The sequence below is a fragment of the Prosopis cineraria genome, unplaced genomic scaffold, assembly GCF_029017545.1.
Source record: "Prosopis cineraria cultivar Desert tree isolate PC_DT_omini unplaced genomic scaffold, ASM2901754v1 PC11, whole genome shotgun sequence".
NCBI classification, from domain to species: domain Eukaryota; kingdom Viridiplantae; phylum Streptophyta; class Magnoliopsida; order Fabales; family Fabaceae; genus Prosopis; species Prosopis cineraria.
In genome coordinates this window covers 45,136,455-45,280,633 of record NW_026555342.1, presented here as the reverse complement: position 1 = coordinate 45,280,633, position 144,179 = coordinate 45,136,455, and the positions used below count along the sequence as shown (strand labels likewise).

The following is a 144,179-nucleotide window of genomic DNA, read 5'->3' as shown; positions in this document are numbered from 1 at the left end:
TGTTCTTTGCACTTCAGGTAAGCATCAAAACTAAAGAATCAACACAAAAATTAACGAAACTTTTCCCATGGTATTTTGATACCAGAACTATGGCAAGGGAAGTAGCATACACAGGAACAAAAGAACAGGGCCGGCCAAAAACATGCTTCTCCTAAATTTCATTCATCTACTGAAATAAATTTAAATGAAAGAGTTGAATAAAGTAAATTTACGGAGAAGCAACAGCAATCTAGAGAAAACGTGGCACTAATTTCTCCAAGTGGCCCCCATTCACAAAATTTTACAACCAGTTGACAACTGCTTTCGAGTATCTTAGCTGCTATTTTTCTCTGTTCCACATCAATAAGTCCAATTTCCAGCAATATTTTCCACATTCACAATCATTAACAATCAACTCCTACAGTTTCTCTTTTCAAATATATCAGTTAAGCATAAAGTTTATTTTATTCTCTTCTTCTATTTCCCCAATTCTGTATTAGCCCAAATAGGAACTCGATGAACCATACCAATTAAGGTGTCAATCTCAGGAAAAAGCTAGGAGACTAGACTTTCCCTACCATTTAGTTGCAAAAAAAAGAAAAGCACGAAGTCCATTCTTCTATTAAGAATATCCTTTTCTCATGTGGTTTGCCAAGATCAGGAAGGATTCATTCGAATCTGTTCATCGGAGGCAATGTTGACTACCAAATGTAATTAGTGCATCTTCTAGTTTCACATCAAATAATCAAACCAAACTCAAGAAATATATTTTGCAGCATAGCCTGCATAGGCAACCTAAACTTACAGCACAAACGCACACACGAATCAACCAAAAATATTTAGACAGTTTCCCAGTTCGTAATCAATTCAGATCTAAGAAACCAAGAACTAAATAAAAAAGACATCTCCACATGAAAACATGTGTGCATCATAATTTTTTACTCCTTCTATTGAAGGAACCAAGCAAATACTTCGTTCAACTCAATTTAGTTTGCGCAACAAGCTCTAAGAAAAAGGCGATAACAGAGCAAGGCAAATTTCAACTTAAATCATAATAATACGCACGCATCACAATTACACATTTCACAAAAGCCCGTTGGATTATGTTAATAGTGCGGATGCGTCTAAATTCGAAATTCTCTAGGGAATCAAAACGAAAAGGGCGGATTAGCAATGTTTACCAAGGTCTTCGGGCGTCGAGAACTGGCGGCGACCAGTAGGCTTGCTCTTGAACTTTCCCCTTCCCATCGTCTTAGAGCAAAGCAACGCCAACTCACGGAGGACGGCGAGTACGAGAATCTCCGGCACTTCGCAGAAATGGAAAAAAGCTTTTTCAGGTTCAATGTGACAGAGTCAAAAGAGAGAAGGGGATTTTATTTCCTTTTGTTACAATCTTCTCAGGTTTCAAAAACCCTAGAAGCAATTATAGAATATTTTTGGGAATTTCCGTTAAACTGCATTCGACTTTTGGAAAAATTAATTAATTATTAATTAATTAATAATCTGTAAATGTCTATAGCTTACACTAATATTCGACTAGGTCCTTATAATTCAAGAGGTTCATATATTTCTCCTTGTGTTTTTCAACAATCATAGTGAATCCCTAAAATTTCTGAAGTTTGGATCCCAATCCCTATTACCATGACATGGACTAACACCAGATAGATTTATTCAAAAATAAGGCAGAATTATGTATAGATCTACTCAATATTATAAGAAGGGTTAATAAGAAAAATGGATCCTAAACTCTTGCTTGAAAATCATCCTGTACCCTGAACTCTTAAAATATATAAAATAAATTCTAAATTTTTAAATTCATAATAAAATAAACCTTGATTGTTAACTTTTTTGATGCTATTACTGTTCACCGTGGGTCTCAATTAATGCTTACATGTCATTATTAATTAGCTTCACAAAACCTAAGTTATTATGTTAGTAGCACTTTAGATCCTAAACTTTAAAATTTTGAGCAAATTACTCTTATTTATGTATAAAATGTTCACTATTTTATAGACCAAATTAGCCTCACCGTGGTTCGTCATGAATGCATGGTTAGCCATGGCTAACTACTTATAATTTTGTGAAATAACATTTTTTACCCTTTTTTGCAATGTTCTCTAAATGATTGGCATTCCATGTTTCTATATACTTTATAACTTTGATTTACTCTTATTTTGAATAATGTTTACTTATTTAATGGTGAAAATTTGGGATTCCATTTGAAAATAAGTTTAACTATCATAGGATTTTACAAACGATGGATGCAAAAGCCGATGATTTCATCAACGAATTTAAAACTCAAATTAATAGATTAATTAAAATTATTTAATATTTAAATATTTTTTCAAATAGGATTCCAAGTTTTCATCGTTAAATAAATAAACATTATTTAAAATAATATTAAATTAGAGTTACAAAGTATACAAAAGTATGAGCTACCAATCATTTAAAAAACATTGCAAAAAAGGGCAAAAAACATCATTTTACAAAAGTATAGGTCGTTTGCCTTGGCCAACGATGTATTTACCGCGGCGAACTACGCTAAGGCTAATTTGATTTATATAATAATAAACGTTCTATATATAAATGGTGGAGATAATTTGCTCAAAATTTCAAAGTTCAGGGTCCGGACGCTACTAACATAATAGCTTAGGATTTGTGGCGTTAATTAACAATGACATGTTAGCATTAACTGGGGCTCATGGTGAATAGTATTGCATGAATAGAAAAAAAGTTAATGGTTAGGGTTTATTTTGTTATAAATTTAAAAATTTAATGTTTATTTTATACATTTCAAAAGTTCAGGGTCCATTTTTTTTTTCATGTCGAACTCAGGACCTCTAAATTAAATCCTCAAGGATTTACCATGAAGAAGTTCAGGGTCCATTTTGTTGATTAAACCTTATAATAAATCAAAAAAATTGAATATGAAAAATATAAGGAGAATTACTTTAAGATCATACTCAATACAATTAAGTATTAAGCCAGAAATAAGGGTTGGGCTTGAAAGGCCAAGCTTGAAAGCCCTATTTAAATAAGGGTTCGGACTTTAAAAATAATTTTTTTTAAGTAATCGGGTTTGAGGGCTTGGCCCTGATAAGCTTTATAAAAAAGGGCTTAGGCCTGGGCAATCCTTCAAGCTCTATTATATTATTATTATTATTATTATTTTCTTTGGTGGAACATGTGTTCAAAGCCAATGACCTGCTCACCTGATCCTACACCCATTATATTATTATTAATTTTAATTTATTCTGAAATTAATTTAATAAATATCAGTGTATAGTATAAAATTTATGATATTTTTTATTTTTTTATAATTTTTATGTTTGTGTTTTTGTAAAAAAATGAACTGTTTTTTAACCAAGATTTAAATTTTATTACTAGATTTCTAAATGTGTGTTGTTTAATTTCTAAAAAATTATGAGGATTTTAATTTTTTTTAATTTCAAAATATTTTAATTAATTTATAATGTTTAATTTTATTTTAATTTTTTTATTTTTTGAAAAAGGGCATGCGGGCCCGGCCCTGAGCCCTTCACATAAGGGCCAAGCTTGAGAAATGAGGTTCAAAATTAAGAACTGAGCTTTAAGGCTTAGGCCCTTAAGGGTCGGGCCCGCCCGTATTCCCAACTCTACTCCTAGATCCATTGATAACTAAATTTAGGAGAATAATAACAATGTGTTGTCATTTTTTTAAGATCAATTATCAATAAATTTAGAAGTTATTAATTATGTTAAGTGAGACTTGATTATAATTCTCCCAAAAATATATTATTAACATGTTCTTTATTAAAACATTCATTCTTCTAAACTTGATTGTCAATAAATTTGGAATAATTAATTATGTTAAATGAGACTTTAATATAATTCTCTCAAAAATATATTTTTAACATGTTTTTTATTAAAACATTTCCCTCTTTTTCCCTCCATTCTCTCCCTTACCTTCTTTCCTTAAACTAAACACACCCTTAAGTAATGTTTTATTGTAGGAGAGGGGGTAGAGGTAGAGTCGGGAATAAGGGCTGGACTTGATGGGCCGCCCGTTTAAGCCTGTTTTAATAAGAGTTCGGGCTTAAAAATTTGGTATTTTTTGGGGTAATCGGGCTTCAAAGCCCGACCCTTTTAAGCCCTAGAAAAATGGGCTCGGGCCCGGGCGGCCCGTGAAGCCCGTTTTACTATTCACAAAAGTATTGTTTTCGTCTCTTTCTAAATAATGTGCAAACATTGATTTGTACCCACAATTGATTGAATAGTTTTGTGCTATTTTATGGTAATTTTTATATTTTATCTTGTGATATATGTAAAGATATATATTTGATAATAAAACAATTTAATTAATAATTATTGTAGGTGATGATGATGAAGCTGCAGAAATAATTGATATTGAGCCTCTGTCTCCATCTTTCACAAGTGTACCTACATTTGAGAGTTTTAATATTTTATTTATGGATGATAATGAGGGAGATCTTGATTAGGATTGATGATGATATTTGCCTTCATCTTATTTGAACTTTTAAATTTTTATTCATTTTTTAAATTATGTGAGACTTTGGTTTGATATATGTTAAATTTTAAAATATTCTAAATAAATTTTAATGTTGAATTTTATTTTATTTTATTTTATTTTTATCCAAGCTTACGGGCCCGACCCTGAGCCCTTTGAATGAGGGCCGAGCTTCAATTTTAGGATAAAATTGGGATAACCGGGCTTTAGGGTCTAGGCTCATAAGGGCAGAGCCCATATGGACTAGACCCGCCCGTTTACCAACTCTAGGTAGAGGGGAGAAGGAAGGAGAGATCCTTTCAAATCCTCCTTATTTGGATAGGAGAGTTAAGTTGAAAATTTTTTCCCTCCCCTCCTTTATGCTTTTCCTAAATAACGGAACAAGAGCCCTTTCTCCATTATTTTTTTATTTTTATTTTTTTTTCTATTCAAACAAGGGAAGGGAATATTTCCTCCTCTCCCCTCACCTCTCCTCTCATCTCCCCAACCAAAGTATAATGTCAATGAATATATAAATAACTAAGCATACATTGCCAAGATGACAAGTTAACTCATACTTCCTCCTTTAAAAAATATAAGGTATTTTTAATTGAATCTCACTTCTCAATAAAGTGGTTATCTATTTTCAAATTAACCCTATCTTTTCATGTTTATCCCTATTAAACACCCTATAATAAATCTAAAGTCGCTATTAATAGGGACACTTTTGAAAAAAAAAGGTAATAATTACACCTTGAAAGACTAAAAATATTTTACATTTTTGAATATCCAACTCCTTAAAAAATACTTTATATTTTTAAACGGAGAGAGTATTTAGTTTGGAAACTTATGTCATATTTGGATGCCATTTTTTTTAAATAGCTATGTTTTAAAATTTAGACCAGTTAACAAATCAAAAGGTTGGTGAATTAGAGTTTTTATAGTTCAACTGATTAAACCAATGGTCGAATCGATGACATGGTAATTAAATAAAAAATAATATTTTTATCCATATTTAAATAAATAAAACATTAAAAATATTGATCATGTATCCCAGCATAGAGTTGTTCAGCCATAATGTAATAACCGCCCTAAATACCTGGACACTTATCATATTATCATGATAATAAAGGCTTAAACATAAAATTATGAGAAACTAAAATCTTAAATACTACTATGGTTAAAAAGAGTTAAACTTCTTTCTTTTAAATTACGAAATAACTCTACCATGATAAAAAATGATCTATCATGGCAAATAAATTTTTTCTACTATGGTTGATAGAGTTAAACTCACTAAAATAGTTCTGAAAATATGACATGGATTCTATTAAGGTAGGAAAGACATAAGTTAAATTAACAAAATTACTATAACTTGTGATAAGTGTGGGAGATTCCACGCTGGGACTGGTGGGTGTATTACATTTGGGGAAGCCCAACCACATTACAAGATTATGTGGGGTGAACAAATTGGAGACCAATGATTAGAGATCCACAGTTGAAGGACCTTAAAATTATATTAAATGAAATATAAAAAACTTAATATCGACCAAGTCCCTTAATTTATAAATAAATTCTACGAAACTAATATTATTTTTTATCCATTCAAAAGATTAAAATATTATTTTGCAAAATTACTTTAACAAATTACCGAGTGATTATCGTAAAAATTATTAAATAAATATATTATTTTTAAAGTGTTAATGTTTAAATAAGATATTGTTAAAATAAATATATTATTTTTAATTAATTACCAATGTTGTTACTAACAATGATAATCATCAAGTAGCCTGTCAAAGTGGTTAGTCAAAATGATATTTTTGGTATTTTAAATGGTAAGAAATAACATTTGTCTTTTATTATTTATTTGTAATTTAATCTGTATTAATTTTTTTATAGGATACTTATTTATAATTTTTGGGACCTTTTTTTGTAATCTTAGGTCCTCTTCTATAATTTTTTGTGTTAATTAATGATCAGAATTAATCTTTATTAATTGTAGAGGCAAAATTACATTGTTATTAATTGTTTAAGGGAAGCATTACACTACTAAAAAGTTCACATACTAAACATTCTATCACGGATAGTTGAAGAATAAAAATATTATTTAATCTTTTATTTTATTTGCCTGATGATCTACCATGTTGGTGGATCCAAGAGATTTGCCATTTATTTCAACGACATGGTCAGTTGAATATTTATTTTTTAATTATATTAATAAATGTTGAAAAAAATTATTAATGTTAACTTTTTTTCGTGATTATGGGAAGGCTACTGCTGAAGCTAGGAAAAAGGCGGACTTGGATAATTTTTTTTAGAAACTCACAGAATAAGTATGGTCGCCCTTCCTTAACTATGGCTCAGCAAATTATTATAAGAATTATAATATTATTTATATTTATTTTTTATTTTATTTGTGATATGTTTATTTTCATATTTTTATAATGTAATTAAATAATTTTAATTGGAATGATAAAAGTCATGAGACTCGTAATGGTGATTCTTATGAAGATTACGACATAATTGCTATAAGATATGTGACCGTTCATTTTTTGTAGCAGTTATTGCTAGGGGTTTGAACAGGATGAGATGGAATTAGGATGGCCCTATTCTATGTCATATCCTAGAAGTCTGAAACGAAACTAGGATTAGCTTTTAGTCTTGTGCCTTGTTCCGATCTTAAAGGTAGGGTCCGTTTGGTTTTCAATTCAATTTATCAAAGAGACTTTTAAAATGAATTTTGAATTCAAATGTTGTTTGGTTTTCAAAATTTTTTAAGAAGTTCATTTAAAAAGTCATTTTCAAATGTAGCTGAATATGCTTTTGGTCAATTTAGGGTGTGTTTGAGTAGAGCTGCTTTTACATTCCAAATGTAGTTTTTAGCTTTTGAAATGTGAAATGTTGTTTAAGATGTTTTTTTCAAATGGGATGTAACTTCCAAATGGGTCTGAAAAGGAAAAAATCAAAAGCTCCTCAATATAGCTTTTGAAATGTAATCTGTGGGGTGGCTGGTACCTAATATTTTAATTGACCACGATACCCTCATATTTTTTATTTCTTCTTGTGCAACCGAGGTTGGCTCTCTTCTATCATTCTATTGCTCCTTTCATTTGGCTTGTCTGTCACTCCTCCATCGCTCGTCTATTAGTTTGTCATCTCTTCTCCAACTCTTCCTTCCTTCCTTCTCAAGCTCGCTTCTATACCCTAACGCACGCCACCATAGAAGTTCATGCAGATGCTAATACCATTGCCATAGTTGCCAAGGTCTCGTTGGCGGATGATGGCATCATCTTCTTTGTTGCGGACAATGTTTTTGCATGGTTGTTGATGGGAGATGATAGGTCCAGTGGTGAGCTGTTGAATCTGCTGGAGGACGTGAAAGATACAATGGTGGAACCGGCAAGTATAGTAGGTGGAGTGAGGTTCACCGATGACCTGTACTCTTCGCTTTTGGATTTTCAATCCTCCTCATCATACATCACCATAAATGGCAACGAGTAGAGTTGTAGGTCGTCGTTATCCGATTTGGGCACATCTGTGATGGCTAGCATTGACACCAACAGGTTGAGGAGGAAGCTCGTGGGTTCGGTGGAAGAGTTGGGTAGGGACAGAAGCGAGCTTTTTTCACTTTTTTCTATATTACTTTCACTTTTTTCCAGTTCAAGCATGCGAAATATTGAATATATTTTTTATTCTTATTATTTACCATTTTAAATTTTATGTTATTTTAAATTTGTTTCACATTTTTTAAACATTTTTAATATATTATATTTGTATAATAAAAATTATAAATTATCATAAATCAATGTCCTTTTTGGTCATTGCATATTAAAAAGTACATTTTAAAAGTATAAATTTTTATTAATCCAAACAACTTTCAATTTGTTAAATTAACTTTTAAAAAAATGTATCCAAACATAAATTTCATTACAACAACTGACTTTTACCAAACCAACTTTTATCAAATGAACTTTCATTAAACTGACTTTTAATAAATTGAAAACCAAATTCCGTTTGGTTTTCAATTCAATTTACTAAAGAGACTTTTAAAATAAATTTTGAATCCAAATGTTGTTTGGTTTCCAATCTTTTCTAAGAAGTCCATTTCAAAAATTCTTTTCAGATGTGGTTGAATGTGCTTTTGGCCAATTTAAAATAATGGAGCTTTTGAAAAGTGGAATGTTATTTGACCATACTACCTTAAATTTAATGTCACGCCTCGAAAATAGAAGGTGATTGGCACGGGTGCGAGCTGCATCGCTCATTTTCATAAGCTTTAAAATGAAAATTCATTTCATTTTTTTAATTGATCAGGTTATATGAAATTTCTAACACTTTTAATACTAATTGCCATAGAAAAGCTTTGATATTTTTGTAGAAATTTCAATAGAATCTCCCCTATAAATAAAATCTCCCGAAAATTTTATAACACAAAAATTTTCACAGATCATTATAAGCATCTTTAGCCCCTTGTGCAAGTCCACGCCCAGATCTCGTAAAAGGAATTGAATTGGGTAAAAGGAAAAATTGTTTAGGAAAGTGGACAGTGTTTTTTTTTTTTTTTGAGAAGATAAAAAATTTATTAAGAACAAGATAAAAGTATTAGATAAAATGGTTTTGAACGGTTCATTTCCGGAATTTGTGACGACCAATTATGTTTTTAAATTTCATATTCATTTTTACTTCCGCATCTATTTTTATTTCCATCATATGAAATGAGACATAAAATTGTCAAACCAAATTTTTATCTTGAATTGAATTTGTAATTAAAAAACCTCCATGAAAGCTTCAAACATGAAGTGAGTTTTGGCTAATGGTGATATTTTCTTTCTAGCATTTCACTAAACACCTTGTGAGCAACAGTAAAAAACACAAATTCTAAACAATATTGATCCAGCACAACCAAACCAAAATAATTTAGAGCTCAATAATAGATCTAGTAGGAGAAAGAAGAAGGGGAAAACGGACTTACAGACGTGAGGCACACTCAATGGAGGAGAAAAGCTTACTGAACATGAATGAAACTTTATGTATTATTAATAATTAATAGTTAATAATGTGATATATATGCTTTTAAAGTGACTAGTGACTACGCTTCCACTTCCATGTGCTCAGATGCGGACATCTTGAGGGAAAAGTATGAAAAGAAATGTCATGACGTTTTTCAATTCAAAGCACAATCGTACTTTACGTTTCCTTTAAGAAAATTAGAAGCAATCATGGAAATTAATCTCCTTACATTTATTTATTTAATTTTAAGAAAAATTCTTAATTAAAAAAAAAAAAAGACATGAGGCGCACCAGAGCTAGTTTCTTCCATTATCACTTTCAAACTACAAAATCATTACTAGACAAACCACCAACCCTGAAGCTTTAGTAAACGACAATTGGTCAACTTTTTCCATTCACGACGGTCAATCTCTGTTCAGATTATCATTTCCGCCGTCACTCAAGCAGCTATCAGGATTTGAAAATCCAAAATCAAGCGTCTAGTTAAAATATGAAAATTCAAATTAATCAACTAGCAAATAATTAAGCCCTTAGAGAGATCTCAGAAGAGCAAATTTAACTTAGAAGACCATTTTTAGCTACTAGCGATGTTTTGGGAGAGAGTTCATGTTTAGAGTAAGAAAGAAAAAAAAAATATTTAAATTTATTAATGCCACAGACCTTTTTATTTTTTAAAAATTTTTAAGCATCTTACAGGTGACACACAGTATGAAGAGAAGCAATCAAAGAACCCACTTTTACATGCCACAAACAGAAAGAGGAGAAAATTAGAAAAGGAGGAGGCAGGACTCTACTAAAGGCAACCTAAGGACCCTATGAATGAAATTTCTTACGTACTTTTTATTCTCATTTTCCTTGGTTTTTATTACTTAATCTTCAAAAAATGAGTATTTTACACCCCTTTAGGATCTTTGGGCTTAACTTGTAACTTTGGGATTTTTGTGTAAAAACTACAAATACCAAAAGTTTGGGTAAAATTATTATTTTCAAAAAATATTTTCCAAAAATTCCAAATTTTAATGGCTAAGAGTATTTGAGTTCTATTACCCTAGGATAAACTTAGTTTAAGTTCATTCTTTATAGGTAAGGAATAATTAAATCACATATTACAAAAGCATCCTCCCATTCATGTTATTTTGGATCCGCCTTTGGTGCTTAGCAAGTGCTCATCACCCAAAAAAAAAAAAATTTGGGCCATCCAGAAGATTTAATCTGGATGGCCCATATTTTTTAAATTTTAATTTTATTAAAATAAAATTTATAATTTTTTGATAAATATGTTCATAATCAATTTAGATAGTATTGATTTAATTTGGGTGGTCAAATTTAATATTATAATTTTTATAAATTGATTATCTAGATGTTCCTTAGACAATACAGATTTAATATAAAAATTTTTAATAATTTTTTTATTTTAATAAATATAAAATTTTTTAAAAAATAAAATTTTAAATCTAGACTTTACAGATAAAAATTTAATATTGACTACCATTGTTTGATTTCTTTTCACAAGCAATAAGTGATGGGTGAATATACAATACCACAATAATAATAGAAAAAAACAATAGCTAGTCAATTATAGTTAATTTTTGTCAATGTAAAAATCAAGTTGAAGAATGATGAAGGGTATTTCACATAGAGTTATGCATAATTTATGCTCTTAGTTTGACTAATTAATGTGTGATTTAGATAAAATACATCACTTAAAGATTTTGATATATTTTTAGGAAAAAGAGATAAAATAGCATAAAAAAAGGCCTAAAAAAATGAAGCCCAGAGTCAAGAACGACCAAGGAATCAGGAAAAAAAGACTCTTCTAGTCGCGGACAAGCTTTTGAAGGATGTATTTGCTTGTGGACGTAACCTACATCAATGATTCTAAAGTTCCTAAATTCATCCGGCCGCAGACATTGTTGTGAGAATTCCATATGCTCGTAGATACGTTGCTCTCTGCCGCTTGCAGACATGGCTAAACTAAGCTCAACTGCACGCAGATGAAGGAGAAATAGGCAAAAATAAATAATATTTTAAATTAGATATTAGCATATTAGATATGATAAGGCATGACCTGGATGGATTCTAAGCCCAAGAAGAACAAATTTATTATAAATAAACCTCTAAAAAGCTTCTCATCACATTTAATCTCATATCTAAAGGCAAGGAGGTATATCATAGAGTCTGGAAGAGTTCTTTAAGGAGGCATATCACGGAGTCTGGAGGAGTTCTTCTAACAAGGGATATTTCTTTCTTTATATCTTCTTTAGATTCTTTTTTTGTCTTTTATCTGAGATTATAATTTTAATTGTATGAGTTCTTATTAAACTCCTAGTTACGGTAGGGAATAGTTTGGCTGTGATGTATTTTGTTCTTTAATTGGTTTTGCTTATTTTTCCATTGAATATTGAATTTTGCTTAGGAAATTTATATATTTGCTTTTATATTTATCTCTCTTATTTTTATTGTCTTTTTATATGTTGCCAATATATAATTTATCTATGGATAGTTTGATAAATTAGAGGGTGAAAAACTTACCTAGACCTAGAGAGTAGATGCATGTAAATAACTAGATTAGGAATAATTCAAGAGTCTATAGTAACTTAGATTGTAGCTGCATGGTTTAGTTAGAAAGTACAATTTAGTAAGAGCTAGATTTAAACCTGATTAAATACATTCTAATCTACTTGAAGGTAATTTGGACACATTGAAAACAATTGTCACTATAAGTAAGGGAAGACAATTAACAAAATTAGGATAATTCACCCTAGTAGGTGAATCTTGATTCCTGACACTTGTTTGATTGGTTAGTTCTTCATTTCCATCGCTTTTATTGCTCTTTCTCATTTAGTTAAATTATTTTTTTAGATCTTTTGAAAAAAACTCTCATTTATTTTTTTTATAAATAATAAAGATAACTATTTTTCTATGGGTTTGACTTTAGGAATACTTTGGAAATTGTTACCACATCAATTTTGTATACTTGTGGAAGCAATCAAGTTTTTGGCACCGTTTTTGGAGAATATATAGCTTTACTATTTCCTTTTCATTAGTCTTTGCTTTTGTTTTATTTTTATTTTTATTGGCTTTCTTATGCAAATTAGACACAAAAAATAAAAATCCTCTAAAGCTAAATTGATGCTTGCTAATAAAGAAATTGAATGATTGTGTATGACTAACAGGGAAACAAAGAGGTAGGAGAAAAATCAAAAAGAGCTTGAGCAAGCAAACTCAAATCAAATGAAGTCTTCAAAAGAAATCTCTAACATTGAAATATCAATAGAGGATCACGTGTTGGTTGCTGCTACAAAATAGAGGGATATCATTGTTCCTCACATGAATGCCAAACCTTCATCCATCCGAGTAAGTTTCCAAGCTAAAAACTATGAGCTTAAGACTCATAATCTAAATAGCCTTCCATTGTTTTATGGTAGCCATCTAAAGACGCTTTAGCTTTCATCAAGAAGTTCTTCTTTATTGTCTCTCTGCTCCCTCCCAATGAGCTAAGTGATGATGAATTTCTCATGTACTACTTCACTCATTGCCTTCATGACTACTAGTGAGTGGCTTTTGAACTTGCCTAAAGAATCTCTTACTACATGGGAGTAGGTATATGACACATTTATGTCCAGGTTCTACTCGCTACATTATACTAAAGAACTATGTGACAAGATATTCAATTTCTCCTAATTGCCAAGGGAGCCATTCAATGAAGTTCAAGAACAATATAACACCCTATTAAAGCAATGCCCTTACTATGGCTTTGCCCTTTGATGATAATTGACAAATTTTATAAAGGGCTAATCACGGCTTACCAGAACCTAGCAAACAAAGTTATTGATGGCTATGGAGGAGAGACAACAACAGACCAGTTGATGAACATTTATGAACGTTTGGCTAGAAACTTAAGGTAGAAAGATGATGGTGGGAGAAGAGTCTAGACTCATCAAGTAAACTCTAACTTTGCTATTGCTACTCAATTACAAGACCTTAACAAGAATATCCATAACTTAATTTCTAATGTTATTCCTTCTACTTATTTTATTCTTATTAATTCTGCTAATATATCTTATGGCTCCTTACATGGTAATTATGGCAATCAATTGCAGAGACCCGCTTTATGGATGCCAACCAAAACTAAAGGAGTCAAGGTAGATCTTACAACCCTTTGGCAACACATATAATAAAGGTTAGAAGGACCACCCAAACTTTCAATAAAACACTTGTATCAGTATAAGAATCATGACCTTCTCTTAGATGTTGCCAACATGTTTTCTTATTCAATTCCAATATCATTATGCAGAGATGAGAAGTCTCGATACTATCAATGACAATATGATGTGTGCACTCTTTGCATATATAGCGATCATCTTCAGGTGCTTTACTGCTCGAAGAAATATCACTACTCATAAGGCTGGTCGAAGCACTCGCTATGCTTGGGCATAGAGCTATTGCAGAACATTCACTTAGTATATAAATTATCCGCAGGTAGTTTGATGAATTAGAACATGAGAAACTTGCTTAAACCTAGAGAAATAGACACAAATAAGCAGATTAAAAATGATTTAGGAGTCTACAATGACTTAAATCGTAGCTTTACAACTTAGTTAGAAAGTAGAATTTAGTGAGAGCTGAATTTAACTCTAATTAAATACATACTAATCTAGTAGAAGGACACCTTAAAAATAATTTCACTATAAATGAAGTAAGATAATTAATTGAATTAGGATAATCTATCTTGGTAGGTAAATCCTGATCTCTATCACTTGTTTAATTGGTTGGTTCATTGTTTTTATCACTTTTTATCATTTTTATCATTTATTTAAATTAGTTATTAAATTATTTTTTAACTCTCATTTGTCTTTATAAATACAAAAGAGTACTATTTTTTCTGGATTTGACACTAGAAATACTTCAAAAAATATTGTTACGTCGATCCCGTGCACTTGTAATGTAAGAGCGATCAAAGAACTAGAGAACTATCTTTGATAAACAAAATTACTAGGAAACTTCTTCGATGACTTTAGCTTTCGTCGATTACCTTTTGAATTACTCTCAATAATATATGTGTGTACATGTGTGTGTGTGTGTGTGTTTTATATTAATTCACAATGATTGCTATTTTTCCAAGTGTGAAATCCAATTTCACTTCCCTTTACACACATGTAATATTTCCTTTCACAGGATGAAAGTTTCAGGTGTTTGGACATTTAAAAAAAAACATAATTTTAAGTAAGGTACTGAAAATTAGACTGATTATTGAATTGGTTGAGATAGTAGTTCAAAGGTTAGTAGTCTAACTAGAAGTCAACTCAGAATCAAATCGGCCACAGTTAAAATAATATAATTTGATTAAATAGACAAAAATGTTCATATGAAAGACCATAATATTTAAATAGAAATCATTAATTTTTGAGTAAATGAAAAAATTATCCATAATTCTTACGCATATCTTATAGAAATAATAATTATAAGTTTTTGATAATAATAGGACAAAATAGCATTAAAATTATTAATTAAGAAATTTATATTTGATTTAGGGTTTAATATTAAAAAAAAGAAAAAGAAAAATAATAGAATTCGACCTAAGTCAACCATTAACTCTCATGATGGCCGGTTTGATCAGGTTGAAAGCGGGTTGACCGAGTTGAATCTAGGTTATAGGTGACAGATTTCCTCAATCAATCAGACTAGCTATGTGACCACTTCACTAGTTGACAAATCAACTAGATTGGGTTGGTCTGGGTTTACAAATAATGCTTGAGTTTATAATTGATTTTCACATATATATAATGGATGTGTTTTGATATATTTTTATAAAATTATAATTTTTACCTCTAAAATTGGTTAAAAACATTATGCGAACGGGCACTTCATGCAACAGGCAGGGAAAATGAAATTCAAGCCCAATATTCAATATATTATTCATTGTATATCAATCATCACTGATAAAGACAGTAAGCACAAGAAGTAGATACTCAAAAAAATAAAACAAAACCAACGACAACAACTTAAAAAAAAAAAACAATGACAAAAGCCCAACAGTGAACCCAATATTACTCTTGAGATGCAGCTACCCCGTGTGTGTGCGCGTGTGTGTTTGTTTGTGTTTTTGTATGATTAAATACAGCTATCATATTTCACGTCACAGATACCATTTATTAATTCATATATCTTTCCTCAACATAATATACATATCCTCATACAAAATATTCTTCAAATTTTCATAGAATAAATCTCAATAAATAATATGGGCTTGTTTAAAAACTTATTTTAAGAATAATTTTCTGTTCTTTAGAACAAAAAAACAAAAAAAATCTATTTAGTAACATATTTTTAAAAAGTATTTTGGAGAATAAAAAATAAAATATTATTCTGGATAATAAAAAAAAATAATTTTTAGGTGTTCTGTGATTATTATCCTGGAGAACAAGAAAAAAATAAAAAAAATACTTATTTTTATTATTTTTTGTTCTCAAAACATACTCTACAAAATACTAATTATTAAAACAATAAAATAAAAATAATAATTCTTGTAAGAATTAAAACAATTTAAATTCTGTAGTGACCCAAAAATTTAATTGATATTAAAGTTTATAAAAAGGTATTTCAAATGTATTTATATAATTTTGTAACAAATGCGATAAGGAAGATGGAGCTAGCTTAGTGGAAACTTGCTCGGTGGTTGCCCATTAGTCGTGGGTTCAAACCCCCTAGAAAGAGTTGGGTTTTATTTTTGTCTTAACTTATGTGAAATTACAAAAATGCCCTCCACTTTACCATCTGATATTTTCTTCCCTCCTCTTTTCCAATCAGTCTCGCATTTATCCAAGGGAGAGGCAGAGAATATATTTCGAGAAGCTTCAAGTCTGGTTCACCATCTTCCTCTGTCTGCTGTCACCAATATCGAAGTGGGTGTGCCGGTGGTTGCTGTTTGTTCCCTCTATTCAATGTGGATCCTCATCTTCCCTCTGTCCACCACGTCTCCTCATCTGGTCTTCGTCTGCTGTGATAGTTGATGTAAGATCTCCTTCGAACAGCAACGTGCCCTGTTCTTGGGTGGTCTGGTGACGTCGTTGTTTTGGTGGCCATGGGATGCTTCACTCTTTCCTTTTCTTCTTATGCTTCGCGTGATTTCTTCTCCTTCCTGCTCGCTCTCCATCTCTGTCTGTCTTCCTCGGTAGCTGCTCTATCTTCAGCGTTCACGTTCGGGTTATGGATGGGTGAGGAACACAGTTGTCGGAGCCATTGGCAGTGCCGTCGCGAGCTTCGACTGGTGCTGTTGATCCGGTTTCTTTCGTTTATTGCGAGCTGCATTAGTTTTGCCTCTCCCCTGCTCAACCATCTAAATCATCTCCTTCTCATTGCTCTGTGCCATGGAGATCTAAGGTCAAGCACTTTAAATCTTTCTCATTTCTTTTTCTTTCTTACTTGTGCCGAATCTCTATTCATGATAGTAGTGATACTAGTTTTTGATTCCCTTTTCTTGTTCAGTTGTTGGCTGTACTGTTGAAGATGATTTGAGTTTATTTTCTTGAGCTAAATTCATTTCTTTATATTAGAGGAATGGAGATTGGGAGATTGATTGATTAAAATTACTTATAGAAAAATTTTTAGAGGTTGAAAAGGAAGAAGGAATAGTTTGGTTTAGTTTAAAAAAAAAAAAAATTTCACGCACAGAAGGTGCTTGACAAAAAGGGTTGTTAGGAAAGTGAAATTGAAGAGGATGAGATTAGTATTAGCTATATAATTAATGCCCATAAGTGTGGGATGAAATGCCTACTAGGAGAACTTTGTTGATTCCTCATTTTTGGAGATTTCATTGATCCTGAATTTTTCTAGGGATTTTGTCATTATGAAATTAATAATGTGATTATTTGAATTCTTGAAATTGGATAGCTTGTTAAAAAATATATATACATATATATATTTAATTGGATGCTAGAGTTTTTATGAATGGATTGGAAATGATTTATATTTGGTGGCTTGATAAAATGTTAATGATGAAAAAAAAAATTTGGGTAAAGCTTCAGTTCTAAAGTTTCAAATTTATTAGAGTTTAATTTTGTTAAGGATGATGTTAAAAAGGAAGTATTGTATTGTTTGAAGGTTTAATAAAAATCTTAATATGATATATAGGTATTTGGAAAAATGAGTTTGATTAAAGCTGCAAGAGGTGAAACTTTATCTCTTGAGAATTTCAGGTAGTGGATAGCGTCCCAACTGAATTTTTTTTTTTCAATAAAAATTTCCTTTACTAAAATATTATGTTTTTTTAAAGTCATTTTATTAGCGTTAATGCGATTATTCGAGATTTGTTGATTAAGATTACTTTATTTTGAGAAATTAGTTTTACTAAATTTAAAATGTTATTGGATCAATTAAATCAAGTTTGGACTTTGATTATGAGATTTTTACTTTATCAAATATTAGATTGATACAGAAAATGGTTCAAGCGAGTTCGACTTTGAAATTTTTTTTTATAAATGCAAGCATGAGCATTTGGTATGAAATTTTACTCTGACAAGTTTTTAATGCTTAAAAGTATTCATGCGAGTTTGATTTTGAGAATGAGAACTGTATCTTGAAAGTGATGATTTTCTCGCATGTTTGAAAATGGTTTTAAAAAGGGACTTTGTACATAACACTGTTTGCTAACGGCAGTTTCGTTAGCCCTTAGCGTGCCATGGTACACCTAGCTAGCAGGGTGTTCATAGGAGGTGCTAGCCCCGTGCGATGGCCAACGCACGTGGAACGGAGGGATGGTTATTCGTGGGCTTTGTACTCGCGTTTGATTTCGTGGCTTCAAGCCGCGTTTGGTTAGCATTATCTTTGTGGACTGTGTGTCTACGTTTGTTTCGTGGCTTCGGCTGCGTTTGGTTACATATCCTTGTGGACTGTGTGTCCATGTTTGTTTTCGTGGCATAAGCCGCGTTTGGTTAGTTACCCTCGTGGACTGTGTGTCCATGTTCGTAAATTGTTCTGATAAGTCCCAATAATTATGAATCCAATCATTTGATGATTTCATATTCTATTGATTTTTATTTAGTAATTTGTTTACGAATATTTATTTTATTTATGTGCTTTCTTGAAATCAAGTGAAATTATCATTTGCTATGATAGTTCAATGATTTGAGATTTTATTTGAAATTTATAGAGCCATTTTATTATGAAGTTTATTAAATTTTTACGGAAATTATTGTCTCTTTAACTTACATAACTATTACAAACTTTTCATTTTATTTATTGTTGGGACGTTATTCATTGGAAAATTATTTTTGTCTCAGATGCCTTCGTTGATGTTGATCTTGCTATCAACCTTGAGCATTTATAGACAGGTGGAGGATTGATTGAAATTTTTCTTTTGATGTAATTATTAATGTTTATGTATCTTATTTTTATTTTATTTTTGAAAAGTACAGTTAGGTGCTCCACATAAGCTATAATCAGGACTTTTATTTTTATAGATATATTGCTTGTCGACTGGAAGGAGCTAAGCTCCTGATTTATTTGACTTTTGGCTGCGTCAATGTATTGTAAAAATTTTAGGAGATCACATTTATCGGGGAGGTTCTGTCAAAATTTTTATGAACATGTTGAAAATTTGTTATAATTATTAGTTTCAAAAGTGTTATAATTTCAAAATAAATTTGATTTCATTTAAAAATAGAATGAACTATGATTTAAGGCTTACAGGAAGGTGTGAAATGGTTCACTTCTCGTGTCGGTCACTCTCTAATTTTTAGAGTGTGACAAATTCAAAAGCTTTAAATAAAATTATTGTGTCGCATTCGATTCATAAGTATGTGTACAACATAAAATCCAACCATCCCTAATCCCAAGTATTTCTGGGCCATCAAAAACTGTATGAGTCAAAATGAGTTAACCCGAGTTAATTACTAAAATGGGCCAAATAATTAAATCAGACGACTCTCTCTCTCTCTCACTTCTAGATGATACTCCTTCGATTTAGTATATAAGTCACTTTTTAAAAGTATAATCTGGTTCACTTTATGAGTCATTTGTTGATAGGATTGTTTTATTTTAAATTGAAATCCCTAAATTACCTTTAAAAAGTAAGAGAGAGAGAGATAAAAAATAATATTATATGATTGACTTACTTTTTATTTTTTACTTGAGAGTTATGTTTGAAATTTCACCTATTTTTATTATGTATAGTTTTATTATATTGATATTGATGAAATTAATAAAAATAATTTATAAATAACGCAGGTGGGAGTAGTTCTAAAAATATTGGGTGAGAGCTGGCTGAAAGGTGTCAAGGCGATATGGAATGATGGAAGGGGTTAGGGACGGGGGGCGGGGGGGACCGCGGTGGGGATCGGGGGGCCGAGGGGGTAGGGATGGGGGCTTAGGGGGAAGGGAATGGGGTCGAGAGGTATGGGGCGAGGGGGCGGGGGCGGGGGCGAGGCAAGGGTAGGGAGCTCGAAAGGGGAAGAGGAGGGATGGGGGGCGGGGGGGGGGGGCGAGGGCTGATAGAATGGCGAGGCTGGGGAGGGGGTGTCGGTCAAGGGCGAGGAGGAAGGAGAGTTCTGAAGGCGAAAAGAAGAGGAAATGAGAGAGGAGACGCGTGGAGTTGAAAAGAAAAAAAAATTTGAACCACTTTCTACAGCGGGTCACTATTCACCCGTTGTCAAAAGTGATTTTCTACAGGGGTGACTCTAGCCCGCTGTAGAAAATGGAGTTTCTACAGCGAGTTAGAGTTACCCGTTGTAGAAAATGAGCTTTCTACAGCGGGTGGACAACACCCGCTGTAAAAATCTTGATTTTCTGCAGTGAGTGCTATGCACCTGCGACAGCACCCGTTGTAGAAGGCTAATTTTCTACAACGGGTGTCGATGCACCTACTGTAGAAAGTATTTTTAACAGTGATTGTCTTTTCACCCAGTATAAAAACTATCATACGCATTGCTAAAATTACAAAAATGCCACCGCCTTAACTTTTTACATTGTTTGCCTTTTAACCAATGTAAAAAGTACCTTTAAATTTCATATTTTGTATTAATGATTGATCCTGTGCACTTGTAATGTAAGAGCGATCAAAGAACCCAACTTATTTATAGAGAACTATCTTTAATAAACAAAATTACTTGGAAACTTCTTCGACAACTTTAAATTTCATATTTTGTATTAATGATTGATCCTATGCACTTGTAATGTAAGAGCGATCAAAGAACCCAACTTATTTATAGAGAACTATCTTTAATAAACAAAATTACTTGGAAACTTCTTCGACAACTTTAGCTTTCATCGATTACCTTTTGAATTACTCTCAATAATATGTATGTGTGTACATGTGTGTTTGTATTATATTAATTCACAATGATTGCTATTTTTCCAAGTGTGAAATCCATTTTCACTTCCCTTTACACACATGTAATATTTCCTTTCACAGGATGAAAGTTTCAGGTGTTCGGACATTTAAAAAAAAATACATGGTTTTGAGCAAGGTACTGAAAATTAGACCAATTATTAAATCAGTTGAAATAGTAGTTCAAGGATTAGTGGTCTAACTAGGAGTCAACTCAAAAACAGATCGATCACAGTTAAAATAATATAATTTGATTAAATACACAAAAATATTCATATGAAAGACCATAATATTTAAATAGAAGTCATTAATTTTTGAGTAAATGAAAAAATTATCCATAAAATCTTAGGCATGTCTTATAGAAATAATAAGTATAAGTTTCTGACAATAATAAACAAAATAGCATTAAAATTATTAATTAAAAAATTTATATTTGATTTAGGGTTTAATATTCAGAAGAAAAAAGAAAAATAAAAATAATAGAATTTGACCTAGGTCAACTCATTAACCTCCATGTTGGCCGGTTTGACTAGGTTGAAAATGGGTTAACTGGGTTGAATCAAGGTTATAGGTGATAGATTTTCTCAATCAACTAGACTGGCTATGTGACCAGTTCACTAGTTGACAGATCAACTAGACTAGGTTGGTCTGAGTTTACAAATAATGGTTGAGTTTATAATTAATTTTAACATATATATAATAAATGTGTTTGGATATATTTTCATAAAATTATAATTTTCACCCTTAAAATTGGTTAAAAACATTATGCGAACGGGCACTTCATGCAACAGGCAGGCAAAATGAAATTCAAGCCCAATATTCAATATATTGTTCAGTATATATCAATCATCACTGACTAAGACAAGCGCAAGAAGTAGATACTCAAAAAAAAAAAAAAAAGCAACAACCAAAAAAAAATGACAAAAGCCCAAGAGTGAACCCAATAATACTCTTGAGCTGCAGCTACTCTGTGCGCGCGCGTGCGTGTGTGTATGATTAAATGCAGCTATCAAATTTGACGTCACAGATACCATTTATTAATTCATATATTTTTCCTCAACATAATGTACATATCCTCATACAAAATATTCTTCAAATTTTCATAGAATAAATCTCATTAAATAATATGGGACTGTTTGAAAACCTATTCTAAAAATAATTTTCTATTTTTCAAAATAAGAGGACAAAATAATCTAATTGATAATGTGTTTTTAAAAAGTATTTTAGAGAATAAAAAAATAAATATTATTCTAGATAAAAAAATAGAAATAATTTTTAGGTGTTTTGTGATTATTATCCTGGAGAACAAGGAAAAATAAAAAAAAAATACTTATTTTCATTATTTTTTTGCTCTCAGAACATGTTCTATAAAATACCAGTTCTTAGAACAATAAAATGAAAATAATTTCAAATAGCCCCTATGTCTTAACAGTAATTTCTCTTAAATTTAAGATGCACTTGAATTTATAACAATTTATATTACTTAATTCTAAAAAAATAAATCTCAATAGATTATATATCTCGACATTTGACATGATAGTTGACTAATAACATTGGGATATTTGTCTTTACGGATGGCAAGGTTATTAGGTTTAGCAGCTTAGAAGAAAATGGTGAAAAGAAACAAATGGATTGAAATGGATTAAACATGTTAAATTATTTTAAATTAGGAATTAAAAGTAAATAATGATGGGGAAGTAACCAATGTATTTCCTTCTCTCTTGCTCTGTGTGAAATGAGAGGCAAGATTACGTGTAATATGAAATTAATTATTGAAAAGTAGCTAGCAAGTGAACAAAATTATTAGCGTTCATACATAGGAAATGACGAGAGAAATGATGATTATGTCAAGATAATTTTGTTTATACTGCTCACATGCTTTTATATAATGTATAGTCTTGACTAACCATTTGGAGAAATTAAAGAAATGGATTTTTTTGACAGTATTATATATAATGACTTTGATATTTCTCAGTCTCTGAATAATTAATTAACGTTAATTAGGATTTGTTTCACTGGTGGGGTTGCCGTCAGCTTTAAAGAAAATGGAGAAGAGTACCAAATGGGATGAATTGAATATAAATGCACAATTGTGTGTAGTAATTTTAAATAAGTTATTAATTAAAAGTGATTCATCATGATTCATGGGGAAAGGAACCAATAATGCACAATTTCTTAGTAATTCATTGGGTTTGAATCCACTTTTGTCTCTACCTCTCCTTTAAAATATATAAGACATTTTAATTTAATCAAATTATACCCATAATATGTTAGTTAATCATCTTTAAATTAGTACCATCTTTTCATAGTTGCTATTTTGTGAACATATAACTTCATGCATGAAAAATGCTTTATATCTTCAAACACATAGGGGGTAATTCTTTAAGTCATTGCTAGCTTGCTCCTCCTCAAGGAATATGTATCCCATCAAATATATGACATTTTCTGAAAATATCCATTAGTTTAAAATATAAGATATTGAGTCAAGTTTTATATATATATATATATATATGTTTTCAATTATACTCATTTTTATTATACTCCATTCAAGTAATTAATGAAGGTGTTTTGAATAAATCAAATATTATATTTATTTAACTCCAAGGGCATAATTGAAAATATGTAAAAAATTTAAAAAATCAATTTTTTAATCAATTTTTTTAAAAAAACCATAAACTAGCGAAGAATAACTTATGTCATAATCAACTGGTGATGGAGAGATGGACATTTTATGCTTAGTCGCTCATGTTTTAATATAAATTAAACTTAACCAACTTCGCAATTATTAAAAAATGATAATTATGTCTTTAAAATTGCAAAAACATGTAATTTTTTTAATCTTACTCTTCTTTATAATTAATGATCATATTAAATTGTTGTTAAAAAATTTGAAGCATAATGAATAAATTAAACGAGGGTTAAAATTGAAAAAATAATTAACTACTCTAACTTTGTTTTATATTAAAGGTTCAACAAACTTTTAAAATCTACTTTATATCAAGGATCGAGAATACGTTAATTCGAAATGTTTAATTGAAATAAACTCCATTTCAAATATTTAGTGCTTTTTAAAATAGCATATAAGTTGATAAAAGTACCGTATTCAATTTATATGTTATTTTAAAAATAATAAATATACACACGAGTCTGAACGTGTCTGTGTGAGGGCGTAATTACATGCATATGTGTGTACACACACACACACACACATAAAATGCAATTTCACCATATTATGCGTTCAAAATTAAAATTAAAAAAAGTTATATCAGTCAAGAATAACTTATTATTAAAACAAAAATAAATACTTGTTGATTCAAGTTAGTCTTTTATCAATAAATATCTATTTGAGCTTTAACAATAATTCATTCTAAATTAAGAATAGTATATTTGAGTTTTTTGTTATTAGTATTTTGAGAACAACTAGTACTGATATAAATTTTTTTTAGCTGTCATTCATTGCTATTTTCCTATTAAAATTTCTCGGACTTCATTCCTGAGGTTCTTGCTGGTCTATATATATATATATCTACCATTTCTCTCTGGCTTTTGCATTTCAGTGAAATCTGATCATAGCAGTGAGTAGAGGAGAAAGTAAGATTCTGTTCTACGATCGATCATTGCATAACAAGTATATCGATGTGATCGTATCCGTTTAGTCTTTTATTTTCTTTGGCAATTGCTGATATGATTTCGTTGGTGCAGATAATATTCGAACACACCAACAAGAGATGGAATATGCTGTCGGAGGAAAATCTTCCACAAGCTCTTCTACATCTGATTCAACTCCAGAATGGAAATATGACGTTTTCTTGAGTTTTGCAGGAAAAGACACTTGCTTGAAGTTTACAGGTCACTTGGATGATGCTTTTATCAAAAGTGGGATCAACACTTTAAGGGACGATGTAGATTTTGAGAGAGGGGGAGCTATAAAAGATGATCTCTTTCAAGCAATTGAAGATTCTCTTTGTTCAGTTCTTGTTATCTCTGAAAATTATGCAAATTCTACGTGGTGCTTGGAGGAACTCCAGAAGATTCTGGAATCCAAAAAGAAATTGGGTCGACGTGTTTTTCCCATCTTCTATGATGTCGATCCAGCCGATGTAAGAAAACAACAAAACAGTTTTGGAAAAGCCTTGGCTGAACATGAAGACAAATTTGGAAAAGATGCAGAGAAAGTGCAAAATTGGAAAAATGTTTTATTTGAAATTGGCAAGTTGGCTGGTTGGGACACCAGGAGCAAGTAAGTTTTCTTTAACAATGAATTAATCATTCCATATTTATTTAGTTTTAATTTATATTATTTTCTGCTAATCCTTTTTACTATTTTGGTTGAAATGGTTTATGATTAATTTTATAGTCTTCCTATTTTGGTTGAAATTATGTTTCGTAGGGAAATGACTAAAATGTCCTCCAATTAATTTTTTTGTAACTTGATTTGTTATTTTAATAACATTATTTGCTAACTCAATAAAACAATTTGTTAAAGTACACATTTTGCATACTCAATATTATTTAATAACAACATGAAGTGAACTTGTTAAAACTTTAACTTGACTTGTTATTTTAATAATGTTACTTGTAAATCCAATAAAAGAATTTGTTAACAATACATATGGCATATTCAATCTTATTGACTTATTACAACATGAAATGCACTTGTTAAAACAGCAACTTTACTTGTTATTTTTGTAATAGTACTTGCTAACTCAATAAAAGAACTTGTTACAGTACACCATATGCATATTCAATGTTATTTTGTAACATTAATTAAATATTAATTAATTGTTATTATAGTAATATTAATTGTTTGAGACTTTAGTTGTTAAAAAAATTAATTGAAGGGCATTTGAATAATTTCCATACAAAACATGATTTCAATCTAATTTTATGGTCCTACCAGTAGCATAATTTCAGAATTATTTGAGACTAATTTGAAATTAAGTCACATCTTTGGTCTTGCAATGAAATCCTCCTTTATATTATTTGAATGGAAACTAAATATATATTATAACAAATTGAATATAGATAAACAAAGTTTGCAAAATTTAATCAATAAATGTATATCCATGAATAAAACGAATTGTGGATAAGTTGATGTTTTTGGAAAATTATTACATTTTTCATTTTAATGGGCAAATGGATCAATTCTTGCTTGCTTACCAACAAAGTTGGAAATATGAGCTTTTGGCGGTGACAATTAGAAGTTGTCATCAAAAATAAATTTTTAGTGATGACTTTTAAATATTACCATTAAAGACTCCTTTAAGTAATGATGTGTAATTATTGCCGGTAAAACTCACTTTTAAGTATTTTTGTAAATCATAGTTTATGCAATTACTTTTTAGCGGTGATAAACTCTCACCGCCAAAAATATTTTTATAAAAAATAATTAAAAAATTAAAAATAATATATGTAATTAATTTTACTTGCGACAAACTATCGTTGCTAAAAGTATTTTCATAAAAAAATAATTAAAAAATTTAAAATAATTTATTTAATTACTTTTTAACGGTGACAAACTATATATTGTCGCCAAAAGTATTTTCATAAAAATAATTAAAAAAATTTAAAATATTTATTTAATTACTTTTTACGGCCATAGTTTGTCACCGGTAAAAGTATTTTCATAAAAAATAATTAAAAATAAAAATAATTAAAAATTAAAAAATATTTTTATAAAAATTAATTTGCATAATTACTTTTAGCAGCAAAATTTGTTGACACTAAAAGTATTTATATATTTTAATAAGAAATAAATAATATTAGAATGTTAAAGTTATACATAAATACTTACTTGCCTTCATACATATACATAAATAGCAATAGAATATTAAAGTTATATAGATGTTGTAAGATGAAAATGATATTGCAGACTACTTGTTACATTGTGCACCTGTTGTTTGGTTTAGTATACGTATGGTGTCTACTTTGTTTGCTGAACTCTGCTTTTTACTGCCACATTATTATTTAAATAAGACGCTCCGTATTTGATGGTTATTTAAAATAAGCAACAAATAAAATAGGTGGATAATACTTGACGGCTTTTTGAATTATGGATAAAATTATGTATGAATTTATTAAAGTTTATTTATTTTAAATTGTATAGTTATTGGAAAGTATTTCTTGTTATCTTTAGATTGACTTTGTTAAAGAGACTTTAATAAAAGTTTAAAGTAATTTAGATTGAGTCAAGATAAGATTTTTTTTTCTATTTTGATTATGAAATATTCACTTCAATTTTTTATTTGGAGTTTTTTATTTAGTATCTACTTTAGTTCATCGCATGTCTACCCATTTTCTATCTCAAAAATAATAAAAAATAATTATTTAAAATGACTATTAACAAAATTTATATATTAAAATAAATTTTTTATTAAAATATTTTTTAAGATAATTGAAAAATTATAAATAAAAATTATTTTTAATAAAAGAAGGGGAAGCATTTAGAATTGGAAGAAGATAAAAGTTTAATAATTTATTTATTAATTTTTGAGAAAATATGGAAAAAAGTAAAAAAATATTTAACGTAAACTGATATAATACATATTTATAAATGAATTATATATGTAATTATTTTTATTTAAAAATAAAAATAATATTTAAAAATTGGTAAAAATTTTATAATAAAATTATTTAATATTTAAAAATTATTTTATTTTAAGTTCATTTTCCTAACAAAAATAATATTTTATTAAAAATATATATGTATACACTCATAGAAATTATTTTAACATATTAATAAATAAAAATATAATGTAATATATATGTAAAATTTTTAATAATATATTATTTGATATATGTGTATGTAGTTAAATCCTATATATTTAATTTTGTATATAATAATTACAGGTACATTTTAACTCAACTAGCAAAAAGAGAGGACTTAAGATTTGGGAGGTGCAGGAAAATGGCTCAAATTTTGACTTGGGCATATTTCACAGTGAATACATGATGTGGCATGTGGTGGTGACGTGACATGATGTGGCACGTGCCGTGGCATGAGGAGGTGCACACGTGACAGCTGATGTGGCACAAGGTGTCACTTGACATGACATGAGATGGCTATTTTATTTTCTTTTTTGAAAAAAAGACTTTTGATAGTGAAAAGTCTTTTAGCGGCAACATGTTGCCATCAAAAGTCTTATTTTTTTTTTTTGTGTCGTGTTCTACTTTCACTCATACCTTCAAAAACATTCATTTAACGAGTTTTAATTTCATATTATTGGGACAATTTACAGGTGATTTGTAGAGCGAATACATCCATTATTGAAGATATCAAATCAATGTTCCTTCATAGAATACACCCATGGTTCGGTCTTGGGACAACCTACACACTCGCGCCCACACATTTTCCTTCCCTCTTCTACTCATTTTTATCAATTGCAAAGTAAATATATATATTAAAGGAGAAACTATATTATATTTGAATTTAAATGAGAAAAAATATTAAAATTAAAATTTTCACTGCTCTTTATTTCACTCTTTTTTTTAAAAAAAAGAGTCAATCAATTTCATATTTACAACTCGCATGCAGTTTTCCCTATTTTTTTCATCAATCTCCTTCTTTCAAAACATTCCTTTTGACTCTTATATTTGTTTAATCTTTCTTTCATGTTGGAATGCAATAAGATGCCTCACCATGCTTAGAAAAGTAAAATAGGCGCTATCGGTAGCTTTCTTTACTAGCCATTGTTTCCTAACTTTGTATCGTTGTTATGAAAACCAGACCAGATTGGCTAGTTGAATCAGTACTTAGTTCGATCCGAAACAAACAAAAAACCAAACCAAACAAGAGCCAGTCTCAGACCAGTGAATCGGTCAATAACCAATGAACTAGACCGTAATTTTAAATCGGACCAGTTAGAAAAAACACACCTGACTCAAGAAAAGAATGGTACGTGGCCAGATTTAAAAAATAAAAATAAAAAACTATGCCTCAGGTCCATTGCTCATGCAAGATTGCAAGTTGTCGAAGAAAAGCAATTTTTTAAGTGTTATCACTCTTTTCCATTATATAAATACGAGCATGCCTCACTCTTCATCACTTGAGCAATGTGGGACTATTTCCCTCAACAACATATGCAGCTTAGCCAATCCTCCCAACAAGTCTGTTTTCTTTTTTCCCCTCCTTGTCTTTGTTCATTTTTTTTTAGTTCCTCAGACTTATTTTTTTCAAGTATGTATGAACTTCTGTTTTATCTCCATTCTTCCAGCTATTTATTTATAATTTTTTTCATATGATATCATTTCAATTTGGTTATAATTTTCCTATAAAAAGTACTTATTCACCAACCTCAAACAAGCATGCAACTCTTTGATCTCTTTTTTAATTGATTTTTTGGACTAATATTTATTTACATATCTTTTCAAACAAATTTAGTTCTTGTTTGTTTTAAGAAATATGTGATCACCATCTCAAAAGCATCAACGATGATTTTGAAACTCCAAATAAAAAATTTATATTTATCTATAATATTTAAATATATTAATTTAATTATATCTAGTCTAAACCCCTATATGATTGAATCGTCAACTAGTGCCTCAACCGATTCAATGATCAGTCTAGTTCTCATAATGCTGCTTTGTGCTCAAAGGCCTAGTGTTGTTTTCTGAAGTATTCCTCTTCACCATCTTGTCATGAAAATAAACTTTATAAACATGTTTTTCCATCACACAAATTATAAGCAAATTATCAAAATTTTTGGGAGTAACAACCTTCATGCAATTGACAAAAATTCACTACATAAACTGAGTTTAAAAAAAGAAAAAGAAAGAAAAAACTCTAAACATTCGCTATTGTAAATCACTCAGATCCGTCTTTGTCAAATAATACATGCATGTCTATTTTTCTTGATGGGATTTCAAGAGTTTTGCAGAAGCGCAAGTTTTTTAGGATAAGTTTTTAAAATTATTTTATTAATTCATCAAATCAGAGAGATAGATCAATTCTTAGAAAGTTAGTCTTCTACCAAACATGAACCCACAAATGCATCATTGAATAATCAATATAATTTATACATAAAACACAATTAAATGGAATTTTATTTCTTAATGCATCATCCTATATTACGAAAATCACCTGCTAAAATTATAGAAGGGTTAATGAGCAAATAAGATCCCAAACTATTGCTCGAAAATCACTCTGAACTCTAAATTTTTAAAATATGTAAAATAAAAAATTCATAACAAAATAAATCCTAACTATTAACTTTTTAACACCGTTACTATTCATGCAAGTATCATTCATAGTTTATTTTCCTACGAATTTAACCCTGACTGTTATAGTATCTGTGTGGACAGTAACGGTGTTAAAAATTTTAATGGTTAGGGTTTATTTTGTTATAAATTTAAAAATTTAAAATTTATTTTGCATATTTTAAAAGTTTAAGGTCTAAGGTAATTTTCAAGCAATAGTTCAGAATCCTATTTACTCTTTAACCCATTATAGAATATTATCCCTCCCTTATCAAATATATGTTACAAGTGAATATAGGCTCATCTGTGAAGAAACAGTTTAATGTCCGAGAGAAAGTATTTCGTCTTTTTCCACTTTCCCCCAAGTAAATGTATTCCCTCCATCTTCAATTACAATAAGTAGCATTAATTTTCTAAACACCTTGATGAGCCCTCAGTTATTGATTCTTCAAGGAATGCCCAACGATAATTACTCATATTAATTAATGAGATATTGAGATACTTTTAGCATTAAAGGCGTGGAAAATTTTTGAAGATCGATCAAGTTTCATAGAATAAAACAATTTTTGAGTGGACCAAAATGCTCTCCTCTCTTCTTTTCATTGTTCCTCTCTCCAACTAAGGCTTGGGTGGCCCAACCCTCAATTGGGGAATGGATGCTAAAGTTAATTTTGTTTGTGTATATTTATATATATAAATATATATTTGAATAACTTCTGAGAAAAAACTATGTTGGAATTGAAATTGGGCAAATTGGCTTCTCAATTGGTGGTAAGGGTGGGTTTAGTTGGCATTAAATAATTTTTTGTTTCTCTCTCTCTTCATCTCTTTCACTGTGCATGACCTCTGCAACACATAAGCTCTGGTTTTTTGCATGAGCTTCAGTTTTGCTAAAGCCAAAAATATGGGCTCAGCCTGTCGGGCTAGCCCATTTAAATCCATTTAAATGGAGGGTCGGGCTTGCAATTAGAACCTTTCAAATGTAATTCGGACTTAAACGGGCTAGTGCTAATAAGCTCAAAAATAAACGGGCTAACCCTAAAAGGTTGAGGGCTAGTCCATTCAATTTTTTTTATTCAAATGATTGACTTTTGATAGACACTTAGACTTGAAAAAAAGTTTAAGCATACTCTATTTGTACATGTTAGCCCATATCTGCAAGGAAGAAAAAATATTAAAAAAAAAATAACAACTAACTCTAAATCTCTTAACTTAACTCTTCAAACTACATTTCACCAATTTTGCCCTTCTACAATTTATCTCTTGTTCATATGAGTTGTGCTCGTCTCTCATTATTCCTCTTTATTGATAGTATCTCCCAAATCCTAACAGTGCCATGCTTCATTGTGCTCTTTCATCTGTGACAGTGCTTTACCAAGTTTAAAGACTTAAACGATAGCATCTCTCAAGCCCTCATCTTGCTCGAATAGAACTATAGTCTGATTTATTTTTCCTTGTTCTTTCCTTATTCTCAGTTTTGCTCTTAGTCAAACTTGTATCTATAGTTCATCTTATTTGATCATTTTGATGCTATCACTTTATTTGTGTTTATGGTTTATTTAGTTGTTTTATTTTGATTGCTATCATTTTATTTATTGATGTGGTTGTGCTCTTGATTTATATATTGGTATGAGATTTTTGAGTTGTATAATGAAATGGAGTATTACTATTTAATTTGATAAAAAACTTAATAAAAAAAGAAAAAAAGATAATAGGGCTTGAAACTCGCAAGGCCAGCCCTAAGCTTGTTATCTCAAGGGCCGAGCCCTACAATTTGGTACCTCAAAAGAAAAACGGGCATTTTAAGCCCAACCCTTTAGGCCTAGGTTGGCCCATTTTTTCAACTCAAGAGCTATCTCAAGAGTTGGGAAAACAACTAACTGAAAAGACAATAATATGTAAGAATGACTCATCATCTTGTTACTCCTTCCCTTCTAAAATGGTTGTCATTTTAGTTTTCAAAAAAAAAAAAAAACATTATTGCATTGGTGATTTTACCATCTAGTAAATAAAAAATGGTTATATTGTTAACCATGAAAAAGTGTTTATAATAATGAATAAGGGTATTTAAGTAAAATACCATTGTGTTTCGATAAAATGTTAACCTATTCATTAACCTTCTAAATCAATGCAAAGCTCCAAAGTCACAATTATTTTAGAACTGAGGGACCATGTATCCTATTTATCCCCTTCTACTTTCACATCAACCATTGCAACTACTTACTTTTCTTTAAATTGTTGAAAACCATTCCCAGGTGATCTGTACAAACACATACACACACGCAGCATTATGTTTTCAGCTATATGAATGAAGTAGAATAAATTCAAAGGATGTGGTTGACACACATAGCAATATTATAAAAACAGCACCATTATATTATACTATGTATATTTGCTCACATCAAATGATCTATTGTTGGGACAACAAATGTCTATCTGTGTTCAATTGTTGATAGATTTCTTTCTTCAATGAAGCAAAGCCTACATCTTTATAGAATTTTGGATTTAGCAAAATGAACTGCAGGAAGAAATGGAAGTGCCTTTTGTTTTTTTTGCCTTCTCTTACAGTTGTTTTTGTCGATTCCAACATTTGAAGGGGAAAATATATCTCAATTGGAGTAAATAAAAAGGAATATTCTTGAACTTCAAAATGATCTTTTATCACTAGATAATTAGAAAAGATAAATAGAATATGTCGAAAGTAGTTTTGGCCCTCCTAATTTTCTTTCTGCTCAATTTCTTCTAATTCTATACTCTGTAATAAAAAGACAAGGAGTGACCTGTAAAAGTTATTGAATCTAGTGAAAAGAGTTAGCCCCTTCACAACTTGCCGAACCAACGTTTATTCACATTTAGTACCCAACAATGTAATTAATTCCAATGAAAGAATATTTGTAGCTAATCAAGGAGGTGAAAAAAAAAAAAAGACTAGGGGTTCATGAAGAAAAATTCCCCTTCTAATTCCATACTTGTGCGCAGAGAAAATAGGAAGAAGTAAAGGAAGCCTGGATGTAATAATTCACAAGTACGAAAACTTTGAATTCATGGTCTGATAATCGGTGGTTCAAGAGGAATCTTAAAGCAAAGCACGTTGATGTAGGATTTGAAATCCATAGTGAAATTGGAATCCACTTTTGTCTCCTCTCACCTGACCCTACCCTTTGTTTGGCAAAAAAAGAAAAAAGAAAAAAAAAGAAGAGTTGACAAGAAAGAAAATGGAAAAAAGAAAAAACTGAAAGAAAATATTATCACTCATCATATTTAGATGAATAGAAATAAAACAGGAAGAGAGAAAATGAGTAAATATCACAATGACTATAATATCCTCATATCAAAACATATCATGTTTCAAGACAAAAATTATATTAAAATTAACATCACCAAAATAATTCAAAATCAAATTAGTTATTAATAAAAGTAATTTTTATTTTAATAATTAGTATTTTATTTTCAACATAAGCCTACACCTATTTTTGCACAGAAGTATGTTTAAAAGGCTGTTTTTTTTTTCCTTTCAATACTTTGTTTTAGCATCTGCAGTTTGCCTCGCTTTTAATAAATATATAATATATGTATAGAAATTAGATGCTGATGATAGCAACTAACGAAGAGGGGCGTGTTTGTATAGTGCTTTACATAGCAAAATATGCTATAGTGATCAACAGAAATTCCGAAGTATCTATCCATGAAAATAGCCTGGTTACAATGTACGCTGATTCATTATAAACCTTAAATACAAAAAAAGGTTAATAAAATTTTGTTGGTCATTTTCTATAATTTTTAAATTCCTTTTATAATCTATTGAAGTTGTCAATGCAGTTTAATTTAATTGTCAATAAATTTTGTAGTAATTAATTTTTTTGTACGGGACTTCAATATAATTCTCTCTTAATTTCCTTATATGCCACTTAGTTGTAATTCTTCCTATAAGTTTGTTAACAGTAGAAACATAATGAAAACGTCTCTCTTTCGTTTGGCTTGCTTGGCTCTATTGCAGCTTTATAAATAGTGTGGTATACACGCTAGTCTTTATATCTCATATTAAGGTAGCCGATCCGATTGATTTGAACTTGCAGATACTCACATTTTACCCCAAGTACAGGCTTCCACAGGCCAAGTCATATATAAAATTACAAGTTAGAAAATGATAACATAGGACTTGACTAAACAAATTCGACAACTAATAAGAGAGAGATAAGTGATCATTGCTGTTATTACTTCTTAGGCAAGCCTTTTATTGTTCTATGCAGTGCGGAGAGAGGAAGCCAAACCTCATGATCAGACATGCCAACCTCCTCTTCTTCGTTTGATAATAACATTAAGTTGTTGAAATCATTGATGTTAATGCACCACTTGAAACGGAGAGAGCAGAAACGGGAGACGCATAATGGAGCACAATAAACCTTTTGTAACCTCCCCTTAATTTCTATAACCTCCCTTTTAATTTGTAAGCTTCAGTTTTTCACGATTCTAGAACTATAAATAGTGCCCTTTGATTGTGTAAGGAGCTCAAACTTGAAAGAATAAAATTGCTTGTTTTCATTCAGTTTCTGTGCCATTTTGGCATCAAAGCCAGGTTCAGAGAGCGAGAGAGTGAGTTACAGTTGAGAAAGTACGCCGGAGAGGAGAGAGATTCAGTGAGGAGTCCCTGATGTCTTCTCGTTTTGCAATCCAGGCCTTTTCTCAAAAAACTAACATCACCATCGCGCTCAGGAGGTCCGAAAACGTGGAACAGAAGGTTCCCCATCGCCGAAAAATTCATCACGCGCCTCGCCAAAACAACACACAGTGACGCTATATTCACACGCACCGCACACGCCATTCCAAGGTAGACGACAATGACGTCATCTGCCATGTCATCTCTCTGACCGGTCAAACGCAGGTCATCCAATCGTTCTCTGCCATATGTCACTTTTCTGCCGTGTCACTAAACCCAGTCAGCTAAAATTTCCAAAAATTACATTTTTGCCCTAAATCTTTCAGTAATTCCATATTGACCCCAATATTTTCCTAAATTCCATTTTTACCCCTAATCTTTTAGAAAATTACATTTTGTACCCCTGATCTTTCTTAAAATTACACTTTTGCCCCTTTATTTTACCTGAATTCCATTTTGACCCCTATATTTTTCATAAATTGCAGTTTGACCCCCTCATTTTTTTAAAATTCCCATTTTTTCCCTAGCCTTTCCAAAAATCCCATTTTATCCCTATATCTTTTCAACGTTTTCATCCGTACCCCAATCTTTCCTATATCCCTAGTCTTGACACCTATCCAAAATGCCTCTAAGACGTAGACATGTGCACGAGGTTGAGATGGAAGAGATGAGACGTAGGATACGAGAGTTGGAAGCCAATATGGAATTGTAGTGAACTCTATTAAACAATAACAGAGAAAACTTAAAGGGAGATCCGGGAAGCAGCAGTTCATCATCCACTCACAACCGCCGCCATCCATGACAACAATAATTTCGCCCTAATGATATCAAGGTAGACATTCTTAAATTCGAGGGAAGACTCCAGCCAGATGAGTTTGTAGATTGGCTACAAACTGTTGAACGAGTATTTAAATACAAGGAGATCTCAGATGTGCAGAAAGTCAAAATTGTTGCCCTCAAACTCAAGAAACATGCTTCTATTTGGTGGGAAAACCTCAGATGGAAGAGGGAACGTGAGGGAAAGCACAAGATTGAGACCTGGGAGAAAATGAAACGCCAGCTCACCAGGAAATTTTTGCTAGATCATTACCACCAGGATAATTTTATCTAGTTACAAAATCTTTGACAGAGATCTTTATCTGTAGAAGAATATACTAGAGAGTTTGAATAACTCATGATGAAGTGTGATATTCAGGAGAACGAGGAGCAAATAATAGCCCGGTACCTTGCAGGCTTAAACACAAATATTAGTCATCCAGTCCAGCTTCAACAATATTAGACCTTGGATGATGTCATCTGTCTAGCCATGTGTGTTGAGAAGTAGATGCCCAAGAGATCCACTTTCCAACCTTCATCCTTAGGGGTTATCCAGAAGGCCGTAAGGCAAAATTTCAGCAGACCAACTCCTCAAGCAAGCCACAACCTACTGCTATGTGCAAACCACCATCCAATACTACTAAGGAATCTGGTTTTAAAGCAATCAAATGCTTTAAATGTCAAGGATTTGGCTACATTACTGCGGACTGTCCTACTCAAAGGGTTGTCACCATTCGAGAAGGATCAGGGTATGAAGTGCTTGAAGAAGATGAGGAGGATGTTGAGTTCTACGGCACTGATCCCGTATATGATGAGGAGGTCACACCTGCTGATAAAGGAGAAGCATTGGTGCTTAGACGAAGTCTGCATACAACAGTAGTTAAAGAAGAACCTTGGCTACAACGCAACATTTTTCACACTCGTTTCATGGCCCAAGGAAAAGTTTGTAATGTCATTATTGACAGTGGAAGTTGTGAAAATGTAGTATCTGACTACATGGTGGAGAAATTGAAGTTGCCAACACAAGATCATCCGCAACCTTACAAGCTTCACTGGCTCAACAAAGGAAATGAGGTAAAAGTTTCTAAACAATGCCTTGTGACCTTTTCTATTAGGAATCGATATTGTGATGAAGTTTCATGCGATGTTCTCACGGATGCATGCCACCTTCTCTTGGGAAGGCCATGGCAATATGACCGACATGCTATGCACAACGGGCAAGCAAACACTTATTCTTTTATGAAAGATGGTGTCAAGTTCACACTAGCGCCTCTATCACCTAGTGAGATTAGCCAATCTTCAAGGGAATCTAGTGTCTCTAAGTCGTTAGTGTCTTTATTGACTAAGGAGGAATTCAAGGTGTCGAAATCTGAAGCCCAAATGATGAGCTTTATTCTGGTGCTTGAGGTGAACGACGAGATGACCAATCCACCTGGAGTCATTCCGCTATTGTCAGAATTTCCAGATGTAATATCTAATGAGATACCACCAGGGTTGCCTCTAATGCGAGACATACAGCATACCATTGACTTCGTTCTAGGAGCAGTCATTCCTAATAAGCCTGCTTACAGGATGAGTCCCTAGGAACATGCTGAAGTCCAACGGCAAGTTGAAGAGTTGTTGAAGAAAGGGTTAGTTCAAGAAAGTGTCAGCCTTGTGCTGTACCTGTTCTTCTAGTACCTAAGAAGGATGGAAGTTGGAGAATGTGCATTGACTGTCGAGCTGTCAATAAGATCACTATTAAGTATCGGTTTTTGATACCTCGGCTTGATGATATGCTGGACCAGTTGCATGGTGCCATTACTTTCTCTAAAATTGACCTTCGTAGTGGGTACCATCAAATTAGAATTTGGCCAGGAGATGAGTGGAAGACCGCTTTCAAGACTAAAGATGGCTTATATGAGTGGAATGTGATGCCTTTTGGGTTAACAAATGCCCCTAGCACATTTATGCGCCTGATGAATTAGGTATTGAGACTCTTCATTGGTAAATTTGTTGTTGTGTACTTTGACGATATTCTTATTTACAGTAAGAATCAAGAGGAGCATTTAGATCACTTGCAGCAAGTTTTGCAAGCCTCGTGTGAACAGAAGCTTTATGCAAATATCAAGAAGTGTACCTTCCTTACCAGCGAAGTTGTGTTCTTGGGTTATATTATTACCGCAGAGGGTGTTCATGTTGATCCAAGCAAAGTTACAGCCATTGACAGCTGGCCAATTCAAAAATTGATCCAGGAGGTTCGAAGCTTTCACGCATTAGCTTCTTTCTATAGGAGGTTCATCCATAATTTTAGTTCAATTGCTGCACCACTTACAGATTGCACCAAAGGAGAGAAGTTTTAGTGGACAGAGCAAGCTTAGAAAAGCTTTGAGGAGCTTAAGAAGAAGTTGACTGAAGCTCCAGTCCCAGCTCTTCCTAACTTTGACCAAGTGTTTGAAGTTAGTTGTGATACTTCTAACACCGGCATTAGTGCTGTCTTAAGCCAGGAGGGCCATCCCATTGCCTTTTTTAATGAGAAGCTTAATGATGCAAAGCTTAGATATTCTACCTATGATAAGGAATTCTATGCCATTGTTCAAGCTCTCCAACATTAGAGTCATTATCTCCTGAATAAAGAGTTCATACTTTTTTCTAATTATAAGGCTCTCAAGTATTTAAATTCCCAGTAGAAGATCAGTCACAGACATGCTCGTTGGAGTGAACTCTTGCAGTCTTATCCATTCCTTATCAAACATAAGGCTGGAACTCTAAACTCCATAGCTGATGCCCTTAGTCATCGCCATGTGCTACTTATAATACTATAAACCAAGGTTGTTGGATTTGACCTTGTCAAAGAGTTGTATCAGAATGATCCTGATTTTTGAGGAGTGTGGGAAGCAACTGTAAATCAACCTTTCCACCAGTTCTACAGACACGATGGGTTTTTATTTTGAGGTAAAACCCTCTGTATTCCACAAGGTTCCTTGAGAGAAGCCATAATTTGGGAAGCACATGATGGTGGATTAATAGGACATTTTGGACGGGATAAAACAGTTGACCTGATGAAGGAGAACTTTTACTGGCCTCGACTTGAATGGGATGTCAACAGGCATATACAAAGATGCAGAATTTATCACTTGGCTAAATCCAAGGATCAGAATACCGGACTATACATGCCTCTGCCAATTCCAGAAGCACCTTGGGAAGATATAACTATGGATTTTGTTCTGGGTTTACCATGGACTCAAAGGCAAAAAGATTCTGTCATGGTAGTTATGGATCATTTCTAAAAAATGGCCCATTTCATTCCATACCAGAAGATTAATGATGCTGTTCAAGTAGCAGACTTATACTTTAAGGAGATTGTGCGTCTTCATGGCATTCCCAAGACTATCACTTATGACCATGATGTGAAGTTTCTCAACCACTTTTGGCGGACACTATGGAAGAAGATGGGAACTAAGCTCCAGTTTAGCAGCGCTAGTCATCCCCAGACAGACGGCCAAACTGAAGCAATAAACAGGATTCTTGGTAATCTTCTTCATAGTTTTGTGAGAAAGAATTTGAAGCAGTGGGATCTCATTCTTGCTCAAGTTGAGTTTGCTTATAATAACTCTGTCAACCAAGCAACTGGGAAGTGTCCGTTTGAAGTTGTTTATGGCACTTGTCCCCTTAGTCTACTAGACTTGACCCCTTCACTTGATAAGCAGCAAGATAGTTCTGATGCTGACCAAAGGGCTAAGGAAATCAAGAAGTTATATGAATAAGTTCGTGCCCAAATACAAAAGCAAAACTTGAGATACAAGACTTAACGTGACAAGCATCGAAAGTATCAAACTTTTAACGTGGGCGATTTGGTTTGGATACATTTATGAAAGAAATGATTTCCTAAACAACTAAATGCTAAGCTGTCCCTAAGAGCTGATGGTCCGTTCAAGATAGTGCAAAAGATCAACAACAATGCTTACAAGGTGGAATTACCTGGTTCTTACGGTGTATCTGCCACCTTCAATGTCGCTGATCTATCTCTGTACGTTGATGAAGATGATGAATTTGACTCGAGGGCGAGTTCTGCCCAACCTGAGGAGGATGAAACAGAGAAAGCAGAAATGGAAGATGCATAATGGAGATGAAACAGAAAGAGCAGAAACAGGAGACGCATAATAGAGCACAATAAAGCCTTTATAACCTCCCCTTAATTTCTATAACCTCTCTTTTAATTTGTAAGCTTTAGTTTTTCATGATTCCAGAACTATAAATAAGGCCCTTTAGTTGTGTAAGGAGCTCAGACTTGAAAGAAAAAAATTGCTTGTTTTCATTTGGTTTCTGTGCCACCACATTTCCATCTCTTTTTGACAAAACACACACCATCCCCAAGCCCTTATTCCAAGCTTCCCACAAGTGCTAAGTTTGATGTGAAGGCTATAAGAATCACGACCTTCCCTTAGATGTTGTCGATAGGTTTTCTTATTCAATTCCAATATCATTATGCAGAGATGAGAATTCTCAATATTGTCAATGACAATATGATGTGCCCACTCTTTGCATATATAGCTATCATCTTCAGGAGATTTATTGCTCCAAGAAATATCACAACTCATAAGGTCGATCGAAGCACTCGCTATTCTTAGGCATAGAGCTATTGCAAACCATTCACTTGCCTGAAAATGTTGAGGGATGCCCACTCTCATGAATACATTTTCCAATCCATCATCATCATTTGAATGAGAAACATCTTTGTTTGGAAACCATGATGCTATTTCAGTTCCTGAAATAATTGCAATAAAATCTCTCTGAGGAAGGTGTTCTAACTGCAACAATAACATTAATTAAACTTTCGTGAAAACTTGCTAAGAAACTTTACTCATGCATTATGCACAATATAATTTTTAATAAAATATATTAAATAAATAGTGCTAAATAAACTGATTTATTAATATTGATATATACCAATAAACCGGGCTTAAAACCTCTCATGCCCAGGCCCTCAAATGCTTCTTCTAATGCGCCATGTTTCCAATTGTTTTTTCTTGATTCTTTTGATTAGTAGATTCTACATGAAATGATATATTTTACAATAATGAAATGGTACATTTTTGTATAATTTTAGGGTATTTTTCTTTGAAAACCCCTAAAAAAATACAAATTTAAACCATTTTATTGCTATAACATGATAAGATGTCTCTCATTTTATGTAGAGTTTAATAATCAATAAAAACAAGAGAAAAATAATTGAGAGAGATTGAGGCATTACAAGAGGCATGCTTTAGAGAGGTGGGGCAATATCAAATACTCCCTCCATTCTAATTTATAAAAGGGGTGATTTGATGTCCAAAAAAATGTAAAACACTTTTAACAAAAACAAAATTTCATTAATGATGTTTTTTTTAATATTATCCTTATCATTATATTCTATTCCCTCCCCAATCCAATTCATAAAATACTTTTAGGCAAAATTACAATTAACAATAAAGCTTATTATATATACTCTATAACCTTATTTTTTCAAAACAAAAATATGAAATTTTAAAATTGTCCTTCATTTGTGAAAGAATATTAACGAGAAAAAATATATATAAAAAGGATTATATTAAAAAAATCAATAATAAAACTTTATTTTTATCAAAGTGTCTTATATTTTAAAATATTAGATCTCCCCAAAAAGTGATAGGGTGAAGGGAGTATCTCTTTAAATGGAATATTGAATAAAATGTATTTTTAAAAATGTATATTTTTGTTTTGAAAAGACAATATTGTAAAGTGTATTTAATGGCTTTATCGGTATTTATTATTTGTCTTAAAAGTATCTAAATTGGAGCGGAGCAAGTAACTAGCAGTAGAACATCAATAATGAAATAAATAAAGATGTGGTTATTTTCATATTTAGTTCTCCATCGACACTAAAACAAGAAAATAGTTATATCATATAAGGATGTGGTTATTTCACCAAGAAGAAGAAGACAAATGAATATAGTTAGTAGTTACACAAGCATACCTCATGGTCTAGTGATGAAACTAGATTCCATAGTTGTGTATCTGATAAAGATTCTAATGAATTACAACCGATTGCATCTATTCGAATTAACCGTGGTGGAAGATTTGGCAGTGACTTGAGCCTTTTGCAATTAAAAAAAACAGATAGTGCAGATGAAAAAGTTTAGAGAAGCAACCAGATGGCATATTAACGAAATCATTATATCCCAAATCTAATGCAATTAATGATGGTAAACCGCCAAAATCATCTGGAAGTGAGTCATCACTAATGCAACAGTAGCTCAAGTCTAACTCTGATAATGATGTTAGATTAACTTCAAAAATGTGATGTAAATTACTCCAAGTTGACACATTGAGTTCCCTCTTGTTACTCCAAGCTTCACAGATGTCATGTTCTCTCAAAGCCTCATGATCATTCAGATTTTTTGGCAGCTTAAATCCTTTTGAGCAACCAGCAATATTGCATCCACTCAAATTCAGATCTCTTAGACCAATCAAGAATCCAAGTGATTCAGGAAGATTGGTTATAGCAGTATGACTTAAATTAAGGGATGATAATTTTTTCATATTTTCTACAAACTCGGGGAGCATAAAAACTCTACAGCAAAAGAAAAGACTTAACTTCATCAAAGAATTCATTTCCAATTTTCTTGGAAGGATTTCAAGACTTGTGCACCAACGTAAACTCACTTCAACAACCTTTTTCAGTTCTCCAAGTGAAGGATGAACGGCAACCAAGGATGAGCATCCATCCAAAATCAATTTTTCTAAATTTGGGACTCCTGAGAAATCCGGAGTTTCAACCAAATCTTCAGAACCTCTCATATCAATGAACTTCAAATTTTGCATAAACTGATAAAACAGAATATAAGAAAATGAGCAACTTCACAACGCCTATTATATGTAGCATAAATAAATTTAAAATGAGTGAACTATGTTACCAGTAAGCCATTCCGTAGTTGCTTTATTTTGCTACGATGCATGTTAATATCGACAAGTTTATCCAATGGAATTTGAAGTGGAAGAGCTTCTAAAGGAAATGAATACCATTGAACAACTTTTATTGCACGAGGAAAACATTTGAGATCATACGAAAGTTTCACCTCCCACGGTAAGATGAGTAATTTAAGATTAGTCATCTTAGAAAAGGATTTAGGATTTACTTCTAATTCATGTAGGTTTGGGCGCATAACAATTGCTTGCATTGCTTCAGATCCCTGATAAAAAACGTCAATTGCCACAAAAATAACATGAGAAGGATAACAAAGTAAAGCATAGTTAAAATGTTAACTATACACACTATAATCCCAATGAGATATTTAGGAAGTAAAGCTTTCTCACCGTATTATTTTTCAAAATTTCATGAATGTCCTCTAATTTCCACAACCTACTTCGTCTCCCAACATTACTAGGAGATTCTTGAAAAACTATGTTCCTTCCCAATTCTTGAAGTAAATCATGCATTTCTAATATACACTCTCCACACGAATCCTTCTTTTCAACTAGTAAAGCTTTCTCCATCAAAATATTTATCTCAATTGTTGGAAAAAGATCACAATTTTTCAAAATTTGGATTACTTCTTCTTTCCTCTGTTCTCTGAAGAAGCAAGCAATATCCAAAAATATGGTCTTTTCTTCATCATTTAATCCATCATAGCTGATTTTGAGTATCTGAAGAATATTATCATCTGGAATTTTCTTTAGCTTGTCTAAGGCATCTTTCCACTCAGGCATACTTCTTCCACGCAAAAAAGTACCTAAAACATGAAGTGCCAAAGGAAGACCTCCTGTATATTTAACCACAGATTTAGACAACGCCAAATAATTCTCTTCTAAATGGTTATTGTTTCTCAATGCTTTCTTGGAGAAGAGTTGAAGAGATTCATCTTCTTTCAGAGTTTCAATCTTATATATTGTAAACACTCCAGACGATGTAAGCAAGTGTTTATCTCTTGTTGTTATAATAACCCTACTTCCAGTGCCATACCATTTTGAACTTTCAGCCAAATTCTATAATTGACTGATATGATTTACATCATCAAGGACAAGAATAACCTTTTTATTACATAAAAGGTTCCGTATTATGGTCATTCCTTCATTCTTGTCTTTAATTACTATGCTAGTTATAAAGAAGCTCTCTTTGCAAATGAACTAGGTCAACTCTTTCACAAAGCTCCCTAACATTACCAAGAAAACAACTCATTTCAAATTGGCAAGAGATATTTTCATAAACAACTCTAGCAAGAGTTGTTTTACCAATACCGCCCATTCCCCATATTCCTACAAATCGAACATCATCCAACCCAATTCCTAAGAGTGATATCATATCGACCATCCTTGAATTAATTCCAACCAAATTCTCATTATAAGATGGTAACTTAGAGCGTAAATTGATCCATATCTCTCCAACAACATTTTCTATAACTTCTGTTTCATGCTTACAAAAAGGAAAAAAAATCCCAATAAATTTTAAGCATGAATTATTATTTTTTAATTTGCTATGACTTGATTTAAAAATAATTGAAATATTATAGCAAAAGATGAGAGAAATTTAAATGCAATAATATGACGAAGATAAAATAAAGAATAAATAATTTTGAGAGTTTTTAATTATATGTGATTTGGGCACATCTGAATGAATATTTATTATCCCTCGTTTATTAAAAAAATTATCCCGGTTTATCTAATTAATTCATAATTTAATAACATTGGCTAATATTAAATATATTAGATATGATTCATAAATCATAGGTTATATTTTCTCCTTCTAACGAATCCACCATGCTATTATTCTATTGTTGTCTGCATTACGGCTAAGCAGAGAGACAAAAGCAAATATTATAAGCAGTTCAAAGTTTTTTTTTTTTTGACCAACTAAACAGTTTAAAGTTTAAGCGAGTATATTTATAAGGAAAAGGAAAAAAAACCTAATTGAAAAATCTTGAAATATGATTAAATTAAATCTTTCTTAAAATAAAAGGCAAAAACAGGAAAGAAAAAAATGGAAAGAAAAAATCTTACCGGCCCCTGGTATCCCACCCTGACAAGTTGCTAACTTGCAACAAAGCATCTCTCCATCTCTGAACGTTGTCTTCGCTTTCTTTGAATCTCTCTTCATGTTTGGCTGAAGCTTTACCATAACTTGCCTTTTGATATCTGACATCAGATGGATCAACACTATAAAAAATGGGAAATACTTGTCGGCCCAGACTGTTTTTACATTTAATAATCTCATGAAGTTCATCCAAACACCAGGTAGAATTTGCATAATTCTGAGAAAGAACAACTATGGCCGAGAAAGAATCTTCAATTGCCTGACAAAGTTGATGTGATATAACTTCCCCTCTCTCTATCCTTTGTCATCGATAAAAACTCTGATGCCACTTCTACATAAAGCAGCGTGCAAGTGATCTGTAAAATTTAAGCGAGTATCTTTTCCTGCAAAACTCAAGAAAACGTCATATTTCCAATTTGGAGTTGGATTGAAAGAGGAAGAGCTTGAGGAAGATTCTCCTATGAGCCTGTATTCCATTGCAGGGTTGTAATCTCTTGGCTGTGTCAAAACTGTAATCTGCGATAACAAAATCAAATCAGTACCAGGCAACGAAAATGAAGAAACTCAGATGATACTACTCTACAATGAATGATCGATACTACTAGCTGTACTGCTATAGTTGCACGGATCTTATTACTTCCTGATCTCAAGCACAATGCTATGATCTAAAGTCAAAGAACTGCTACAATCAAAAGCTATACATATTATAATATGTGTAAGTCAGTAGGTAGATAGAGCACAATGCTATGATCTAAAGTCAAAGAACTGCTACATTCAAAAGCTATATATATTATATATAATATTTGAAAGTGTGTTGGTAGGCAGAGAGAGAGAGAGATTTATTAATGTTTCTAGTTCTACCAAACAAAGCCGCATCTGCTGTCATGAGGTTAGATGGGGAAATAATTAAAGGCAGAATTGCACTTAGAGCCCTCGGAACCAAAATAGTTATTCCGCATGCCCTTTCAATTTTGAAATGATTGTCCAAATCCAAGGATTCTCTTAAGGTGTCCGTATATTTACTACCAGACATTCGCGTATTTATAAGTAAAGGATTATAAATTCACTACAACGCGTTCATATATTCCCTAGTATAGGTTCACATATTCATATATTCACACACAAGTTTAGATTCACAATTAGCAAATATGCAAAGCTGTTATTGTGAATATGTGAACCTATATTTATGAATTAGTGAACATTTGATAGTAAATATGGAACATATATGTAATAACTCAGAAATTTAATGTAATAGCCCAAAAATTTAGTAAAACAAAATAAAATATTAAATTTATATTAAGGTATTTTGATTGTATTTTTATGGGTAAATGTATATTTTTGCCCCGGATTTTTTTTCAAGGAGCACCCAACACCCTAACATTTTTTGTGGAGCATTTTTGCCACTAATGTAATTAATTTGGTGCACATGTTACCCTAATGTTAAATCTACACTAACTCTGTTAAAAATTTCTCATGGGCCCCATTTTATGTGAAACATTATCATCCCCCTCCAATAATGATTCTTCTATTGCTGCCTCACTCTTTAGCATTATCACCTCCCTCTTGCACTAGAAGCATTGATACGACACCCTTGTCACCTACTTTCTCTTCTTCTCATCATTGCTCACCCACTTCCAATAACGCTCAAAGCTCAGCAGCCTCCACCATCACTATTTACCTCAAGGCCCACACCTATGCTATGTTCACCATTGCCATCCTTGAAATTTGACATCTTCATCTCCCTTTTTTTTCATCCTCTCCATTGCTGATGACGATCTACCTCTTCCTTGACCTTCCACAATGATTTTTCAAATTTCCAAGACCACTTGTTCAAGATTCTTTGAAATTCTTCCCCATCCATGGAGTGATTGTGATGATTTGGGAGAGCTGTGTTGCTAACACTCAGAGTGAAGATGGTGAGGAAGACGAGTTATGCAGCTAGCATTTGAAGTGACAATGGTGACAACGCAAATGTTCAAAGGCCATAGCAACCCATTATGCTCTCCATCAAGAACAAAAGCCAATCCACACCATTCATGTTGATGCCTTTCTAGTGTTAATCACGATCTTGTTAGTTATCATGTGGATGATGCCTTTCAAAGTGAACAATATGACCCTTGACTTGTCTTTGTTTCTAAGAAAAAAAACACGGGAGAACAGAGACATTAGGATCATCAATCCTTAACCCATCTCCTTCATCTCCCTCTCTCTTCACAGTCGTTGCCTTCATGCAGTAGCTCCTCCTCTTTCACCTCCACTTTGCCGACCACATAGGACCGGAAACCACCTTCTGTTATAATTCTAAAGGTCAATGTGTGAGGAGTTAATGTCAAGTTAGTGGATGCTCTAAATTAATTACTTAAGGGGTGAAAATGGTACGTGAAAAATATTAGGGTATTGGATGCTTCTCGAAGAAAACATCAGGGGAAAAATGTACTTTTATCCTATTTTTATTAATTTTTTTCCATAGATATAAGATGGAATGTTGGTATAGTGGTAGTTGTGTTGACAATTTATCCTAGCGGTTCTTGGTTCGAATCCTGTATATGCCAAATTTATTTCTTTTATTTCAGTCTTTGGTAAAATTAACATTTTGCCCCACTGTGTTATTAAAAAAAGGAAGCAGAGGTGAAATATGCATCAGGAAACTTCTCCATTCTTTATCTTAGCAACGTCTAAGAGGGAGAGATGCTAAAGTGAAAGCCAAAATCTGAACACCCACCATTTCCTTCTTCTCTCATGTCTTCGTCCCCATCTTCTTCTCATCATACAACTCGCCGTCGGTTACTATGGGTGAGCCAGAATCTCCCTTCCCTACACTCCGTCCGTTGCTGTGGTGTCTTCTTTCAATCCTTCGGCTACTCCTTCCTCCATTCTTAGTGTCGTCGGCGTGGGAGGTTGAAGGCCCGTCCTCCTTTCTTCACCAACATCAATTATGTTGGGTAGAGCTCGTCCATTCCTCTGTCCGTGCACTGCTGTGGGTGTTGCCATCAGGTGCCTCGTTCATTGTCTTCCCCTATTTCAAGCGCATCTGAATCTCTCCTTTCTTCTTGATTGTTCTGTTTGTGCGTGTGATTTAATGGTGAAGATTGTGATTTTCTTTATTATGTTGCTGGTTAGATATTGAATATTAAATGAAATTATAAATATCTTATAAATAATTTGATTGAATTGAATTATATTTTGACTGGCTGGATGTATATATTATCCTTAATTTGCAAATTTGCATCCTAATATGGCTGGGTTAACTGAAATAATGATTGATTTTTTTTTTTTGAAAAAAAAAACACACATAGTTTTAAAACCGGTTATCTAAACTCGTTATGACAATAACCAGTTTAGATATCATCCATATCTAAACCAGTTATTGTCATAATTAGTTTAGAAATGAATTTTTTAAAAATAAAAAAAAAATATAAAAAATTGGTTTAGATAAGATTTTCTAAACTACCGCATGCAGGACAAAAGAAAATAAAAAATTCCCTATTTTCACTGCAGATAAGCAGTATTCAATGATCAAGCAATAGTATTTATATGGTGATAAGATTAATTTAGACGTAAACAGATCATTATATAATTATCACCATGAAACCTAAAAGCATTAAATTAAGCAACAAGAAGATATAATAAAATGTCTTGCTTGAACAAGCTTATTATTATTATTCCAAATTGTAAAATTGAAGTAGTTGACAGCCAAATGCAATGCAAAAACATAGACAACAAAAGAAAAGGGAACAAAATTATTTATCATACAAGTACATAGTCATCATCATTAACATTACACATCCTCATAATTAAAACCAAAATGAAACCTTAGTGGGATAAGTTGAGAATGCATTGTCCAGATCAGCAATAAGATCATCAGGATCCTCAATCCCCACAGAAAGACGCACAAGCTCTTGACATACTCCCATGGATTCACGCTCTGCTTCAGGTATGCTGGCATGGGATGTAAACCAGGGCATGCATATTGCTGACCCTACACTCCCTACAAACAACAATCAAATTTATATGTGTTAGAATTATATATTTTTTGCAATAAAACATTCACTAACTCCAACATGTATATATACTAATTAATTATGAACAAAGTTATCCTTGAAACCTCTAACAATTTATTACTCCACTTGATCCTTATTAGTCATAAGATCCTCCAGTTCTAATATAAGATCACATTCTAGAAGAAAATAATGATGATTTTTTTTTTTTAAAAAGTCACTTTGCTTAAAAAGATGAATCAATGATTACTTTCTTCTAATTTTACGTTTCACAAGTTTTTCATAAGTAGAGTAAAATGTTACGTATGATAGAGAAATATTTTTAAAGATGATGCATTTAACAAGAGTAAACTAAGAATTTTTTTCTTCATTAGACAACATTAATAATTTAACTACATCTCTTTAGTCTTGGTGTGGTAGTTAGGAGTGACTTGTATATAAAACCAGATGGAATGTTCTTCTTCTAAAGCATTAATTTTCCCCCTTTAAATGTCCTTTACTAACTTTTCATTGTAATTTTTAGAGTTTGAAAACATTAACTAATTTTAGCTAAATCTCTTAATCAAAATTGTCAATACAATCAGCCCTTATTACAATGATCAGAGAAAGGAAAATAATACCAACAATTAATAATCAAAAACTAGAAAAATTACATAATCAAAAGGTACACCATACGATATAATTCTAACATGATAACCACTAAATTTACCGTTAGCAACAAGATCCCTTTATCACACCCAACCATTTACCATTTTGATTAACTATGATGTATAACTCTCGGAGTAAGGAAACATAGGTAAATTTCTTTATTCCTGATAAATGTCAAATATATTAAAAGATATACATAAGAAGGAAACATAGGTATATGATTGAAGACAATTTACATATGAAAATGCATGTTCCTAGCTACATCAAGTGCACTTACCAAAACTAACAGTTATGCCAAAGTGTTCGGTCTTCTCAACAATATGCTTTGAGAGTGGAAATGAGTGTGTTTCAAAGCTAAGCACAGATCCTGGCCCATCTGCCTGCCAAACAGTAAGAACCCAATTTATGGATATATAAAATCATTATTTAGACATGTCAGCCAAAATTAATGTTGAATTTTTTTTGGTAGACAAATCATATGTACCTGAGAGTTGTGCAGTTCATACCCAGGATGATCAGAAAGACCAGGATAGTTTACTTTCCTTACTTGAGGATGTTGGGCAAGATACTCAGCGACCTTTTTTGCATTCTCCTGCAAAATATATTTGTTGTCACTAATAACTTACTATTATTGTTTCTTTTTATAAGAATAAATAATGACCTAGTCAATAAGAAGCTATACATGTTAGAACTTCAAACTTTAAAATGGAAGCTTAGCTGTAAATCATATATCCTATCAAATACTCTCTTCATTCAAAAATATAAGGTATTTAAGTTATTAGATATTAAAAATATAAGACATTTTTAGTATTGTAAGGTGTAATCATTGCCTTTAAAAAAAGTGCTCTTATTGAATAATCACTTTATATTTATTTTAGAATAAAACACCTTATTACATAGGGGTAAATATGAAACGATAATGTTTGTTTGAAGACAAATAACTACTTTATTAACACGTGAGATTTAATTAAAAATGCTTTATATTTTTTAACAGAAGAAGTATATATGAAAAGCACAATTATTCAAGACCATTTATTTTTTAATTTATTAAAAGATCAATATACTAAAAAGGTAAAAAAGAGTTCTACAATATATAGGATAGGTCTAAAAACAATACCAATATTAAGACACCTTAAACTTAGCAATAAGAAAGGAACATGAGACAAAATGAGAAATTAAAAAGCTAATATCATAACTAAGAGCTTTCATAAAAAGAAAAAAAGAGGATCTTTGTTGAAGGCTATTCAATAATTTCTGATCGTGGTACATGATTTCAAGAGGACAGGAGCAAGGAGAAGTTGGAAAATTACTATTAAAAATCCAGTTAAAGTTATTTAGTCTTCACGCAAAACCACATTGTAAAATTTTATAATAATCCAGCAGAATGCGTACATAAAACAAACCATATTATCTATGAGACATGAGTTACAGCAAGTACAAGGATGTGATTGAATAGCATGAAAAAGGATTATAAACAAACAAAAAATTAAACCAATATTTTAGAATATATTATTAAGTCTCTCTAAAAGTTTTCATTTTTTTTAATTTGTAACCATATACATATATATATATATATATATATACATACATATATGTATGTATGTATGTATGTATGTATTCTTTTACAAGTGGCAATGTATAAACAAATAAATCAATTTATCAAATCGATTGTTCGTAAGGTGAATAAATTAATAATTAGATGGAAAATAGTCGTACTGTGCATATACAAACTAGAAACTATAAGTAACTTAGAATGTTTTATGAGGTACCTGTTTCTTCTCAACTCTAAGGACCATTGTTTTGATTCCTTCCAAACAAAGCCAGGAGTCAAATGGAGATAAGGCACTGCCTATTGCATTTTTCAGATTCTCTAAGTGGCTTGCCAACCTTTCCCAGATGTGATCAAATTAAAGGCAACAGAATTTAGGAAAACACAGATATTCCCATTATTAATTGAATAAAAGATGCATGTATAAAATAGATGGAAAATGAAAATGAAATTTAAAATACAAAAGGAAGTAGTTCATAACATAATAACAAATTTAAAATGTGAACAGTGTAGTTTGGAGCCTATAATATGCACCACCTTCTCGCTCTCTCTCTCTACTTTTTTTGTCCTTTTGACCATTGGCTTCTGTATAAATTGGGGGGGGGGGGGGAAGACATAGTACCTAGCAGACATAAGTCTTTACAATTTTCTCTGTTTTAGTATTTTCCAAACAAAAAAGTTAAAGGAAGAATTACAAACAAGTTCCAAATAAAGTAAACTAATTATTTATTCAGTCCATTTACATGTTAAATTAAAATTCAGTATTTATAAGTGGATGAGACTTGTAAGTAATTAGCCTCCTTATGTGGGATTTATATGTAACTCTCCCAAAATTAAAATTGCACAATTTCATGAAATTTTTCTTTGAAAAATCCTTATAAAATATAAAATCGTATCACTTTGTGACTAAAGAATATCAAATTGTCATTCAAATTATTTTTTAATCAAATTTTCAAAAGAAAAAATTGAGGATATAGGGTTAGAGGATTGAGGCATTTGAGGCCCTAACCTTTGAACCATGGTTTATGCTAAGCTATTTGGAAACTAAGAAGAAATAATGTAAGAAAGTGCATAATAGTATTGGGCTTGATTGGTTTTGGTTGTCATTTTTTTAAAAAATATTTTATAAATCAGGTTTAAAATTTTTTTAAAAACAAAAAATAAAAATTTATTTTGTTATGTTAATTTAAAAACAGTTTTAAAATTGAAAAATCAACTAAAAATGATGGTCATTGGCAATTAATGTTGATAATTTATGATAATAATTTATCAATGTAATTATAATTTTCTATAATTAAATGTAGTGTATTTTGAAAATAAAAAAATAAAGTGAAAACAACTTTAAGATATTTCTATTGTTTTTTTAAAAAAAAACAGACAACAAAAAGTCCTATTTCATTCGTAATTAATACTAAGAATCACACAAGCACACAAAATCTTATACATCACATTCTTATTAACAAAATTTGCAACCAAATTGAAATTCAATTAAACGACTTCCAGGTATATAATTAAAGAATTGACAAAAGTGCTACTGAGAATAAGATATTACGTACTCTTCATCTTTTGTTGCAACGACACCAGCCATGACATTACTGTTTCCAGAAATAAATTTGGTAGCTGAATTGACAACAATATCTGGGGGGAAAAAATAGTGACTATCAATTAATAGAAATTTCTCTTGACCTTTTTTTTTGGGGGGGGGGGGGGCGTAACACATGTAGGGTGTTCTCAGCAAATTCCTTTGGTTCCAATGGGAGTTAAAAATATGTTATTTAAATCTTCAAAAGTTTATACAGTTTGTGAATTTCATAAAGTTTATTTTTTTAAGAGAAAGAAGATTTTATGTTTTCATAAAAAAATAAATAAGGAAAAATATTAAAAAGGAAAAAATTACATAAATTCATGAATCTTCGCTTTAAAAATATTTAAATTCACACACACATACACTCTTTTTTTTTTTTGCGTCAAAAATTTCCTTCAATTCACGCCCACACTAAAAGTGAAAATAATTAAGGAAAATGATAGTAAAGTCTTAGGAGAGGAAACTAATGACAGTTAAGTTTCTGATAAACTTTTTTGAAAAATAAGTTATAAATATTAATTCAAATAGTTGCAAATAAAAATTTTAATTACAAACTAAGAGCTACATTTAGAATTACTCGTTTAATTCTATTTATAAGTTATTTTTAACATACTTCAACAGTACTTAGAAAATTTTAAAATTTATTAATTCTATCTTAAAACTTAATAAGTTTTTAACTTTACCCCATTAAATATGCATACTTTAAAAACATTTTTCTCTCTCCAACATTCAATGGAGGATAAAAGAGAAAATTTGTGATAAAAATTTAATAACGTGGCTTATAAATTAGACCAAATTTTTTTCTCTCTACTCTATACATAGGACCAGAGGGAGTAAATGTGTCATTCATAATTGAAACTCTTGAATTTACAATTGTTTAAATTGATATTTGTATCTTATTTTTTTTAAAAAAATATTATCAGGGACCTAATTATCATTTATTTTCTCTTTTGAAACTTAACTATCATTCTCTCAAATAATTAATTAAGAGAATTTTTATCCAAAATTAATTAAGAGCATTAATAAGAGACCAAATGCTAACCCTCTGACCTTAAGTGCTCCATATTGCTAGAATGATACAAGCATTAATATGAATATATACCTACTCCAAGGTCCAATGGTCGACATAACACAGGAGACATCACACTATTGTCCATCAATACTATAGCACCATGTTCATGAGCCATCTCCGAAATTTTCTGGACACAGATCAATAAAATAATGAAATTTTCTAACATTCAGTTAAACACCATTCAAAGGAATTACACACACACACACACCCCTCATTTTCATATCCTCCATGTTACTTGAAGTTGGGTTTCTTGCAAGAACTATATATATAAGAATTAGGGAGAACAATATAGTTATGTCCCAAATGATTAAATTAATAACAGTTAGGTTCGAGACAAAATTTTCCAAAGAAATGAGTTGAAAATATTGATTCAAATAATTATAATTTCAAAATTTGTAATTGCATATAAGATATCTAAATTTCAATCATAACTCTCAGATTACAACTAAGATTCTTATTTGTAATTGCTTGATATTTTCAACTTATTTAATTACAAATTCAAGTAACTCCTAGATTACAATTGAGATTCCTATTTGTAATTATCTAAATCAATATTTTTAACTTATTTAATTACAAATTCAAGATTTTTAATTCCATATAAGATATTTAAGTTTCAATTATAATTCTCCAATTGCAACTAAATTCTTGTTTGTAATTGTATGAATTTATATTTAATTTACAACTTATTTTTTTAAAAAAATTAAAAACTTAACTGTCATTAATTCAATCGTTTAAAACTCAACTTCATTCTCTCTAAGAATTATATAGTCATGGGTCTTTATTTCTTAATTATGCAAGAAGAGGGGCGCGCACACAAAAAATAATAATAATAATGAGCCTTATATATATATATATATATATAACGGCAATTATAGACAGAAAAGTTCACAAAATAAAAGGTAAACAAAGTGCCTTATTCATGAGAGAATAGGAATAAAGTTTTAGTCTGAATGAGAAAGAAAAATTATTAGAAATGAAATGCCAAAAAAAAAAGCCTGAGAAAGAAATTCAATGTCTAGAAATTTTGGCTTTCGAGTCATGCGCACTGCTATAAAATTAAAAGGATTCTTCTAAAACCAATGGCATTGATTGATTGCTTGTTATTCCATTTCCATCCATGATTTTGATAAAAATGAAAACAAAAACAAAATACTTTCAACTTAGAATGAAAAATTATAACTTACTCGAATATCACATATTTTTAGCTGAGGATTTGTAGGACTCTCTAGCCACACCAACCTAGTCCTCCCACGTTCAAGAGTAGATTTCACCTTCTCCAGATCAGTTGCATCTATTCGGCTATATGCATGCAATCAATAATTACAACCTCATCAACTAGCTGTAGACAAAGTTATTGATTTGATCTTTATTACTTAGATAAGAGATAACACAGTTAAAATGTGTTGACATAGCAATATAATGGAATTTTGATAGCAACCACATAGATTAACAAAAAGAAGTGCAACTATTTAGGCAAAAAAAATCAAATTTTTTTTAAAAATAAAAGAACAAGCACAGCGTAAGGGACTAAATAAACAATAACTAAACAAGTTTTAGGATTAATTTGAAAATAAAATTCTTTTTTTATAGGATAATTTAAGAAAACATAGGAAAATAAATCAATAAAAAATATGAATAACCAAATTAATACATGGGCCAAGCTTGAAAGATTAAAAGTTTATTATCCTAAAAAATTATATATCCAAAAAGCTGAAAAATCACACTTACTTCAATTCGACTCCTTCTTTTCTTGAAACTAGTTCGCTCAGGAATCTATGTGAACCACCATATATATCCTCTACAGCAACAACTTCATCTCCTGCATTATTGAAATTACACGAATGATAAAAAAGAAAGAAATTATTTCAGTATACATGTAATAATTATGAGAAGATACGCATATACATATATAGGCACAATTAGTCACAACCTCTTGATATTACAATTTCAGAGGTATTAAATAAATCATCTTATTACTGTAAAATCTCACAAGGTATTTGGGGTAAAAGTGAAGGTGCAATAAAAATCATTTGACATCAATAGTTAAATAATAAAACTTATTAATTTAAAAACTTCATTTTTTTTAAATAGATGACTGAATTGACTCTTTGCGTGCTTTATTATACTGTTATATGTGCTTAAGTGTCCGGTGTACATAATTAATATCTGAAGTAATCAATATATTTACAAACAAATTAAACTTAAAATTTTACTTTTCCAACTCAAAAATGCCTCTTTTTAATATTGGATATGATTGAGAATTTTGGCTTGTTGACTATTAATAATGATTGACTTTACATAATAAGGAAGATTTGATTTTTTTTTAATTATTCAGTATTTATTAGCCATGATAAAGCATTATTTATTTATATTAGGCTATATATATATATATATATATATATATATCTCTCTCTCTCTCTCTCTCTCTAATCATATGTACAGATTACACTGACAAAATTCCACACATGCACTACTTGACAAACATCGAATTACAAAAAGGAAGCAGACTAGGATAAGGAACTACCAGGCTTAACAAGTTCAAAAACAACAGTCAATGCAGACATTCCACTACTCAAGCAATAGGCTTTACTTGCATTTTCAAGCTTTGCTATTAACCTGAGGATACATACAAAAAAATATGCCAAAAGTAATTAAAAGATGATGGAATTAAAAGGAAATAGACAAAATCAAGACAACATAAACCATACGTCAAACCTTTCCAAAGTATCTCTGGTAGGATTTTCACTTCTAGAATACATATATTCACCAGCCTCTATTGCAGATTGCTGCATGCATGAAAAAAGTATAGAAGACAAGCATATGATTTCAAAACAATATCATGCAATAACAATGTTTTAAGACTGGGATAGTTGGACCGATTAAACTGCCATCCAGATACAAAAGTAACTTGATTTGACTCATCAAATTGTTTTGAGGATTGACCCGTTTCTGACTGTTTTGGACTGGCTGGTTTTGATAAAACCAGAATAAACTCAGAACGGTAGGACCATTTTGAACTGTTGTTATGGTAAAAATGTGAGCACATGATTTGTTAATTGACATTATATGAATTAAAGTGTAGAGAAAATTGAAAACTTTAAAAACATAAATACAGTAAATAAAAAAATATAGACATGAAAAAAAAAGAGAAAAATTAGAACTTAATATATTATGATTAAACAACCTTGAGTCAAAAATGGTATTGTCATTATTTTTAATATTATATATATACATATAAATATTATTTTTATTTGATTATTATATCACTTGTTTGACCATTGGTCTAAAAGGTTGAATTACAATAAACGTGACCCGCTGATCTTTTCTGGCTCGTCATCTAGTCTAGTTTAAAACACATTGGAATAGAGATACTACACACACAAACACAATTACTAAAGAGCTCAGGATTTAATATAGATCAAATTTTCACCTGTTTAAAAGTAGCAGTTTGGTAAATTGGTGTAGAGGTTGCTTTATAAGGATCAAATTCATTATGGTAATCCACTACCAATGTGGACAAACTGGGCTGGCGTGGCTGATTTTGACGATCTGCAAATAAAAATTAAAACTATTAACTAACATATGTACAAATTAAAAACAAAAGTCACACACAAACACACACACACACACACACAGAGTATATACAGAAACACATCACAAACCACTAGTCGGAGCTCCATTAGTGTCAATTTGATCAACTTGGTCCCCTGAATATGATTTGCTCTCAGTCTGTGGCTTCTCTATTTGGACTATACAATTCACTCTAAACCCCTTTGCATGGATCTTTTGGTTTAACTTCAAATCGGCCGACTTGTTAAATCCCAGGTTGTTCCACGCATTTCCACCACTCGTGATCTAAAACACAAATATTAATTATAAAAAACGTAACTATACTAATGCAATGTTCGGCAAGTAGAAAAATATTTTTCTAGAAAAGAAATGAAATAAATGCGTAAAACTGATTGAAACGATGATAGTTGTTACCTTAGTGTTGAGATTAAAAGCAATCGGAGTAACAAAAGGACTGAGAAAACTTGAGGCCAATGCCATTACTGAAGATCAGGAAAGAATTAGCTAGGCTTTGCTTAAGCTCTTCGAGGCTGTGATGTGGTAAGACACAGTTCCAATCTATCTATTATATATATATATATATATATATAATCAGAGTTCACAGGCACACGTACGTGCTGGAGTATCATGAGGCCATGTCATCTCCATGAATTCCTCTCCTTTACACGTAACGATTTGCTAGATCTATCATCTATGGATGGCACCAGCGCAATATTTACATTGAGTTACAAGTTGTAATTAAACTTAAAATATACTTATGGTAAAAAAAAATTAAATTTATATTCAGGTATTTATGCATGTAATTCTCGGAGCGATCGATTTGTAACTAATTCACTGTATAGTATATGATCTGCGATGGGTTCAGAGGTCGAAATGTCATGAGGGCTCAGGAATCTGTGAGAACCGACAAGAGAAGAAAGGCAGTGGAGGAACAAAATAGTGATCTGTCAAATTAATGGTTTTTAGTAAGAGAGTCGTTTTGTTCTAAGTGCTTAAAATTTTGTGTCAATGTGGTATATACTTACCATCTTTTCTAACATATAGTTGCTGTTAACTTACAGATGTAATATGATTTTTTAATTACTTAGGCAGTTTGAATACGACTGGTTATTGAATTATATATCTTTTTGCCTATTTATTACGTAGGTTTAAATGATAAGCTGTTTTATAATTTAATTTCATTTTAGTTCTGATTCCTTTAATTTATTAAGTGGTTGGACAACCACCTTAGGACAATTTTAATCAGAGGTACAATTTCGATAACTCAAGTGTCATGACTTTAGAATTGAACCTGTACTTTGCACTTATTTTAAAGTACTCCTTCCTACTTTATAAGGTAGGGAGAAAAATAATTTTTAATTTTATTTATAAGTCATATTATTTACTTTTTATTACAAATTTCTTTCTTGATCTCCTATTAAATGTTACTGAAAAAAAGTGGGTTACTAAAATATGAATATTCTTAGATATAGTTTATAAGTTTTCTACGATTTCAGTAAAATATAATGGAAGTAAAATGAAAGTGACTTACAAATAATAACGGGAGTAATTATTCTCTGTTGTTGGTTATAGTACAGTGAACTTTCTATACCAGTATGGTAAAATAGGTTTTCAACAAACTAAAAGGCGAAAAAATGTGATTATGCATAAAAGACAAAAGAATCTAGCAAAACATTACAAGGCATGCATGTATATATGCATGGAAGCCACGTGTTTCTTATGTGGCATGTGATTTGGCAGATGCTTTTTTTTGTATAGATGTCCATTGGTGAGTGCGATACAATATTTGGAGTGCAGAGAATATTTTGGCTTATGGGAATGGTCAAGTCATCATCAATCAATCAATATCAGTATAGTAATGGAGATTGCTCTGCTATAATTCTCTTGTTTCATTTAGTTGATGAGGCTATGCCATAAATGAGATCGGACAACCCAACGAAGTTGTGGTGCTTAACTGCTTATACCTTCCATGATGAGCTACGAACATAAAGAATATCATATCATTCATGACCAGATTACAATCTTCGACAAGGTACGTCAATAAAATTTTCTTTATAAAATATTATTAATAAATTTAATTTGCTCAAGTAACTTTGTTTATTACGAATACAATCCTCAGATAAATGAAGTATTCAAAGAGCAGTGTCAGTATATGTTGCAGAGTATGGGCGTAGCACAATGCCAACTAATTCTTAGCGAGTGTAGAGCTGTAAGTTATAGGATTAGTGTACATAAGTTGTAGAATGTGCAAGTTTGCAAAACTTAATTAAGGGTAGAATTATAAGAGCTTTACCATTTGCACATTGGTTAATTACTTTGCTTTTGATGTTATGATAATAATTAGTTGCTCACTTTGATTTTGATATGAATTAGTGGATAATTTGTTTTATAAGTTGAAGGAAATAATAATTTGGAAGGAGCTAGTTATGTTAACTTCTAGGATTTCATGTTAAATCAGCACATTTTCCTTGAATTTTAATACATTTTGATATGGTTGTACATATTTTGAATACTCAAGTTAAGAAAATATATATTTTGTTTTGGGATTGCTCACATGGCTTTATCTTAATATTTTCTAGCTCTTTAAGTTTAGAAATGTGTTGGCTGGCCAATCGGATAATTAGGTGAAGCTTTTGTAAGGTTGTAAAATGATGAAATTAGATGCAAAGTGCATATTCACACCAAGAGGAAAAAGTGTACATAACTGGTGAAGATAGTAAACTTTTTACCCTTGTTTCCTTTGCAAACTGAAATGGTCACTTTCCACACCGGTTCAATAACTTTCTATTTCTACACTGGTTCTGCAACTAGTGTAAAAAGTCTTTTATGTAGAAGTGAAGTTATGATTTCCACCCACTAACAACAAAATGTAGCATTTTACTTAGTTGAAAAAGTTAGACATGGAAGGATATCAATATTTGTTTTGACTTGGGATGTGATTCTTGAGACTTCGAGACATCTTGGGAGCTATGTGTATTGGGGTTTGGACTTAAAAAGAGTTGAAAGCAAAAGACCAAAACTTGAAAGGCATTTGGAGCTCCATTTTCTTGACTTTTTAATTCCTTAATTCTCCCATTGTGATAATTTTATATATTTGTAACTTTGAATGGTTATGAGTAGCTAATTAAATACTTTCTTCTAGGATTATTTTGAACCCTTATATGAATTAACACTAAATTTCTTTGATCTTTTTTTGATTAAAGATATATATATTGATTTACTTTTTTCTTAAATTTTTCCAACCATGTCCCTCTTTAATTTTAAAAATTAAGGACCAAGAGACAATCGTATGTAATAGGAAGGACCAGGTCTTGAAAGCACATTATATTGCAGACTCTTCTTGAAGACCGCCCTGAAACTCATTTGCAGACCACAAGAATCTGCAATGCAATTTCAAGTCTTATGTCATCGTCTCTTGGTCCTTATTTCAAATTTTCGCTTACTTTTTATTATTATATATACATGCATGGATTGTATATATCTATTCACATCAAGAGCCAAGTGCTACATGCAGAAGATAAAGTAGTCATTTGCTGCGGGTTCAGATTTCAGAGGTTGGAATCAGGAATCTGTTTCTTCTTCTGATAATGAATCATCAGATCATCAGGTATCTGTGAGAACGTAAACGGACAAGAGAAAGCTCACGGATGAAGAAAGCACGAAGCAGTGCACTGGCTTATTATCTATCTACGCCATTGGGGTGTTTCTTAGTGTTTAAAATCCAGTGTCAATGGTATATATCTATGCCACGCTTTCTAACTGATGTTAATTAAATTATTACAGGATGCAATTTTATGATTTACACTTAAGCGGTTTAATTTATTTTATCACTTATTATTTTATTTCTGTCTATTTGTTATTTAATTATTTCAATGGTATGATGATGACTTGGTTATAAGTGTGCCTTTGATCCTCTAATTTTATATAAAATTTTAATTTAATCTTCTAATTTTATAAAATATCTTTTTAATTCTCTAATTCTAATTAGTTTCAAATGATTATTTTTATATCATTTATTGTTATTTAAAAAATTAAATTTAATATATCAATTTTTAAAAATGTTTTGTCACTATTTAAAATTTCAATGTATGAATTTTTCTTTTTTTGATTGATGAAACTAACTATAAGGGATGGAGCTAGGATTGCAAAGTTTTTTTAAATTTTAAGGAATAGGAAGTAGATGACATCTATATAATATCAAAAAAAAATTAATATTTTAAAGAGTTGTGCCCTGTTAGTCCACCTTCCCTCCACCCTATGTTAATAATGTTAAGATTAAAAAATTAAAAATATTTTTATAAAATTAAAAGATAAAAAAAATCTCTCATTGTGGCTTTCTCATTGTAACCCGCTCCTTTATGTTATTATGACTATGAGCCTTCAGAAAAGCTCCTTTATAAAGGAGCATCAAAGTGGCGAAGTTTTGAAATTTGAAGCCATCATCGATAAATAATCAAATCAAAACAATACACTTAAAAAGGTAATCAGCTAGTTATAATTGGAAGAGATATGAAAAAAAAAAAAAAGTGTGCACACACGGACTTTGTTGAAACTTCAATGAAATTAAAAATTAAAGTAAAATAATTAAAATCTCATTATTTATGTTTTTTTTCACTTAATTATTAAACCAGTTACATTACGGATGAAATATGTGAGGCTGTGGACGTGCATGAGATGCTATCATTTACACATCGTTTTGGGAAATTATATTTACAAGTCTTCCTTTGTTCATTTTAATTGATCATAGGCAATTTATTGCAAATTACTTGGTGTTAGAATTACGGATAGAGATCAAGTGTTTAAACCTTCGCGATATGTAAAAAGATTTTGATTGTAGAGATTCATTTCACTTACAACTAGTAGTCTCTTGGTTTGATTTATAGTCATTCTATTATTTTTATTTCTATGCAACAATTTCAGTGGTAAATGACAATTACGTACCTTATGAATGTATTAATGCCAATTGAAGAATTCATATTATTGAAATACTGTAGAAATATTTGAGTTATGATATGGGCCTATATGTTGGGCTTAGCCCAATAATCCTGTAACAGATTACCTGTGTTTGTTAATTAGATCTGTCAGGTTTAGTTAGGACTCTGGTGAAACCCTTTGTAGTGTTTAAATACCAAATCGTAACGCAAGACTACTCAATTCAATGGGACGAATATTCACTAAATTTGAGTTTGTCTCTCTTTTATTGATTGTTCTGATATTACTGTATGGTATCAAAGCATAGACTAACGTGTCCATACACTTCAAAGCAAAATGGACTTACTGAAAGAAGGCATGGACATAATGGTAGAGCCACATGCATGCGCCACCTCACATAAAGAAAATTACACATAAGGGGTGTGTAAAATTTACAATCTTATACCCTAGTTTTAGAATTTTGAATAATAAAATCTAACCACTTCAAGTTAAGTCATCTTTTTAGGTAAAAGTTTTCTTTTCTTGCAAACTTAAACTCTATATCAACTTTGTTTAGCACATTTTTGCCTAAACAAATCCTCAACATATTTTGTTCTATATGAAAATATACATAATTTTACTTATTATATTTTTTAATGAAATTATTTTTAAAATTATTATATTAGTTTTTCAATCATTAATTTTTAAATTGAGTTGTCAAATACCTTCTGACTCCAGATCTTAACTTCGTCATTGCATCCACAAATAGTTGAGACAGGACTTGCTTTTCTTGCCCAAGCTTCTTTGCCTCTGTTCTATTGGCCTCATGCGTTTGCATCGGCCGTGTTTCTCATCAACAAAATGGTTTCTAAACCTTTACATGGTATTAGTCCATGTGAGAAATTGTATGGTAAAGCTCCTGACTAATCTATGTTACGAATTTTTGGTTTTGTTTGCTAACCTTGGCTTCAGCCTTGTAATTCTCACAAGCTGGATTTTCGCTTTACTGCCTGTATTTTTTTTTTTAGTTATAGCTCATAACATAAGGGCTATAAGTGTTTAGATCCAGTGACAGGAAAACTATATACCTCCCGGCATGTCAGGTTTGATGAAAATGCCTTTTTTATCCAACTCCCAATATATATAGTGTCAGAACTCAAGCCTCCTCATCTCCTTCCAATATTACCTCCTCCCTTCAATCTACTATTATTCCACGTTCTCATATTCCTACAGCTTCTTCTCCCACACCTACTACTCCACCTTCCTTACCTAGTTCACCTGTATTACCATAATCATCTCATTCACCAACAATTCCTTCTCCCACAGAAGTTAATTCAAAAGGGCACACCTCAACTCCTCTACCACTCTCTCATATTTCTAATAACAATCTTCCTATGATTACCCGTGTCAAAGCTTGAATTTATAAGCCTAAAATTTATCATGCAGCTTTAAATACTCCTTTTTGCCCATCTTCTATTAAGGAAGCCTTGGCTAATCCTAAGTGGCATTTGGCGGCTGAAGAAGAGTATAATGCTCTTGTGCAGTTTAATACCTTATATGCATGGTATGACTATGTAATACCTTATATGCATGGTATGACTATGTACAACGTTTGTTTGTGGTAAAGTTGCCAAATTAAATAGAGGTAGAGCTATTTGACAACTTTATCTTTATATCATAAGTCTTCTAGAAAATCATCACAATTAGATCTTATGGATCATAGTAGATCTCAAAAAGGTTCAATGAAATTGTAGTTTAATTTCATGATCACAATACACCTAGTAAAAAGTTGTTGAGCCACAGAGTAACCAGACAATTAATTTGTAAATTTTAATTTATGACCTTCAATTTTCATTTCTCCTAAACCATATCACTTTTAGTTGCATAAATGTTAAAAGTGAGGAATTGACATTTTGATATCAAAGCAGATCCAAGCAAAGTCCATATGAGAATAGAGATAGATATTACACAAGTGTGATTATAGAAAAGTTATGAGTATGATATAGTTGCTCTAGATTTGTGGTCATGTTAGGTTTAGTATAATTGATCACGGGTTAGATGCCTAACTGTACTACAAGCTCAACAAAAATGTTTGAATATTTGAATTGAGTCATTTATGTATGCTAAGTGTTATGTTCAGAACGTATAATAATAAACATGGATGTGACCATATGAATAGGAAATGGTCCAAGACATGAAAGGTTAGAAAAGAAACATAAGCCAGCTAATTCCAGTGAATTTATTGGGAAGAAAATAAAGAGAAAGGGACAATGATGCTAAAGATGAGTGATATACCAATAAATGGTATAATAGAATGAATATGTTTTTCTCATATATTTAGATAACTAAAGTTTGGGGTTAGACAAGATAGATATAATGTATGTAAAGTACATAAATGGAGTACTCTATCAAGTAATAAATTTTAAGATGTGATTCCTTGATATGATGATTCAATGATAGCATGCTAGTAGAACAGTTATTGAGAGTAGTGAGAGTTTTTTGAGGAACCTAGAAGTAGTTGATTGCTAGAGCTAGTAAGAGAAAGTCTTGGCCATGGAGTTTTCCATATAGAGTGGTAATTGGTCCTCCGAATGAAAGAGAAAGTGCAGCCAAGGTAAGGCAAGGCAAAGCAGAGTTGACCTCACTCCAACAAAAGCATAAAGTAAAGGGTAGCTAAGAATAATATAGGGATCAGATATCCCTTGAGTCTGGCAAGATATTTAAAAAAGTTTCAAGCGGAATTTTCTTATGCTGCAAATAACTATCAAGCCATTGCCATGTTTAGAAGCTAGATGAGTATCACTACCACAACAAAATATGAGTTAGAGAGACAATATTGGCATATTCTCGTGAGAAAATAGGTAGCCACTACCCATGAACTAGTGTATAGTTAATTGGTTCTTTTTAAGTTTGTTGTTTATTCTACCGTACGTCTGTTTTATTTATTTCCTTTGCAGCCATAAACCTTTTCATGGAGGCTCGACACTTGTAATGCGATATTTCACTAAAAACTCCTTTGAGGTCTGGCCTTTTAGGCATCCGTCATATTGGGTCTGTGATCTACACTCACTCATCATGGGCTTCACAATGACTAATCCAGTCCAATAGCTCATTTTTTGGTCCAAATAGAAGTTATTTGGAAATCTTAGTTTAACTATATAACCGCTTTTTTTATTTTTTACCCAAAAAAAAACTATATAACTGTTTTTGTAATGATCGCCAGTGACAGAGCCAAGATGCATGATAATATAATCTTTTATGTAAATATATTTTTTCGTATCTTATATCAATCGTTAAAATATTATATATCTAATAAATTTTTTAATTAAAATATTTTTTTAAAATTTTGAGGATGTAAAATATCAAGATTAGGAGGCAAAATTATAAAATTTACATACCTTATTTTTAATTTATTCCAAAGTGAGAAAGTACATTTGTCCACTCTCATCCAAACCTAGCTCAGCAGTAACCATTATATAAGAGGCAATACATATAAGCTTTACTTTTATTAGTGACTGTTTTTCAAGAAAATTTATTGTTATATCCTGAAAAATAAATATAAGCCACTTATTCAAAATCACAAACTTGGATATTTTCGACGGCAAGAAGCTGGAGATTGAGTGCGAAAAACTTTCAACGTTTTCTTTCTTTTTCTTTTTTCCAATTTAATCATTAAGGATATTTTAATCATTTAGCAGTCATATTTTTAAGGAAAAATTATATTAAAGTCTCAAAAATTAATTACTGTAATGTTCATTAATAATTAAATTAAATTATATTGACAATACAGTCAGTTATTAATGTAATTTGATTTAATTGTCCATGAACTTTATAATAATTAATTTTTTTTAGGACTTGTTTGTATTTTTTTTTATTTTTAACCCCTCAGGGACCAGGGTCCTTGCAAACAATTCAGGGACTTTGGGGCAATAAATTTTTAAATAAGAGATTTATGAGCCACCTTTCCTTTGAGACATTAATTGTCCTTTTGTGGACTATTTTTTAAATTAATCCTAGCCACAAGACAAAAGCCTTACTCGGTCATCGTCCCAGGCTTAGAATCGTTAACGTCGCATGCTTGTAGAATCATACGTGTAGAGGGTTGGTGGTATAATTTGAACCACATGTCTAGTCATAAATTTATAACCTACTTCTTTGACTTGAGAAATGATACATTTCTTCTTTCTGGGAATGGCTATTTTTTTAAAATTGTTATTTTTATTTAGTTTGTTTACAAAGATAAAACGTTACATTTAATATTTATATTTCAAACTCTAGATTTTTATTTATCTAAATTTATATTTGCAATTCATTTTCAAAAATTTGTCAAGATTTAACTGTCATTAGATCAATCTTTTGAACCTAATTATCATCTTCCTTTAATTTTTAATTCCATTAATATTTTTTGGGACTAAAATGATATTTCTCTTGTTTAGAGGATTTAAGTTTCAAAACATTATAGGGAACTTACTAAGTGCTATTCTCGCCCAAAGTTGATATGTATTATTGTGTGCGTATCAAATTGCCATTCGCCAATTTCATTAGTCCTATATAAAGGAGCTTTTGGAAGGCATTAATTCTTGGTGTTGGAAGAAGGGCTTGTATATATATAGCTTAGCGTGGTGTTTCATTCATCCATCATGGCAGACCAAACCTTTCACGTAGCAATGACCCCATGGCTTGCGCTGGGCCACCTTACTGCATTTCTTCACATGGCCAACAAGCTTGCCAAGAGAGGCCACAGGGTCTCTTTCTTCGTACCAAAAAACACATCATCCAAATTGGAGCATCTCAATTTTCATCCACATCTCATCTTCTTCATTCCCATCAACGTCCCACACGTTGATGGCCTCCCTTCTGGTTCTGAAACCACCCATGATGTGCCATTTTCGTCACAGTTCCTTCTCTTGAAGGCCATGGACCTCACTGAGCCTTTCTTTGAAGCTTCTCTTCGAGATCTCAAACCCCATTTCATCTTCTTCGACTTTCAACACTGGATGCCTCAGTTGGCACGTCGCTTAAAAATCATCAAGGCATTGCATTTTTGCACAATAAGCCCTGCTTCTGTGGCCTATCTGTTAAGTCCTGAAAGGAAGCTCCTTAAAGAACCTGCTTGTACAGAAACTGATTACATGGTCCCTTCGCCTAGCTTTCCTCCTTCAGCTATTAGGGTTCAACTATATGCATCTAGGATGTTAGCCAAAATGACTGTGAAGGAACCTGAGAATGGAGTTTCATTTGTGGAGAGAAGTGTGATCTCATTCACTCACTGTGACGCAATTGTTTTCAAAGCAAGCAAGGAAATGGAAGGTCCTTACATTGATTACCTTGAAAGGCAATCTGCCAAGCCAATCTTTTTGGCAGGACCAGTTTTGCCTGATCCGCTGCCAAATCCAACCTTGGAAGAAAGATGGGTTAAATGGCTAGGAAGATTCAGTGCAAGATCAATGATCTTCGGTGCATTTGGAAGTGAATGTATTCTAAAGAAAGATCAGTTTCAAGAACTGCTATTAGGTCTTGAACTCACAGGTATGACATTTCTAACTGCACTGAAACCTCCCATGGGAGCTAAAACGATTGAATCAGCATTGCCTGAAGGGTTTTCTGAAAGAGTACAGGGAAGAGGGGTGGTTTATGGAGGTTGGGTTCAGCAGGTTTTAATGTTAAATCATCCTTCTGTGGGTTGTTTTCTGAGTCACTGTGGATCTGGGTCTATGACAGAAGCATTATGTAGTGAGACCCAATTAGTACTGATACCTAATTTTGGAGATCAATTCATTAATTCAAAAGTCATGAGTGGAGATCTGGAAGTGGGAGTGGAGGTAGAGAGAGGAGAAGAAGATGGAGTCTTCACGGGGGAATGTGCGTGCAAGGCTGTGAAAGTGGTAATGGATAGTCACAGTGAATTAAGTCAAAAGATCAGAAATAATCATAATAAATGGAGACAATTGTTATCAGTCACTGGACTTGAAGATAACCTTGACGAATTTGTTCGGAAGTTACATACTCTATTAATATTGAATTGAGAAGATTCTGTTATGATGTGAAGGCCATAGGGTATTGGATCTCTATTCAGCCCAATGATTTAGGAGTACAAAAGGTTAGAAGAAAAATGAGGCAGAGAAGGGCCACGTGGAGGGTCCGTGATCAGGTTGCTATATAGGAGACAAAAGCACGAGAGGCGAGGCAGGCAGAATATTATGTGCTCTTTCTCTCTGAGCGTCTCTCTCTTCCTTTTTTAGTTATTATTCTATTACTCTGTTTCTTGCAATTTTCAATCATTTTTTGTACTTTATACTTGTCAGTTGATGATTGAGGAATAAAACTAGAACGTATTTCTTCTTTGAGCTTCTTCATTTTAGCATCATATCATTGGTGCTCTTGTTGTCCTTCCCATGGTTGATGGTACTTGTCTTGCTATTCTTACTAATGATCTCAAGCAGGTTCAGGATTTGCTGGAGGAACTTCACCTTGCTTCTCTTGAATGGGCGACTCTCACGGACTCTTGTCTCGAACATTTGGATACCACCTTACGCACTCTCACATTACAACTGGAATCATTTGGTTGTCATTTGGATAATATGCCTGAGTTGTCTCAGGAGTCGTCTTTTCAACCACCGTCGCCATTGCATCACCAGTTTCCTTTCCTCCAGATCAAGCTCGATTTTCCCCGATTTGATGGCTCTGACCCTCTTAATTGGATTTTTTGAGCTGAACCATTCTTTTGTTATTATGATACCTCTTAACTCGCACCGATTAATGGTTGCTTCAGTGCACTTTGATGATCATATTGTGCCATGGTTTCAGATGCTTGTCAAGTTTGGTCAGATTCAATCTTGGCTTGATTTACTCCATGCTGTGGAAGATTATTTTGGTCCTTCCAAATTTGATTGCCCTCATGTTACACTTTTTAAGCTCACTATGCCGGACTCTTTTGAGACTTATTATCATGATTTTATGATGTTGGCCAACAAGGTGGACGGTCTGAATAATGCTATGCTTAAGGACTGTTTTATTGGTGGCCTTCCAGCTGAGTTGAAACATGAAGTTGTATCTCACGAGCCTCCTTCACTACTCCATGTTATTGCTTTGGCTCGCCTTTATGTGGAAAAGCAATTGCCATCTTTCCGTCGGTGGTCGCATGAAGGTTGTTTCGTCGATTTCTCCAACTACTCGTGCTTCAAGTTCGGGTTTCAGTCCAACACCTTCCACTGGTTCTAAAGTTGACAGTATTACTACTTCCTCATCTTTTGATTTGTTATTGACTCCTTCTTTCAAGCTCCAGAGTCCTGTTCGCCATATTTCCCCTGCTGAAGTGTAGCTGCGGCAGGAAAAAAGGTTGTGTTATAACTGTGACGAGAAATTTTCTTGGAACCATAAATGTCCTAATTGTCAATTGCTTATGATGATCTCAAAGGAGGATGAGGTAGTTCCTTCTACTTACGTTGTAGCAGAGGCCATACCTTCTCCAATTGTTTCTCCGGAGGCCATACCAGCTGCACCCTCTACTTTACATCATTTGTCCTTACAGGCATTTCAAGGATCGGGGGGCCATTGTATGATTCGATTTGAGGGGATTTTACATGGCTTGGCTATTCAAATCCTACTTGATGGGGGTTCTTTCGATTGTTTTATACATCTTCAAATTGTTCATCACCTCAAGCTTCTTATGAAATCATTGTCCCAACCGCTTAAGGTTCAAATCTGTGATGGGTTTAATATGGATGGTGACGGCATTGTTAAAGAGTTGCCCATTTCCATTAATGGTTACTTGCTTACTCTTGACATGTTTGTTACAGATTGCAAGCTCTGATTTAGTTATTGGTGCCGACTGGCTTGCCACATTAAGGGATCATATGGTTAACTACCGCACGGCTACCCTTAAATGTTTCATAAATGATTCCTTCATTATGTTGCAAGGATTCCGTTCTCCTTTATTGCGTGCTTCTCAATTTCATCAACTTCGTCGCTTATCAATTATTGACGCTATCTCAGAATGTTTTCTTCTTAGCTGCGACGCCATAACTGTTTCTACTGCTGTTTCGAACCTGGCCATTTCTCCTTCTACCCCATTGGATTTATCAGCAGTACTGTACTCTTTCAGTGACATCTTTCAGGTTCCTTCAGAACTTCCTCCTCCTCGTTCTCACGATCATTCCATTCCATTGTTGCAGAATATTCCGCCGGTCAATGTCCAGTCATACAGGTACCCTGTTATTCAGAAGGAGGAGATTGAGCGTCAGCTCACTGAGATGTTGAACTCTGGATTTATTCAACCTAGTTAAAGCCCATTTTCTGCCCCTGTGCTTCTAGTTCATAAGAAGGATGGCACCTGGTGATTTTGTAATGATTACCGTGCTCTTAATGTGGTCACTGTTAAGGATGCACATCCAGTTCCTACAGTTGATGAGCTTCTTGATGAATTGTACAGATCTCAATTTTTCTCAAAGCTCGATTTACGCTTGGGATATCATCAAATCTTAGTCAGACCTGAAGATCGATTTAAGACCGCTTTTCGTACCCATCATGGGCACTATGTGTCCTTCGGCCTCACCAACGCGCCAGCAACTTTCCAATCCCTCATGAATGATGTTTTTCGTCCTTACTTATGCAAGTTTATTCTTATTTTGTTTGACGATATACTTGTCTACAGTGCTTCATAGGAATTACATTTACAACATCTTTTGATAGCCTTGGAGTTATTACGCCTCCATAAGCTTTTTGCGAAACTCTCTCAGTGCATGTTCAGGAAATCTCAGGTTGAGTATTTAGGGCACTTGGTGTCTGTGCATGGAGTGGCTATGGATATGCAAAAGGTTGAGGATGTGCAAGAGCAGCCCATTCTTGCCCGTGTCTCACAACTCTGAGCGTTTTTGGGCTTAATAGGTTATTATTGCCGTTTTATCCACCATTACGCTTAGCTCACCAGCCCACTTACTCAGCTTTTACGTAAAGACTCTTTTGTTTGGTCTCCTCAGGCCCAAGATGCTTTTGACTTACTTAAATGGGCCTTATCCACAGCTCAAGTACCTGGTTTACCAGATTTTTCTCGCCCCTTCGTATTAGAAACTGATGCATCGGGGGTGGGGATCGGCGCTGTTCTCAGCCAACAAGGGCATCCTATTGCATTTTTCTCAAAACAATTATAGCCTCGGCTTCAAGCTAAATCAGGTTACGCCCAGGAGTTGTTGGCTGTCGCTGAGGCTAAGTTTCGCCATTATCTCTATGGCTATAAGTTCATGGTCCGTACCGACCACCACAGCCTCCTTTACCTCACTTCTCAGACTATATAAATGCCTGAGCCGCAGGCCTGTCTTCCTAAGCTACTTAGCTATGATTTTACAATTGAGTTTCGTTCTGGCAAATCAAATGTTGCTGCAGGTCCTCTATCGCATGTGACGTATGCTGCTTATACGGTCATAAATTCTGATTTCTTGGAGAAATTGGTACAGTGCATTTGCCACTCTAAAGCTTTGCGAGGATTGACTACTAAATACCACACGGACCCTGCAACTATGCCTGGTTACTCAATCCGTGATGGACTTCTTTTTTGGTAGCAACGATTAGTATTACCGGCAAATGAACCAGAGTTAATCATTCCTCTCTTGCAAGAATTCCATTCTTCTCCTATTGGCGATCATGCTGGACTCTTACGTAAACATGCTCGGTTAGCTACTCTTTTTTGGCCTCATATGAGAAGGGACATTAGATGTTTTATTCAGCAATGTACTGTATGCCAGTGAGCCAAGTCTTCACAGATGCAACCGGCAGGTCTCCTCTATCCACTTCTGATTCCAACTCAAGTTTGGGAGGATATTGCTATGGATTTCATTGTTGGGTTACCTCTTTCTAAGGGTTTTTCAGTCATTATGGTGGCTATTGATCGTTTAACCAAGTTTGGCCATTTTGCTCCTCTAAAAGCTAATTTTACAGCTGCTCAAGTCACCTCTGCCTTTTTAACTACTGTAGTTAAGCTGCATGGGATTCCCCGTTCTATTGTCTCTAATCGTGACAAAGTGTTCACCAGTGCTTTTTGGTGTCACTTGTTTAAGCTACAAGGCATTGAATTGAGGATGAGTTTGGCCTACCACCCCCAATCGTATGGTCAATCCGAAGTGTTAAACCATTGCTTGGAGATGTATTTGCGGTGTTATGTTATGGATAATCCATAGGCGTGGCTTTCCTTCCTTCCCTGGGCAGAATTCTCTTATAATACATCCTTTTAAATCGCTATTGGCATGACTCCTTTTCAAGCTCTGTATGGTCGAGATCCTCCATCTCTTATTAAGGTGGAACCTCAGGATGGGAAGCCCTTAACATTCAGGCTCACTTGTTTCTTCAAGATTAAATCCTCAACCAGTTGAAAGATAATCTTCGAAAAGCTCAAGAGCGTATGAAGCGGTTTGCAAATCGTCATAGATGCGAAGTAGATTTTGCTGTGGATGACTTCATTTAGGCCAAATTACAGCCTTACAGACAACACTCTCTCAAGTTACAGCATTATGAGAAGTTGGGTCCTCACTGGTTTGGACCTTTTTGAATTTTACAGCGCATAGGCTCTGTCGCATACAAGCTAGAACTTCCACAAACAGCACACATTCACCCAGTATTTCATGTTTCCTTGCTCAAGAAGTTTGTCGGGACTACACTACCCCCTCTAATTTCTCTTCGCTTTCATTCGGATGCATCAGGCTTCTTCGTCGTCCCTGTGGATGTAGTGCCAGTGTGTCAAGTCAAACTTTGAGGGACTTCAGTTAATCAGCTGTTGATCCGATGGGATGGTCGTGATGAGCTTACTTAGGAATCCATGAGTCAGCTGTTATAGGATTTTCCTACTTTTGACCTTGAGGCCAAGGTCCAAATTGATGAGGCGAGTGATGTTATAATGCGAAGGCCACAGGGTATTGGATCATCCATTCAGCCCAATGACTCAAGAGTGCTAAAGGTTAGAAGAAGCACGAGGCAGAGAAGGGCCACGTGGAAGGTCCGGGATCAGGTTGCTATATAGGAAACAAAAGCACGAGAGGCGAGACAGGAAGAATATTATGTGCACTTTCTCTCTGAGCGTCTCTCTCTTGCTTTTTCGGTTATCATTCTGTTACTTTGTTTCTTGCAATTTTCAATCATTTTCTATACTTTATACTTGTCAGTTGATGATTGAGGAATAAAACTAGAATGTATTTCTTCTCTGAGCTTCTTCTTTTTAGCATCATATCATATTCAAAACTGTTTATTGAGCCATGGTTCATCCAGAGATTGCGTTATTATTATTATTTTTTTTTGGTAGGAAGAGATTGTGTTATTTATTTGTAATTATTTTTTTGGGCCCAAGCAATTTTTGTGATATGAATGTGATGTTAATTGTGCGTGATCTTTGTATGGCCGTGGAAAAACTATACCATTACTAAGTGAAATAATCAATGTGATGACGAGGCTTGTCTCTCATGTCTTCAAAATTTTATTTTGAAAATATATCTCTAGACTCTAAAACAAGGAAAATTATGGCTAAGTTCCAAAAATATTAAATTAGCAACACTTAAGTTTCTAACAAATTTTTTAAAAAAATAAATTGTAAATACTGATTCAGACAAAATTTCTACTATAATTCAAGAATTACATTTAAAACTTACATGTTTTATCTGTAATTGAAAATCTAAATTGTTATTTTTTATCAAAAAAAAACTAACTGTTATACTAATTTAAAATTTTGGAGCTTAACTGTCATCTTGAATATAATCTATGCCATAAATTAAAGAGAAGCAAAACCATTATATACTATAAAGACGACAATACTGTACTTAAGCATACAAATATATATTGCCCATGGTCATGTGCTGCGTGTAACATCTTATTTTTAATCTTATTTTTAATATGAATTTAATTATGAAAAATATGGATTTAATTAAGGATTTTACTTTAGAATTTATATTTTTATTAAGGTTGGATTAAAGGAATTAAATAGAGATATTGTTAATTCGGGTTTGATTTAGAAATAACTTTTTGTTTGAGGATAATTGAGATTTATTGATAGTTTAGGCACTTAAGTATAGACTAAATTGAGCTAAGAGACATGTATAGAGGTTAAATAAAGTCCAAAATAGGTATTGGTCTAAATTAGGCACAACTACTAGCCCATTAATAATGGGTGTGAGAAAGTTATTTAAGTGTGAGAAATTCTCATTGATAATGGGTGCGAGAAAGTTATTTAAGTACATATTTCTTTTTACAATAAAGTACAAAAATACCAACAAACTTTTTTCTCCAAAAGCTTCTAATATCCTTAAATAAAAAATAATTAAATTTTATTTTATTAATAATAAAAAAGAATTCAACTATTCAGGCGTGGCCTGGATTTCTTTGGCTTATTATTTTGAGGTAGGTAATGACTAGAGATTATCTAGATTAATCACATATGATATTCTTATAATTATTTTATATTGTGAGCTATTGGTATTAATTAAAAATTAAAAATTGTTTAAAATGATTATTAACAAAATTTATATGATTAAAATTAATTTTTTATTAACATAATTTTTAAGATAATTGAAAAATTGTTGATAAAATTTATTTTTAAGAATGGAAGGAAAATATTTAACCATTTTGGAAGAAGATAAAAATTTAACCATTCATTTATTAGATTTTGAGAAAAATATGGGGAAATAAAAGTAAAAGATATTTAACATAAACTTTGTTTTGGTCACTAACATAAACTAATATAATACATATTATAAATAAATTATATATTTAATTATTTTAATTTAAAAATTAAAATAAAATTTATAAATTGGTTAAAATATTTATGAGAAATTATTTAATATTTAAAATTTTTTTCTTTATTTTAAGTTCATTTTCATATCGAAAATAACATTTTTTGATAAAAATAATATTTTATTAAAATATAATATAAATAGTCATATGAATTATTTTATTATATTATTCATTGAAAATAAAATATAATATATGTATATATTTTTAGTAGTATATTATTTAATATATGTGTATGAAGTTAATATATATTTAATTTCACATATGATCATTGTAGGTGTGTTTCAATTTAACTAATAAAGAAGAAGGGCATAAGACTTGGAAGGTGAAAGGTCAAGAGTTCAAGTCTTGACATTAGCATATTTTGCAACAAATAAATAACATGACATAAGGAGGTGACATAACATGAGGTGGAAAGTAACATGTGGCATATAAGGTGGTGACATGGCAAATGACATGGTATGAGCTGACCCACACATGGTGAGTGACATGGTGCTAGGTGGCAAGTGATGTGGCATGAGCAAGATGCACATGTGGTGCCTGATGTGGTGTGAGGTGTTGTGTGAAGTGGGATGTAGTAGCTAGCATGGTGCAAGGTGGCAAGTGACGTGGCAGTAGTTGTAATGTTTCTCACAATACATTATTATGAGAGACTAATGAATTTCTCTCAAAAATATTTCAAAAGAAATTCTCTTATATTTGTTGCACGTGAGAATTTTTCATAGAAAATGGTTATAGAAAATTCTCACAACATCGTAATATGAGAGAAATTTTCATGCCATTTACATGTAAAAAATTGTTTCATGTTTAAATTAAAAGAATTTCTCTCAGAACCATTTCATGACAATGTCTCAAGGTTTCAAATATTGTGAGAACTTCCTATAAATAATGGCATCAGAAATAGTTCTCATAGTTTTGTTCATACGAAATATTTTTTTCTTTAATTGTTTTAGTGATAGACCTTTTGGCGTGAGAAATTCTATGAAAATTGATGTTCTCATAGAATTTTGGGTGTTTTCTCATAGAAATATGCTGTGAGCAAATCATTGTTTTGGTGTGGTGTGAAGCTAAAAATAAAGTGCTATGTTTTGCACTTTCTATCACATCAAGTAGTGTGCTTTGATTTAAAACTCTAATAAAAGTACAGAAACAGAGAAAAGGAGTTTTTGAGAGTTGTGGGTGTGATTTTTCAAAGCTCTATTGGGGTTTGAAGATTCCTAACTCTAAGGCACAAATTTAAGGCTCTAAATTTCCAAAGTAAGCTTGTTTGTTCTTCCTACTACCCTTTAATCTTCTTTTTTCAAAGGTTTAATCACATTTGAGTGTTAGGGTTTTGTTTTTAGAGATACCTACCCTATAAATCTAAATTTTAAGTATTGTTTAAGGTTAAATAAAGGTTGTTTAGATAATTTTGGTGTTGTTTATGATTATAGGATAATTAAATCCAAAACCCTAGGCTCAAAAATGACACTTTGTTTGATAATTTCAAATTTTAGGTGTTAAATCTATACAAGAGGAGTATATAATAAGGATTTTTAGGACTAAGTTTGATAATATAAGTGTATAAGATGTGTTAGGTTAATGAGATTAATTAATCTAACTTTAGGGTTAGTGTGTGATTATGTAGCAATTCACTATAAGTAGCATTAATTAATGTAAATTAGCATTATTATGTTGTGTATATTGTGGTGTTAACACTATAGTAGGCAACTATTCTTATGTTCACTTATTCAGAAAACTTTGCTTGTAAGGAGTGAAGGTAACTACTCTAACTTGTTATGTTGTGTGACTTGTAGTTGATGGTATGAAATTTTGATATAAATGTTTATGTTGTGAACAAAGGGTACTTAAAGATAAACATTGTTTTGGAAAGTATGTGTTGCCAAGTAGGTTTATATTATGTTAGAATGTGATTTGGAATATGGTTGAATACTTGAAAGCATGATTTATAGTGTTTTGAACATGTGCATATGAAAATGTGTTTCAAAATCACATGACTAGTAGTGTAAGGTTAGGAGCTGTAACACTTGCCCTAAGTGTTATCCAAAAATCACACAATTCAAATAAACTAAGTGTGGTTAAGGAATTAATCCTAAAACTAACTTAAGAAACAAACCATTTAAATCACTAAGCAAATACATAATTACAAATTAAACATTTAAAGCCTTTAAAAAATTTTATAGGTTCTACCTATAGCGCACGGAAGCAAGTTAGATGAAAGAAGGGTAAAAATATACTGTCATGATAGCATTAAATTGCTGTCATGATAGCCCTCCCGAGTCAACTTCAGGGAGGCACCGTTCTGTCTTCCAATCTCCGATCGAAGAAATTTTAAAGTTCACACATCAAATTCAAAGGGTACTATAAGTGTATCAAATTTCAAAAAGATCCAACGGTCGGATTAAAAATTGAACATGTTATAAATTTGATCACTTTTGCTGTCAAAAGCTGTCATGACAGCACTTCTGGACCAACTTTCAAAGTGCACCATTTCATCATCTGACCTCCGATCGGAGCGATTCCAAAGCCTACATGTCACTTTTTAAGAATAATATTAGCATACCAAATTTTGAAAAGATCCAACGGATGGATTGAATTTTGTGCAGGTTACAATATTACTACTGTAGTTGTCATGATAGCAATGAAATGCTGTCATGACAGCACCTCCAGACCAAATTCTGAAGTGCGCCATTTTTTCATCTGATATCCACCAAATCCCACACGAAGCTTATAAAAGATTTTACTTGTAACCCAAATTTTAGAGAAATCCAACGGTCGGATTAAAATTTGAACACCCGGATGCAAAAGTGCAGCTTTTTGGTAAAAACCATTTTCAAAATTGTCCAAATCTCATCCTAATGGTCACAAACCTGTGGGAACACTTTGGACACGTCAAATAAGACTAAAAACACTTGATAGAACATTCAAATGATGGAAAACTCCCATACATCAAAATTTGACCACCCGGGTGCCATTTCCCAAAATGGATCCTAAACCCCCAAAATGCACAAATCATACAAGAGTAGTCACAAATCAATCCAAATACCATGTATTTATATAAATACATATGCTAAACATTTTCACTTGGCTCAAAGCTCCTTGTAGGGCCCACGCACCCACTCTCTCTATCCAAAGTGTATGCTTGCCCATAGCACATCATTTGCAATGCAAACACTTTGCATTTGCTTATAAAATCACACACACACACACACACACACACACACACACACACATATCAAAATAAATATCTACTTGTAATAGAAACTTGGTCTACCAAGTAAATCCATCAAAACCACACACCATAACCAAGTTTCCTAGCCACAAGTCTACAAACAGATAAAAATTCATACACAAGCACACAATCCACACATATTCACTCACACATACATAATTATATCCTAATAGCACCCTAATTCTAAATACATTACAATATATTTGCTCAAAAGAAAGGGGTTGCAGTTCTTTACAAATCACAAGCAAACCCCTAGCTTTGCTCCTTTCCCCGTCCACCACTGGATCCTTCGTCTGGACCTAGAATATTAAAAAGAAAGGGGTGAGACAACTACAGTCTCAGTAACAAAAAAATCTATATTGATTATTACAAAGTAAGCCATAATCAAATAAATGAATAATAAATTCAACATAGTATATAATTTAGTCATTTAAAATACATGAATGCATGACCTAGGCCGGTATGGCCTTTCATGACCAACAGAATGCCCCCTAACACTTTTTAACTCACAGGTAAATCTTATACCTACTTGTACCTCCACAAGTACAAAACATAATTTAAAGCATGATTTAATCCACCGAACCACCTATGCCCCTTCGACGTGAATCCTGAGCAATCAAAGCTAACTCCCTCCCAGAGCTAGCTCGACTTACTCTCCATGTAAGGGCTACCTTGGCCTAGGCACTCAACCTCACACTTCATATGTCGAATTTCCTCCTCCATTGAGAGGTGTCAAACACTCAATACACTGAGTACTGGCAGTGTGCCATAGAATATCAAAAGTACACACCTTCTCATTGGTGAACTCCCACAGAGATCATGCCTTTTATTCGTGTCTACCTTTCCCGAGTATTGACCACTTCGACACTCTAAGGTAGTATAACATTTATAAATCTCCCTTAAACGGTTCCTTAGCCTATCTAAAGTACCTTACTTAGTTACACTTCCTTAAGTGCAACTTCTATTCCTTATGATTAAAATACATGTAAACAAATCTCGTTTCCATAAAAATATTTTTGTTAAACAATTAGAAAACATATTTGTACTATAATCAAATTAGTACCCAATAACCCCTTATAAAGCACATTTAATATTTTAAAACATGTAATGCATGATAGCTAGTAATATTTATTCAAAAATAGCTAAAACAGAGTAATAAAAAATATAAATTTTCCCTATTATCTCAACCTTTTGGTACCAAAAGGGTTCCCCTTGTACAAAATAGGGCTCAGCTTGTTCCTTAACTTCTGAACAAATTCCACCAACAATTCCTACAACATATAAGTGATCCACATCACTTATCATGTCAAATAGCATTAATGAAGACTATAACTCATACCACACAACTTGGGTCTATGAGCCATAGTCCATCCTAATGGTCCATATATTAAACCAACCATTCACATAATATCGCTTAACCACCAAAACCATTTATTAGCCATCACTAGGCTAATTTCTAATTTATATAATTTTTAATTAATTAAAAACCTTCACTTAATATCACCAACTTTCACCATTAGCCCTTATAATGAAAACTAAACCTTAATTTAAATCTTATTGGGCTCAAATAGCAAAATTATAACTAAATCAATAGGTTTAAACCATTGAAGAGCAAAACCCAATCTCTCAGGGTTTAATTTGTGCCCAAAACACCTCTTTTCATTCAATTATCCACTCAAAACATTATATTACTATATAGAAACTTAAAACATCCTCCCTAGGATCCAAAGAAACAAAAGCTTACAAGAATAAAGCCTTTGAGATCAAAATTCAAAAATTTTCTCTTTCATAAATTGAAGAAAATCAAGAGAAAGAGAAGAGGATTGAAGTAGGGAGTTTACCTATCGTGTAGCCGAGCTCGCAACGGTCGCAAAGACTCCTAAATCCAAACCTAACTCCTTCCCTTTCTCTTCTCTTCTTCCTCTTTCCCTCTCGTGCGTTTCCTTTCCTTTCTCTGCGTTTCTGCGTCTATTTTTGCCTTATAAAAGCTGATCTAAAAGTTTGGAAAAAATTACAAGAAAGGGCCCAACATTTTTTACTATAGCACAAAAGCCCAAGTCAACTTTGGTAATTTTTTCCATAGTTAAAAATCAAATAAAACTAAACTTTTGCTTAGTAAAATTCAAACTTTGGACCTCTATCAAATTATTCTAAATTTTAATTTAATTATAGATATTTTATTTTAATTTAATTAAAATTTTTAGGATGTTACAGGAGCATTGTATATTGGACTAAACTATCATATGGTATACACCTATTAGGCCCAATAGATGGCATGTGTGACTTGGACTAGCTTTATAACATCCCAAAAAATTAACCTATAATTAGCTAAGTTAAAAAAGGGTAATTGAGTAAATAAATGTGGCTTGTGGTTACAGAGATCTAATGGGTATTTTGAGCAGTGATTACAGCCTTAAGATTGAGTCTAAAGTGCAGTTAGGCTACTCAAACCTTGGAATGTTAGAAAAAGAAAGAAAAAAAGGCTCTGTGTCATATGCCACGGCACGTGCCTAAGATGTTGTGGCGCATGAGTTATTAGAACAAGAACCAAGCTTTTCTATTCCATATGTCATGGCCTATGTGGCATGCACTATGACATGTGATGTTCGTCTTAACATTACCAAAACACTATACATGACTTCATTATGATAACCAGAATTAATTAATTTTAAATCCAGTTATCATAATACAAAGGTTTAAACATAATTATTGTAAAGTTTGGATTCCAAGAAACCTTTTAAAAAAAAGTTTGAGCTTAAGCTATAGTTTAAAACAAGTAAAAAGGAGCAACGAAATCATAGGAACAAAAATTAATACCTCCGAGTATTACAAGAGGGATAGATAGCATAGAGGGATCAATTCCCATGTTGTGTAATGCGCCACGATACACCCTTATTATTATGACAGCACTTTAACATCAACTTTCAAAGTAGGCCATTTTGCCATTCGATGTCCGATTTGAGTGACTCAAATGTCTACATGTAGCTCTTTAAGTAACCTAGCTATTGCCATTAGTTTCATAACCAAACACTTTACCATTTAAAAGTTAGACACCTAAACATAAAATTGTCCTTTATCCCCTCAAAACAAATACAAGAGTGTCTAAACCTACCAACCAAGTGCTAATAATGGTAAAACCACTTAAACCAACTCACTTGTACCATAACATACCTAATTAAATAGTCATATGTCATCACTTGCAATACAAACACAACCTAGCCATATAAAACCCTGATTTCACATAAATTAAAGGGTGGCAATAAATCATATATAACAATCTCTTGGCCATCCAAATACATACAAACACCACAATAATGCCACTTGCATTAGTATCTCAACCCCTTATAATAATTTCATTATGATTACATTATCCTATGCTGAAATACCCACCAATTACATATTCTCATGCAAGTGACCCTAAAAACAACATTCTTAAGTTGGCATAAATTATAAGTCTTTCGTTACAATACCAAAAGTAGAGAGAGTTATACAAACTTAAGTTCCTCAAACCCCAATAGGGTCCTCCTTCCCTTTGCCTCTAACAGAGCCTTTACTTACAAAATACAACCATGGAGGTAAGTCGAGAACTCAGTGACCAAATAATCTAATATATTCACAAGCATAGAGGAATAGTATATGCGTGTGTGAGGTGGCAAGTAAAAACATTTATCGGATATATATATATATATATAGAAACATGTTTGTCATATATCAATCTATATAATTAAGGGTGTTCACAAGCTTGGTTTGGTTCAGTTTTGGGCAAAAACCAAACCGAACCAAACAATTAGTTTACTCATAACTGAGACCTAATCAGTTTTTTAAAAAATTGGTTTGGTTTGGTTTCATTCTCAGTTTGGTTCTAGTTGGTTTAGGTTTAGATCAAACTTCAATGTATTTATTTGATGTCATTTTATAACTTGCACTTAGTACAAGCGTGTCATTTTTCCTTCTAGAGTGCATTTGTATGTTTATATAGCCACTTAATAGTTGATAGGATTTTTTTTATGTTCCTTTAAATATTTTTAACAACATGAAAATACTAATAGCAAATTAATCATGCATATGTGTTTTTAAATCATTAATTATTAAAAACTAATGAAACTACAAGCATCTTTTGAATTATATTATTTTAGTTCACTTGTACTTATCAAAGTATGTTTGTTATGAATTTATGATAACATTTGAGCATTAATTTCTGTAAAAAAAATATAAAACAAAGTTAGTTACTATAATTTGTAGAAAAATACTAATGAAAATAACCTTTTATTGTTAAATATATATATAATAGCATTTTTCCTAATTATAGACAATATTTAACTAATTATAGATAACTGCCCTTAAAAAAATATCATAACAATTATAGACAATATTTAACTAATTGTAACATATTTTTAACCATCAATTTATTGATAACTAAATTTAGGAAAGGAAAAAAATTGCACAAATATATAAAAATAAATAAAACAAATATAATATGGCTTAATTCGGTTTAGTTCAAATTTTAAGAAATAAAAACTTGAACTGAACCGAACCAATTAGTTTTCCCAAAAGAAAAACCAAACAAAATCTTATTTGTAACTGGTTTTGATCAATTTATATTGGTTTTGTTTGGTGTTATTGATTTGGATCGATTTTGAACACCCTTATATATAATGCACAATCAACATTCTTCACCCTATTCCCTTCGATTGAATCTATGGGCAAGCAGCACAATAAGACCAAGTCCATGTGATTGGACCAACCCAAACTCACTAATCCTAGGAGGCAGCCTCTACCAAAGGCACATTCATCTATTATGGACCACAGATTCTCCCTTTTTTCAAATACCAAGGTATCGTATGCCTAGTCTATCTCAAATAGTACTAGGACTTTCAAACAAGAGAAAGACTGTGCAACAAGGCTTCCACAGTGTTAGTGTACCATATGAATTTCATACAATATCTCCTAACAACTTTAAGGTGAACTCCTACCCTCTCACAATGATTATGCTTATAACATTTCAATCATACACTTTCATCAGCCATATTCATACATCAAGTATTAATATTTTATAATCATTCTGTACCACATCACATAAATTTCTAAAATATCAACCATTCGAATATAATTCATGATTTTCATAATAAAATATAGATATACATATTCACTTTCACAAACCTCATAGACGTTCAAATACATAAATAAAAGGACTAAATTATCCAGTTATCTTAACCCTTATCGTGGCAATTTGGTTACTCCACAACATCTACTAACTCAATGGGGCTTTAATCTACAAGATTAAATACTGATCATCAATTATAAATTTAATTAAATCCTCTTTTTAGCCTAATTTTGGGTACCCACTATACCTAAATTTCCTCTTTACTATAATTAGCATTTCTAATACACTCCATTAATTCTATCCCAAACACTTAGATAATATCAACTCTTCACCCATATTACATCAAATCCTAAAATTTTCACTTAGGATTCATCAAAACCTTAACCAAAAATCTCAAATCACTACAAAACTCTCAAACCTAGTTTTAAAAGCTTGATTTAACTTCTCAAAGACTTAAAGAAAATAATAGGTTCAATTAGAACCCAAGAGGAGCCAAAAACGACATCCTATCATTTTCAAATCTACTAACATCTCGCATAGAAGGAGAAAGCAGTGAAAAGAAACTTACCCAAGAATGGTTCTTGCTTCAAAACACCCTTAAAGTGCCCCAAAGATAATGCCCTAATAGAGGCAAGACAATCCCTCTCCGTTCCTTCCTCCTTTATTTCTTTCTTTTCTTTTTTTATAAGATTATTTCTTTCTTTTCTATGTGTATGCTCATTTAATAAAATTTAGGCTCTTCTAACATAGCACATTATGTCTCCATAATGGCGGATGGCATAACAAAGCCTGGAGAAACATGGGCTTTGCACTCGGGCCTGATTAACTCGAACACTATCCTAGTTCATTACCAAAGCTATCCAAAAGTCCAAAAGCCTCATTAGCCATCCACAAACATCATTAACTCATTAATCACTTTATTTTAAGACTTCAAATTTAAAGTTTGAATCTAGGATGTTACATAATGCATGGTCAGATTTTCAGTTTATCAAACATGAGTCTGATATGAAAATTAGAGAAAAGAAAGAGAATTTGAGTGAGAGGGAAGGAGAAGACCTAAGGAGCTCTGCTAAGGCTTAGAATATTGTGGCATTGGAGTATTTTGAAGCTTTTTAACACTAAAAGTAAGTTCCCTAAGCCTAAGTCCTCCTCCCTCTTCCATTTTTCTTAATGTTGGGAGTTAGAGTTTGTTTGAGAAAGATGGTTTTTGGTTCATAAAGGCTATAGGTTTGAACTCATTGACTTAAATAGAGTTAATGAAAGTGATTTAGGTTATTTAAAGGAGGTGGATGGGAGTTGAAGTGCCTGTTTGGATTTCAGTTGAGTATAACAGATTATAAAAATAATTGAATAATTGATTAAATAGTATATTTTAATCATAATTGATTGTGTTATAATGTAATATGTTTTGATACCATTTTTCTAAAATTAATTTTAATAAAATGGAAGATGTTTGAATAATTTAATTAGAATCAATTTTAGCTATATCAATTATATTAATGTTGACAATTTAATTTACATAAATAAATAACTCAATGTATCTTAGTTCAAATACATTTAATAAAAGATAAAAATTTAATTCTTAAATACCAAACATCAATTTGACAATAACTAATAAAGATGGTAATATAAAAATTGATCCCTAATGACATGATGAATATGAGTCATATCTGATGAAAATGTTAAGCACTACCTTAAAATTTTAGCAACATAGAAAATGTAGCAATGTCACAAATAATACAAAAACTCTCTCTCTCTAGACCTTTACAACAATCTTTGTCATGACTCTAAATTTTAAATTAATTTTTCTCTACTAATTAATATTTTATTTGAATTAATTTTATAGTAAATTGAGTGAAGGGTGATAGTTGACAGGAACTTATGCTAGCAATTTTTTAAGGATACAAAATTTGAATTTCATTAAAAAAAAAGAAAAAGAGAAGAGAGCTTTGTTTTATTTTTATTAAATTATGTGATTTCTTTGTAATTTTTTCTTTGTCTTTCTTTGTAATTTTTCTCAATGTTTTTTGGTAAGCTTTTTTGCAAAAGCTCATATTCTCAACTTCCAAAAAAAATGATTTTTGGCCCAAAAATCAATTAATCAAATTTATGGGTGTTTGGATAATTTTGGCAAAAATGATTTTTTCCTCAAATAATCAATTAAAAATGCTATCCAAACATACAAGAAAATATCATTAATGATTGATTGTGAGTTAAATGAAGTTAATATGAGTTAAAGGAAGCTAATAAATCCTATGGATATCCTTGTACATGAAGAGATTGAATTTTGAGGATTTGAAAATAATGAATTAGATGTTGAAAAGTATCCTAGAAAGGGTATTGATGATTATTGTTGTCATTAAATGTAGAGTAATTACAACTTGGCACCATTTAGGCTTTGTGAAGCTTTAGAAATATGTATTTAAGAGATAAATATTTAACCTCTCAAAGGTTTGAGATAACTTGAGAAAATCTTCTTATACTCTTCTGTGTTAATTAATTATTTTAACTGTGAATTAATATTGTCGATTATGAAATCGTTTGTAATGCGGGTGTGGCATGTGAAATTTTAATCTTTCTTTGATAACAAGAGGAAGTTTTGTAATGATGTATTTGTGTAAATGGTGTGTAATAAAAGAATTATTAAATTAAGGAGTTTAATGAATACTTGTAATGTAGAGTTCAATGAATATGTGTGATGTGGAGTTTAATTAATACTTATAATGTGGAGTTGAATGTAGAGTTCAATGAATATATGTGATGTGGACTTCAATAGTAAATGTGATGTGTAAAATGTAACAAACATGAATTTAATATGAGTACAATGATGATAATAATCATGCATATATAATGATAATTGTGCATGCTTGATAATTTGCATTTATGCACAACATGATCATGTAAGGCAATAGTTTACCTAGGAAGAAGAGTAGTAAAGCTAAAATTCATATGGTAAGGCTATCATTGGGGCTCAATAGTTTGCTTAGATATCATTATACCTATTGTCCCACTTATTTAATGAGAGACTATCCCATTGTGTAATAAGAGACTTGAACCTACTTTAGTTTTCTACTATTTAATAAAGAAGCTAGTTTAGGGATAATGACACCCCATAGTATGAGATTTAAGGGAAATCATCTCCCACAAGTAAGTTAAGCAACCTTAGCTATATAGCTTCTCACGCGTGAATGGCTAGGGTAGTCTCATCATGCGAACAAACCCATTGTGAAATAGCCCATGGTTTTATGTCGGAAGCATAAGAAGGATATAAGGGAGGTGTGATCATGCATATTATTGATAAAGGGCATATGGTTGTCTGTATTGTAACCCTTATGATGAAAGCATGTGATTAACATTCTATCAATGTGAAAATGAGCTATTATGTTGAAATTTCATGAATATATGTTATCGATGATGTGAAATGTAAATACGTGTTTTGAAATGTTAAGCTAACATGAGTATGACAATAAATTGCCACTTGCATCGAAATTAATTGACATGTATTAGTATAGGTTAAATGTACCTTGGTCATTGAGTAATTGTACTCACTACTCTCTCTACATTGTTACATTAGCTTAGCTTATCAGGGCAAGATTGAGGAAAACAACTCGAGGCATAGGATATCCTTCTTATTTGTAGGCCTTGTTTTATTTTGAGTATTATGTGTATAATTTGCATGATATTGCCAACAAGGAGATTTCATATTTACTTAATTGCATTATGTGATTGTTAATATTAAATTATGTATTTTGGGCCTTAGGTTATATATGTATTAACTATAAAATCTAATATAAAGCAAAAACTAGTGCAAATAAGAAGTAAGTAAAAATGTGATCAATATTAAATGACATGATGACTTATGAATTGGAGGCTCCCCTTTTTGTTTTTATTATTAATGAGTTGAGCATTGAAAATGTGATAGATATATTATTTATATGATGTGGTATATTATACAAGTGTCCGTAAATCTATTGAATGGAGTTTAGGGTGTAAGATAGGCTTTTGGCATTAGGATTGAAATTGGGGCACTCACATTATGTTTTGTTTATAAAAAGAGTGAGTTGAACAATAGGTGTCTAATTTTTGATTGAGAAATAATCTGATTGTGAAATAAGTGTTATTAGCTAGAGTTAAGAGAAAGCTCAGGGTAGACACCTAGATCACCTCGATCGAACATCAAACAGAGAAATGAGGTCCGTTAGAAGTTTATCCATGTTGCGTCAATGTTGTCAAAATTGTGTAATGTATCGCGGTGCATGGCACAGAGGGGAACATGCCACAATATCCATATCACATGCCATGGCGCACCTCTGCTTTTTGCATTATTTTTTCTATTTTTAAACTATAATAAAAATGTTTTAATCCTTTTTAGATTCTCATGCTTTTGCATACATCTTTAACTCTAATTTTGGAATTATAAAAGTATACTGAGGTGTTTTGAGTTTTGAAATCCTAGGATCCCATTATTATAAAGTTTACAAACTTGTTAGTCTACCTACCCTTAATTACCATGATTCTTAAAGATTAAATGTGTAATAGTAAAGGAGACCTTGTAACTTACCTTTAGCTGGGTAAGTTAGAGTGCAGAGTATGGTGTAAGGTGGTGATAAAGTGGTGTTGTCATACATTATAATTGTGTTTTTATGACTTGAGATATCTTTTTTTTTTATAAATGTGTTTACTTTCCCAATTAGTAATTTACATTATTAATTGCATGTTCATATAACATGGCATTTTAGTTTGGTTACTAGGACTTTTGTGTCTCATTCCCCATCATTAACTATTTTCAAGGAAGAACTCGACTGGAGAAGCACCCGAGGCATTGTGTGTGTGTGGAACACCATTTAATAATTCTTCAGAAAAGCCTTTTTTACCTTCTTACCCTCTTTTAACTTGTATTTGGAAGATTAAGCCCTTGGGAATCATGCTTCCTTAAGGTTGAGTGCCTTAAATCAATATTATGGTTTTAATATTTAAATATTTTTAGGATCCCACTCTTGACATTAAATATTCTACTATGTTCTATTTTAAAATTACCATGGTAGGCTAATTTTGAGAAGTTGAACTATTTTATTACCATAGTAATTGATTTTAGGACATGTTTATATTACAAGAAAAATCATTTTCTATCATGATAAATTTTCATTAAATGTTTTTATCCTTATCTATCATGGTAAACTCTTTTATACCATAATAACATCTTAAAAAGTAATTTTTATTCTTTTTACCATGGTAAGCCTTACATGTGCCATGGTAATGATTTAAAAATATACTTTACTTCTAATAACTATGGTAGACACTTTTATATATAGTAAGGATTTAAAATTACTTAGGTTTTGTAATAAAGGGTATCTTCATATAAATGAATATAGTGTAAAGTTAAGGATGTTTGATTGTGACCAAAAAGACATACGCTGCAATGCATTACACACATCATCACTAAACCAAAATGAACAGTAATTTAAAACTTTAAACATGCATAGCTTTTAGCATGCACATTTAATTTGAGTAATTCAAGTGTCCACACAATGTTTATCATAAAATCAAACTATTGGCTTTAGTTTGACATAACAATAACTTCAAATGAAGATTTTATCCACTAAAACTCATTTAGGGTCATAAACACATCTTTTGCAAATAAAACTCTTTATAAAATCAACACCAAAATCAAAGCAGGTGTGTGAACAACTTTGTAAGATCATGCAACAATAACCAAGAGGGGTTGAATTAGGTATTTAGCAAATTTTCAAACTAAATAAAACTTTTATAAAGTTTAACTAAAAGAAAGTGCAATAGAAGGTTTTACAACTAAGTTAAATTAACTAACAAATACTTCTGTTATAAAAAGTTCATAAATTACTTCTAAAATAAACTAAACTCTTGAAAACTAGATTAGATAAAGAAGACAAAATTAGTTTATCAAAACACAATTCATGAGATGAAGTAAATAACATTTCATAAATTCAAAACCAAAGAGTGTACGAGAAGATAATGAGCTAAATATAAAGAGATAAGGGTTAGAGATACTACATAGATGATTCATCTAAATCAGCCAACCTCTAGGCCTACATCCAGTCCTCAAAACACCTCTAAGATTTTTCCATTATAACACAAGCTTGGTGCGCATTACAAACCATAAGTTTATTCAAGTACTTGTAAGTTGTTTACAACTTCTCTGTTAAGGATTGTGAGCACTCTTTAACTCTTACAGAGAAATCTCTTTATATTAAACCAAAGGAATACTTCCATTGACTCTTTTAATAATATAGATTAAATTTTTCCTAATGAATTATCACTGAATGAGATGATAGGAACAATGTAGGCACTTTAAAAGAACTCTCTCAAAATAGTATATGATACATCAATGGCCTATAAACTAAGGGAGTGAAAATTTCACATTAACTATATGCAAAATATTAAGATTTCAATAATAAGGCACTTAATACATGATAATGTGTCGCCCACTTACTTAAATAAGGATCTATTTATAGTTTGACACCAAAGAGATGTTAGGAATACTCAAAGTAAATATTATAGTTGTTGCAAATGTGTGGAAGTGAAGAATACTAGAAAAAGTATTTTTTTTCTTACAAAGTACGTACATTAAATGCTTGTTAGAAGGTCACTTACACATGGATGGGAAGGGTGTCATGCATGGATTGACTTAGTATACTTCCATCTGGTTCAATCTTAAGGCTATAATGAAATCAAGCATGTATTAAAGTTTAGAAGCTTCTTACCTCCACTATGAGCTCAAATATGCATAGACACAGGCTAGTTCAAAGCATGGATTAGAAATGTACTCTTTATGGGTCAAAACATGCTTGAGACACTTCTAAATCAAGCTTGAATTAGATTATTTAGGCTTAAGGAAACTTGAAAGTTTCCAAGTGTTAGAACCTATTCAAGCGTGGATCAAGCAAATGTCACACATGGATTACTCAAAGGCATACTTTAATTTGACAATAAGGATAATTCAAGCATGGAATTCATCTTAATCAAGCAAGAATTAGTTCACAAAAGTAAGTCTAAATCCAATGGCTTATTCAAGTGTGATCTAACTAATGCTTAAGACACTTGCTTTCTCTATTATCTCAAACATGTGTGGGAACAGTCTATAAGTCATGTGTGAATTAACCTATAGAATCAAGTAATACTTTTGAAATCTAATTAATACTTTTGAAGTCTAATTCAAGCAAGTTTCAGTTCTAACTTAAGCTTAAATTGAATCCACTAAGTCCTATAATGCATAAATGATAGTTGAATCACGCATAGGCCTATACTAGAACTCGCGTAGATCAGACAAATAAGCAAAGGTACATTTTAAATGTTTGACAATAAGGTTTTAAGGATTATGAGCCTAAGACATAATCTAATGGATGTATTCTTACCATTTAAGTTATGTGATTAGCTCTCATTAATTTTCACATTGAACATAAAAACAAAAACAAAATATAAAGCCTATAATTTTAAGTCTTCTCTTGATCTTCATTCTCTTGAAACTTTTGTCACTTCATAATTATATATTTGATCTATACAAGTAACAAACCCCTTTTTCTTGGTTTTATAATCATCAAAACACATAATTCAAAAAACTTGATCGATCACATTACACACAACCCAAACAACAATTTTCCACTTAATAGGTCATACAACTTAAATTCTCGTACTTGGTTCACAGTCACCCAATACAATTATAATTGAATAAGTGATAAAACTTGCTATAAAAAAATTTCATACCCAAACATGCTTTAATCATCATTGATAAGACCATGTGAGTCAAAAAAAAAGTCTCGTGGCTACAATGGACAAATTTACCAAAAGTCATGAGTCTACATGCTTGATATATTGCATTATTTACATACATTTTATGATGATTTTATTACACTATTGTGTTCTTGGAAGCTTAATTTTTACATATTAGGCATTTTAAGCCTTTAGAATCAATTAAGATTCACTCTTAACCTAATGGTATTTTAGTCATTTTGGCAATTTTAGGCAATTTTAGGACATTAGTTTAGTTTATGTCTTTTGTCTTCTTAAAATCAATGGAACAAATTTGAGATTCAAATTCATTATAGGTTTCAAAAAAACATTAAAAATATAAGTAATAGGATGTTTCAAGATAAAGACATTAATATTAGGTTGTCATGTTTTGTAACCTAATACCTTAGAAATGGCATTGTGCCTTGCAATTGGCCTTTGAATTTTGATTTGGAATTTTGCACACATGCTTTCATCATTCTTGTGTGTACAATTGCACATGGAAATAAAGATTTGGATGAAGATTAAATGGCCAACATATTGGATTACATGACAAATTGCAAAACTAGGAAACCCTAGAGTGACACATGTATATAAGTTAATACAGGAAACTTCTTAAGACTCCAAGCATGGAAGAACTCGACGAAGCAGCCATTAACCATTGTCTCATCATCATTTTAGAAGTATTAATAAGTTTTGATCAAGTGTAGAAGACTCCAAGAAGAGCTACAAGTACACTCAAATTAATCTAGCTTGATTAGTAGTCACATTCATGATTTAACTTCCCAACCAAGTTGGTTAACTAATTTTAGATTTTCCTTAGCTCTGATTACTAGAACCTATTCTATTTCACTTATTTTATACCCTCACATGTTGATCAAGCGGGCTAAATGTGAATCACAAGGGGAACACTTCATTTTACACATTGCAATTCACATCTCACTCTCTCTCATTCTTTAATTTCCATTCCTCTCCATTTTCTCTCATTCTCTTCACTTCCAACCCTAATTCGTCTCATCTCAATCAAGATTTAAAGCTATAGAGGCCATCAAGGGAGGGATTTCTATACAAATTATAAAAGAAACCATTATGAGAGGCTAGATTTCTCTTTCTAAGGAGATAAAGCCATAACTTGAGTCTTTCTAAACCTTATCTATTTAGGTCTTAAACTCAAGTTAATTACATGATATTGATTGGTTTAGAGTATCTAAACATGACCAAGGTAAGAGTTAGGGCTAATGTCAAGAGTTGATCACAGATTGGTATAGTTTTCAAGGTGTTTATGTATTAGTCTAATCACTTATGCATAGTCCTAAAGGTAATTTAAGTATCCTCATATGTCAATTGAAGATTAAAATCGAACTCAATCAAAGTTAGGAAGGGTAATGATGGGAGTGGGGTAGTCTATCCTTGAAGAGCTACTTTGAATATTTGGTTAAGTCTATATCATTTTTCTTTAGTTGCTTGGTTAAAAATCCAAAAATATAAACTCTCTTGAATTCTCTTCTAGAATTAATTTGTTTAGGTCATTGGATTGGTTTTTGATTGCCATTATATGCTTCCTTAGGATTAAATTACCTAAGGTATACTCTCAACTACATCTTAATTTTCTTTGAAGACTTAATACGACTGAGGGCTTTTCAATGCTCAATTACAAAATAATGCCCTAGGTTGGCAAAAACATAAAGAGGACTAAACAAGCTTAAATGGTGTCCTACACACCACAACGATGCAGTAGGTGCTTCTCCAGTTGGATCCTTTCATGTAAAAATATTGATCATGAGGAATGAGACACAAAGGTCTCATTAACTAATACTAATATGTCATGATGCATACCATGCAATTAATCATGCAATTTAGACAATTTTAGTCATACATTTCTAAGTCTTAATATCACATTTAAGTTCATTCAATCGAAAGGTTAGCTACACCTCAAGCTTAACATCAAACCTTTAATTTAATTTGGATTAGGAGCTTGAGTTATTTTATAAACAAGTCATAAATTGATTTTTGGATCTCAATTTGACAAATACAAGTCTCGCAAGTGGCTTAACTTTCATTTCACACTCCCACTTGTGCATACCAATCCACATAAAAAAAAAAGCAAAATTCATAAAGCTTTTATCAAATGACTTTAAGCTTAAGGCCTCATTTCTTGTTAAAACATAGGCTTTTCTTTTTTCATTCATGGCTCTACTCGCAATGAAGACCAAGATCTCTAGTTCCCTTCACTAATTTTGTGAGAAGTAAAGCCAATAATTCAGGCCAGCCCGAAAAAAGTTAGGGTTGGATTAGGCTAAGTGAGCTTTTTTAAAACGATAGGGTACTTTAAGTCCTATCCTAATAAGCTCAACCTAAATTGAGCCTAACCCGAATAAGCCTAACCGGTTCAAATTACCAGCTTTAGTGAGAAGCTTGAGTAAAGCAAAGTCCAAGATCTACAAGGTCAAGCACTAACAGTAGTAGCAGATGATAATGCAATCATCATCAAGAGCATTTAGATTATTTATGGTTGTGACCGTAAAGCGATGATTTGAAAGATGAAGAGGAAGAAGACACAGCCATGATTGATGAGAGTATAAAGAAATCAATCCAAGGAGGCTCCTTGTCTTGTGAGGAGGTGACAAAGGAGATGAAGCAATCAAGAGCAAATGATGAAAAGCAAAGGAAGATGAATCATTGAGTTTCCAAATGATTGATAGTAGTGTATTGAATGCTCGGCGACGGCCATAGTTCTTTTGAGTCGCCACCGTGTCGTGTCCTTGGGTAAAGGAAGTTTTTGATGGTCAACTAACTTTATATTTAATAACTAGTTGGGATTGCACTAATTTTGAAAGGAGGACAATATTATTCTAATAAAAAAATTTAAGATACTAGGCACATCTTGAAAAAAAGTTTTAACATATTTTTGCTATATGCTTGTTAGAATTATGTGGGTTTCTTACCCAAAAAAAAAATATTGAATTTGAATATAGGAGAATGAAAAAAAAAACCCTAAAATATGCAAATAAAAAAAAGTGCCACAAAATGTTATAATTATTGGATAGTTCCTACGGACTTGTCTAGCATATTAGTTTTTGAAAAAATGACAAATTTACCCCTATTTAAAATTTGAAATGAAATATAAAGAGAACAATGACTACTTAAGAGTAGAGGATGACAACTTTTTTTGGGCTATAATTAAAATTGAATAGCAAATTACAAGTATATTTTTGCCATTTTCTCTAACAATTAAATACAACATACTCCTCCAGTGCAGTATATAAGTCACTTTTTAGAAGTATAATCTAATTCACTTTATAAGTTATTTGTTAATGAGATTATTTTGTTTCAAATTGAAATCTACAAATTACCCTTAAAAAGTAAGAAAGAGAAAGACAAAAAAATAATATTATATGATTGACTTACTTTTTACTTTTTACTTGAGAATTATGTTTAAAATTTCACTTACTTTATTCCTTATACTTTTATTGCATTGATATTGATGAGATCAATGAAAATAATTTATAAATAGAACCGGAAAAAGTAAGGAGGACAATAATTACTAAAGAATAGGGAATGGTCACTTCCTGTGGGAATTGTTAAATATATTTTTTTTGGTGTCATTTTCAATTTTCATCTTAAAAAATTAAGATTTTTTTGAGCAACATATTATTACACACACAATTTTTCCCTATCCATATGAAAGTGAGATCAAGCATTAAAAGAGTAAAAATGAAAGCACATGAAATAACCTCTTGTATTTATTTCCTTAATATTTCAAAAAAATATTCAAAATAAATAGTTATTAGAATATTAAAACTTGGTTTAAAAGTGTAAAATGTGCCAATTGAGAGTTTGACTGAATGTTAAATGAAAGTTTAAATAAAAATTATTTTATTTTATTAATAATAAAAAAGAATTTAAGTATTTGGCTACTCTCATTTGGGCGAATTTCTAACAGGCTCAAATAAGTCTGAAGTTAAAATTTTTTCTAAACTTTTAAATTCAGTTTTAAGATTTGTTAAGTCAAGCTAGCATGTTAGATTTAAATTAATTTATTGGCTCTAATTTATATATATAATAAAATATAAAGACAATTCTATAAATAATCACGCGCGCGTATGAAGGCATTTTGGCTTCTACGCTATCCATTTCGCGTTCCCTGGCTACAGAGCACAAACACGAGCAGCTACCCTGAACGCAAGAAGCTACTTTTACGGTCAGAGACAACTGGGAAATCCGTAAGGTAGAGCTTGCATTTTTCGTCTTTCACTCTAATTTATCTCAAAATCGATCTGTCTGCTGTAATACTGAGTTGCAGAATGCGTTTCGAATTGCTGATTTTGGAGAAAGATTATTCTTTAATCAGAATCTGCCATGTTTATGTTGGAAAAATGCTCCTTTCGATTTTCTCTTTCCATTTGTAGTTTCAACACTGCGATTATCACTTTGTGATTTATTTGTCTGACCATGCTCTTTCCGAGTCTGATGCCTGAACTTTCCGTTGATTAGGGTTTGATTTGATTGCCGTTTCTTATCTTGTTAATTGGGGGAACAAATGGAAAAGGAGATAGCTTTGTTTTGAAAATTTGTTCTTTATTTTGAAATTTTGGTGACTAGTTATCTGCTGATTTGCCGTTAAGAGTTCAGGGAAAGATTCAACTATCTTCTTTTCTGTTTTTCTTTTGGTTGTGGAAGGAAGTTTGGGCCTTTAGTTCATGTAGTCTCTTCCATGATCAGTGTGGGACCTATGCAATTATTTTGAGCATTCTCAAAGGGGTAATATATAGAGAATACCCATTTTTCTCTTCGAATAGTTATTGAACAATGAGGTCTCTTTGAAGAGAGAAAAATGAAAAAAGAACCCTCAATGTCGCAGTATTTTCTGATGAAGCTTTTGTTGCCCCTTGAATTTTTTGTTGTGCATTAACTGAATGTTAGCCTTGCGCATTGCACAGAATCTAAAAGTTAATCCACATTGTTGTTAACTTATGAAGAGTACTAAGTGTTATAGAATTTATTTTATACTCCCTCTCATCCTAAATGTAGAAACTAGTTACTCCCTCTATACCTATATATAGGGTGTTTTCTAGAAGCTTGATTTGTCTCTAAATATGAGGGGTGTCATGATATTTTTGAGTAAATAGATATTTTTGTCCTTGTCTTAAAAAGGAAGGTCAAATTAATTGTGTGCTTCATCACCTACCACCATGATATTAATTGTAACATTATTAAGGATGAAACTGGAAAATTCTTCTGGTTTTATGTGCTTTCAACCAAATAATAAATTTTTATTAGCATGTGGGATTTGGTTAAAAACACCTTATATAGATGGGCAGGGGGAGTAACTATTTCACACCTATTAAGAAAATTAGGTAAGTTGGTTATTTGAAAAATGTGTGTGTTTCCCCACCTAGTTAAATAAGGTTTGTTGTTGTTGTAAACTACTACTAAATTTTCAAATATGAAAGCACTACCATATATCTCCTTTTTTTTTATAAGCAAAATTACTAATTTCAAGAAGCATTTATTGCATTTTTCTCAAATTGTCTCTCATAAAGTTGATGTTTATTTTTACTAGACTTTTTTTTTTTTTTGGTTACTTATAGGGATAATTTAATTCAATTTTTTTAATTTTAGACATGGTTATTACACTTAGTCAACCTTTTTAAATTGTATGTATTGGTTATTTTCTTAAAAATGGTAAAAAAATCATTTGAGATGGTTTGGACATGTATAGAGAAGATCTTAGGAGACACCAATGAGGAGAGTGGGACAAATAATTTTAAGCCTTGTAAAGAGAGTAGAGGAAGAGCAAAGAAAATACTTATGGAAGTTGTTGATCAAGACTTCATAATTAACAACATTCCTAAAAGTTTGGTAACTAATAGAGCACAATGGTGTGGTGCAATCCATGTGGCTGACCCTATCTAGTGGGATAAAGCTTGTTGTTGTTGTTTTTGAAAATGGAGGGAGTATGTGTGTTGGTTTTTTCTAAAATACTCCTTCTAATAATTTACATTGGAGTATTACTAGCTTATACATCATACAAGAATCTGACTATTGGGTTAGTTTGGAAAAACGATAATAAATATGGGAGACAAAGAAGATTGAGATCTTACATTTAGGATCAAGACAAACCTCCCAACTAGCTCCTACATTTAGGACGTGAAGGAGTGTATTGATATGGCGTGAATTTTGATCTTGGAGGACCATCATCACATTACCCCATATATGGAGAGGTGACAAGCATCTGTTTTTCAAAATAGAATAAAAATTGACAAAGAAACATGAAATGTGCAATAGATGCTTGAAACTCTTTAATCACCAGGATAGTTTACCTCAATCACTAAACCTTTGTTATTGTCATCAAGTTTTTAGATTGCTAAGAGGTTGGATTTTATGTTTTTAATTCAAATATATCAAATGTAGGATTTGAGCTATGGGAAAGAGAAAATCAAGAGCGAAGCCTCCTCCAAAGAAACGAATGGATAAACTTGACACCGTCTTCAGTTGCCCCTTCTGCAACCATGGCTCTGGTGTTGAATGCCGCATGTATGCAATTTTTGACTATTTGTCAAGGGCTTTGCAAGAGTCTCTGATATATTTGTTTCTGAAACCATTTCCCTTTTCCTGTTATAGATGGAGGTGAATATTCATTTTGATACTCATTTTTGGCTTACTTTTGACAGAGATATGAAGAACCTGATAGGGGAAGCTTCTTGCAGGATATGCCAAGAGAGCTTTAGCACCACCATTACAGGTGTGTTTCAGGCCCTTATTTGTACTTTTTAGCAATGAAAACATTGATTATATGAAGCTAGTAATTAAGTCCCACGGCTGGACTTGGTTTTCCATCCTCACACTTGGCACTGTTTATAGAAATGATGAATAAATCAAATCAGTGAGGGCATTGGAAGTATGTGAAAAAGCCAATTGATATTGGAATATGCTTTGTTTTTACTTATGATGCCTTTTGCCTTTTTAAGAGTGATTGGCAATTCGCCCATGTTGTACTTGTAGACATCTGGCCCTGTGAGCCTCACAACGTGAGGTATTAAGGTTCCTTTACTTTTAGACATTAGGTCTTCTGAGGCATCAAGGGAGGGAAGAGATTTCCTTTACTTGTAGATTGTAGACGTCAGGTCCTGTGAGGTGTTAGGGAAGGAAAGAGATTTCCTTTCCTTCCTTGTTTTCTAATGTCTGTTTTGTCTTTGTAATCATTACTCAACAGTATATTTTTAACCAACAGCATGATTGTCATTTTCTTTCATCAAAATTATGTTTTCATTTCATTATTTTCTATTTGTTATACCAAACAAATCATAATGAGTCCTTTGAACCTTTTTTTTTTTGGGCGGGGGGGTGAGAATCATCCTGCATACTAAATAATCCGGATTGGGTCTATAAGGGGCTCTAAATAGAGGGAGCTTCCCTATGTGGATTTTTTCGGTTCACAAGACTTGCATTTAAAATCTTGCCTGAGCGACATCAAGTGTATTTCACTCAGCCTAACTACAATTAGTAGTGACATAACATTTTGAAAGCGTGGGCAAACAACATAATTCATATAGTCGATGATAGTTTTGGGGTGCTTGGTAGAATATTTTATTTTTGGATAAAAGTGCATTTTTGCTTCTGAAGTATTTTTTGAGAAGCACCCACCATCCTAAACTATTGATTGGAGCAATTTTACTCTTAATGTAATTAAAATGGAGCATTTTCACCGTTGCTGTTAAATTTTCTACGGTCAATGTTGAAGTCCCAATTAGCATTTTCTAGCGGTCAATGTTAGGAATTTGACGGAAAGGGCAAAGACACTTTATTTTAATTACTTTAAGGGTGAAATTGCTCTAACTAATAGTTTAAGGTGTTGGTTGCTTCTCAGAGAACATATCAAAGATAAAAATGCACCTTTACCTTTTATTTTTTCCTTTTCTTTGTGAATGTCTGAAAGAAAATGACAATTAAAACATTTTCCCTATACTATTCCGGTTGGAATAGCTTTACTTGTTCAGTTGTTCTTTTTAAGATTGCTTAACTCAACACTTGCATAATTAGAAACTCTTGCAGTCATTATATGCTCTAAGATCATATGCATTGCTGATAGAATTATTAATCAATCCTTTTCCTTTCATTTTCAGCTTTATCCGAGCCAATAGACGTGTAAGTGCCATCAGTCTGTGAAAAACCACCTTTGCCTTCTCACACACATGCACATACCTGCATGGAGTAGAACCCACACATGACTTAAGAATCTGTTTTGATATAATGCAGATACAGTGAATGGATTGATGAATGTGAACGGGTCAACAACCTCGAAGATGATGGCGCTTAGCTTAGAATTTGGATGCTGACTGACAACTGTGTTCGGTGGCAGAACTGTCGACAGAATATATCTGTTCTGCTTTGTATTTTCTACTGCCTGTATGTATACTATGCTTGTTCCTGTTTTAAGAAGCGATTGTGCAAGCACAAGTTTGGTTCCTATGTAGACTGGCATCTATGGCTTGCAATAGAATGTAAACGTGACTGAGAATAATGGAGCCTGCTTTACTATTTTGATGAAGTCATCCCCATAAGGTCAAACCTGGATTCGCGTGTGTGCTCATCAACAATTCAAGATAAGAAAATCTAATTTGGATGGTTTAAATTTGATGTTTTTAGTTTTAAATTTTTTGAAGTGATACGGATAGAATATACTCCCTCTTGTCATTTTCATAGGAGATTTTTTTTTTGAAGGTTTTTTTGATCCTATTTGTTAAAAAAAATATTTTGTCGGGGTTATTTATGAAAACTTTTTCTTCATGTCCTCGTTAAAAAGAAATATTTAGTAATATGATCAACTATTAAGAGTCATGAGTTGATAAATGAAAGTGTCTTGGGAAAGGAATTTGCATTTGCAACATATTTTTTAAGCCAACTAATTTTAATTATATTTCTTAATCATAGAGAGTTACTATTTTGATGAAGTAGTCCCCACAAGCTCAGACCTGGATTTGCATGTGTGCTCATCAAGGTAAGAATGGGAGTGTCTTATCATAGGACCACATGAGGAAGCTTATTTCCAATCAGTTCAAGAAATTTTGAAATTATACTGCAAGGATAAGGGATTAAATTTGAAATTATATTTTGGAGGGAAATAACCAAAATGTCCTTTAATTATGTTTTTCCACCTTTAAACATTATTGAAGTACCCTAACATCAATCAACCGTTATTAAACAACATTCGATGTCAGCATATAACCAATGAATGAAAATCAATTTGACCGGTTTAACCTATAACCTAATGAATTGGTTAGTTGGTTAATCCGGTTTATGATCTAATCCAAGATATTATGAATTAGAACTAAAATGGTTGAGTCAGGAGTGACTTATTTAACCCGGTTGTAATCCAATAGTGACCCACTCAACCCAGTCCATTTATTAAAAAAAATATTTAATTTTTAATTTTTATTGGGATTTTACTAAGTTTGCTAAATTTTTGTTGGGATTGTGTTCACATGTATAAGATTTTTTTTTCTCTTTATTGAATTTTTTGTTGGGTTATTTGAGTAGAACTAATTATTTTTATTGAAATGTTCATTTTTTTCATATTCAAATATTAATATTTTTATGTATGTAAATTAAACTACATTATTTCAATTAAGAATAGTTTGACTTCGGTTGACCCTCAATTAAACTACTAACCCTAATCCACTATCTTGACAAGTAGGTTTAATGATTGGTTTGATTTTCAATATCTTGCATACAACAATTAATTGGTAAGTCTAGCCTAGTGTTGAAATGGATATAGTTTGTAAACAAAAAAGATATTGATACAAGTGATTTTAATTTAGGAAAATAGCAATGAAGGACTGCTAAATAAAATTTATATAAATTAAGAGCTAATTATTATCAAAATTCAAATAAAAAAAACACTCAAATGAATTGTTATTAATTTAAAATGAGTTATTGTTAAAATATGAATAGATATTTATTGATAAAAGATTAATTTGACTTAACAAGTATCTATTCTTATTTTGACAACAAGTAATCTTTGACTGATATAAATTTTTTTAATAATTCTTAATTGATATTTTTCCTTTTAATCTTCCTCATCATCTCGATAGGAGTCTTTTTGTTTTTTTTTTTTTTTTTTGACATATACGTTCTCGATTGGAGTCTGTCAATAGATCCAGAGCGTGGGCAAGAGTCGGTTTTTCTTGGTTATGGAGTAGGCTGGAAAAAAACTTTCTCTAGGCAAAATTTTCTTTATATTTTTTTCGTTTTCATCCTAAACTGTTTTATACATTTTCTTTCTATTTTCTTTGTATTTTCTATCTTGTCGAAGGTATTTATTAAATTTTATCTTTTATATTCCATTTAAAATAGAATATTCATTAATTTGATTAATACTCAAAAGTCACCAGTTAATTAATAAATGAAAGTATTTTCGGAAAAATATTTGCATTTGCAAATGAAAGACTTGAAATGATAATGCAAGGTATTCCATGTTTAAATATATACAAAGGTTATGATATGCTGATTTACATTTAAAAAGAAAGGCTAAAATATAGATTTAGTCCCTTAACTTTATATAATATTTTATTTAAATCACTTAATTTTATAAAATATCTTTTTAATAATTTAATCCTAATACTGTTAGTTTTATCCCAATAAATTTTTATATTAAACTTTCAAATATTGACAACATATTCTCAAATGTTAAAATATTAATTTTAATTTTTTTAAAATAACAATGATTGACATAAAAATAATCATTTGAAATTAATAATGTTCAGATTAAAAAACTAAAAAGATATTTTATATAATTAAAAGACTAAATTAAAACCTTATATAAAAGTAGAGGACTAAAAGTATACTTTAGCTTAAAAAGAAAAAAGAAAACTTATATATTTGGCATTATATATTTAAGATTCTTACTTCTAATTAAATCAAGACATAAATATTTTTATATATTATTTATTCCATTACAAATTATTATTATTAATATTATTAGCCCATTAAAATTTATTTGTTTTGATTTAATTGGATAAAAATATAATAAATATATATGATTAAATACCTAATTCTTTGCCAACTACTTTTGCATTGCTCAAGATATCATTTTATTGAATGCAATTATATTTGAGACACAGTTGGGTAATAAATGTGGACATCCCTCATAATAGGTATTTGAATCTTAATTTACTTTGTCAGGAACTAGCTTGCCCAATTATTTTATTTATATAGTTTTGATTGAATTAGAACTCAATTACTAACCATTGATTTGACATAATTCCGTCCTATAATTTCAATGAAAATGATGGATCTTACATTCGATAAAATAAAACTATAAAGATTGATGTTATTTCTTAAATTTGAGGGACTAATGTCTTAAAAAACTAAAATTATATGAATTAAATTGCACTAAATTAAAGTTTAAAAACTGAATTTTAACTTCAAATCAAAATAAAAAAATTAAATTTTAGATCAAATAAAATCATAAAAATTGAATTATATTAAATTAAAATTTAGAAATTGAGTTGCAATAAAACCAAAATTATTAATGTCAAATTATTAATTTTTTTAAAAAAATGCAAAGACAATAGGAAATTACTTAAATTGAAGATCCGAAACAGCTAAGCTTACGTCATCCCTCTGCAAGGCCCTGTGTGTAAGTAGACAACAAAGGCGGTGTTAGGTCTCAAAAACAATACACTTATACTTACTATTTTTTCTCATTACATATTAATATCAATTATATATTTTTATTAAGCATATGTTACTTTTTTTTATTAAGAATATGTTACTGGCTTATATTTTATATAACTAGTTATCATTATTTCTTTATCAAGCATTAATGTTAATCATATCTTAAGTGCATTTATCGCTCCTACTTCCAATAACAATTAATCATTCTTTTCCAAATACATATATTGCTTATAAAATATTATTAATAATACCAGTAACAAATGCTATTATTAAAATAATTTTTTTGAAATTAAAATTATATAAATCTTATTTTAAATCAATCATGTCACAAAATAAATTGAATGAATTAACTATATTATCTATTAAAAGTAAAATGCTAGAATTATTTGATTACAAAGATTTTAATATTTAATTTTGCAGCTAAAAATCTAAAAAAATGACATTAAGATAGATAAATAATACTACCTCTATTACAAATTATAAGATATTTTTAAAAAAAATTTGACGTCTAATAAAAAGATTAAGGTTTCATAAAATAATCATATTCTAATATTACCATTTCTCCTTCTATTTAATTTCCTTCCCTCTCTCCTCCCCTTCCCCCCCCAAAATAAAGTAAATGAAGGTGTTTTTGAAAATTTATATTTTTATTTTAAAAAAGTAAAGTTGTTAAATGAATTTAATAAAATTTATTAGTATATAAAATTTTGTCAAAAAATATCTTATAATTTAAAACAAAAAAAGTTTTACATATGGGGTTCTTGTTTTAACAGCACCGTGCAAGTTTAGTTAATTGGGACATACTTTGTGTGCCCAATAAGATGGAACACCATTCAGACATGTGATCAAACATGCAAGAATTTGTCTGTCTCATTTTAGGGTGGAGTGGAGTCTTTAAATTTTATATGGGAAAAGATACATTTTTATCTTTAAAATATTTTCTGAAGAGCACCTAACACCCTAACATTTTTGTTAAAATAATTTTTTTCTTAACGTTATTAAAACAGAACATTTTTGTCTTTTTTGTCAAATTTTCAACGTTAAACTTAAACATTGACCATTAAAAAATTTGATGGAAAGGATAAAAATACTCCGTTTTGTTAATGTTAAGGGCAAAATTGCTTAAATAAAAACGTTAGGGTGCTAGATGTACATAAAAAAATACTTCAAAGATAAAAATACATCTTTATCCAATTTTATATATAGAGAGAAGTTAATTATTGTGCTCAATAGCAAAGAGTTTTTATATTTTTGATTAACTTTTACTTTTTTTAAAGAGGTGGTGGATAATGAAAAAATAATGTATGGTGTTGTAACTGGATTACGCCCTTGGACTTATGTAACTTTTGTTGGCCAAAAAAAGAAGAAGACTTATGTAACTTTTCATATTCAAAGGAGGGAGAGGGAGGGAGGGAGGGAGAGAGAGGGAGGGAGAGAGAGAGAGATGGGAACAATGCTCTCTTAATGAAGCTCTCCTATGACAAGTACTTTCTAATGAGCACCCTAAAATAATTTAAATCATTCAAGTTAATTTTGGCCTGTCAGGATTTAAACACTTTTTTTTATTTTAAAAAATAAAAATTTAGAAAAATTAATAAATTTATTAATTATTAATATGTACTATTCATATTTAATTAAGTCAGTCCAAATTTAATATTACTTTTTTTATAATTCTTATAAATTGACCATACAAATTTACTTTGGATTATTCTAAATTTGAGAGTATAATAAATTAAAAATTTTGAATCTGAACAATACAGAGTAAATCTGTATGATCAATTTATAAAAATTATAAAAAAAATAATATTAAATTTAAACTAATCTAATTAAATATGAACGATGTTGATAATTAATAGATTTATTCAAAATTTTATAATTTTTTTAAATTAAAAAAATAAAAAAATATATATTAAAATCTCGACGGTTTAAATTATTCACTCCTAAAGAACACAGAATGTGTTCCTGCTATGACATGATTGCCGATCCTCATAAATTATGGGCACGTGTTCTTACTGCTAAATGTAAATGAGACCGAACTTCTGCAAAAAGGATCACACGCTCGTCCCCTTTTCTCTTTTTTCCTTCTCCAATTCTTGTCTCCAGCATCAGAATAGGAATGAATGGTTTCAGATTTAATTGTCTAACAAAATAATTGTCATTATCATTATATTAAAAAATAGATAGACAATTTTAAACTGTTAAAATTTGACCTACACATTTTATAACTACGATAAAATAAAAAAATATTAATTTATAAAAAATTTTAGTAATGGCATACAATTTGTGAATTGTGCAGATCAAATTTTAATAATTTAAATTTATTTATTTTTTTATATGATATTATGATAATTATTTTATAAAACAGTTAAATTTGAACCATTTATTCTAATATTTTATTTAAGAGTGGAGATAGGATGAGGAGAAGAAAAAGAGAAAGGAGAAAATGAGAGGATCTAGACCGAGGATCACACTTATGGAGGAGCATGTCTCTAGTTTGGGAAGACAATCAGACAGGAGTTAAAGGAATTAGCTTTCTTCCATTGAAGTGGATGAAACACTACAAATATGAACCGTTAAATTGAATTTGATGATTTAAATTTGATAATTTTTAAAAATATAAATTAATCCATATCATCAAAATTTAATTTAAATAATTCAGATTTGCAGTGGAAGAATAGTGAAAAGAAACCAAGTTCAGAATTAAATGGGATATTGGTGATGGCACTACCACCAAGTTTCTGGACTAACAACTGGGAAGGTTGGTGATGTGCCAAACCTTCCTCCGGCTCTTCATGTCCGAGAGGTTACCTATGAATGCTGAGAGGAAGAGAAGACATATATCTAACCGTAACCAATATATGTGAGAGGTGCGGCACTCAAGAGGAAACTGTCATGCATGCCAATCGTGACTGTCCCTTCTCTCTGGAATTATTGTAGAATTTCAAATTAAATCAACTACAATTATACAATCATGCCCTCAAGATAGTTATACCCAAAAAAAAAAACAGATGCTCAGGTTAATTTTACAAGCAACGAACAATAAAACAGGAAACTTGACAATAGAGATGATCATCAGCTAGACTGCATTAATTCTAACTTTGAAAGTTAGATTCCCTTCTTGAGTCATAAAAATTACTCAAAAAAGGACTGAAACGTTTATTACATTGCCAATAATATGTACCATCCATCCCCTTGAAAGTTTGTCATGAAGCTAATAGCTTCAAAAGGGCAGCATAAGTGACTTACATTAGCATAATTTTGATAAAAGGCTAATTTCCGTATCATGGTGACTCTGCCTTAATACCATATTTGTCATTTTGGTGAATGCTGGTTCAATTCTATCTCGCATTCACCAATTTGCTAATCATAATAATCGCATACATCAATTTTTGCTGTGATGTGATCATCTTCAAGAGCTAGAATTCACCATCCAGCAGCCTCTAACGCGGCACTCCAGCGAGAGAGTGAGATATTCACAATATCTTGACAAGCCAAAAAAACAATGACCTTGGCTTCTAGTTGCTAAAGAAGAAAAGGCAAGTAGATCAAATGAGAGTCGAGGGGCCAAGCGACGCCTTTATTGAATATTAAACCAAGCTGACTGCAGCATGTTGTACAACTTCCCATGATGAATTACGTCAGGTAATATTCACCAGCATTCTCAACTAGATAATCATATGGTGCAGGCAAACCATACTCATATGTTCCGTTTCCTGGCATAACTCTGTTAGATCCTGGGTAGACGCCACCTATACCAACCTTGGCATTGAGTTTAGCTCTGCCTTTCACAGACTGTTTGTTATCAGGAGGAAACTCAGCAGAGAGCCTCCCCATCTGCTTCTGCAAATCAGCAACTGAATCATTAGTTACTCTCACCTTGGAGTTCTTCTTCCCATCAACAAGCTTTAATTCCAACCGATACAAGGCACATGCATCACACTTGCTAATCTCATACTCATAAAGATGCCACTCAAAATGGTTCAGTGGTTGCGGATCCATATAATAGGACCGCTTCAGGCCCGTGAATTCATTCATCACTTGCTTCCTAGATTCGTGCCAACCACGTCCACTATAATCCGGCAGTGACCTCTGCTTTCTGTTTCCACTCTCAAACGCTCTTCTAGGCTTATCGAAGAAGAGCCACTCCCTGATAGTCTCACCCTCAAGAACACAAAGATTGAACAACTCTGCAGTTGAATAAGAAATTGATTATATAAAATGAAAAATCTTGTCAGCCCTTTCTATTTGGCCTGAATGTCAACCTCCATATCAGTGACTTTTCAAAACAAAGCATAAACGAGGGAAATAACAATAGTTAAATTACCAGGTGCATTCCATGGAGACTTTGCAGTTGCCGCTCCCTCACATTCAGGGATGCCAACATCTTTTCCCTGTGCCTTTGCACTAAGAGCAGCAAAGAGTAAATTGTCCTTCAAACCAATGCCCCCAGGTCGTAGAACCGGGGCCATTCCTGGTGGCCCTTCATTCAATGCTAGAGTAGCATGAAAGCTACTGCAATAGTCTTGAAACCACTCCAGCCCTTGAGCAGGCCTTGGACAGTCCCAAAGTGCACATTTTGGGCCCAAGAAAGCAGAAGGAGGAGGGCAGATGATGGGGAGATAGTTGGACATATGGGGAATGGCATCCTCCTCACAAAACGCTGACCCATAAAGACCAGTATACAAACTGTGATTTAAGTCTTGATGCAAGTCAAACTGGTGATATTCTAGAGCACCTCCATCCATATTGTTAGCTGCAACATTGCGAACTCCAGAGGAGAATTTGGTCTCATCAACCAATGGGAAATCATGTTGCTGTCGATTCTGGTTTACAGTAAAACCAATAAAATCAGTATTTATATGTATGATCAGTGTAGAAATAATGAACTAAACGGTAATGCACGTGAACAGAAATGGACTTATTGAAATGTTATTGCTGAAAAGAAAACAAGCTTACACTCTAAGCACACATCAACAGATTGACAACATCACTCAAAAGATGAAAGAAAAGAAGAAATTAGCCTCCCACATATCGACATCAGGAGGCATTATTCAATCATCAAGATAATGTCATCTGACATATATGGTAAATGGGGCAATTATAAATTATTTTGGCCACCTTTTAACACCTATCAAATACTCAAACATCCTGTTCCATAAATGGATATTATCAAAATACATAGAAAATGCAATGTTCTAAACCCTGGTCAGAGATTATAATTTGACAGCAAAATCGGGATATACAGTGCATAGATACAAGTGTATTGCCTCCAAAATTATATGGCACGGGGATATAGAAGCTTTTGCAAACCAGGGTAAGGGAATTACTGTATGATTAATATGCATCAATTTATTTACAATGAAAAAATTAACAAATAATAGTAGAATCAATTTCAGAAAAAGCAACATAGTATATATTTACAATTAAAACATTACACTAAAATTTGTTGATATGCTTGATGTATTCATTTGACTGAGCTCAATGCATTACAAGAATATATGTCAATATTGTCATGTGCTTTATAGCCCATTTAGAGAATTTCAACATATTTGGAAAAGTGAAATTTACTATATTTTGAAACAGGCCACAATCATTTCAAACTTTTTCTAACCCATTTTATGAATACTTGAATGTTTTAGCCAAATATGAAACAAGTGTCCACTATGGGTATTTAATACGGATAAATCAACAAAAAGTAAGCATTTATATCACAATTACATATCAAGATTGAACAGCTAAACCAGTAATGAAGCAGGTGAACAGTTCAAACCAGTAGCAGTTTGCAGGATCCGAACTTTTATATTATTATTTTTATCCATACAGTTTTTGGATCACTTCATTTTGGTGTATCTTGATATCCCACATTTTTATGTAAGAAAGGGGGAGGGGGAAGTAGAATATAAAAAGCAACACCATGTTGGCGCATCAAGCCCACAATTACTCCTTATTTTCTCAATCTTCCTAATCTTCAAATTTGTGTTTTTCGCTCTCTCCCCTTGCAGTTGATGCCATACTGCATCACCTTTGAAGTAGTCCCCTCTGCTGGATGGTCCTTCGCCATCCATAACAAAAAAACAAAACTTGGGTTCTGCTCTATAGGTATTTGCCATAAGATTTGCAATCGCTATTGCCACCATATCTTATGCTCCAATACATCTCACAATTCTGAAATAAACTTCTAACTTGAGAATCATATTGTTATTTAATAACTATGATAGAAATGGCTTGCGTCCTCCAGCTGTCAGCTGACAGGCTACAGCAATTTTTTCCCTTAATTCCCAGAGAAACTAGGACAAAAGAAGAAAGTGAGATAGAAGTAAATAGAAGGAAACCAAATGAGCATGGCATGTTTTTAACATCCAACCAAAAATTAGAGAGTGCTTCTGCTTCCAATGACAATCCTTCCTTTTGGATCATATTATAGGTTTGATTGTTCAAAGCAGTGCTTTAAGGTGATGGATCTAAGGGTGACACACACAACTCCAGGAGTTCCAGCAGGGGCACAGCATTCTTCAGCAGTTTTTTACAATGAGAAACTACCAGAATCTTCAAGTTTCCTAAACTGTTATAAACACGCATCATGCAGTAGATGGTGTTCTCAAACAACTTTTTGTGGTGATATGCCAAAGTTTTCTGATAATAGGGATCAATGGAGGCTAAGTGGCTTAAATGTGGGGTCTCTAACACCAAGCTCATGTAAGACCAGTACAACAGTTAAAAAAAAAAGGAGAGAGATTTCAGGATGAAAGAGAGAAAGAAGATCTCAGAGAGAAGGAAAAACTAGGAGTTAACATAATAATTTCCCACCTCAACTCTAACTAAACAAAGTACACAGGCAATTCCAAAATAGTTCAGCCTAACTTAACCAAGCTTATCCTAAAGTATTAATAACACATGACTTACTAATATATACCCACATAATAATTATCCATATAACCATTTTACAGTAAGGATGGTAGCCCTAATATTTTCAATATCATTCGACCATGTTCCAGCATTATTCCTTCCCCCAAGATTTAAAATTTCACTGTAAAAAAAAAAATGCATATGCATCAATGAACATGGCCATCTTCCTCCAAGCATATACAGTATAAACACTTCAGTTGCATGCCTATGCTGGTATACTGATATTCATGATGCTTGAACGGAGGTGACACCTCCATCTTCATAGGCATCTCATATTAACAAACTATATACCTATATATATATATATATACATCATGTCTTTTCTTTTCTTTTTCTTTTTCGATATCTCAGAACTTCAACTTTGTCAACTCTCGTAAATTATCAATTATATTATTTCTTCTAGAATTTCCAATTGTCACAGCAAACATGAGAATCTTAAATAACTTGGCATTTAGAATATTTTACCGCCACATCAAACTAATATATGCACAAGTGCCAAAAAAAAAAAAAACACACACACACACACATCTGCAATTACAATAACGAAATCATTGCAAATAGTGACCTTCAAAATCCTAGTTGAAACAACTAATGCCAATCCATAAACAAAAAATAAATATATGGCAAAAGAAGTTTATCAGTCCAGCAAAAGGCACTTACCTCTTGGAATATCATATTAACCCCAGCTTGCAGACTCTGATCATTAGGCTCAGGTTTCGGAGCAGCTAATGGACTAGTGGCATCATCTTCTTCCTCACACAGCTGCAATAATCGGCAGATATCGGTCGAAAATGATCCAAGACTGCCACCCTACAGCCATGTTAAAATCGTAATTCATATTCACATCTTCCCACCTTTTATCAAAATATCGCCAACTAGCATTGCAGTTCAGGTTCACGTGTCCTGGTGAATGGAATGGTATGTCTACCAACACGCACAGTATCTGAAAGACATATTAGCTTACTTGCTGTAAAGAAGAAGCCGGAGAGGGTTCATTAAGCTCAGCCTTCCATTCACGAAGCATCTGATGGACCTGCTCCTCAAGAACAGCAGCATCAACCGTCCGACTCTCCTTCCTGGCAAACTGCAGATCTATGAACATCAATTGCAGATCATCAACCCGATTCTTCGCCTTGTCTTTAAAGAGCCTATGTGATGCTGACTTGCAGCTGGTCTTTGAAACCTTTTTCATAGCTAAACCTCCAGTAATTATCCTACAAAACCCTAGAATCATAAATGTAGCAAAACAGTTTCAGAACACCACACACCACTTATGAAGTCTTCAAAAAGACAATCCAAAAGAATACATCCAACATTCAGATGAATTTACCACGAACAGTAGTATATCCCCATTTTACACCCCTCCACCCGAGACGGCCAGAAATTCTAACACTAAGAGTCTGTCGTTTTTAGTTGAGGATAAAATCAAATTATAATAAAATAACGGATCGCATTTCAAAAGTAAGTATAACAAGTATAAAGACGAGGATTACAATACACCAATTTTCTTTTAAAAACATAAACCTATCAATAAAGACTATCAAATCATATTGAAGCCGTTCGAACAAATTGAAACAAAAATCCGCTAAATAAATTTACGAAGTGAGATTCAAGCATCATAAATTCCTCCACTCATAAATCAAATAATAAAATCATCTCAAGGGAGCACCATCGAGAGGCAAGGAAGTAGAACCAACCCAAGTCAAGATCACAATTTTCAGCGAGAAATGGAAACCCTACAGCCTAATTTAGATAAGATTTGCAGAACGAAAGAACAAGCGAAGGTATTAGAGATCGATGAGAGTTATGTTCGCTGCTTACTGGAAACAGAAGGACCGTGCTTACCTCAGACTCTGTGATGCTACTTTCCCGAATTTTGCTGTAATATCTGTGGTTGGTCAGAGAGAGACTCTCTCATATAAAGAGAGAGAGAGAGGAGGAGGAAAAGAGAAAGAAGCCGCTTTATCCCATCAACGACACGACCCTCATCTCCCTCGCTTGCTGAAATCATCAGTTGAGTGGAATGAGGGAAAGGCGAAGGGATATTTCTGAGTGGAATATATGTTTCTCAAGACCTCGTGTCTTGGCAAAAGTAACGGTGAAAACTGAAAGATGAAAACTTTATATATATATATATAATTTATATTCTTTTCTACCTTATATATAATTCATTTTTAATTATTTCTTCAACGTTAATTAAATTATTGATGTTATTTAAAAAAATTCAATTTATTTTTAAATGTATCATCATTGAAAACATTTTTTCTCACATATAATTATTTACTCTTTACTTGTGGAAAATTGTAAAGGAGTAAAATTGAAGAAAATAATTAATGATCCACATTTTTTATATGAGGTGACTTATAAAAGAATCATGTACTTGTATTTAAGATTGAAGGAAGTATTCTTTTATTTTACATAAATAAAGATATTATTATGATGCCATGACCAAGCATTTGTAATTTTTCATAATTTTTGAATATTTTTTATAAATTTTATAAAGAGCTGATAATTTTGTTTTGCTGGTTGGAATTATTGACATAAAAATAGTTTGTCATTAAAAATTTAAGAGTTTATTATTAATACACAACAGTTAAAAAAATATAATAAATTAATTATAATATAAAATATAATAAATATTGAGTTATTTGCTTGGTTTGATCTTATAATATAGACTACTCCTTTTGGTAATAATATGTGAGATGCTTTTTTATGAAAGCATACTAAGTGTTGATGAATACAAGATAAAAAAAATCAAATTCAAATAGATGAAAAGTAAGAAATGAATGAATGTGTGTGTAAATGGTAACAATATAAAATAAAAGAAGGCCAAAGCTCATTTAAAAGTTTCACACTTAAAAAATAGTGTGACTTGTAGGAAGCTAATGTTTATGTATGTATGTATTGTATGTATGTATGTATGTGTATGTATGTATGTCCTAAAAGGATCTAGGGAGAATGCTATTAAATTTTCAAATAATGAATTTATAGCAGTTACGTTTTGACAATTTTTTTTAAAAAATTACTTATAAATATTGATTTAGATAGTGATAAATTCAGAACCTTTAACTACAAATAAGACATTTAGATTTTAAATAATATACTCTTAATTTATAATTAAAATTTATTTTTATAATTGTTTGAATTAATATTTATAATTTATTTTAAAAAAATTGTTCGGACTTAACTATTATAAATTTCAAGTTTTGAAATTTTATTGTCAATTTTTTAAAAATCTATTCCTTTTGGAATTGATAATACATTGTAGGGAGGGGGTTTATTTGACAACTATTTATGAGCTAGCAATAATGTCTCTCCTTGTTACTTTTGGAATAGTTAAAATTTACTCTCTTTAATCCTATTTATAAGATAAATAAAAATATTTTTCTTTTGTCTTATAAATATTTTCTCTTTATCTTATAAAAAAAGAGAAAATATTTTTTATCATGTTTATAAGTTACTTCAATAAATTTTTAATACAAATTTTCTCTTCTATCTTCCATTAAATATTGAGAGAAAGAAAGAAAATATATTATTAAAGTATATACATTTAATGTGAGCAAATTTAAAAAACTTGTTAAATTTTAATATAGAGTTAATGAGTTTCAATATTTTTTTATTTGAGTAAAACATATTAAAAGTAATTTATAAATAAAATTAAAAAAAATACTTATTATTACAGTGATCCTTCTAGAGACAAAAAGAACACAGCTCATTCCCGACTTTTGAAAAAAAAAAAAAACAGAATTAATTCGTTTGGTCCTTGTCTTTATTTTTCAACCTCACTCAAAAAATCAAAAGGGTAATAAGTATATTCACGTCAACCATCATTCACATATCTTCATCACTCAAGGGCGCTCCTTCGCTCTCCCATGCATCAACACATCTCTATCCATTCATAACTTTATTTTTATTTTATTTTATTTTCTATCAACTTTTTATTTCATTCATTTTTTTTTCAACAACCAAACAGATACTAATACATGTTTAATTTGGGAGTGGAAAATGTTTTCTAAAAAGGTCATATAAAATGTATTTATTTCATTTTTTTCTAGCTACATTTCTTATTTCCTTTTTAAAAAGATAAAGTATAGTTTTGATCAGTTTTAATTGATCTTTTAATTTTATAAAGCTATTTTTAGTCATTTAACCTTAACATCATTAGTTTTAAATGATTATCTTTGGCAACACTCATTATTATTTTAAAAAAAATTAAACTCAATAAGTCAAAATTGATAATATTTTGTTAATATTTAAAAGTTTAATTTAACCAATTTTTTGTGATAAAACTAATAGTGTTAGGATTAAAGGATTGAAAGTAGACTTTATAAAATTAAAGGATTGAAATGAAACATTATATAAAGTAAAGAACTAAAAATATATTTTAATTTTTTTTTAAAAAGTACTTTTCAGGTATCAAACATTGCTTAACGGTAAATGTATAACACATTTCAGTCATTTTATCTTATATTATTTTCCCTCCAAATGCATGAAGCATAAAAGAAAAGGCTTTATGATCAGCAATCCATTCTCCAAAAAGTAGAATTGGACACAAAGTAGCCATTTATAAGCAAAACGTGCATACTCTTTAATTTTTTTTTAATTAAAGGACATAAATATTCTATCCCCATCGAATAATTGTGTAATTCCCCTGGAATTGGAAATTTAATGAGTACATTCTCTTCAATTGCAACAAACTAATGTCTTTTCATTATAGCTATACAGTAATTTGCTACATACTATAGATTAATCCAAATTGAGTATGTTAAATCTAAATAAGTGTAATTTCTTAATGTAATATAATATTGTTCATCCATGCAAGTTTGAATCCATTATCTTACTTAAAAGGGTATCAAGTCTTTTTTATCGATTTAACTATTGTTAGTAGAATTAGTGTCATTTTTATTAATATTCATATTCTATGTTTAAAATTAAGGCATGTCATATTAATATCAATGTAGCATTAATTAAAAAAATGTAATATCTTAACTTTGGTATAGTAGCAAATCTACAAATTGCAGCACTAAATTTATTTCCAACGACAAGAGGGTTAAGTGATGATCAAGCAAGCAATAATACTCATTAAGCAAAATTTCAAGTTTAAACCTTATAAGTAAAAAATGATCAACAAAATTTTATTGGTGTTTTTTTTGGTAATTTTTAGGTTTTTTCTTATTTTATTGTCAATTAATAGTCAAAATTAATTTTTATTAACAATAAAGATTAAATTACATCATTTTTAAAAATTAAAGGGAAGAGACCATATGGGTGTGGCGTAGTGATTATCTCACTTCATCCCTTAAACATGTGGTGGAGGATTTGTTTCCTCACTCATGCAAATGGAGAGCACTCCATAACTAATTGTTTACCCTTTGTGAAAAATCAGGAGATTAGTCCCTACTACTGCCAATAGATGTATGAGTTTTCCTTGTTAGAGCCGAGCCCAAATGGAAATTAGTAGTATCAAATATACTCAATCATTTGTTATGAAAAAAATAAACTTATCCAAAATTAAATATTATCCCCAATTTTTCATAATTATTTTTTGCCCAGTGAAGCTTGAAGATGAAAGAATTAATACTTTCCTGGTTAAAAAAGGAGAAGAAAAATCCAAAAAGTAAAGATAGAACGCACAAGAAAAAGAAGAATAAAAGCGCTGATTCCTTTTTATGTTGCTAAAATAAAAAAATATGAAAAGATTAAAAAATTATAAATGTGTGATAGGGCAAGGGGTGAACAGCGAAGAGGATGATGTGAGTGAGGAAAGAATAACGCGTCATTTCCACTAGACATAATAAGAAAAAAAAATAATAATAAAAGTCTCCCTACTTTATAAATAATAATTTAATTTTTAAAAATATAATAATTTTTTAAAGTCTTTAAAGATTTTTATGTCAATAAAATTTAAAATGAAAAGATTATTTTATTTATTAAAAATAATAAGTCTTAATCACAACTTTTGTTTAAGGAATAATAACTTTATTCTATAAATTGCAAAGTTGAATAAAAAATCACAACTTGTTAAGTGTAATTATTGTTATTAAAAAAAAAATAAGTCTAAATCACAAACTCTTGCTTAATGAATAATAATTTTTGTTTGTAAATTACAAGAATTGAATAAGAAATCACAACTTGTCTAATGTAATTTCAATTATTGAAAAATAAGTTCTCATGATAACAAACTCTATTCACAATTTTTGTTTAAAGAATTACAAGAATTGAATAAAAAATTATAACTTATTAATAAAAGTAAAAAAGATCTTTTAATTTTAATTTTACTAACACAAAAGTTCCTAAAAACTTCAGTAAAATTATTACATTTTAAAAAATTAAATTGACATTTATATAATTTGGAGGTATTTATGTCATTTTTCCTGGTAACAACTAACAACCTATAACATCTATCATATTCCTTCCTATTTTGATGCTTCTTTTTTCATATGTGGAAGAGCTTTAAAGGGAAGATTATATTATTAATTATTAATCATAATTTATGGAAATAGACACTGTTTAAGATTAACAGCATCTCACTATTTCTAATCCAAACCAACCACATGGGATACTCAGAATCATCTGTTTTAAAAGAATGGTTATCCTCATAACACAATCATCACTTGTATGAAAAATGAAAGTGATTGGTGAATAAAATTTAAATATTTTAAACAATTATTATGTGAAAGTTGCTAATTGATTTTAATTAATATCTTTAGATGGTGAGAGAAAATCAAATATAAATGATAAAGGATTTTTGAATATCTTTTCATTTTAATAAACGGGGGAAAAAAGAAGGCGGTTTGATGTAACTTTCATCCGTTCTCTTGATTCCAAAGGGAAAATGTTTACACTTTCAAATTAAAAAGAGTGGCCAAAATTTTCTTTTCAAAGATTTCCCAGTCATTCTCAAATCAATAAAGGACATGAGGTGCTTCAATTCTGATATGCATGTAAAATATAGTTATTTGACTATATCAAATTCGAACATTATCAAGTTCAATTAAGAACAGTTATTTAAAAAAAAATTATATTTATACAAATTTAAACTCGAGATCACGTGTTAAGTAATCACACCCTTTCTATTAGTATCAATATTTGTTGACCGTTAATTGTTAGTTTTCTGTGTTCTCTAAGTTCGAAAGTCAAGAGATATCCATGCTAGATTGCAGGAAAGTTAGACAAGCATGGAATAGGTAAAAAAAAAAAATTACTTTTAAGTCTCACATAAACAATCTAAATAAAAAAAAATTGCATGAAATTTCAAAATTATTTTGAAATTGTATATCATTTACAGAGTTGTCAATTGGTATTATTGTTGTTAATTATTACTACTTAATTGTCAATTGAACAACTTTAGTAAAACTATCAAATAATAGTTGAAATTTTCAATATAGAAATTGATAATTTTAGTAAAGAATATTTAATTTCAAAATAATTTTGTAATTTCATGAAATTTTTTTTTATTTATATTTTTATATGGGACCCAAGAGAAACTTTTCATTGTAATTTTGATGACATCGTGGTATGGTTGAAGTAACTTCCAAATGAAGCCAATATTTTGATTTCCATACAAGATTTTGATCTTGATTAAAATTTTTTTAACAAAAATATATTATTTACATGCAAAAGACCTGACACTAGGAAACTTCATCATATTATTTCCATTTTCATTTCATATCTTCCTTTTGCATAGTCTTTATATTTGAAATTTTTCATAAAATAAAAAAAATTAAATACATGATAAAATAAGGTTTTAAATTTGAAATTTTATATCTAGAATCGAAATACAAATTCACTAATTCAGTTAAGACATATTTGTAAATACTACAATATAATTTTTTAAAAATAGAAAGCCTTGATCAACTGATCACAAGATTTTTATTTAATTTGAGATATTCTATATTACTATTGTAACAACCTGATAAAAAAATAGTTACTTAACATCAAATAAATTGAATTTATCTAGGACCTCATAAAATTTATTTGTGTTATAAATTTGGCAAGCAAGAAATTAAAATTAGACATTTTTTTAGATCGAGTAAACAACACACATAGCATCAAGAATTGGCTTATGGAAATTTTAAGATCTAAAACTTGTAAATATAACAAATTACAACTGTTGGCAAAACAAAAAATTATGAATTATTTGGGTAACCCTCAAAAGTATGTTTAAACTACATATGAAATGTATTTTTATCAAATTTAATAAATAGTTATATTTTTTAAATACTTTTACTGATGTAAACTAAAAATAAAAATATACACTACAACTCCAACATACCATTCCATAGCCCAATGTTAGCCCAAAACTTTTAACACATCCTTTCCAATTCTACTGACAAATAAAATACATGATTATGGACTTCTTGAATCATGATCCATAGTGATATTCTCTCTTCTAAATTTGACCAAAAACCCAATTTACCATATCAGCCCAAAAGGAAAATGGGCTACATTAACACTACATTTTCACATTTAAACGCATCTATATCCATTTATGATATATATATATATTTATTTATTTATTTATTTATGTTCAATTTAAATAATATCATTTCAACACGCATCAAAACATGCAAAAAAAAATTTTCTTTGCAACATCAATTCTTATGGTCAGGAGTTAGGTATCAATGTTCATTAAAAATTAGAATACTTGGTAAAATAATACTCAACAAGAGCTAGACTTGGCATGTTTTACTATTTTTTACTACAATTGTCATGCATGTCTAAGTACTAAAAGTACCAAACATCCATGGTCAACGTGGAGTTCAACCACTAATCTCATTTTCTTTCTAAAGTTGACATCTTCACATGGGATTGTTAAGAAAAGGTGTGATAACAATCTCAGCAATTATAAGATTTCGATACAATACAATAATAATAAAGAAGAATTCAACTTAGGATCAAGAATATGATTTAATTACCAGTGGATCTCAAAAAAATTTAAAATTTTAGTTTTCTAGGAGGATTGAAGAATATATTTAATTTCAACAGTGAAAAGATCAAAAGTACTTTTTTATTAATTTACCAACATGAGTTATAAATTACATCAGTTTGTTAGAAAAGCAGCAACATCGGTTATTAATTTACAAACTTTACTTGTTAATTTACTAACAGTGATTATAAATTATAAGACCTGTCAGTAATTTATAATTGATGTTAGTAAACTAACAAGTAAATTTAGTAATTTAACAACTTATGTTATTGCTTGTGATTGAACAACTAATATTAAATCTTGTATAATTACTTTTAATTGATGTCAAGATTATGATAGCTTGTATTGCTTTATCTAACAAATAAATCTGAATTTATAGTAATAAAGGTGCAGTAGAAGCCTCTTTCTACTCATTCATATCATTGTTGATTTCAGCAAAAGCATCAACTCAAGCATCCCAAATCACCTTCGGGCAACAATAATGCATTCAGGAATTTGTGGCGCCAAAAGAGGAATTTAGGGATTGATTCCCTTCTAAAGACTGAATTTTTTTTTTTTATAATAGATTAATATTACACCATGTCATGGTGTCTTTCTTCAAATTTAAGGCCTATGTGTAAAGAAAATAAATAATATTAATGAATAAGTAACTAAAACCAACAAAAATTGAGTCTAACAAAAATGAACTAGTCGAACCAAGATTTAAATAATCATTTGGAGAGATGTCCGCTTTCAATGATACCTTAAATATAATTTCCTCAATTAGACAATAAATGTATGCAATAAGAAAATAATTAACTAATTAATATCAGTCACCCCCTCCTTATGGCTCATTTGGGAGTTGGGTCATTTAGATTAACATTGGTTGGTCCATATTTGACTTTATTTTATTAATATTTTATAATAGTAAATTGAAAATCTAAAAATGAATTATTATTAAAATAAAATTGAAAACTTATTTGGATGGTTTAATCGATTGATATAGCCCAGATTTTATCTTAGTGGTAGAACGCAATGCCTATGGATGCATAAAAATTTAAAACCTTTACATCTTTAATTTTTATGTGAATATTAAAGACTATGACAAAGCCCCGTAAAGAAACTAGCTAAGGGAACCATTACTAATTATAGGAGTCATAAGCTAAAAATTAACCACAATTAATAGGGAATTCATAAGAATTTTGTAATATTAAATCCTTGCAATATGGAAATGAACTTTGTTTGCAAGCCAAAAAAATTATGCATTATACATGGTCAGAATATACCCCCTTGCCGCAGCTTTAACCATGATAATAATATTTTTAATAAAGGTCATTATTTTAACCATGATAATAAAGATTCACAATTAATATTTTTATTAATAAAGGTCCTCATTTTATTTGAGAAACTGGCACAGTGCCATAAAATATATAGGCCTCAAAGATTCTGGACAAAGTTTATAAAGATTTGGAGCGTGACCATTCACAAATTTAATTAAAATGTGATATTTTCTATTTGCGCAACAAAAACTCTCCTCAACAAATATAAAATTTTTGGTGCTATATATCCAAATAAAAAAAGAAATATCCCACATAACTGATCCATGATTCAGAATTCTGTGTTACATACACCTAACAATTTAAAATAAAATATAAATTTTTTTTAGATAACAATAATGATTCAGAGAAAATTTTAGAATTCCATATTGTGAAAATCATTGTTTATCATCTGGTTGAAGTTCGCTTAGCTTCTCATTTCTAGCAATAGAAGACTAGGTTGGGATATATTATTTATCATCAGATTTTCACCATCTTTACATCTCTAATAATATTAAATTTTTTACAAACTGTTTTAATCCATTTTGTACAAATGATTAATTGTGTTTTTTGTGTTACTAATATGTGACACTACATCATTGATATACAGTTGTATATCAATGATAAACAAGTTAATAAGTTTTCACTGATATGACTTATATATCAATATATATAATAGTAAATTACTGATATATTATCACAAATCAACATAATCAGACAATCAAACATAAACTTGTTATTATTGATATATAACTGTATATCAATGATGTAGTATTGTAGATCAGTAACGCGAAAAATGCATAACCATTTGCCTAAACGAATTAAACACAGCCCATAAAAAATTTTGAACTCTTAACTTATCACAGAGAATCAAATACCTAAATTAATAAATAAAAAATTACAAATCTATAGCTCCGTTTCCCGCTCGACATGCTCCGTTCCGTCGAGTATTGTAGATGTCTCTAGCCTCACATTTGTCTCTTGTCATCTTGACAGTGTCTCGCTCACACTACTCTGCTTTCTTTCGTCTTCGAGTTGTTTCTTCTATCGTGACTGTAGCTCATGTTTGTCTCTCTCATTCACCTAATTTCTTGCATTTTAAGTCTCTTCTGATATTTGCAAAAAATAGTGTTATAATTTTAAAATGACAGTTTTGTAAATTAAATATTAACTAAATATTAAAAATGTTATTTTTGAAAATTAAAAAAGAATAAGATATTTCTTTTATTTGGTTTTATGATATAGACTATGTGTGCAAAAGCTCCATTTTTATTTCTATTCTTTACTTCTCAGAATTAAAATAGGATTAATCTTATTAGCGTTATGGATTTAATTCTTGGAATTTATACATTCATTTAGTTTTCACACTCTATGAGTGTTCGGGTTCAAGACTAATATGAGACTAAGTAAAGGTTGATTTGGACTAATTTAGTGAGGTGGAGTAAGGTGGGTTTTAGATTTACAAGTATTTTGAAGCACCATTACAAAAAAGGTATATTGAACAGTTATTTAAACTTATATTGAATGGCTATAAACCGTCTAATGTGATGCCATTATATGTTCGCAAAATAAATATTGAATAGTTAAATTATCTCTCTAATATTACAAACCCCACATTGAACTCTTCTTTTTTTTTTTTTGGGAACCTATCCAATATGTGGTGCTGGAACTTATGATCGGCCTGGAATGAAGGGGGCTATATGAGACGATTATTGCTACAACAGTCGAATGTTATAGGCTCTAATTGTTGAATTGATTATCTTGTAAAGTGAGTAGGGGTTTCAAGAAGTTTCAATGTGGTTGTTTGTTTTGGACTCGTGAGGTTTGTCTAAGAGACATCAAATTATTTTATTGAAATCAAACCCAAATAACCACGACTTAGTTTGTATACACTGGTATGGCTTGCAATGTTATTTTTCCTTTCCATCAGTATGACACGTTATAAACTTAGCCTATCCTTTTTCTAGTCATAACCTATTATATGCATGTTTTAGATAGCTTAAGCCTAGCGTGAACAATATATAACTGAAACATACTACACATGTTAATTTGTGGAACTGGAGAGAGATCCATGGTTGCAACAAGGAAGACGAATGGGGCAGATTAAACAATATGGCCTTATGTGGTAGATGGGACTAAAAGCTAGGGACTAGAATTGGGATTTAGAAATTTAACTTTTTATGTTTGGTATGAATCGTTGAATAATTCAAACTTAATCCCAATCTCAATTCCAATCCCACCTTACATGGAATTGTTCGGGACCACTCACCCCCTGATATTACAAAATCAATTTTGGGATTGAAAATATTTAGACAAAATTGCCCTTACCCATCTCTCTCTCTTGCGTGTCCCTTCCCCTCCCGGACAGTGTCTTTGTTGTCCCTTCCTCTTGCATCTTAATGTTCCTCCCTTCTCCATCAATTGATGAGCTAGAGCTTCATCCTCTTCCCACCATTGACATTTATAGTGAGTCACTAGTTCATGGTTCTTGATCAAGCTCGGCATTGATGTGTTCAAGTATGCATTCATTAGATTTGAGTTCATCTTCCTCTCCTACCATCAAAGTCCACAGCAAGTCACTAATTCAAGTTTGAGTTTACCATTGATGGGTTCAAGTTCATTTTCTTTTAAATTTGGGTTCAAGTTGTAAATTGATGGGTTCAACGTCCCACCATTAACAGATTCGAGCTCCAGATCTAGTTTAAGTCTTCCTTTCAAGGCTTATCTTTCAAATTTGGTTCAAGTTCTTTTTCTCCCTAAAATCCAGTTGGAGTTCTAGATTTCATTTGACTCACCATTAAGCATTGTTTGATTCATCTTCATCACACAGATGCTCCAACAATGTTTTTTAAATTAATGATTTTTTTGATTGATTATAAAATAAAATTAATATAATTATTCTATTCAAATATTACTCCATACCAAACATTTTTAAAAACCTCAATCCTAATCTCAATCTTAATCTCATTCCCGATCCATCAAAATTCATACATTCATATCAAATAGGGCCTATATAGCCTACTTTTGTTAAGATCAAGTTGTTGACTTTTGGATTTTTTTCTCATCGCTAAATAGGATGTAGGACCTGTTTATTTGCATATACTTCCTTTTTATTTTTGAAACCTGTATGAACAATCTCCAGTATAAGTAGTTACAAATACAAACATTTTTTTTACTTTTAAAATTTTATTTTCATTTATTCAATTATTAGTTGATCATTAAGTTACATATATTATACCAAAATACCCCATTTTAAATATAAATATTATTTAAAAATAATTCAAATTACTCAAAAAATTAATGCATATATTTTTTACTTAATTATTTAATTTTAAAAATTTTAATTATGTAAATCTCTTTATTTAATAATTTTTAAAAAATTAAACATATAAATTGATTAAAACAATATTCAAACATGTAGTTAAAATTTTATGAAATAAGAATTTAATATAATAAATTATTCAATATAATTTATGTTTATTTTTTTTAAATTTTATTAATTTAAATAAAATGAAGGGGAGCTAATTTATCCTTTATTTTATTCCGTTTTTTGCCTCGTTAAGGTTGTGGTACCTCGCGCACACGCACGCAACGCAAGGCATATATTTCGCCTTTCTCAGTCCCCTCTCCACAGAGAAAGGCTGATATGCCGCGTCATCGATCCTCGTCATTAATATAATTCCATCTAAACCGTAAAACTGTAACAGTCAACGGTCGAAACAAGCCATCACAAGTTCATCAATCCGCTGCTTCCCCTCTTTCCCGTAAACTAAACCGTTGATTTCAACATTGAACCAACGGCCAAGATCATCCTCAACTCGGCGCCAAAAAGCCCAATCCGAAGCTGCGAGTGTCCATAACTCCACGCATATATATTTATAGACACATACAAATACAAATCGCACCGTCTAAACCGAAAACCACAATAATCTTGTTTATCAAATTTTGCTTTGTGTCTAACACGGTGATTGGATCAATACAATGGCACGTACTAAACAAACTGCTCGCAAGTCCACCGGCGGCAAGGCTCCGAGGAAGCAGTTGGCGACCAAGGCTGCTCGGAAGTCTGCTCCGGCTACTGGTGGTGTGAAGAAGCCCCACCGCTTCAGGCCCGGTACGGTGGCTCTACGTGAGATCCGGAAGTACCAGAAGAGCACCGAGCTTCTGATCCGGAAGCTTCCTTTTCAGCGCCTGGTTCGTGAGATCGCTCAGGACTTCAAGACGGATCTCCGATTCCAGAGCTCCGCCGTCTCCGCCCTTCAGGAAGCCGCTGAAGCTTATTTGGTCGGACTCTTCGAGGACACTAACCTTTGCGCTATCCACGCTAAGAGGGTTACGATTATGCCTAAGGATATTCAGCTTGCGAGGCGTATCAGGGGTGAGCGTGCTTGAGCATTCAGTTAGGTTTGTATAGGAGATTGGCTAATGCTTAATCGTTATTGTGGATCAGACTTCGATGGATTTAACTTCTATGCATTTACTGTAAGCAAGCTCAGATGTATTAGATTTTTCAATGAAAACAGTGATCCTGTTAAATATTTGCCCCCTTATTTTTCAATGAATCGTTATTGTGACGTTTTCTGATTCTGAATAAGAAATTGAATATTTCTGGGCACTTGTGAGATCGATCGTTGAATTGAACGCAAAAGCCAGATCGTGAGAAGGGATTAACTATCCAGTTTTATCCCTCGCTTAGACTTATGTTCTTAATGAACTGAGATTCATCATTCAAGAAAATTATTCATGCGTTTGCCTGGAGATTTGAAAAATTGATAATTGATGATTATTAGTGAAATTCTAAAGAAGAGGCCACAGAATTTAAATCAACATTAACCATAATTTATACCAATAAAATGCGTAGCAATTATCAATTTTGATCTGACAGGTGTTCTTGGTTGATTCTCTTGATTGGTCCTGTTCCAAGGCATGGCTTAATTTCTGGGCTGGTTTTATGGCGCATCAAAGGATTTAATTTGATAACTTGTTCTTTGGAGCAGGTAAAGGTGCAAAATCTGACAGGCTATTTGCATGTCAAGTCAATTTCATAGTTTTGTTCATGTAACAGTCCCTAGGGTCACTCTGTTCCAGGCCTGTTCTTCAGGTTCTCGTCATATAAGGTGAAAAAATCACATCAACAAAGCACCCTTTGTAAAGTACACAAGGGAATGTGTATAGAACCAAGAAGACAGAGTGTGTTTAGCTTTTAATTTATCAAAACTTCATTTATTAAAAATTTATTTAATAAAAATTAATTCGGTAATAATTAATTATTATAATAAAATTTATATTTAAATATATTTTTGTAAAAAATTATTTTAATAAATTGAAAGTATTTGAATTAATGATAATTTATACTTTTAAAATGTGTTTTTTAATATATAATGATCAAAAAGCACATTAATTTATAATAATTTATAATTATGTTATACAAATATAATATATTAAAAATATTTAAAAAATGTAAAAACAATTATAATAACATAAAATAATAAGGGAAGAGCAGAGATGAGAGTGAAAACGTGAGAGAAGAGACAACGAAGTAATAAGCTTATTATAGTCAATACCAGTCTTAATAATCTCATCTTTCATATTTACGTTTGAAAAGTAAGCAAGTTGAGCTTTCAAAAATTCACATTCAGGGTCCATTTAGTTTTCCTCTGTTTCATATTCAGAAAGCAAAATTTTACTTTTAAAAATTAAAAATTATTTGGATAGAATATTTTATAAGAAAATACATCCTGAAAGTACATTCAAACAGTAGCTAAAAATAAATTTTTAAAATATAACTATTTGAAACTTTTAAAAAGTGAATTTGAAAAGTAAGATGTTATTTAACCATACTACCCTAAATTTAATCTCTTATTCTTTTATTTAAAAAATAATTAATTCATTAAAAATATAATTATTATTTTAATAATAATAATTAGGCATCAATTTTTTTAGTATTATAAATTAAATAATTAATCATGTTAATTTTTAGCATTAATGTATATTAAAAATTATAAATCTTTATTACATCTTTTAAAATTACAAATTAAAAAATACAAATAACTAGAGATCAAATTTTTAACATTATAGATCATAATTTATGTTATTTAAAATCTTTATTATATTTTTTAAATATTTTAAAGATATTACATTTGTATAATAAAAATTATAAATCATTATAAATTAATGTCCTTTTTTATAATTGTACACTCAAAAGCACATTTCACTATCACCAACCAAATAACTTTCAATATATCAAATTGACTTTTAAAAAAATATATTCAAACACAAATTTCGTTATAACAACTGACTTTTACTAAACTGACATTCATCAAATGAACTTTTATCAAATAAATTTTTGACAAATCAAAAATCAAACGCATACTTAAACTCATTGAAAAATACTTTTATAAAGCGCATTTGGTCTCTTTTAAAATGTACTCGATTTTAGTACTCATCATACTGTGCTCAATGCAACGTCGTTTTCACATGATTTTTTCTTTCTAAAACCATAGGTATTATAATAATAAAAAATAAATATTATATTAACTAAATAAATAAATAAATTTAAATTGTTGAAATTTGAGTTGAACAATTTTAATGTAGAATTTGACTTGAACAATTCAAAACTATACTAAAAAAATTAAAAATATAGTTAAAAATATTTTATAAAATATTTTTTAAAATTTTATTGATGATGCACAAGTATTCATTTATTAGAAGTAATCTTGTTGAAAATATAATTAAGTACTAAATATAGAAAACTCTTTTAACAGGAATTCAAACTTTGTTTGCCACGATAAGAGCTATGAACTTATTTTGTTAGACTTAATCCCTGTTTTAAAATGCTTAGGTATTCTTTTTTTTTTTTGGGTTTTCAGTGTAGTTCTAAATTATTTTGGTCAAATTCTATATCTGAATTGTTGATGTCAAATTTCAACAAATTAAATTTATTTATTTAATATAATAAAAATAATTATATAATATTTATTTATTATTATAATAATTTTGTGATTTTAGAAGGGAAAAAGAGGGGGGAACTCATAAAACGATGCAGTTTGCTCGCTGAGTGAGGTGGAGTACCGAAACTGAATCCTTTTAAAATACACCCATCCCAAAAGTAAAAAAAAATCCTTTTAGAACATGAAAAGTAATCAATCCAAATGGAGCAGAGACTTCTCCAATAAGGTTTGGGTGGCTTAAACTACCTTTTCTTCATTCACATATGTGGCATTACCGTATAACAGTCCCTAGAGTCACTTTGTTCCAGTCGGATGGATATTATCAACGAGCCACCTGTCCATAGGCTTAGATAAGAAGTCAAAGATGAAGTCTTCATTCACAACCTGGATCCATGTTAAGTAAGCGAATTGGCAACCTCTCAACACATGCATGGTGCAAATCCTCTGGTGCATTACCACAGTAGTTGCAAGTGAAATTTTATCTGGGCTCTCAGCGTTGGTGAGAAGTTTGTATCTCATTATGAGCCAAGGAAAGGATCTTACTCTTTGTTGGCCAGGCCATTTCCAGATGATTTTCTGATGTCTTTCTTCTGTACCAGGAATTCACAGAAGCTTCGATAGGTTGATGCTACTGTAAATTGACCGCTAGTGGATAGGCTCCAGTAGCATTTGGCCTCTCCATCTTCAAGCAACGGAGAGTTTGTGGCATTAATTAGAAGGCAGCTTTTTGTGGGGAGGAGATTGCCGAGAAGGAGTGGCCAGTTCCAGCAGTGATAATTTATAACAAAATCAATAATCTGCTGAGTTTATTTTCTGGAATATAAGTGCAGGATAGATTCTTGAGTGGGCCAAGATCAAATACCCAATTTTCTTTCCACAACCTTACTGAGAAAACAATTATAAAAATTATTTAATATTTTATATTTTAGACTAAACAATTATATTATAGTTCAGAGTAAGTAAATTAATAGCTTAAAGTTTAGATTTCCAACTTTCTTTGCTTTTCAGTATTGATTTGATGGTTAGCATGTTTCCAACATATTAGATGTTTAGAGTTGGAAGCGGACCCTCTCAATGGCCCTCAGCATCCAATTCTTGTGTGTTGAAACGGTGAAAATTCTCAAACTACACATATCACATGGCTTGGCCATCTTGTTAAAAAAGTTAGGTCACAATTTAATAAGTCAAGCTATAGGTTTCTACGAGTTTATTCACTTATTTTTGTAAGCATGTAGAGGCCTACAGCTTGACTCGTTTAACGAAAAGGCTAGATTTAAATTTATAATTAGATACATTTATATAAAAGGCTAAGCTTATTTAGTCAAGATCTGACGCCTATATGATATTTCAAAATGTATTTTTTACTATTTTAAAACAAACTATTTATATGTATTTTAAAAGCCATGTAATGTGTTTATGGTGGAAATTTTGATCTTTTCAATGCATAGGAGTTGGATGCTGAGGGCTGCTGAGAAAGAAAGGTGATGAGCATTGTTTTAAATCTCGAAGAGTTAGATCGTCACTTGAAGAAGAAAGCAGTTTGAACCAAACATTTAGCCCATTTTGATAGTTGACCCGTTTTGACTTGGGCAATTCTCAGAGACCCAAAACAAAAGCCAGAGACCCAGAGTGTTTAAACTATTTTGGCCTATTTTTTTAATGTGTGTGTGTGTGTGTAAATATTATTTCTTATTTAATTATTATTAGATCGGTTAAATCATGAGACTTATGACCTATTGATATTTTGGGTTCATTGTTCGGTCTAATTTTTAAAATATTAGTACTGAGAGGATTTGGTTCCTTTTATAGTCCATTCCATTTTCCCATTCAATCTTTAAGTCCAAGCTCCAAAAATGGCATAAATGCCCGCACACATATTGGATAATGCTAAAGGTTGATAATGCGCTAATGCAATTAAAATGTGATTTTCTGTACAGAATATAAAGACTAAAAAGTATAATGCTTAAAATTTACAAGTTAGAAGCCATTATCAAAATTACACTGACTTGAAAAACTCAGCAAGATGCTAATTAACTGGTCTGCAGTGTCCATGATTTTAATCATACAAGTTCATCCATCACATAGTCCATAGTTTGGATCAAGAATGTCTTAAAATCATGAAGATGATGAAAAATGATTTTAAGCTAACATTTAGTTCAATGCTTACCTATTCAACACAAGTTTTCAATTTACCTCACATAAAGATAATGGCCATACTCTTATGGTGATCGATTGCTCACAAACAAAGAATTTAGAAAGCAAAAACAAAATTAAATTTTGGATAGATGTTGAAGCAAAATGTAAAACCAATAATGAAAAGTGGAAAACTAAGTTTAAATACCAAAAATGGACGAACTCATAAGCTAATATCGTAGCTAGACATTGCTTATATATACAAGGATGTGTTTTGAACAACAGATCAGATCAAGTCATAATGGAAGTGGAGGTTGCATTAGCAACGACGAACTTGGTGACGCAAAGAGATTAAGAGAAACATAGAAAGAGCAAGTACTTCTAAAAGAGAGAGGCAATATTTTGTGATTTCAAAGAAGAAATTTTATACAGCGATCAATCAGCAGTCTCAAGAGATTTTGAGCCCTAAGGCAAAATGAGTAAAGAGGCCTAACATATAATAATTTATTTATTCTTATACTTTCTATTGACATTTTTAACTACTAGAAATAATAATAAAAGAAACATTAAGTGTAATATCCTCCTTCTAATCCCATAATTAAACCTAGATCCCAAGAATTTAAGAAAATGAGATAATAGTAAACATCAAATACAGAATTCTCATTGGTTAACAAAATGGAGACCCCAAGTTTATAAAGCTAAAATCAATTCAAGTCTTGCAAAGAGACAAATCAAAGTTTGCAAATATGCAAAAGCAAGTGATCATTTCATAAGTGAGTGCATTTGTATAAGAATCTGAAACAAGAAAATTCTAAAAAATTATAAGGCGTGCACTACGGCTTGTGACGTCATGCATCGTGAAGCAAATGCACAAATTTTGATAGTGAATTTTGCTGTCAATTTGATAGCATTAGGGCCAACTTCTAATGCACCTTAAATCTTTGTCCGATGTCTGAATGACGTGAACTAGGAGTCTAAAGGAAGCTCTTTCCAGGCTTTAACTAATGGCATCGATCTCAAATTTAAATTATTTTTAAAACAAAAATTAGACACCATTTTCAAAACTTAAGCTATTATAACAAATTTCACATTATCCAGCGTCCAAACAAAATACCAAGGATTATAAGCCTCTAACAACAATGTGATCCTATATAGATCATCACGATCAACTCATGCAACGTACCAAGACACAAGAAATATTTTTAAATCTAATTTTTACTACTCAACCCCTTGAACTCAAAAACACAGGAAGGGAGAGTTTATCACAATCTTCATCAAGATTTTTCAAATCATCACATATTATTCTCTACCCTCATTTGTATTAGTATTTTAGCCCTATCATTATAACACATAATAATCAACTCTCTCCCTAGGGCTCAAAATATCATTACAATTTACATTTCAGTTAATGCAACTAAGTAATAAAAAAGGAAATCCTAGTTAGCAATCGAAATTGTCATACACATAAGTTATCCAAAATAAGGAGGCCTATTACAAAAGAAACACGATTCTAGGCCTCGGGTTGTTTTTCTTTGTCTCCACTTCTTGGGCTATTCCCTGTAATATTGAAAATAACGGGGTGAGTACAACTACTCAGTAACCAAGGTCCGAGTAGCTCATACTAATGAATAATAATTAGTTTAAATGTAAGTGAAAATTAATATTAATACTTTAACCCATGAGAAACATTTGAAATTAGCTCACATAATGGCATCTACTCAGAAAAAAATAATGTTTTTAGCACCTTTCATATCAATAGAGTTGATCACACAAATCATTGACAAGCCTAATGACAAAGATTATTACTCAACTCAACATATCAACATTATGGACTCAATATAGACAACAAGTGTCTTTGCTCACTATATGCATGATTACACCTCCCTTATATCTTCCTTATTCCTTTGACATGAAACCGTGAGCTATAATTCAATGGGATATTCTATATTCTTTAACTTCCCTAGCCTAAACACTTATGAGGGGATTACCCGGCCAAGGCATACCCAACTCACTTATGGATCACGGCTTCCCCTATTTCTCACACTATGGGGTGTCATATGCCCTAGACTAGCTTCCTCATTAAACTAGTGAATAGCTAGCTAAGTTTGAGTCCCTCGTTGAATCAATAGGACAATATAAATATAATTAATCCAGGCAATCCATCACACAGATGGGGCCTTACCTAGTGGATTTATCATCTACTCCACTTTCTAGACAAACTCCTTCCTCTTAAGATCATACAATAGACATTCATGCCATAATTCACACATATACAATTCATAGAACTTCACATTATCATTTTTCATTAAACTTCATCATTACACAATCATTGGACTTTTCAAACACATTTCATGGAACTTTAAAACCAAACAAGTCGTTAAACTCTCAATTCACAATCATTGCACATCACACTTTTAAAATCATTGAACTTTCCTATTTTCATTATATCTCACACTTTTAAAATCAATGAACTTCCCTATTTTCAAAGATCATTGAACTCCTCCTAAACAAAGATTCATCTTACTCCTCTATTTGCAAAATCTTTAAACTCCCAATTCACAATCATTACAAAAATCCACCACTATTATTCTCAAGGAAACATTTTGCATCACAAGGCATAAAACTCACAAATTTTGATCTAGTAGATTTCTTCATAAATTAAGCTACACTTGCATTTTCTCTAGTTTATACATTTCAATAATAATTCATAAATCAACAAACTAATAGACATACACAAGCATAAGATAGAATTTTCTCAGTTGCCTCAAACCTTTGAGAGGTCAAAGGTTTCACCCTTCAACTATTCACTCCCAAAGCTTTCAAGAACTTAAATGGTGCCAATAGTAATTACACTAGAAGCATTTACCATGCAAAACATCAATATCCATTCTGAACTATTTTTCACTAACATTTCATCATTTCTTAATACTCAAGATTTATTCTAGACTCCTCTAGAAGTATCCATAAGGCTTCTTAGCTTCCTTTAACTCTCATTTATAATATTGAGCTCTTAAATGGGCATAAATAAAGCCACATTATTCCCAACCACCAAAATTATGGGAATCTCGGACATTTCATGTCCTCCAATCACTAATCATCATAAAATCATAAATATTAAGTTTACTTAGCTCAATCTACCCCCATTAACTCTATTTAAGTCAATGGGTTCGACCTCATAACTTCTATGGATCGAAAATCACCATTAACAATTAAACCCTAACCTCTACTATTAAGAAAATGGAAGAAGAGAGGAAAATTTAAGCAAGAAAGCTTACCTTTGGTGTTTATAAGCTCCAAACTACTCCAAACAATTAGTTTCTTCAAGCCCTAGCTCAGCTTTTTTGCCACTTGCTTGTTCTCTTTTGTTTTCTCTTCTTCTTCACGTTAGATTCGCGACTTAATATTGTAAAATTTTGACCATGCATCGCGGCGAACCTACAATGCACCACGATGCATGGCACAGAGAGCCTCTTCCAGGCGTGTTGTCACGCATGCGCTGCGGCAGACCAACCCCACATTGTGACGCATGGCACAGAATTACTCTCTTTAGAAATTCTTCCTTTTCTACTCTCGGGTGATCCAATTCTCCTTCGAACCCACATTTAAAATTGAAATCAAGACCAAACACGCCCATTAAGCCTCTCTGGCCACACACCTCATAGATATACTTTATTAGTTTATGTAAGCTTAATTAATTTGGATTTAAAATTGAGGATGTTACATTAAATATTTTGTATTTTAAAAAAAATAAAGCTTGGATTAAAAGGAAACAAACACACCTAATAGTGAGTAGTATAGAGATGAAAACACAAAACCGCTCACATATAGGGTTTGATTTTAACTCCCATGTAGGGTTCAATAGATCAAAAAGGTTATTTAAACTCCCTAATTATCTTAATGGACTAATTAAACCTCTCAATTAATTTAATTAATCTTTAAAGTAAATTTTGGGATGTTACAAAATACACCTTAATAATGTTACTAAGTTTACATCTTAGGCTTTTAATGATTATTGTATGTCTATTGGAATTGAAATTGAGTATCTTGTAGCACATGTTCATACATAAAATGACTTGTAAAATCATTTATTAAACACTTAAAATGGATTGCAAGACTATTCCTCATGTGATCAAAACTCTTGATATTCCTTTGGGGACATGCAATCATGCATGTTGCAACATTAGTTCGCATTAGGTAATAGGTATCAAAATTTCTCTCCTTTACAAATGATTTTGAGTCGAGAGTCTAACATTTCCCATCTTAAAGTCTTTGGTTATGCGACTTATATTCCAATTGCTCCACTTTAGCGCACAAACATGGGACCTCAAAGAAGGTTAGGAATATATGTTAAATATACACCTTCATCAATAATAAGATATCTCAAACTATTAACTGAAAATTTATTTACAATACATTTAGTTGATTGTCATTTTGATGAATCATATTTTCCAATGTTAAGGGAGAGAAAAAGTAGTCAGAATGAATTATCATTGTTTTCTCTATATCTTTATATAAAATAGTGTGAATAAGAAGTTCAAAAGATAATTCAATTGCACAGTTTAGCAAATCAGTTGTCAGATGTATTTGTTGACTAAAAAGAGTAACTAAATCACATATTACAACTGCTAATGCTCTGATCAAAATTGATCTCCTTATTAGACAATCAATCACTATTAATGAGTCCAAGACCTACTTAAAGCATGGTAGACTCATTGGTTCTAAGAATAAAAATCTTTCAAAAAGAAAAGGAGCTAAGAATCTAAATGGTCAAGTTGAGGAAAAGGAAACTCCAAAACAGTTATTAGACACAACAAAAATCTCAATTCTAGATGAGACACAGGTACCTGAAATAGATAAATATAATGATATCTTAGTAAATTATGTTGTGGATGGAATTCGATAGGATAGGAATGAAGTTAACATTGATGATGACAATTTTGCATATAATATAGCACCAAATTCATGAATGATAATGAGGATTGAAAACTGAAGTCTGTTAGGGAATATAGACAAATAAATAATTGGCCAAAATGGAAAGGTATAATAGAATCAAAATTAAAATCTCTTGAAAAATAAAAAAATTTTAGACTATAGTCCGCACATCTAAAGATGTAAAACCTATTGGGTATAAATAGGTCTTTGTGTGAAAATGAAATGAAATAGATGACATTATAAGGTATAAAGCATGACTCATTGCTCAAGGTTTTTTTACAAAGACCTAGTATTGATTTTGATCAAATATACTCACTTGTGGCAGATACAACATGAGTGGTATTAGATTTACGCCTAATGGATGTTGTTATAGCCTATTTATATGGCTCTCTTGATAATGATATTTACATAAAAGTTCTTGAAGGATTCAAATTGCAAAAAGCAAGCAATTAATGTTCTTGAGAATAATACTCAATCAAGTTAAATAAATCCTTGTATGTGTTAAAACTATATGTGTAACATCCTAAATTTCAATCCAATAAAATTAGTTGCTAATTAGGGATAAATTAGTAGTTAGTAGATTGATTATGGTTTTGGGTGTTGGACTAATATGTGATATTGGTTGATTGATGTGGTTATAAGATTGAATGGTAGAATAACAATCCGGGACATAACGCGTGAGTAGCAATGAGAGTTTTCTCACTGTGCTAAGCACCGCCACAGAAGTTGCATATGCCGCAGCCCATGGCACAAAATTTTACTTAAGAGTTAAGTTAGAACTCGTGAAATCAAAAGAGGAAAGAAGAGAAAATGCATCTAAGGTATGGAAGGAACTTCTCTGCTAGGGCATCAAGTATTTAGAGTTTGGGAATTTGCTTCGGCTAATGACTTGTTGAATAAGTATCGTACAGCCATGAGCTTCATTTTTACAATATTTTTATTGAATTTGGATGGTTAAGAAATTGAGTCAGGAAGTTTTAAGGTGTTGGAATCTAAAAGAAAGGTTTAAAAGGGCTTTTAAATATGAAACTAAGGTTTTATGACTAGTCTAGAGTTAAATAATTGAACTTTAAGAGTTTAAGCTAAAATTAGCCTAAATAATTAGGTTGAAATTAAGAAATTGGTTTGGTAAAATGAGTTAGGAGGGTGTTATAGTCATTTGAATAACTTATAGGGCTAGTGACTATAAAGAATGGATTATATGAAGTAGAAAGGTGTTGATTGAAATGTCTTGTATGTTAAGAGATTTGGTTTAGCCAAATCAATACCTATGTTGAGTGTTAAGAATTGATTGAGGGGCATTACATTGTGTAGATTGAATATCATGATGTTGCTTGTGAGAATTTATACTCTTGGGAGTTCACTACGATTGGTAACCCTTAGTGAAAAGGGTAAAAGGTAACTGGAGTAACCCTTTTACTTGTTTATTTATGAAATTATTTGCAAGTATTTTTATATAACTATGTGCATTATGTGTATGAACTGATAGAGTAGCAATATTGTGAAAGAAATATGTATGCGGGTGTGTGAGTAATGTATGAGATGAATCTGAAGAGATATGTGCATTGCATCCACGACTAGGGTAGGGAGTCGCGGCCTTATTATGTGCAAGTCTAGAAAGTCTTGAAGGTTTTAAGCATAGATTTTGACTCCACTAGGAAGGACTTAGGAGATCTTAAAAGTCTTAAGCGTAGAGCTTGACTCCACCAAAGTGGACCTCGGACAATGGTCCACGAATGTATCCTAAACTAGGGTAGAGGGTCATAGTCCTACTCTATGTAAGGCTAGAAAGTTCTAAAGGTCTTGAGCGTAGAGCTTGACTTCACCAGAAAGGCCCTAGGAGACCACCCATATGCGAAGAAGATACTTAATATGAGATAGAGGTATGATGGGCCTTGTTTTTGTGTAAAACTGTAAGTCCTGGTTCTAGCATAAAGCTTGATCCACTAAGAGGAAAACCAGGAGTGCATAAGTATGAGCATGATATATTGATAAATATGAATTTGTGTATATGCACACTATACTATTTTATTGAAATACATATTGCTTTATCTTTTGTTTATAATTTTGCTTACTAACTGGTATTTGGGTTATATCTGAATACCGAGGTAGAGAGAGCATGAGAAGGCTAAAAAAGGAAGCGAGGAAAGAGTAGCTTTGATTGGTAATTGTATGACTACCATTGTATAAGTAAATGTATAATATGTTGCTAGAATTAAGTTGCCAATTAAGATGCATAAGCATATGTGAAAATAAGTATGTGAATGTATATATAAATTGTGATTGAAAACTTGCTTGGATATGTGACATTATATCTCATTGAGGATACCATAGTAGTGGGTACGTGGGTAGGCCTGGATGTCAATTAAGCAAATGTATGTTATTATGTAACTTGTTCCACTTGTATATATATGAAATTATGTGTATATGTGAGAACTTGGCACAAATGATGAGGCAAAGCCTCATTTGGAAGAGTTGAGTATATTTATCATTTTTGACCGTATGGTGAGGCAGAGCCCTATATGTGAGAGTCAGATGATTGAAGTGGAATAAGAGAGAGAGAGAGATAGTGTGTGTGTGTGAGAGAGAGAGAGAGAGAGAGAGTATTGTTACATGTATTGTGCCTAATATAAGCCCATAAGTGTGTAATATGGCGTTGAGAGGTCAATTTAAGTAATTAATGTGATGTACGTGATTCGAAGTGTTAATTAGGTGTATGTGATTCTTTTGAATTTAGTTCAAAGCCCAAAGTGCTCTAATAGGGTAATGAATAAGAATTGAACACTTAGGGTTCTATGTTTTGAAAGGAAATATAGCTTTTTTACACTTGGGTATCTAATTCTAGATCGGACTGTTAGATCGAGTCTAAACTTATATCATTAGATAGAATATATTATAAGGTTCGTGTGGTCATTTGAATCACTCTAATCGAACATCAAATATGAAAATGACGCGTGGCGAAAGTTCACCTTATGAATTATCGTATGATAGCAGAATTTGTTGTCATATGCACCACAGCGCATTGTATGCACGCTGCGGTGCATGACACAAAGAAGAATAGAGCACTTTGCTTTGTATCATATGTTGTGGTGCATGATGGTGTAAGCTACAACACATGGCACTTTTTCAAGGGAGAAACACTGTGTTTCATTGAGTAATAGAATTGTGTTTGCACTTTCGTTAGTCCTTTGATTTGAATATATGTTTGACAAAATTGGGATCCCACATTTTAAAAACCATTTGAGAGCTATTACTCTGATATTATGTGATTGTTGTTTGATAATTGTGTATTTTAGAATGGTAAAATCCGAATTAAGTAGAGACTTTACAATATGGGCATATGTAGTATAATCACCTTAGTGAATATTTGATAAAGGAAGGATATAAGAATGATTTTATTTGTTCATGCAAATGAATATGTAATAATCATAGTATATATTAAAAACATAAATATTATTAGAGCTCTTACAGAGATTCAAAAAGTTATGAATTGCTTAAAACAAGAATTGGAGATGAGGAACTTGGGAAGGACAAAATTTTGCCTTAGATTAAAAATTGAATATTTGAATGGTAGTAATTTTGTGTACCTAAAAACATATATAAAATGAGTTCTAGAGTGATTTTATATGGATAAAGCACATCCTTTAAAAACTCAAATGGTTGTTAGATCTTTAGATAAGGACAAATATTATTTTAGGCCTCAAGAAGAAGATAAAAAACTACTTAGTCCAGAAGTATCATATTTTAGTGCCATTGGATCACTAATGTATCTTGATAGTCATGCTTGACCTAATATATTATTTGCTACCAATCTATTAACAAGATATAGTTCTTCACCAACATGAAGGCATTAGAATAGAGCTAAACATATTCTACATTACTTTAGAGATACTATGGATATGGATTTATTATATTCAAACAAAATCACATAGGATTTTATAGGTTATGTAAATGCAGGATTCATGTTAGATCCTTATAATGGTCAATCTTAAACGAGCTACTTGTTTATGTGTGGTGGCATAACTATTTCATGGCGATTTATGAAAAATATTATAGTGGTTGCATCTTCTAATTACAAATAAATTTTAGCAATGCATGAAGCAAGTTGACAATGCATTTAGTTAAGATTTGTGGTTTATTACATTCAAAGTGCTTGTGGTTTTTCTTTTGAAAAAATGGTCCTAACAATTATATGTAAAGATAATGTTGCATGTGTTGCCCAGTTGAGAAAATGATATATTAAAGGAGACATAATAAAACATATCTCACCAAAATTCTTCTTCATACACGATATTTAGAAAAATGGACAAATCCAAAAACAAGTTTGTTCTAATAATAACCTAGTAGATTTGTTGACTAAAGCACTTTCTATTTTAACTTTTGAAAACCTTATATATAATATTAGAGCTCGCAAGTTTAATAATATTAACTAATTTAGTCATGATGGAAGTTTATATACATTGTGCTCTTTTTTCCTCGATCATGTTTTTTTCTATTGGGTTTTTTATGGTAAGGTTTTTAATAGTGCAATATCAAGAATATTGTGTATTTTTTTTCCTTCATTACATTTTTATCCCATTAGTTTTCTCTAATAAAGTTTTAACAATGCATGGTATCTTTTGTTAACATTCAAGCAGAAATGTTATGAATATTTAAGATATTATATAGATATTCATATCTTTCAATTACTTTGACATCTTTTGATTATTACAATATTTTTTAGTTATTAATATTTTATGTATTTTATTTATTTTAGTCAGTTATATATGTGTCCATAAATAAGAGGCAGTTCAATTGTATTTAACATATTAAAATGAGAATTCTTTTTTCTCTCACTTTCTGAATATTCTCTTCTAATATTTCCCTTTTCTTCCTTTATATCTTTACTCATTCTATAACAGCCTCCATTTCTTTATACTACTCAAACTTGGATTCAAAATAGAATTTTTAAAACAGAACAATTATTGAATTGGAAAAAAGTGTGAGTTCAAAATTTATTGGTGTTCAATTTTTTACACATGTCAACTAAATATTTTCATAAATGATAGCTTATAAATATTATAATTAATAATTATAACTATAATTATAGTTACATATAGAATCAAATGAAGACTTTATATATTTTTATCTACATAATAATGTAAAATATGACGGTGCCAAGTAGTCATTTCCTCGGATTAAGATTAAATATGTTTTAAAATATAAAGTATTTTTTAGTTTTTAAAATGTAATGAATACAATTTTTTAAGAAAATACGCTTAATAAGGAGTAGTATTAAAAATGAGAATCAATCAGTGTCATATTTTTCATATGAGACACTACATAAAATAAATACAAACTAAAAATTATATTTTCTTAATAAGATAAATTGATTTATTAGAGATCGTAAATCAGGGAGGGAGTCAAACTTGCATTCCCAGCTAATCCAATTATGTATGTACTCATGCCAAGTCATGGATCCTCGTCAATCATTAAATTCCATCCAAACCGTTCTTTGAAACAGATCAACGGTCATCAATAGCAATCGCCACTTCTCTCATCCGCAGCTCCCAGCACTCAGTAAACAAAACCCGTCGATTCCTCCATGAAATCAACGGCCAGGATCATCTATGATTCGGCGCGCAAAAATTCCCAATCAAAAGCTCTGTATATATTTTCTGCTCAAAAAAAAAAAAAAAAAAAGCTCTGTATATATTAACAAGCCGCACCATCCCAGCGCAGAATCGTCGTCTCCTCATTCCTCTTTCAACTCTCAAGCCAATACTGTGATCAAGCCCTTCCGATGGCACGTACTAAGCAAACGGCCCGTAAGTCCACCGGCGGCAAGGCTCCGAGGAAGCAGTTGGCGACCAAGGCTGCTCGGAAGTCTGCTCCTGCTACTGGTGGCGTGAAGAAGCCCCACCGTTTCAGGCCAGGTACGGTGGCGCTCCGTGAGATCCGAAAATACCAGAAGAGCACGGAGCTTCTGATCCGGAAGCTTCCTTTTCAGCGTCTGGTTCGTGAGATCGCTCAGGACTTCAAAACGGATCTTCGATTCCAGAGCTCTGCCGTCGCCGCCCTTCAGGAAGCCGCCGAGTCTTACCTGGTTGGACTCTTCGAGGACACTAACCTTTGCGCTATTCACGCTAAGAGGGTCACTATTATGCCTAAGGATATTCAGCTTGCGAGGCGTATCAGGGGTGAGCGTGCTTGAGCATTCGGTTAGGCTTGTATAGTAGTAGATCGGTGAATTCTTAGTCGTTAATGCGGTTTTGATGGATTTACCTTTTGGAAGTTATCTGTAAGCTAGTTCTCATGTAATGGATTTGTCTAAGGCACAAATGATTCTGTTAAATTCTTTTCCCCAATTTCAGTTTCCTATTTGTGGCACTTTCCAATTCTGAACAAGTTTAATAACTCCTGAGCTGGGAAAAAGAATCTGATCTAATGTTGTGCTTAGATTTCTGTTTCTAGTGAACTGAGATTCATCGTGTCTTCAATTGGTTTAAGGGAAATGTGAGAATTTTATTATGGATAATTTGACGATTATTAGTAAAATTCTATCAGAGTGGTTACGGAACTGAAACTAAGTAGAGAAGTTCAAGCTGGTTTCACATGGGAATGTGCACAGTACCGAGAAGATATATACTTTTATTCAATAAGGTTTGCAAGCAGCTTTCACTTCATTCATATCCGATGCATTGCCAATTATCACGTCTTTCTCTATCAATTATGGTCGTGATTTGATTGTTAGTCTGTTCCTAACATTCAGAATCAATATGAAATATGCGAGTCTATCATATCTTTGCATTCAAATCAATTGGCAAAAATATCTATACCATAAAGGCCATCAAAATTCAACTCAGCAGACAAAAAACTAGTCAGATAGATTATTCTTCATTATATTGCGGCGGAGACTTAACTGTTCTGTTGTGTTCATGATGTTAATAATATAGTTTGTTTGCTTTGAGGGAATTCTTGGATAAGGAATTGTGAAGGGAATTGAGCTCACCAACCAATGCCCTGAACATTAACTATTTGTTTTAAAAAATATAATTTTAAATATTTATTGAGCTACATTGGAGATAAAAAATTTGTTAAAATTGAATCAATTGCCAAAGAATAAGGTATAGAGCATAAAGATAAAACTGTCAAAGATAGGTAAATTTCTTGTTTTTTTCTTTTAACTGAAAGATGAATTGCACTAATCAAAAGAGATTACAAACTCTAAGGTCTACAAAAGAGACATTATCATCTGCCGTTGTCTTCTGAGGAAAAGGTGAGGAGAAATCACAAGTACCAAAACTAGAAGCTAACCTATGAGCCAAATTAGCAAGATAATTAGCATCAGAGTTACAATTCCTACTAATATAATGAAGTACTTTTTCTATTTTTATATATAAGATATTTTTAATTGAATTTCGCATACTAATAAAAGTTTATTGCTTTATTGAATTTATATAAAAATACAATGATTTTTTAGCTTTACTTCTAATAATATCATAATTAATATCGTGATAGTGATAGAAAGAACATACAATTAATAATTTATTTTATTTTTTAAGATAAAGATAAAATTATTTAATTATTAAAAAAAATTATTGTCACACCTTATATTTAGAGATAAAATAAATTTTTAAAAAATATTTTATATATAAAAATGGAGAAAGTATGATATTTCAATCTCTATGATAAAGCAATCGAGCATTCTCAACAATGTTCTTAAAAAGGTGCTTCTCAATATAACCGTACTGTATCAATTGAATGGCTTAAATGCAATCGCTATTTACTTCTTTTATGTAGTGGAGGAATTTTTTTGTTTAATCAAATAAAGAATTTAGTTTCTAAATTTTTATTCCTTTCATTTTCAATCTATATTTTTTTTAGAGGATAGATGAAATTTTTATGGAGGCAAATGGATTTTTTTCTTGAGAGGAGGGCTATTGGAAATTATTTTCAGGAGGCAAATAAAATATATTGGATCATTTTTTATAATGATACGGAAGTATTTGATGGCCAAAAGGATAAGAAACTACAAACGAGCTCCATTTTACAATTATTTTAATAAACTTTTTAAATTGCATGTAATTGTTGTATTACTATATTTACACAATTATTGATACAATTCTCTAGTTATATTTTGAGCACTAATTATTTGCGAGTGTCAGTACAAGCGACTGCCCTTTTTTATTTTCTTATTTTCGAATAAAATAGGTATTATTTATATTTAAAATTATAAAATACTTTTAAATTAAATCACACACACTAATAAAATTTATAAAATATAATTTATAACTTTATTTTTCAAGATAATACTATAAATTTTAAAAATGTCTTTCATTTAAAATTTTATTTATAAAATAATATTAAAGAGAAAGAATATATGAAACATGTAATATTAAAAAAAATTATTAATGTCTTATATTTTAAAATATCAATTTTTTTAAAATTTCATATAATTTATGATAAGGGGGTGGTTTTTTTTTTTCATTGAAAAAAACTATAACTCTAAATTACACAATTATTCTTCCTATTGTAAAATTTTGGTCATCTCACCGTTGCACCTCTTGATGCAAGCACCTTATCAGTTGGCGATTGTGCCTTGATAAGTATTTTTTGAAAATGAATATATGTTTTGATTCGAGTTTCAAGACCCAACTTATTAATTTATTTTTTTAAAATTTTTTTGGTCCCCTCCTATATCAATATCTATTATCATTTTTTCAAAGGATTAATACATAGATTCATAACATATGAGTTAGTCAAATCTTATTCTGGAATCTCTTGATTCTAAATTTAATTATATACATGTTATTTATTTTGGATTAAATTACATTTTTAACTTTGAACTTTTTCTCGAGGGTAATTTTATCCTTATATTAATAAGTGTGGTGATTTTATCTCTGAACTAACTTTTCGAGAAACGCTAAGTATCTTGTAAAAAGAATTATTATCTTCTCAAAAAAATAATTTAAAAGTAAAATACTTGTTAATACAATAATAAAATTGCTCTTTGACAAAAAAGTTGATAAATAAATATGCACCTTAACCTTTTTTTTTTTGCCCGGCCAACGAAGTATAGAATTCACTTTGCCATTTTGATACATTCATACATATATAATAATATTATATGATATACAATACTTATTCTATTTTTATTATTAAAAAAACTACAATTTTTTATTTATATATTTTTATGAATAAAATAATATATTTTAATAAATATTTATTATATATTTTTTAAATCACCTTTCATAATTTACATTAATAAAAAATAATTAATACATAATTATATTAATTAATACATGATATTTTAATTTAATTTATTTATTTTTAAACATAATTATTGTAATTGCCTTATTTTTTTAAACTGTGTGATGGTACGTAATCCGTAAATTTATTAATTGACTATTTGATTGATTTTGCTCTTGAGCAAGGCACATATGCCAAGTCATCGATCCTCGCCAATATAAGATTCCATCCAAACGGTACATTGAAACCCGTCGACGGTCCTCAATATCAATCACACTTCTCTTTATCCGCAGCACTCATGCACTCAGTAAACAAAACCCGTCGATTCATCATTAAAATCAACGGTCAGGACCATCTAGAATTCGGCGCGCAAAATTCCCAATCGAAAGCTCTGTATGTATAATAAATCACTCTATCTCAGCACCCAATCGTCGTTGTTTCATCCGTCTCAAATCTCTCTTCACTTTCGTTTTTCAAGATCATATACTTTGATCAAATCCTTCCAATGGCGCGTACCAAGCAAACGGCTCGTAAGTCCACCGGCGGCAAGGCTCCGAGGAAGCAGTTGGCGACCAAGGCTGCTAGGAAGTCTGCTCCGGCTACTGGCGGTGTGAAGAAGCCCCACCGCTTCAGGCCCGGTACGGTGGCGCTCCGTGAGATTCGGAAGTACCAGAAGAGCACGGAGCTTCTGATCCGAAAGCTTCCTTTCCAGCGTCTGGTTCGTGAGATCGCTCAGGACTTCAAGACAGATCTCCGATTCCAGAGCTCCGCCGTCTCCGCTCTTCAGGAAGCCGCCGAAGCTTATCTGGTCGGACTCTTCGAGGACACTAACCTTTGCGCTATTCACGCTAAGAGGGTCACTATTATGCCCAAGGATATTCAACTTGCAAGGCTTCAGGGGTGAGCGTGCTTGAGAGATGAGAATTCAGTTAGAGTTGTATAGTTTAATGTTTAATCGTCATAGTTCATGTGACTTAGTTGGATTTGCCTTTTGGAGCTTTTTTGTGGGCAATCGCTGATATAATGGTTTCATCAATGGAAAATCTAGTCTGTTCAATTATATTATACTCTGATTTGTGTTTCGATGTGGCGTTTTATACTACTTAACGGGAAATTGAAGACTTCGGAAGCATTTTTGCGATTTATTGATTGGGATCCTTATCCGTGGTAAGGATCCAATTATATAATAAATTGCTTGAGCTGAATTTGTAGATACTTTACTTCCGAATTCTAGCAAAATCAAAATAAAAAAATGGCTCAGCATTGTTATGGCGATATCATGTGCATATCAAAGCTAGTACAACAGAGAAGTTTCAGTATTATTTGAGTATGGTCTTGAGCAATTCGTCCTCGGTGTTAAGGATAGTTTGTTTCATTTGCCTCTCGGAGTTGAGGCTTCCATTGAAGCTGGAGAAGATTATCCACCGTGTCT

The 144,179-nt window shown here is 31.4% G+C and overlaps 10 protein-coding genes across 15 annotated transcripts in view; 6 read left to right on the top strand and 4 right to left on the bottom strand.

The window, feature by feature from the left end:
* LOC129285955 (uncharacterized) overlaps positions 1-1,379 on the bottom strand; it is a 3,356-nt gene extending 1,977 nt beyond the window's left edge. The window contains exon 1 of the mRNA XM_054921951.1: positions 1,161-1,379. Within this exon, the coding sequence (XP_054777926.1) occupies positions 1,161-1,227 (67 nt within the window). The 5' untranslated portion in view covers positions 1,228-1,379. The remainder of the gene's footprint in view (positions 1-1,160) is intronic.
* A 23,009-nt stretch (positions 1,380-24,388) lies between these two features.
* Positions 24,389-28,063, top strand: LOC129284972 (TMV resistance protein N-like). The gene is made up of 3 exons (XM_054920496.1): positions 24,389-24,426; positions 24,501-25,038; positions 27,648-28,063. The coding sequence occupies exons 2-3, from the start codon at positions 24,527-24,529 to the stop codon at positions 27,748-27,750; spliced, it is 615 nt and encodes a 204-aa protein (XP_054776471.1). The 5' UTR covers positions 24,389-24,426; positions 24,501-24,526; the 3' UTR covers positions 27,751-28,063.
* A 13,253-nt stretch (positions 28,064-41,316) lies between these two features.
* On the bottom strand, positions 41,317-45,245 carry LOC129285347 (disease resistance protein RUN1-like). 5 transcript variants are annotated; one of them, XR_008587168.1, is made up of 5 exons: positions 44,461-45,245; positions 42,781-43,226; positions 42,381-42,656; positions 41,441-42,291; positions 41,317-41,345 (listed from the first exon to the last, which is right to left on the bottom strand). XR_008587168.1 is itself a non-coding variant. In XM_054920985.1 (5 exons), exons 1-5 carry the CDS (start codon positions 44,705-44,707, stop codon positions 41,527-41,529), a joined length of 1,638 nt encoding a protein of 545 aa, XP_054776960.1. In that variant the 5' UTR covers positions 44,708-45,245; the 3' UTR covers positions 41,347-41,526. The 5 variants fall into 5 exon arrangements, 4 of the variants coding, with proteins under 4 accessions (XP_054776960.1, XP_054776959.1, XP_054776958.1 ...); XM_054920985.1 differs by lacking the exon at positions 41,317-41,345 and having other exon boundaries at positions 41,347-42,291; positions 44,461-44,595; positions 44,692-45,245; XM_054920984.1 differs by lacking the exon at positions 41,317-41,345 and having other exon boundaries at positions 41,347-42,291; positions 44,461-44,595; positions 44,754-45,245.
* Positions 45,246-48,288: 3,043 nt separating this feature from the next.
* Positions 48,289-57,396, bottom strand: LOC129286560 (cystathionine beta-lyase, chloroplastic-like). The gene is made up of 13 exons (XM_054922504.1): positions 57,331-57,396; positions 57,009-57,201; positions 56,777-56,895; positions 56,062-56,132; positions 55,871-55,962; positions 55,075-55,165; positions 54,531-54,645; positions 53,377-53,473; positions 52,246-52,327; positions 50,910-51,027; positions 49,625-49,732; positions 49,418-49,520; positions 48,289-48,482 (listed from the first exon to the last, which is right to left on the bottom strand). The coding sequence occupies exons 1-13, from the start codon at positions 57,394-57,396 to the stop codon at positions 48,289-48,291; spliced, it is 1,449 nt and encodes a 482-aa protein (XP_054778479.1).
* A 9,028-nt stretch (positions 57,397-66,424) lies between these two features.
* On the top strand, positions 66,425-73,016 carry LOC129285265 (cyanidin 3-O-galactoside 2''-O-xylosyltransferase FGGT1-like). The gene has a single exon (XM_054920861.1). The coding sequence runs from the start codon at positions 66,468-66,470 to the stop codon at positions 67,851-67,853; it is 1,386 nt and encodes a 461-aa protein (XP_054776836.1). The 5' UTR covers positions 66,425-66,467; the 3' UTR covers positions 67,854-73,016.
* Positions 69,233-95,170, top strand: LOC129286559 (uncharacterized). The gene is made up of 14 exons (XM_054922503.1): positions 69,233-69,523; positions 69,627-70,107; positions 70,222-70,425; positions 70,519-70,679; positions 70,806-70,925; positions 70,977-71,069; positions 71,136-71,273; positions 71,385-71,481; positions 71,599-71,942; positions 72,188-72,265; positions 72,377-72,550; positions 72,653-72,823; positions 94,847-94,915; positions 95,102-95,170. Exons 1-14 carry the CDS (start codon positions 69,233-69,235, stop codon positions 95,168-95,170), a joined length of 2,490 nt encoding a protein of 829 aa, XP_054778478.1.
* Positions 94,785-99,243, top strand: LOC129285298 (transcription elongation factor 1 homolog). Its single transcript, XM_054920923.1, has 5 exons — positions 94,785-94,920; positions 97,107-97,229; positions 97,367-97,437; positions 98,819-98,840; positions 98,952-99,243. The coding sequence occupies exons 2-5, from the start codon at positions 97,117-97,119 to the stop codon at positions 99,010-99,012; spliced, it is 267 nt and encodes an 88-aa protein (XP_054776898.1). The 5' UTR covers positions 94,785-94,920; positions 97,107-97,116; the 3' UTR covers positions 99,013-99,243.
* Positions 99,244-105,437: 6,194 nt separating this feature from the next.
* Positions 105,438-111,276, bottom strand: LOC129286704 (transcription factor VOZ1-like). 2 transcript variants are annotated; one of them, XM_054922703.1, is made up of 5 exons: positions 111,123-111,276; positions 110,242-110,501; positions 109,938-110,087; positions 106,696-107,194; positions 105,438-106,558 (listed from the first exon to the last, which is right to left on the bottom strand). In XM_054922703.1, the coding sequence occupies exons 2-5, from the start codon at positions 110,467-110,469 to the stop codon at positions 106,005-106,007; spliced, it is 1,431 nt and encodes a 476-aa protein (XP_054778678.1). In that variant the 5' UTR covers positions 110,470-110,501; positions 111,123-111,276; the 3' UTR covers positions 105,438-106,004. The 2 variants fall into 2 exon arrangements, with proteins under 2 accessions (XP_054778678.1, XP_054778679.1); XM_054922704.1 differs by having other exon boundaries at positions 110,242-110,491.
* A 12,110-nt stretch (positions 111,277-123,386) lies between these two features.
* On the top strand, positions 123,387-124,051 carry LOC129285761 (histone H3.2). Its single transcript, XM_054921630.1, has one exon. The coding sequence runs from the start codon at positions 123,483-123,485 to the stop codon at positions 123,891-123,893; it is 411 nt and encodes a 136-aa protein (XP_054777605.1). The 5' UTR covers positions 123,387-123,482; the 3' UTR covers positions 123,894-124,051.
* A 15,177-nt stretch (positions 124,052-139,228) lies between these two features.
* On the top strand, positions 139,229-143,812 carry LOC129286558 (histone H3-like centromeric protein CENH3). The gene is made up of 2 exons (XM_054922502.1): positions 139,229-139,703; positions 143,169-143,812. The coding sequence occupies exons 1-2, from the start codon at positions 139,299-139,301 to the stop codon at positions 143,649-143,651; spliced, it is 888 nt and encodes a 295-aa protein (XP_054778477.1). The 5' UTR covers positions 139,229-139,298; the 3' UTR covers positions 143,652-143,812.
* The last annotated feature ends 367 nt before the right edge of the window (positions 143,813-144,179 follow it).

Excerpts from the sequence above, each read along its gene's own strand:
- LOC129284972 (XM_054920496.1), top strand. The coding sequence starts at position 24,527 with ATGGAATATGCTGTCGGAGGAAAATCTTCCACAAGCTCTTCTACATCT. Across the intron at positions 25,039-27,647 it reads GGTTGGGACACCAGGAGCAA|GTACATTTTAACTCAACTAG; the intron begins GTAAGTTTTCTT and ends TAATAATTACAG.
- LOC129285347 (XM_054920983.1), bottom strand. The coding sequence starts at position 44,707 with ATGCAAATTCTACCTGGTGTTTGGATGAACTTCATGAGATTATTAAAT. Across the intron at positions 43,227-44,460 it reads GGGTGGGATACCAGGGGCCG|GAGGTCTTCCTTTGGCACTT; the intron begins GTAAGATTTTTT and ends TTAAATATACAG. Across the intron at positions 42,292-42,380 it reads AACTACGGAATGGCTTACTG|TTTATGCAAAATTTGAAGTT; the intron begins GTAACATAGTTC and ends CTGTTTTATCAG.
- LOC129286560 (XM_054922504.1), bottom strand. The coding sequence starts at position 57,396 with ATGGCATTGGCCTCAAGTTTTCTCAGTCCTTTTGTTACTCCGATTGCT. Across the intron at positions 55,166-55,870 it reads TTTTGAACTTGTTAAGCCTG|GAGATGAAGTTGTTGCTGTA; the intron begins GTAGTTCCTTAT and ends TCAATAATGCAG. Across the intron at positions 49,733-50,909 it reads TTAGAGTTGAGAAGAAACAG|GAGAATGCAAAAAAGGTCGC; the intron begins GTACCTCATAAA and ends TATATTTTGCAG.
- LOC129285265 (XM_054920861.1), top strand. The coding sequence starts at position 66,468 with ATGGCAGACCAAACCTTTCACGTAGCAATGACCCCATGGCTTGCGCTG.
- LOC129286559 (XM_054922503.1), top strand. The coding sequence starts at position 69,233 with ATGATCTCAAAGGAGGATGAGGTAGTTCCTTCTACTTACGTTGTAGCA. Across the intron at positions 69,524-69,626 it reads CATTGTCCCAACCGCTTAAG|ATTGCAAGCTCTGATTTAGT; the intron begins GTTCAAATCTGT and ends TGTTTGTTACAG. Across the intron at positions 94,916-95,101 it reads CAGAGACAACTGGGAAATCC|TTTCAACACTGCGATTATCA; the intron begins GTAAGGTAGAGC and ends TTCCATTTGTAG.
- LOC129285298 (XM_054920923.1), top strand. The coding sequence starts at position 97,117 with ATGGGAAAGAGAAAATCAAGAGCGAAGCCTCCTCCAAAGAAACGAATG. Across the intron at positions 97,230-97,366 it reads TCTGGTGTTGAATGCCGCAT|AGATATGAAGAACCTGATAG; the intron begins GTATGCAATTTT and ends TACTTTTGACAG. Across the intron at positions 98,841-98,951 it reads TTATCCGAGCCAATAGACGT|ATACAGTGAATGGATTGATG; the intron begins GTAAGTGCCATC and ends GATATAATGCAG.
- LOC129286704 (XM_054922703.1), bottom strand. The coding sequence starts at position 110,469 with ATGAAAAAGGTTTCAAAGACCAGCTGCAAGTCAGCATCACATAGGCTC. Across the intron at positions 110,088-110,241 it reads CGGCTTCTTCTTTACAGCAA|GGTGGCAGTCTTGGATCATT; the intron begins GTAAGCTAATAT and ends ACATGGCTGTAG. Across the intron at positions 107,195-109,937 it reads TTAATATGATATTCCAAGAG|AATCGACAGCAACATGATTT; the intron begins GTAAGTGCCTTT and ends ACTGTAAACCAG.
- LOC129285761 (XM_054921630.1), top strand. The coding sequence starts at position 123,483 with ATGGCACGTACTAAACAAACTGCTCGCAAGTCCACCGGCGGCAAGGCT.
- LOC129286558 (XM_054922502.1), top strand. The coding sequence starts at position 139,299 with ATGGCACGTACTAAGCAAACGGCCCGTAAGTCCACCGGCGGCAAGGCT. Across the intron at positions 139,704-143,168 it reads GGCGTATCAGGGGTGAGCGT|CACCCAATCGTCGTTGTTTC; the intron begins GCTTGAGCATTC and ends ACTCTATCTCAG.